The sequence below is a fragment of the Triturus cristatus genome, chromosome 9 (assembly GCF_964204655.1).
Source record: "Triturus cristatus chromosome 9, aTriCri1.1, whole genome shotgun sequence".
Lineage (NCBI taxonomy): Eukaryota > Metazoa > Chordata > Amphibia > Caudata > Salamandridae > Triturus > Triturus cristatus.
This window is the reverse complement of record NC_140592.1, coordinates 467137660-467281838: the sequence shown is the minus strand read 5'-3', so window position 1 is coordinate 467281838 and position 144179 is coordinate 467137660. Positions and strand designations below refer to the sequence as shown.

General features: G+C 45.7%; 1 protein-coding gene across 5 annotated transcripts; it reads right to left on the bottom strand.

The window, feature by feature from the left end:
* Window positions 1–32941: 32941 nt before the first annotated feature.
* Window positions 32942–112642, bottom strand: LOC146798154 (uncharacterized). 5 transcript variants are annotated; one of them, XR_014968625.1, is made up of 5 exons: window positions 112309–112642; window positions 57391–57600; window positions 38267–38311; window positions 34579–37317; window positions 32942–34058 (listed from the first exon to the last, which is right to left on the bottom strand). XR_014968625.1 is itself a non-coding variant. In XM_085625407.1 (5 exons), the coding sequence occupies exons 2-5, from the start codon at window positions 97413–97415 to the stop codon at window positions 37287–37289; spliced, it is 318 nt and encodes a 105-aa protein (XP_085481533.1). In that variant the 5' UTR covers window positions 97416–97498; window positions 112309–112510; the 3' UTR covers window positions 36688–37286. The 5 variants fall into 5 exon arrangements, 4 of the variants coding, with proteins under 4 accessions (XP_085481533.1, XP_085481536.1, XP_085481535.1 ...); XM_085625407.1 differs by lacking the exon at window positions 32942–34058 and adding an exon at window positions 97384–97498 and having other exon boundaries at window positions 36688–37317; window positions 112309–112510; XM_085625410.1 differs by lacking the exon at window positions 32942–34058 and adding an exon at window positions 97401–97494 and having other exon boundaries at window positions 36688–37317; window positions 112309–112498.
* Between the last annotated feature and the right edge of the window lie 31537 nt (window positions 112643–144179).

Below are 144179 nucleotides of genomic sequence, written 5' to 3'. Positions count from 1 at the left end.
AAATGGTAATTTTTATTGTTTAATTTATTGACTATAAATGACTATTGCATGTGAATTATCACTTTTGGAACTAAAATAAGTGTGTTTAGAGTCATTTTAATGCCTGAAATTGGTCGAAATAGAAGCTTCTGAGTAGGAGAAAAAGTCAGTAAAAATGGCAATTTTGGTCACATTGAGGCTTTAAAAAGGTTATTCAACATGAGGCACAATCCAAATGACATTTTGAATCAATTTTTCTACAGTCCAAAAAATCAATTTTCTGATGAAAAACGATGACCCCGTGACCTGTCGAACTTTCTCCAGACGGTCAGAAATGGTAATTTTTTATTGCTTAATTTATTGACTGTAAATGACTATTGCATTTGAATTAGAAATCTTGGAACTGAAATAAGTGTGTTTAGAGTCATTTTAATACCTGAAATTGGTCAAAATAGAAGCTTCTAAGTAGGAGAAAAAGTGTGTAAAAATAGTCATTTTGGTCAAATTGAGGCTTTAAAAAGGTTATTCAACATGAGGCACAATCCAAATGACATTTTGAATCAATTTTTCTACAGTCCAAAAAATCAATTTTCTGATGAAAAACGATTACCCGTGACCTGTCGAACTTCCTGCAGATCGTCAGAAATGGTAATTTTTTATTGTTTAATTTATTGACTGTAAATGACTATTGCATGTGAATTATCACTTTTGGAACTAAAATAAGCGTGTTTAGAGTCATTTTAATGCCTGAAATTGGTCGAAATAGAAGCTTCTGAGTAGGAGAAAAAGTCTGTAAAAATGGCAATTTTGGTCACATTGAGGCTTTAAAAAGTAGTTATTCAACATGAGGCACAATCCAAATGAGTTTTCGAATCAATTTTTCTACAGTCCAAAAATGAATTGTCTGATGAAAAACGATGACCCGTGACCTGTCGAACTTACTCCAGACTGTCAGAAATTGTAATTTTTTAATGTTTAATTTTTTTACTGTAAATGACTATTGCATGTGAATTATCACTTTTGGAACTAAAATAAGTGTGTTTAGAGTCATTTTAATGCCTGAAATTGGTCGAAATAGGAGCTTCTGAGTAGGAGAAAAAGTCAGTAAAAATGGCAATTTTGGTCACATTGAGGCTTTAAAACGGTTATTCAACATGAGACACAATCCAAATGACATTTTGAATCAATTTTTCTACAGTCCAAAAAATCAATTTTCTGATGAAAAACGATGACCCCGTGACCTGTCGAACTTTCTCCAGACGGTCAGAAATGGTAATTTTTTATTGTTTAATTTATTGACTGTAAATGACTATTGCATGTGAATTAGAAATCTTGGAACTGAAAGAAGTGTGTTTAGAGTCATTTTAATGCCTGAAATTGGTCAAAATAGAAGCTTCTAAGTAGGAGAAAAAGTGTGTAAAAATAGTAATTTTGGTCACATTGAAGCTTTAAAAAGTAGTTATTCAACATGAGGCACAATCCAAATGACACTTTTAATCAATTATTCTACAGTCCAAAAAATCAATTTTCTGATGAAAAACGATGACCCAGTGACCTGTCGAAATTTCTCCAGATGGTCAGAAATGGTAATTTTTTATGTTTAATTTTTTGACTGTAAATGACTATTGCATGTGAATTATCACTTTTGGAACTAAAATAAGTGTGTTTAGAGTCATTTTAATGCCTGAAATTGGTCGAAATAGAAGCTTCTGAGTAGGAGAAAAAGTCTGTAAAAATGGCAATTTTGGTCACATTGAGGCTTTAAAACGGTTATTCAACATGAGACACAATCCAAATAACATTTTGAATCAATTTTTCTACAGTCCAAAAAAATCAATTTTCTGATGAAAAACGAATTTCTCCAGATGGTCAGAAATGGGAATTTTTTAACATTAAATTTTTTGACTGTAATTGACTATTGCATGTGAATTATCACTTTTGAAACTAAAATAAGTGTGTTTAGAGTCATTTTAATGCCTCAAATTGGTCGAAATAGAAGCTTCTGAGTAGGAGAAAAAACTGTAAAAATGGAAATTTTGGTCACATTGAGGCTTTAAAAAGTAGTTATTCAACATGAGGCACAATCCAAATGACATTTTGAATCAATTTTTCTACAGTCCAAAAAAATCAATTTTCTGATGAAAAACGAATTTCTCCAGATGGTCAGAAATGGGAATTTTTTAACGTTTAATTTTTTGACTGTAAATGACTATTGCATGTGAATTAGAAATCTTGGAACTGGAAAAGGTGTGTTTAGAGTCATTTTAATGCCTGAAATTGGTCAAAATAGAAGCTTCTACGAAGGAGAAAAAGTGTTTGAAAATAGTAATTTTGGTCACTTTGAAGCTTTAAAAAGTAGTTATTCAACATGAGGCACACTCCAAATGACACTTTGAATTAATTTTTCTACAGTCCAAAAAATCAATTTTCTGAGGAAAAACGATGACCACGAGACCTGTCGAATTTCTCAAGATGGTCAGAAATGGTAAGTTTTTAATGTTTTATTTTTTGACTGTAAATGCCTATTGCATGCGAATTAGAACTCTTGTAACTAAAATAAGTGTGTTTAGAGTCATTTTAATGCCTGAAATTGGTCGAAATAGAAGCTTCTGAGTAGGAGAAAAAGTCTGTAAAAATGGCAATTTTGGTCACATTGAGGCTTTAAAAAGTAGTTATTCAACATGAGGCACAATCCAAAGGACATTTTGAATCAATTTTTTCACAGTCCCAAAAATACATTTTTTGATGAAAAACGATGACCCATGACCATGACCTGTCGAACTTTCTCCAGATGGTCAGAAATGGTAATTTTTGAATGTATAGTACAGGGAGTCAATTTTAATATTATTGCAATTTGTTGGTGAGCACGATGCGCATGACCCGTGACATATTACGTACTTGTTTTGCAAAATTGCAAGTTTGCACTGTGCTAACTAGTGTTATTTCTCACGTGCGTGGTGGAGTAAGTGCTGAGATTTAAGATCCCAGAGCTCAGTACAAACTTCGGCTTGTCCCGTTTGCATCGGTGGGGCACTGTGGGGGCCGTGCGCTGGAGCAATCGGTTTTGTTTTTTTGCATTGAGTGAAGACTTCACTGCTCAGCCAACAAGGTCCCTGTGCCACCTAGGGTTATGTAACATGTGTACGTCGCTCAAGGCGCCCCTAAGCCCGGTAATGCACACAAAAGGCAGCCTTAAACCTTGGTGGACTCAAAGTTTCTCGTTGGTCTAATGGGGTTTTTTACTGATATCGATATGTCTCCCTCATCTTCATTGTTTGATTTTGCTCGCAAGAAAGTGGCAGTCAGAGTCCTTTAAATGTCACTCATAGGTCATCCTTTGTCCCAATATGGACAAAAGTTACTGATAGGTTCTGTTTTGCAAAGAACAGTTATTTTGTCTCAGCATGGGCTTCGTTCGCAGTTTAGCAAGGTCAATTTTGTCTCCAACGCGGGGATTGTGCGCCGTATTCCGTTTCCAATGGGGCCCGCTTTCCGCTGTCGGCACCTGGGTCACGTGCAGGTGACCTGTCTGGCTGTTGCGGAAGTTGATCAGTGTAATGGTCCAAGTTGTGGTAGAGCTTGCAATTCATCGAAGGGAGAATTAATGAATGTTCAACACGTTAGGGTGACAGTCCAACCAGTTCAGAACGGAAGCATTTTCAATATGCTACACAAGGAAGCCAGAATTGTGGCTTCAGTTATCCTATACAACTAAAAAGCATTGTTAAAGCCAAGGGTACTGGCGTGTTGTAGGTACTGTGGTTTTGTAGTATATATCCGGAGGCAATGTCAGAAGCCGCAAAAATACAGCCTGCCTTTCCCACCGGTTACCAGCCCTACGGTGGGAAAGTCTAATGTTACAGGTACTCAGGAAACTTCAACGCAAAAAGAGGCACTGCTAAATACTGAGACTGCATTGTGCAATTGACTACGAGGGCCTTCATGGGGGAACACCTGAGGGCACCTTATAGAATTGGGCCTTCATCTGCAGCCAAGGTCTCAGGTCGCTTCAGTTAAGACATATTCACCCGCGCTTTAACCAGGGCAGCAGGCGGGTGGTGGTAGTTGTCAGCTAACAAGTGTGCTGTGGCGCAGTAAAGTTTGGTTAACAAAGCATTAGTGCCAAAGGGGAACAGGGTATCATAGACCTTTTGGCGTCCCAATATTCAGGAAAGGGCAGGTTTTTCACAATATGTCCCCCCTGGTTCCCACAGACTTGTCCGCTCTCTGGCTATCCTTCTAGGGGCTAGAAACTGAGTCTAGAAGGGGCATCTTCTGCGACCGGTTTCCCAAATATGTTGAAAGTTATTGCTGGGGTAGATGTACCTTGAAGGGCATGATTACTTCTTGGCCTGTCCCAAGTTTTGGGGTCAAACTGGGTTGGAGTATTAAGTCCACAGTCCTTAGGAATCATCCAGCTTTCCTTCTATCCAAATAATGGCAGTTAACGATACACCAGCGAGTGGGTAATATACCCGGTTATCAGCGACCTCATGGCCCGGGGGCACACACGCTTCACATGAACACAGAGCTGCAACCAGTAGGGTACCAAGTGGCAGAATCCAGTAAATAGGTTGAATATTGAGTCTCTCTGGCCTACAGCTGTGTGGAGCCAGTCTCATTAAGGGGTACGCCCAGGTAGTAATTGTGTGCTTCTTAAGGTTCTTATTACCAATACGGTTTGTGGCAGCACACCATGCGGATTGTTTAAGGTTCATCCTGGGCCGCATTTACTCAGCCCAGTAGGAGCGTTACAGCTGGGTGGAGCCAGTCCCATTTAGTGGTATGCCCGGGGGAAAATGGTGTGCTCCTTAAGGTTCCCATGACCTAGGCAGTGTGTGGCATCTCACACATCAAGTGTTAGGCACTGGATTACAGACAGTGCGCCCTGTATCGCATCAGACAGATTCTCTGAACGGGTATGCCTAGGAGGCTTCACCAGAGGGAGATGAGTGTCCGAAATTCCCATAATGAATAAGGGATGCAGGGCAAGTGCTGGAGGGCAGCCGTGCTCATTGTCTCATACGCCTGTTATGGACATTCCTGTGCGCATGGATATAGCAAGTAATGGGACCGTGCCAGGGTTAAGCATAATACCCCTCGCCTGTATAGCCTAAGCTGGCAAGCGGGGGTAGGAACGGTCTTCTAACATGTGAGCTAATATCCCGGAGATGGGAGACACATGTGTCCAGTCACACACGGTGCTAGATGGGCGGCTGCCAGTGTGATCAGCAAATAGGTGGGACATCGTGTGCCAGGGTGTCTGAAACTGTCCCGCCCAGAGTGAGACGGGGCTGAGTCATGTGACGCAGTGGAACTTTGCGGTGTGAGGTGAATAGTTCTTCGCACAACTTCACAGGCATAAAGGGTGTTTTTGTTTCATCAGACACTAGCTGATCCAAGCTAACGTCTAGGGCTATTGGGATATAGATGGGGCATCGATAACCAGTAGGGATGTTCTCTCTCATCTAGGTTTGCAGGAGGCTCTAGACAGAAGAGTTAGCGGGCAAGACTATAGCTGTTTTGGTGGGGGCTCTGGCGGCGACGGTGGCCGCCTCCAGAGCTGTGACGGAGTTCCAGGGCAATCTGGAAGCAAATGGGTACCTCTGCGTGGCACCATAGTGGGTGCCAGAGCCCAGGAGCCTCCTGGGAGGTTCCTGGAAAACCGTGTCGGCGCCCCGTTAGTCCTTAGGGCGGTTGTGGGCCTGAACAACCGGGGGCTTGCCTTGATACGCTCCACCCTGAAAGCGGCGTGAGTAATAAGGGACCGTGATCCAGGAAGAGGATCACCGAAGGGGCAGCACAGATGGGGTTCACCCCAGTGCTGCTTGGCTCATCAGGCGGCCCAGATGGTTGCCTGCCCTTGGATTGCCCTTAAGGTAACCCACCATATTACATAACGGTGTATGTAATAAACCTGCAGCAGTTTTTACCCAAACAAAAATTGTGTGGTGTGTTTTATTTATGCGTAGAACATGCATGCTATTGTGGTGGGGTGGGGATTGTTGCCCACTGCTGGTGCAATGCGGCTGCCCGAGGCGCCCGCAGGGTGCCCTAAGGAGGGCAGGCCTCTAGTGCCAGCAAGGCAACAGCCCAACCCCCTTTCTAGGTGTCGGAACCCCTCAGGGAGGAGTCCCCCTACTCTGGCAGCCAGGGTGTTGTGGCGCGCAGGGCGCGTCGCAGCTGTGACTCTGTTTCCAGAGGTAATTCCTCATTCTCAGTCCTCTAAGCAGTGCTTCAGCTGTGTCTCTTTTCCCACTGGTAATTCCTCACACCTAGTCCTCTAGGCAGTGCTGCAGCTTTGTCTCTGGTCCCAATGCTAATTCCTCATTCTTAGCTAGACAGTGCTGCAGCTGCTTTTCTGGTCCCAGTAGAAATTCCTCATTCCATGTCCTCTAGGCAGTGCTACTAGTTGCTTCTCTGGTCCCGTTACTAATTCCTCATTCTAAGTCATCTAGGCAGTGCTTCTAGCTACTAATCTGGCTTTGTCAGTAATTCCTCAATCTAAGTTCTCCAGGCAGTGCTGCAGCTGTGTCTCTGTGCCCAGTGTAAATTCCCCATTCTTAGTCCTCTAGTCAGTGCTGTTAGCTGCTTCTCTGTTCCCAGTGGTATTTCCCTGTTCTTAGTCCTCTAGGGATGCTTCTAGCTGCTTCTCTGGTCCCATTGGTAATTCCTCATGCTAAGTCCTTTAGACAGTGCTGCTAGCTGCTTCTCTGGTCCCAGTGGTAATTCCTCATTCTAAGTCCTCTAGACAGTACTACAGCTGCTTCTCTGGTCTCATTGGCAATTCCTCATTCAACGTCTTCTACACAGACCTGCAGCTGCTTTTCTGGTCCCATAGGTAATTCCCACAGGCATTGCAGCAGCTGTGTCTCTGTTCCCAGTGGTTATTCCTCATTCTTAGTCCTCTAGATAGTGTTTTTAGCTGCTTCTCTGGTCCCGTCGGTAATTCCTCATTCCAAGTCCTCTAGATAGTGCTGCTTCCTGCTTCTCTTGTTTAATCGGTAATTCCATTTCTTCATCATGTATAGTGCTGCAGCTGCTTTTCTGGTCCCAGAGGCAATTCCTCATTGTTAGCCACAGTGCTGCCTACAGAACTGTCTCTCTGTTCCCAGTGGTAATTCCTCATTCTAGGTCCTCTAGACAGTGCTTCTAGCTGCTTATCTGGTCCCAGCAGTAACTCCCCCATACTAAGTCCTCTAGGCAGTGCTGTAGCTGTATATCTGTGCCCAGTGGTAATTATTCATTCTAAGTACTCCAGACAGAATGCTGGAACTATAGACGAGACTGGAAAAGCAACAAGCAGCGCTAAGCCCTCCAGACAGTGCTGCTAGCTGCTTCTGTGGTCCCAGTGGTAATTCCTCATTTTTCGTCCTCTAGAACGTGCTGCAGCTGCTTCTCTAGTCTCAGCAGTAATTTCTCATTCTTAGTCCTCTAGGCAGTGCTGCTAGCTCCTTTTCGTATGTCATTGGTAATTCCTCATTTTAAGTCCTCAATACAGTCCTGCTACTCTGGTCTCATCGGTAATTCCTCATTCTAAGTCCTCTAGACAGTGCAGCAGCTGCTTCTCTGGTCCCAGTGGTAATTCCTCATTCTACGTCCTCTAGAACGTGTTGCAGCTGCTTCTCTAGTCTCAGCGGTAATTCCTCATTCTTAGTCCTCTAGGCAGTGCTGCTAGCTCCTTCTCTTACCTCATTGGTAATTCCTCATTCTAAGTCCTCAATACAGTCCTGCTACTCTGGTCTCATCGGTAATTCCTCATTCTAAGTCCTCTGGACAGTGCAGCAGCTGCTTCTCTGGTCCCAGTGGTAATTCCTCATTCTAAGTCCTCAAGGTAGTGCTGCAGATGTCATGCGTTCATACATCCACTACACTCCATACCAAAATACATAGATCCACTACACTCCAAACCAAAATACAGATAAAAGACATTGTCATTTACAAAGGCAATAGCTTTAACAAATGTGAGAGCGATTGCATTGCAAATGCTTGCTTAAAATCAGAAGTAACCACCCAGCCAATTATTACTCTTATTTGTTTGCATACAGCGTAAACGTTTATGTTGACTATTCACTGTCTGACATCAGTGGTGGCTTCAGGTGCTGCCGATAGCACAGACAAACAGAGGAAGGTGTTAACCCAAGTGGTCCGAGCAGGATGTGTTCAGTTGCAGTAATCAATGCTACCGCGATGCAGCGACTATGCATGTCATGTGTTGGGAGTGAATATTGACCTTTGCAACCCTTTCCGTCAAGAGGATGTTCGTTGTGCACAAAGGCGCATAATGCAGGTCCATTGGCCTTCTCAGATCGTGTACGAGCATCCTGCTACTACTGTAAGCGTTGCTCAAAAGGTAGTGGGGTTGAGGTATTCATAACTTCACCTTACCGTGTAATAATAAATTAATCTTATAGCCTTCAGATTCTCCCAAAATAATCTCACGAGTAAAGGTTCAAAAGACAAACCAATCGCAGCTCCATGTTTCTGAGGATTGGAGTGATCCTGTTGTAGGGGTAACATTTGCTTTCCAAGGGCTGCTGCCCAGCTTATGGTACATTTGCTATGACGTCATACTTGGGTGTTAGATCTCTAGATATCTAGTGTAGCTAAACCACAAGATGTTTTTACAGGTCGTGTCTTGCCGAATATCTGGCATTTATCGTGTTCCGATCCTGGGACATATCATTGGATGTTGGCCGCTTAGCAATGGGTTCAGCGTTCTAGTATCAACTTTCATTGCAGCCCACACACACATCCCAGTAATTCTCATATCTTTCCAACCATGGTGGTAGTACAATGGTCTGGGATTTATGTAAAGGAGACACAGACATTTGCAGCAGTTCAGACAAATTACATTCATGGGAGGATATTTACATCAAATTGACAGAGCACTATGTTGCACCAAAAGTGGTAATGATGCACTCCACCATTTTTAAAACGCAGGAATGCACGCATTTACAAAAATACAGCGCACTCTTGCGTTTCCACAGGTGCTAATAAAGCTGCCTTGCACCAGTGCAGACATCCTTGCGCTATGTTACAAGGGTGCCTGCTCTGCAGAGGATGATTATTTATGTGCAGGAAGGGACACCTTCCCGCACATAAATAATCAATAATGGCGATTTGCTCTTTCTATCTGCACCAAACAAGGAAAGAGCAAAATAAAATTCACCTTGTATCGCCAGTCTAAGACCAGGTATTTCCTGGTCTTCGTTTTTGGCACTGCCCCAGCCTTTCAAATCTGGGTCTGTGAAGAAAAAAAAATAGTATGGCAGTGGAATGCCCACTGCAACACCATTGCACAGCCCTTTCACGAGAAGTGTAGTGTGAAAAGTGGCCTTACATACAAGCCGGCGATAAGCCACGTTAAATGGCTTAACACCGCTTTGTAAATATGGAGACTGGGATATCGCCACCAGAACATCGCTAAAAGTGACGTTCTGGTGGCGATATACCCTTGTAATTATGCCCCATTGTGTCTCAAGTGTAGACGTGACGGCAGACAGCTGATGTCTAACTGTGTGCAAGGGTTCTGTGCCCCAGAACTAATCACGCCTACTAATTATGCTGATGGAGGCCTGAGAATTACATTTAATGTCCTTGTCCAAGGAAGATGAGCGAGACATTGAACTGAAAGCGGCAAATAAGTGAAACCTCAAAGCAAAATAATGTGCAATGTAAAACTGATCAATTCTCCAAAGGCATTTGGACAGCGACAGATGGTGCTAGAGTACTCTATTGTAGCCCATTGGACTGCTTAGATGCTACACAGACAGGTACGGGTTGGGCAAACTTGCCACAAAATCATTCACTTGCTACTATAAAATATTTTTTCTTTCAATTTACATGGATTAAAAGCTACAGGAGTGCATTCAGAACATTGTCCATGATTTTGTGAATCTGCATATGAGCCTTCTGTCTAAGGACAGCGTCAGAGCTGGGTTTACATTCCAGTCCCAGGACCTGAAACCTCATCCCCTGGAACAGACTTTTCTGCACACACGTGCTAGGTGGGGGATAGCAGGGGACTCAAACTAATTCAAAAGGCTGAGAGTTCCCTATCGCAGCTGCATCAACAAACAGGCAACCCTCCCATTCTCACAAATCAAGGAAGGTATTGTTGATCCCAAGTGCCTGGAGGCATTACCTATGCAACTGGCACTACCGCTAGAGATTGAACTACTCAATACCGGATATCCGCCCAAACCGTCCGCTTTTCCTGAGAAAAGGTCACTGGTCAATACTCTAAGCAAAATTGAAGTTTAAACGCTCTGTAAATAAGGAGGAATTTGAACCGGAAGACAAGAAGCTTGTTGCAATCCTTGCATTAATCTGTGGAAGCTGTGCAACCACGGGGCAAGCAGCTACTGTGGATGAGGGCTACCCCAGGAGGTAGCAAGGTGACACCCCCTGCTGAATTGGCCCAAATCATGCGCGTGCCACCCAGCAACTACCAGTCCACCCTCCTTGAGGCAGGGTAGGATTGGTAGTACGGAACCAGATGCTAGGCACAGTATGTACCCCCTAACAGAATAAATACATTGGTGGGCAGTGGGGCTTTAAGTAACTACAGGCATTCTATCTCCTAGAAGTTACACAACCCACTGCGAATGGAGAGGGTAGACAACCACAGCGTGGTAATAGATGTCTTTTTAAAAAAAAAAAACACAGCCAGATGACAAAGCTTTTGCATGGGAGGTGGGGGGGGGGGGGGAGTGCACCAGGCACAAGATCAGCAATTTGAGGGTGGTGGTGGTGTACTCTGCAAAATGAAAGTTCCCCTCAGCTAGTATTGTTATGGACAGACTCCTACTGAATAACCCATGTGCCACTGGGGGCTGGCACTCTTCACTGCCTCGCACCCTCATAATATACTCAGTTTCACAAGGAAACGTTAGGGCAGGGTTTGGTGGGGGAGAGGGGGGAAGAGACAGAGAGCTGGAAACAGGGAATGGATAGAGTATTTCAGAGGAACATTTGTTTTAAGCAAAGATCTGCCTACTAACTACTTTACACACCTAAATGAGCCACCAAATAGGGGGCGTGAGATGGAACTATTACAGTAAGGATCACAGACAAGTTGTTTCTTAGGCACTTCGGAATCACTGTTTAACTATTAGGAGCTGTAATATTGTCCTTTATAGGAAGATGAGGTGCATTGCTTCCCAATGTTGACTCCTGAATTTCAAGGCCCTTTTGGGGAAGTGTCCAGAGAACTGTACATTGCTTCCCTGAAAACACGATTCTAACAACCTATTGAACTGATGTAATAGTTTTTACATTGTGGATACATTTTCAGTTAGCCGAGCTTTGAGCATCACCTCACCATATATTTTTGTAAAGTAACACATACATCTTAGCACAATACAAAGTGCATGTGAGGGGAGGGGTGGGTGTTCGGTGGGGTTGGGTGAAGAGGAGTGGGATTGGGTGGAGAAAAGTGGAGTGTTTTATGCAAGCACCTGTGGAGCACATTTGGTTTGGCAAAGTCATCAAATTTGTAATTGAAATAAGGCAACATTCCTGACGTGTACATTATGACCCCAAGCACCTTCTTAGGGTTCATGTAAGGTATTAGGCTGACACTCACTCCAAGTCATTACTGACAGTGTTTCCAGTCCAGAACTTTACACCTGTAAATCATTAGGTCTCACCTGGACAGCCTACGGACTCACTTACCACTGGTTGACTTAGTCACTCATTTCTTTGATTTTGTTTGGTCAGTGTGTGAACTTCACTTCTTCATGTGTTTGTCCCTCCCCTGGAACATGGCTCGAGTACTTCCTTTTATCTAGTGTCCTTCCACTGACCACGCTTTTGGAGCTACTTTCTTTTTTTCAGTTGCAGCACTCCCTAAAAGTGCATGTGTTTGCAAGCCATCTGTCCCCACTACCCCATTCCGTGTAGTTGCCTCCACGCGCACCTTCTGTGTTGTTGCTGTTTCCTCATCATTTTTGCTTGCCCCATCCCACCTGCGCTGTTGCTTACACCATACATCTCCCCGGCATTGTGTTGCTTGCCCCTTCCACCCACCACTTCCTCTGTTGTGTTGGTAGCTCAACTCCGCAAAGCAGAAATAAACACTATGATGCAACCAGCACTGGCTTTAGGTCACATATTCTAGACTCTTCAAGGCAGAGAAGGCTCAGAGTAGAGGTGTATCCAGAATGGCTCCAATGAAGGAGAGCCATTGCGAAGGAGTGAGGTGTGACTTCAGCACATTGATGGAAAAACCCAACTAAGTTAACAGGACACTGTTGTCTGGAGGTGGCTTATGATTGCCTGAGTCGGGACCGCCTTTAGTAGCCAGTCGTCAAGGTATTGGAAGACTGTTATTCCCAACCACCACAGATGAGCTACAACCACCACCATTACTTTTGAGATCACCAGAGGAGCGCAGGTAAGGCCAAAGGGAACCATGGGGAATGGAGAGTGCCCTTGATTTACCGGAAACTGCAGCTAGTGTCGGAGGGATTGCAAGACGAGAATGTGGAAATTATTGTCGTGCGCATACAATACTACTATCCAGTCTCCCGCATACAATACTACTATCCAGTCTCCCGAATCCAGGGCAGACAGAACTTGGGCTAGAATTAGCATTCTGAACTTGTTTAAGAGGGTTAGGATCCAGAATGGGATGGAGGTTTCTGCACCAGAAAATGAAAAGTATCTACCAGCCTTGCTCTCTGGTTCTGTCACACTCTCTATGGCTCCCGTGATCAAGAGAGTTTACATTTCTCCTCAGAGTTTGGACAAGTAGTTTTCACAGAGGTGTTGGTGACATATCCAGGGGATGTAACAGGAACATCAGGGAGTAGCCGTGTCTCACAATCTGGAGTTGGTCAGATGTGATGCTCCTCCATCTCGGGGGGTAGAAGGTGATGTGGACTCTCACCAGTGATCGTATGCTGCAGAGGGTGACGAGGTGGTTTCACATCAGCTGCGGGAAAGGTCTAGGGTCTGGCAGGATGTTTACCCCAGGGTCAGGACATAGTTGGCTTGATACACAGCTTCTACACGGAAAGGACTGGGAGGCATGTTGCTGGTGAAGCATGTACAGACATTGGCTCTACTGGTCTCCCCTGTCAAGGCTTGGAAGAAGAGAGTGAGTTGGGTCAAATACTGAAAAGGCAGAGCTAGCCATAGTAAGACAGCAGTTGGCTTTGCTCTCCTCAAACCTTTCTAAGGCATATTCCACCTTCGCTTCAAACAACCTAGTGTCCTCGAAGAGCATGTCCATCAAGGATAGTTCGACATCGGATGAGAAGCCTGTGGAGGGAAAGATACTGTACCGTTTCCACGATCCCTGATGGGACAGGGTTGTCCTGTTCGATAGTTGCCAGGAACTATTCTCTCCTTGGTAAGAGGAGTTTACAGTGGCACTGTGAGCTAGCTGGTATATAGGCTTACATAACTGGTTGGGGTGTCTGGAATCAGTCTAGACACCAATCCTACAGTTTATGTCGTCTAGACATGCAGATCCTATATAGATTTATAGTAACTACACGACATTGCTACTTGCCTATTAACTGGAGGGCAAGATCTTGGATTCACCCAAGTGGCCACCAGTACATCCATAAGAGTCTCATTGCAGGGGTGCAGAGGTTTCTTGGTTCATTTGACTTGCGCAATTCTGTTAGTGCATTTGTCTTCACCTCTGATGTGCCCAGGGTGAGATCGAAAACATCTGCTGCCCTCCTAATCAGTATAGTGAAAGAAGGTGCACTCATCTGTTGCCACAGTCCGATTAGTAGAGGAAAGGCCACTGTCTGAAGAGGTGTCCCGTCCACTGGCATCTTGTAGATCAAGAAACAGCTTTTCATCATCATAAGGGGTTTGACCACCATCATCATTTTTGTTGTCAACATGAGGTTGATAGGTTTACGAATCAGAGTAGGCATACATGTGTGCTGCTTGCAATCTCAATGTGGTAGTAAATCAGGAGTCCAATAACACTATCGACTCCTGATTTGACTACGGAGATTTTGGAACTGGCATCGAGAGCCATCGGTCCCAGCACCAGGGAAGCCATTGGAGCCGAGTCTGGGAGAGGACGCCGGAGGTATTCAGAGCAACACAAGAATCTAAATAGTGAGAGTGGCAGGACGAAGGGGACACATGCTTCAATTTCTTGTGGTTCTTTGATTTCTTTCACTTACTTGAGATTCTGGACTTCAAAGATGAACAATCGCGAGAGCACGAACACACCTTTGACTGCGACCAGGCTTTCTTTGACTTCCTCCAAAGTTCTGCAATAGCAATTTTGGCTCTGCGGTTACAGATAGCTTTCTTAGTCATTTCACACAACTCTGAGTCGTACCAAGAGCCGAAGCTCCACAGACAGACACTGTGGGTGTCCGTTACTGACATTTGCCAGTTCCAGTCCTTGTAAGGTGTAAGCCCTGTGGTTTTTGGAGGGGGCGTGTCTTTTGCATACTGGTATAAGTTTCAGGGAAAGGAAAACTGTCAGGCTGATGGGATTGAATGGAGCTTTGGTTCGACGCCGGAAGGCACAGAAAAAAAGAAACAGACACCAGCACATGGAGGTGGCGCAAATTTAGAGGCCATACATCACATCCAGGGCGGGTCGAATCAAACAAGGAGCTGCACAAAGCCACTAATCGACGTGCAAGGTAATTGCTATCAAAATTCTCTGGATCCCATCTAGCAACCGGGGAAATTCACAAGACGAGGAATCTGCAGTTAGAAGTTTGTTACTGTGGTAGCGAATGAGACAGCTGGCTATTCCAGTGAGAAGCACTTCAAGACATCTGACATAATCCGAGGAATCGCAAGGATCAAGAATAGGAATGGACTGTAATGAAGGTCTTCTGCAACCTCTCTAGAAAACTCTTTTTCACTGAAACACCGGTACACCTTAAGTAGCAGATCTAGTAATCTGGCCTTGACATCACCTGAACATCTAGCAAAAGCAAGCAGGCATGGCTCCAAAGCAGATTTGGGTCCAGGATTCAGACTGGGGGATTAGCTGCATTAAGGCTCATTCTCAGAGCTTGTTTAGATGTATCCATTCCACCTTTGACCAGTTGTGAGACTGTCACTTCATGTGTTCTGTCAAATGGCCCAACACTAGGCAAGCAAAGTTCTACATGCAGTGGCTGCCGGGCTCTAATAGACAAGATTTTGGAAGACAAATCTCTGGGAACCTATGGAAACGCATGTGGCTTCAATTCTATTAATTTAACTTAGGTAGCCAGTCCATTTGGTCGAAAGAAGCTTCGGGTTATAAGATGTTGGGCTCTTTTTGAGATGCTCATCTGTTGACAGCAAGTGGCAATTGCAAAGTTTCCAAGGGGGCAGTATGTTGTCTCTCAAGACTGGGTAACTGTTTTGTCTGTCAGGATTTCAGAGGGTAAATTGCATCTGGACCCAACAATTGTCAAGGCCAGATCTAACACTTCGGACCGCCTCCTATATAGTTACTGAAGAAAATTAAGTGTTCTTCAAAGAGGTGTCTAGGAGAAACAGGTTGCTCATGTTTCAAGGAAGTGCCTACTCAGCTAGCATTCTGTACGTCCAAATAAAGGACAATGTAAAAATTTGACAACAAAAGGCTGTCTGCTATACTGTTTCCTTCTTATCAGACAGGATAAAGTGCTCAAAGCCCTACAGCATCGGAGTCCCAGCCAAAATTTGATTTAAAACTGCCCTAGAACTCTGTGCTAAAGCGGGGTTTAGCTGTACCATCTGTGTCCAGTGCTTATCCTTCCGCGGCTAGCACTGCTCTAGATTTGAAGGGTTTGGTAGTCTATATGCATGCTCTTTGGAAGTATCATTAACGGCCCTATTAGTACAACAGATGGAGTTGAGGGCTCAGTCACAAAAGGATCAGAATCCAGATATTTCTGTCAGCGCAGTCACACTGCAGCTGAAGATGCACTAGGGGTTCCCAATGCTGCACCAGAGATTCAACGTTTTTGCCTACTGCAAAACAATAATGGACACCATAGTCTATCTGCTGGTCAAATCTGTGTTGGGTCAGCCTCAGTTTTGAAGAACACACCTGTTTTGGAGGTTGGATATTCTGACAGATTAGGGCAGAAACTGGGAAGGAATCAGAGGGTTCTTCCAGTGCTATTTGCCTGTGATAATGCTTCACCAATGAGAAAAGAATATGGACTGTTAAGAGTTTTTTTTTTGTTGGAAGTGAAGTGTGAAAATGCACAGTGAAATGATTAACCATTCTGTTGATTGTGGCACCTGCTGTGTGCAAAACATAAGGAACTGATTAAAGAGATGACAATGCGCCACGAGAATGAACGGATTGAAAATAAATCCAGAACCAGTCAGCTGCCTGGAGAAATACAAAATGACGAATGTGTGTGAAGGTGTATGTACTGAAAAATGGCTTTACATAGTGGTTGATTAAGCATAGGGTGAAGACTAAAGTCCTGTAGCCAATTCAAGATCCCCCCACGTGCACCTAGGCATGGTTGGTATTGTGCAGTGTAATATCTTGTTTTGAACCTTTCCCAAATATTTTTTGGGGAAGCCACCTACTGTATTTTTAAATAATACTGCCTGAACTATTCTGACAACTTCAAACACTGGCTTCAAGTGCACATTCAGGAAAGCGCTTAGCGAGATCTACACGATTACAAGAGCAGCAATAGTACTTAAACCCAAAGCAGCACTAGTATTTAAACCCCAAGCAGAAATTAAGCAGTGTAATAGGAGGGGAAACTGTGCTGCCAAGAGCGTAAGGCCGACATTCAAAGTTTGTAGAAACGGCAGTCATGTTCAGCACAAATGGGGGAGAAGTGTGGCTCAATGGTTAGAGCGGCAGACCCTGATGCAGAGGTCTGGCCCGGACCAGGGTTCAATTCCCGCCTCGGCGGGTCTTGGGCTCAATTTCCCCGGACCCGATAATTCTCGCCTCGGTGCCTATTCTAATCATGGGTCCCACTCTGCAACTCTGGGCAATAGCTTGCTTAATCTCCACAACGGCCCCAAAAGCGCTAGGATGCCTGGCTTCACCTTGGGGGTGCCCAGGAGTGGGCACTTCACAGGGAAAGGCCAGAAAGGGTTCCACAGCGGTATGTGCACAGCGCCTGAGAGACCCTTTCGGGGTGTGCGGAGTGCTATATAAATGCACTATATTTACACACCACCTGGTGTCATGCTTCCTCATTGACCAGTCCTCGCCCCCTAAAAACTTGGTTTGATAGAGGGCGGGCATACGCCTGACGACAGGGATGCACTTCTAAACTGAATGGGGGCCCTTAAAGACAAACAGTGAATTTAAAAGGCTATTATAGATGTCATCAATATTTTTAATGTGACTGGCATCTATAGGGTCATTAAAACAAGTAGTCGGTGTATTGGGGATTTTATTGTCCCCCCACCGTGTTCAGTGTGGTCGACGTGTTTCTGCCTATTGGCCCCGTAGGGTCCATGGCATTCATCAGGACCTATAGAAAAGGAGGGCTCCACTCCTACCAAAGTTTTGGTGAGAGGATTCCACTGTGTGGAGTGATCTAGATCACGGTCCACTTAACGGTTATGCATTCAAACCTGCAAGAAAAAAAAACACAGAGTGTAGAAAACAAAGTAGCACAAAGTGTAAAATTAGCATGAAACAAACCCTGGTAAAATTCACGCAGCCACATGCACAGACAGGCATTTGTGAGTGGCTATAAGTACAACAGTAGTGTCAGACATCTGTGCACTTAACAGATTGTGGTGTATCACTGTGCTTACCCTAGATAGGGGGTGAAATGCTCCATAGGAGGGTGAGGAAGGGAGACCTCTGTGGTCCAATTGTAAGCGACAAGGAAAGGGAAACAAGCATATGAGGAAAAAAAATTGTTGAAATCGCCTAGAGCCTCTGTGGCTTTTAAAGTTTTTAGGAGAAAAAAAAAGTGAAATTACCGTTAGCCGCTAGCTACAACACGCACACACAATCATACTATCACACTCTTACGATTCCGTGGTTTGTCTCCCGCCTCTGCACCTAGCTGTGTTGTCCTCGCCTCCTCGATGATAAATGAGGAGCGTGAGTGTCTGTATTTTATAGTGCTAGCACTGGGTGGAGTTCGTCAATTAGTGGTATAATTGGAAGTAATTGACCGCGATGTGTGGAGTTCCGGTGTCACAATGCGTCGCTGTTAAAAGGTGTTAAATCGAGCATGCTACAGTTCTTTTTAAAGAGCCTCCTTCGGGCGCATGCGCAGCCGAAAAACACTCCCATGACTTGTGAGGCATTACGGAAGCCCACCCGCATTACCCACATAGCCAATCGCCAGACACCAGGCAAGTCTGGTATGGACACTGGATGCCCTTACAATCCAGGCGGCGCGATTCACCTTTTAACAGCGATGCATTGTGACACCGGAACTCAACACATCGCGGTCAATTACTCCCAATTATACCACTAATTGACTAACTCCACCGAGCGCTAGCACTATAAAATACAGACACTCTCGCTCCTCATTTATCATCGAGGAGGCGACGACAACAGAGCTAGGTGCAGAGTCGGAGACACACCACGGAATAGTAATAGTGTGATAGTATGATTGTGTGTGCGTGTTGTAACTAGGGGCGAACGCTAATTTCACATTTTTGTTTTTTTCCCCCCTAAAACCTTAGAAGCCACAAAGGCTCTAGGCGATTTCAACCATATTTTTTCCTCATATGCTTGTTTCTCTTTCCTTGGCACTTAGAATTGGACCACATGGGTCTTCCTTCTTCACCCTCCTATGGAGCATTTTGCCCCCCTATCTAGGGTTAGCATTGTGGAACAGTGATACACCACAATCTGTTAAGTGCACAGATGTCTGACACTACTGTTGCCCTTATAGCCACTCACATATGCCTGTCTGTGCATGTGGCTGCTTGAATTTTACCAGGGTTTGTTTCATACTAATTTAACACTTTGTGCTACTTTGTTTTCTACACTGTTCTTTTCTTGCAGGTTTGAATGCATAACCGTTAAGTGGACCGTGATCTAGATCACCTCAAACAGTGTAATCTTCTCACCAAAAATTTGGTAAGAGTGCAGCCCTCTTTTTCTATACGTCCTGATGAATGCCATGGATCAACCACACTGAACAAGGTGGGGGGACAATAAAATCCCCAAATACACCGACTACTTGTTTTAATTACCATATAGATGCCAGTCACATTCAAAATATTTATGACATCTATAATGACCTTTTAACTTTGCTGTTTTGTCTTTAAGGGTCCCCCACTTAGTTTAGAAGTGCATCCCTGTCGTCAGGTGTATGCCCGCCCTCCATCAAACCAAGTTTTTAGGGGGAGAGGACTGGTCAATGATGAAGCATGACACCAGGTGGTGTGTGAGACCAGTCTTTCACTTTTTGTGAGATGCCTGCACTCTCAAACTAACACTGTAGTACCCTGGTTTCTCAACTAGGTGCGATCCCCATTTGTGCTGAACATTATCTGTTGGAGGCTGCCTGCTCCTAGCACCCCGTGCCTCTAGTTCCCTTCCCCAGGTCTAACATGGCGCTTTTGTGACTATATACAGAAATGGTAGTCAACCACCTCTGGAAAACAAAAGATTTAAATGATTTAAAAAACTGTATGAACGAGGTAACTGCAGCTCTTACTTAGTGTGTAAATAAAACAAACACTGAAATGGTATATAGAATTGCCTCGTTTCTTTCACACTAAAACAATGTTGGCCAAAGGAAGAAATAGTCACCTCCCTATTGAATTTCTTTTTGATACCTAGGAGGGGACTGTACGGAGCTTTATGTGTTTCTAGTAGGACGTCTTTGTACATATTACCCGCTAAAGAAGTTTGAATGCAGCTTTCTGAAAAAATACACTGAGGAAGTACACCGTCCTCTATATATTTTAGCATAACCAACAATTCATCCCCAGGACTGCAGTTTGCGTATGAGCAATGGTAGAGAAAGGATTAAGTTGCACACAGAGTATACTGGTGACTGAGAAAATTTCCAGTGTAAGTGAAGTATTCTTAAGTAATGACTCTTGAAATGACTTGTACCTAGATTCATGCAGTCATGGACATCAGCGTCAAAGCAATAAAACAAATGCAGCCTGCATTTTTGCCCTTTTTAGTACTTGCTCTCATGAGTCCCTGAGTGGAAAACTGCACTTGTTTCACGTAGAGTTTCCAGACATTTTATACACTTACAGCTGGATTTTGTGTGACCACAGCAACCAGGATCTTTCTGACCAGCATACCGATTCAATCCTTCACTTTTTCCTACGTTGATGTCATTGTTTTTTTTATAAGGGATGCTTCATTCGTCCTGCTCAAGAAACTTTGAGGAAGACCCCTGACTATTCGGTTTCAGGGGTCGAAATCACATCAACATGGTTCTCTCACATAATCAGTAAATTATTTGGAAATTGCAGCACTAGAGTTCAGACTTTTATTGAGTTTTGAATAATTCTGTTTAATTTTGCACTTTAGTTTTCACTTTAATTTCCTCACTACCCCAGTTGTGTATTTTAAATACAATCAGTTGTAAATAATGAAATGAAAATACTACTTTAAACTGAAACTTGTTACTGTGCACCCTAGGACTTTCTTGCCATTTAAAAAATATTTTTGGAGTTGTTGTAGTGATTCAAGGACCATTCCTTACCAAATGGTCTAATGCTGCACACTTTTCCTAAATGCATTTAACTTCGCACCTACAATAAGCAGTCCTGATGGAACCATTTTCTTTTTTGCAGTACCCTCAGGTTTTCTCAAGGAATACAGCACGACACAATGTATGTTTATGTCGGCTTTTACAGAGGCAGCTCACATCAGACTTCATCTTGGGGCACTTGCTCATGCAAAACAGTATGCAACAGCAAAACACGTTATTACACATAACTTACAATCAAGGTCATAATGGCAACAAACCAGGTGCCAGTATTAGCCTAAGTGAACCTGTTGGTGTAACAAAACCAAAAAAGAAACATTTCTTTCAAACAAGTTACTTACCTTTGGTTATACCTTATCTGGTAGAGATTATCTAGCTGAAGATTCTTTACCTTAGAATTATCCCCAGATGGCAGATTGGATAGGGGAAACTTGTGTGACCAGAAGCCATGCGTGCCAGTAGGTGGCATTGTATGGCTCGGTGTGGCGTGGTCTGCATCAGAGTTCATGTGCACTGTGTCTACATAGGCACCACACCAGCAGCTAACATAAGTTTCTTTTGGCAACGTTTCATGTCAGAAGCGCGAAGCCATGAAGAACACTCACCACTGGTGTGGAAATCTAGGGCCCTGACAGGGGAAGATCCTGTTCCTAGAAATCCGCCCACAAAGCAGGGAGGATGGGTGGGTCGGACAGGAATCTGCAGCTAGATAGAGACTCTATCAGATAAGGCGTTATTGAATGTTAGTAACCTGTTCATCTTATAGAGACTTCTAGTCCTAGATTCCTTACCTTAGGCTAGATACCCAAGCAATACCTCCTTGGAGGTGGATATGCAAAACAATGTCACACTAAACAGTCCCGCAGGACCAAATGGGCAAAGTGACAGTCCCGACTGACCGGATTGTCCAGACAGCAATGATTTGCGACCGTGTACAGAGAGGCACACATTGCTGCCTGGTAGTGTCCAGGATCGACACTCCGCATGCTCGCAATGGTCACAGCCTTGGCTCTGGTGGAATGAGCATGGGGGCTTGTTTCTTGGCCAATGCATAGCAGATTGTAATGCAGAGCATGATCCAGTGGGTGGCGGTCAGTTTCTGTACAGCCTTTACCTTCTTCTGCTCCAACGGCCCCACAAAAAGTTGGTCATCCACCCAGAACTCTTTTGTGCGGTCAAGGTAGAACAACAATGCTCTTTTTGGTTGTAGAAAGTGAAGTCGGTCTTCTTCCTCTGAAGGATGGGGCAGAGCGTAACATGCAAGCAGGGTGATGGACTGATCTACCTGAAAGGGAGTGGCAACTTTCAGCAGAAAGGAAGTTCTTGTGCGAAACAAAACAGCTTTTCTGGGTAGTTGCTCAGGTACGGAGGCTTAGATGGCAAAACATGAAGCTCACTTATCCTCTGGGAAGATGTTACTGCCACCAGGAAAGCCGTCTTGATGATAAGGAGCTTAAGAGGCCGATTGTGCAATGATTGAATGGGTGTTCACATCAGAAAAGTTAATACCGAATTAAGATCCCACTGAGGCATGATAAAGGGTGAAGGTAAAAAAGTGTTGGAAACCTTTAAACAACCTATTTACATCAGGGGATTTGCAAAGGTGTGGCTGATCAGGCAACCGCAGAAAGGCTGAGATGGAAGAAAGATAGGCTTTTAGGGTGCCCAGAGCAGAGCCCTGCTGGGCAAGAGAAAGGATAAAGAGAAGGACTTGAGAGGGGGCCCAGAAAGAGGGTCAACCTGTTTCTCTGTACACCATGCCACACACTTACCCCTAAGGCTGGCGTATGCAGTCTTGGTGGAGGGACGCTGGACTGCCAAGATAACACTACACATTTTGGGTGGAAGGTCGAAAGCTCTCAACTGTCACTGATCAATCTCCACACCTGAAGACCGAGAGTTGAGAGGTTCGGGTGGAGAACCCTCCTCTGTTGCTGCTAAAGAAGATTCTCCTGAAGAGGCAACCTGAACAGAGAACCAATGGCCATGCTTAACAGATCGGGATACCAAAGTCACCGAGCCTAGCCAGCAGCCACAAGGATGACTTGGGCCCAGTCGTTCCTGATCTTCTTGAGAACTCTGGACAGGAGTGGTATGGGTGGAAAGGCATAAAGGAGGCCTGAGCTCCACTCAAGATGAAATGCATCTCCAAGCAGGAGCCGCCTTGGAAACTCCAGCATGCATAACTACTGGCATAGCGCATTCTTGGCAGTAGCGAACAGATCTAACCAAGGCTCTCTCCCACTGCTGAAAGAGACCTTGCACTACCCCCAGATGGAGATGTCATTCATGATCCACTATGCATCCTCGGCGGAGTTAGTCTGCCCTGCCGTTCATAGAGCCCGCCAGGTGTTACGCCACTAACGAAATGCTCGGACGTTACAGCAATGTCCCGAGATGCAGGGCCTCTTGACAGAAGGTTCACAACCCCACCCACCCTGTTTGTAGCAGTGCCACATGGCAGTATTGTTGTCCGTGAACACCTGCACTATACTTACCTTGATGGAGGGCAGAAAGGCTTTTAAATGCCAGCCGGATCTCCTGGAACTCCAGTAGGCTGATGTGGAGTCCTGCTTTCGTCTGAGGCCTCTGATCTCAATCTCTCCCAGATGACTGCCCCATCCCAGGAGTGGCACATCTGTCAGATCTGGTTGGAGAAGGTAGAGGTGTCTGCCACTGCCCCAATCGCAGATTGTTAACCACCACTATAGATCTTTTGCAGTTTCCTAAGAGATTTGGACCATGTTGGGGACATTCCCCAGAGGCTGTGCCCAGTAGAACTTCAGGTCCCACTGCAGAGCCTGCATATACCAGTGGGCATGTGTCACAAGCAGGATGTAGGAAGCCATGAGGCTCAGCAGCATCAGAGCCAGTCTCCCTAAAATACAGGACAGAGGCTGAAACAGCTGTATCATAGCCTGAATATCCTGGACTCGCCAGCCCGAAACTGCACCGTGTCTAGAACAGCTCCGATGAAAGGGAGCATCTGACAGGGAGTCAGGTGTTACTTTTGCACGCCGATAGTGAATTCCCTTGAGTGCAGGAGGTCTGCCCTAATCTGGAGGTGGGAGATGACAGCCAGGGGAGAGCCCGCCTTTAAAAGTCAGTTGTTGAGATAGGAGAAGACACGCACCCCTGACCTCCACAGATGAGCTGCAAACACTATAACCTTGAACACCCAAGGGGAGCTAGTAAGGCCAAAAGGAAGCATAGCAAACTGACAGTGCTTGTCGCCCACAGTGAACCGCAGAGAACACCTGTGGGTGAGCAGGATGGGAATGTGGAAGTCTCTCTAGTCCAGAGCAGACAAGACCTAAGCGAGCGTGAACATTTTGAACTTCTTCTTATTGAGGAAGAAATTGTGAGGGTGCAAATCTAAAATAGGACCAAGTCCTCCTTCCTTCTTGGGCACCAGAAAGCAACAGGAAAAGTAACCACAACCTACTTCTGGGATCGGCACCCTCTTTATGGCTCCCTTGGCCAAGAGAGCCATAACTTCCTGGTGGGGGGGGGGGGGGGGGGAGTAGCTCCTTCTGAAAATCTGAAGAACCCAGGGGTCTGATGTTACAGACCTCCAGTGGGGCATTTGATTGCGTATCCTGTCTCCCACTGGATGACCATCATGATAGGAGGGCAAATTAGAGGGGTTTGGAGGCTGTGGCTGTTGGGGCAGTGGTGGGGCCTGACCTCTAGCTGCCCGACCAACAGGATCAGTGGGTACCGCATCCTCAGCCATGCAGAGGCTGGGTAGCTTGCATGCCATGGTGACTGGGCTGGTAAAGATGTGGCTGGAAGCCCCTTTCGTGGCCATGAAAGGCACAAAAGACGGACTGGGTTTGGCAAGGAGCTGGCCGTAGCTGTGATATACTTGAAGCGGAGTCTGCCTTTTCTCTAAAGAGACGGGAGCAATCAAAGGGCATGTCCATAGGCAACGCTTGGACATACCCAGAAAAGCCAGTTACTCTCAGTCCGGAGTGGCGCCATAAGGCCACCAACTAAGAAGCCACTCTGCCCAGTAAGTAGGTCGTGTCAAGCACACAAATCGAATCGTGAACTATGCTGCATCCCTCCTGTCAGACATAGCTTGGAAAAGTAAGGTCCTGGCCTTCTGTGGGACCATGGGCTGCACCTGTGCAATTGAATACCCCAGGACATGGGTGTAATGGCCCAAAAAGCATGCAGTATTCACGGTTCGCAGTTCCAGGCTGGGCGACGAAACATTTTCTTCCCAAGGTGTCCAGCCTTTTGGATTCTCTATCCGGTGGAGTGGTAGGGAAGGCACCAGGGTTTACATGGGAGGTGAAAGCTTGGACCACCAAGCTCTACAGGGTAGGGCGTTGCATAAGGAAATTGGGGAACTTGGGGCGGGGTAGTAGTGGTGGACAATCGTCCTGTTCACAGACACCCCTGTGCAGCGTTTGGACCATGAAGTGGTTTCGACGGGTCACTCCTGGCTGAAGCACCTCTGTCAAGAGGTTAGTCTTGACTGCCACTGAGGGAAGGCTAAGGTCCAGGACCTCAGCTGCCTTTATCGCCGCCACAGCAAAAAAAGACTCCCTCCTCTATAGCCACGGTAGGGGAAGAGAGCATGCCACTATTTGGAGAGGTATCCAGTCCACTGGCGTCCGCCAATTCCTCACACCAGTCTATGTTGGAGTATAGGGGCTGGTATTCTTCAGGGTCCAGCGACCCCTCTCAATCCTTCCAGAGTCATAGCCCATAAGAATAGGGTTCTGGCTTGGAGGGCATTGCACCCCTGCGGCTCAGTGTCAGAGTTGGGATGGGAATGTCAGCGCCGGGAGCATCGGCACTGGGGAAGGTCAAGGTGGTACAACCAGCGCCATTCTAGATCAGTCTGTGGATCCTAGGAGGCCAACACGAGCAGGGACGGACCCATGGTAGAGAACCAGAGGGACGGGTGGTCCAAAGAGGAGGTGCATGGCATCACTGAACTCGCGGAATTGGGTGGGGTGACTCCGACTCCTCAACCGTGAACACTGCATGCCTTTTAGGTCAGGGAGGCATGGAGCCAGTCCAGGTGTAGGCTCAACCGTAGAGCCAGTCCTAAAATGACAATACTCCTCAGTCTTGTCAGGTTACTTTGATGGATGGGGCAAACTCGAAGACCTCTGCGACTTCTTACTCTTTTTGCACTTGTGAGACTTACCTGAAAACTAAAATGGAGTGCGACAAGGATCTTCGGCTTTGTGACCGATCCCGGGACCTTCTTTGGGACTGAGACCGTTGCACATCAGGTGGCAAGGAGCTTAAGGGCTCCCTCTAGGCCATGGGGTGCATAGCAGCCCCACAGGACTTGAGGTCGACCTTTTTAGTTGACATTCTGCCACACCAGGAGAAAAATCTCTTAAGACTGACAAAAAGTTGAAAAAAAGATCAGTCAAAAATTGACTGGGGATAGCTCTCTCCGGATCTGTGCCGACTGGCGCGGAAAGAAAAGAACTGTCATCAGCTCGCTGGGGTGACACCTATATAAGCACTGCACACATCACTTCCGATGCGGACGATGTCATGCATAGCCGGATGACACCACCCACTGGCATGCAGGGGTACTTCTCATGAATAATTTAAGGTTCCAGTCTGACGCCTGGGGATAATTCGAAGGTAAGGAATCTGTGACTAGAAGTCTATTCGACATATTTGATCTTCACATTTGTGCAGACAAACTAGAAAAGAAGTCTGCACGCCGCTTTCAAAATCAACTGAAATGCAAGCTATACCAGAGATCTTTATTTCATAAGGATCTCTGGAATAGCTTGTCTAATTCAATAAATTTCACAATTGATTTTATAGTTTATCATTCAAAACGGTGTCATTTACAGGGGTGCAAATGATGAATTTTGAACACGTTGGTCAAAGAACTTATCTATAAGTAACTTGCACTAAAATGAATATGCTACTTACCAGTATGCATCTGTTCTTGGCATGTAGGGCTGCTGACATTCATATCTGTGCATAGATCGCCGCCTAGTGTTGGGTCCGGATGTTTGCACGTTGTTGTCCTGGAAGAGTCTTCGAAGTATCCTGAGATAGGTGACTCCTCCCCTGGACCACAGTGCGCATAGGCATCCTCTCCATCCTAAGATTGTTTTTCGCCATTGTGGCAGTGATGGAGTAGATACAGAAAGTGATGACCATGCTTACAGTAATTCTGAGAGCTGCAGCTGCTACAGGCGCCGGGGAGGAGGGTGGGCGATATGAATGTCAGCAGCCCTACATGCCAAGAACAGATGCATACTGGTAAGTAGCATATTCAGTTCGAGGCATGTGGGCTGCTGAATTCATATCTGTGCATAGAATATATAGCAGTACCCTCTATTAGCGGCGGCTACCAGTGCCAGCTGCAGCGGTCTGAAAAAGAGTTTTGAGAACAGCCTGTCCTACAGCTGCCTGCTGTTTTGATTGCACATCTACACAATAGTGTTTGGTAAATGTATGTGTAGTGGACCAGGTGGCTGCTCTACATATATCATGCAAAGGAATGTTTCCTAGGAAAGCCATGGAGGCCCCTAACTTACGTGTTGAGTGGGCTCGTGGGGGAATCGTTAATGTGCGTTTAGCCTTTTGATAGCAAATTTGAATACATTTAACGATCCATCTGGCTATACCTGCTTTGGAGATGGCGTTACCTTTGTGGTGTGGGTCAAAGGCAACGAAAAGTTGTTTTGTTTTCCTAAAGACTTTAGTCCTGTCTATATAGTACATGAGGGCTCTCTTTACATCCAGTGTATGGAGTGCTCTTTCTGCGACAGTTTGTGGGTTTTGAAAGAAAACAGGCAGTTCAATAGTTTGATTCATGTGGAACTGCGATATCACCTTGGGCATGAATTTGGGGTTGGTACGTAGCACGACCCTGTTGGCGTGAACCTGTATGAATGGCTCTTGAACGGTTAGTGCCTGGAGTTCACTAACTCTCCTCAAAGAAGTGATTGCTACTAGGAAAGCTACTTTCCAGGTGAGGAATTGAATCTCGCATGAGTGTAGAGGTTCAAAGGGTGGACCCATCAGGCGTGTGAGGACCAAGTTGAGGTTCCACATTGGAGCTGGTGGGTGGCGTGGAGGAATTACTCGTTTGAGTCCTTCCAAGAATGCTTTGATGGCAGGCACTCTGAATAAAGAGAGGTGCTGCCTGTTCTGGAGATAGGCTGATATTGCGGTCAAATGGACACGTATTGAGGTGTATGCCAGATTGCATCGGTATAGGTGTAAGAGGTAACAAATTATGTTTTGGATGGACGCGTCTAGCGGGTTAATGTCATTGTTATTGCAATAAATGACGAACCTTTTCCATTTGGCTGCATAGCAAGCTCTGGTAGTGGGTCTTCTAGCTTCCTTAATAAGGTCCATACAGTCAGGTGGCAGGTTTAGGTAGCCAAACTCTAGGACTTCAGGAGCCAGATTGCCAGGTTCAGCTGTTGCGGATCTGGGTGCTGAATCTCTCCATGGTTCTGCGTCAAATGCGCGGGTTTGATCCGCAGCCTTTGATGCGGCACCACGGAAAGTTCGAGAAAGGTGGTGTACCATGGTTGGCGTGCCCATGTTGGAGCAACCAGGACGAGTGTTAGTGAGTGTTGTCTGAGTTTGCGTGCCACCAGCGGTATTAATGGTGCTGGGGGAAAAGCGTACGCAAATCTGCCGGACCAGTTCATCCATATCGCATTGCCCTGCGACTGCGGATGTGGGAACCTGGCGGCAAAGCTTTGGCATTTTGCGTTTTCGCTTGTGGCGAATAGGTCTATCTCTGGATGACCCCACTGCTGGAAGTACGGTTGGAGTACTGATGGGTGTAACTCCCACTCGTGCATCTGGTGGCTGTGTCTGCTGAGCAGATCCGCCATCTGGTTGTCCTTGCCGGGGAGGTGTTCCGCCATGAGGAACATGTTCCTCTGAATGGCCCACTTCCACATGTTCTGAGCCAGATGAGACAACTGTGGAGAGTGTGTTCCTCCCTGCTTTTGTATGTAGTACATGGCAGTCATGTTGTCCGTCCGGATCAACACGACTTTGTTGCACAAGTGTACTTTGAATGCCTTCATTGCCAGGAAGATTGCCATCAGTTCTAGAAGGTTGATGTGCATCTTTTTTTGTTGTATTGTCCATAGTCCCTGCACTGTGTAATTGAGTACATGAGCTCCCCATCCCTGGAGAGACGCGTCCGCTGTCAGTATTATTTGTGGAACAGGCTCTTGGAACGGTCGGCCCTTGCAAAGGTTTTGTGGATTCCACCAATGCAGAGAGTTGTATGCCCGACCGCTCACCAACACTAGATCTTTTAGTTGCCCGTGAGCCTGATTCCATTGACGTGCTAAGCACTCCTGAAGCAGGCGCATATGTAGTCTCGCGTGTGGGACTATGAAAATGCAGGAGGCCATCATGCCTATCAGCTGCATGAACACTCGCGCGGGAAGGGAGTGTTGGGGTTTGAACTTGGAAATCAGCATTTGCATGCTGTTGATCCTCACTAAATTTGGCTGAGCTGTGGCTGTCAGAGTGTCTATGGTCGCACCTAGGTACTGTTGTACGTGTGCGGGTTGGAGATGTGATTTCGGGTAATTTAGTGAGAACCCCAGACTGTGAAGAAGGTGAATGGTGCGGGACATGTGGCTGGCACATTGCTGGGCTGACTTTGCCTGAACAAGCCAGTCGTCCAGGTAAGGGTAGACGTGAATGTGTTGCCTCCGTAGATGTGCAGCCACAGTAGCTAGGCACTTTGTGAAAACTCTGGGTGCTGTTGTCACGTCAAAGGGAAGAACCTTGAATTGGTAGTGCTGCCCTTGAATAGTGAACCTGAGATATTTTCTGTGTGAGGGGTGAATGGGTATGTGGAAATACGCATCTTTGAGGTCTAGCGTGGCCAGGAAGTCTCCCTGTTTGAGCAGCGGGAGGACTTGTTGTAGGGTGAGCATGTGGAAATGCTCTGAGAGAATGTAGCGGTTGAGGGGTCTCAGGTCTAGTATAGGTCTGAGTGACCCGTCCTTTTTGGTATTAAGAAGTACAGGGAGTACACCCCCGTACCTTGCTCGTGGACGGGTACGGCCTCTATTGCGCCTTTTTTCAGCATACTTAGCACTTCCTGCTGTAATAGCGCTAAGTGCTCTGAGGACATAGGACGGTGTTTTGGCGGTATTGTGGGTGGAGTGGAGGTTAATTCTAGGCAGTAACCATGTTTGATAATATCTTTGACCCACCTGTCCGTGGTGATGGAGTTCCACGTGGACAGGGACTTTTGTAGCCTTCCCCCGACAGGTGTTATGTGGTCGGGAGGAAGGGAGAGGGCGTCACTGTTAGTTCTTGGGGGAGGACCTGGTATTGCCGTATCCGCGTCCTCTGCCCTTTGTGCTGGAGCCACGATATCCACCCCGGGTGTTTTTATCGTAGGTACTTTGTGTGTTGCCCTTGTTGTAGGTTTGCTGTGACCCCTGTCCTCTACCTGCTCCTCTATTTCCGGGGCGACGAAAGGAGCCATTCCGAAAGGTCTGCGTTTGGAGAGCCCCCATGGACTTTGCAGTGTCTGTGTCCTTTTTTATTTTTTCTAGGGTGGTGTCAACCTCTGGTCCGAACAAGTAGTCGGGGTTGACCGGCTGATTGAGGATGTTATTTTGAACCTCAGGTTTGAAGCCGGAGATTCGTAACCAGGCGTGTCGTCGTAACATGACGCTGGTGTTTATTGCTCTGGCAGCTGTATCTGCGGCATCCAGTGCACACTTAATGGATGCGTTCGTGAGGAGTTGTCCCTCCCTGATGAGGATCTCTGCTCCCTCTTTGTATTGGTCAGGGAGATGTTGGAGTAGGGTTTCTAATGTGTCATAGTGTGCGCGATCGTAGCGAGCTAGGAGCGCCTGGGTATTGGCAATACGCCATATGTTAGCTGCCTGGGCTGCAACCCGTTTGCCGGAGGTCTCTAGCACCTTGGACTCCTTGTCCGGGGGAGGAGCGTCCCCAGTTGTCTGCGAGTGCGCCCGTTTGCGAGCATTAGCGACTACGATGGAATCTAGGGGCAACTGGCCTCTAATGTACGTAGGGTCCCCAGGCGCAGACCTATATTTTTTGTCAATCCTGGGGTTTATTACTCTTGCCCTAGTGGGTTCTTTGAAAATGTCCTTTGCTGGTTTGAGGACACCTTTCAACATGAGTAGAGTTTTGATATTCCTTTCTGAGGATGCGAAAGTATCCATTAGAAAATCGTCCTCGATTGTGTCAGAGTGGAGTTGCACACCATGATTGGTCGCAGCACGTTCAATGAGGGCGTTGAATGCGGCAGTGTCCTCTGTGGGAGACGTTTTCGCGCCATATAGCTGCGTGTCCTGTGTATCCATAGGTGCACCCGGGTCCACAGGGTCATCCCAAGCCTGGTCAGGGTCCTGTTGGCCTTCAGGGTCCATCTCTCTGGGGTAGGGGACGTCGTCATCCATGTAGTCCTCCAAAGCGTCGGTTTCGGAGGGTGTCGGAGAGAAGGGTTGTGGATCTAGGTAAGAGGTATGGAGACGTTCGTAAAGAACTGGTTCCGAATCCGCTGGCAGCTTTTTCTTTAGCGGGATCCGGTAGGAGTCCAAAGCCTGCTCGGAAGATATTCTCCGCTTGTGGAGCATAATTCTGCCGGTGTCGGCATCGATGATGTGGGACGGTGACGTCTCCGTAGGAGAGCGTTCGGCAGGTGTGATCCTAGTTTGGGTGACACGTGTCCTGATTTCAAACAGTTTGGGCGCCGTGGATGGCGGCAGTCCAAAAGTGATGTTGGGTGTTGCTGGAGAAGCTTTTTGAGCTTTTTTCGGCTCGGAGCCCGACGTGTCCTGGAGGGCTGCCTTTTCTTTGATGCGTTGCAAGGACGCTGCAACTTGTCGCACCTGTAACGCCGACGGTTCTTTGGCGCCGAGTGGTTCTGTAGAGGCAGGCGTGGACTTCTTTGGGGCCACTGGGTCGTCGAGGAGAGGTAGTGGCTGTCGACGGCGTCTATGATTGGGCCTTCGGTGCTGCTTTCGCAGTGGTGTGCGACTCAGCGGCCATTTTGACCTTTGTGGCCGGAGCCGAGGGCCGAGGCGGTTTGGCGGTACCGATGGCCTTTTTCCGTGTGTCGGCGCCGACGTCGGCTGCTGCGAGTTCGGCACCGAAGTCCCGTTTGGTGCGGTCGGTGCCAACGGGTTTGGCTGGCATCGAAGGTGTAGTGGGCTTCGATCCGATAAGTGTCAGTTTTGGTTTCTGTGGAACCGATACGACTTTTGGTTTCGGTTTCGAGGAAGGGAAACCAGTCGTTTTGGGTACTAATGGCTGTCGCTGAATGTCCGAGGCCGGGCCAGAGGGCGGGGCCGAAGAACTGCGGGATAGGTCTTGGGTAAGGCCCGAAGGCGATCCCTCGACCGGAGCCATAGACTGATGCACTGGGATATCCTCCGTCTGTACGGGTAGGCCTTGCTCGTTACCGGAGCTACTTTCTTCGTCCCCTAAGGCCTCATCGTAGTCTCCTACCTCGGTGTCGGCTTCTTCCCTGTGAAAGAGTTGTTCTTCGATGTCTTCCGATCCGGAATCGTGTTCGGAAGCGGGGCTGGAGGGTAGGTTCTCCGCGCCTTCCACATCTTCTTCCTCGGCGCTGAAGATGTTGGTCGGGGCCGGTGCCGCTTGCTGTGCTTCAAGTCTCGCTGCTCATCGATTCCGGAGAGTCTTTTTGGATCGGAATCGGGCACAGGCCATACATGTGGATTCGTCGTGATCCGGTGAAAGGCATTTGTTGCACACCGGGTGGACGTCGACATGGGGATATTTCGCATTGCAAACAGGACACCGCTTGAATGGTGTCCTCGATTCCATCGTCAAGGTGGGGTCGATGGTCGGATATGATGCGAAAAAGTTGTTTTTGAAGTCAGTAAACTAACAAGTAACTGTCGATACCGATCGGGAACAGTACCGACGCAAACTAATGGCCTTTTGGCCTGAAAAAAGTTTTCCCTAACTTGAGTCAAGATAAGCACATCCGAACCCAATGGCGGAAAAAAACAATCTGAGGATGGAGAGGATGCCCATGCGCACTGTGGTCCAGGGGAGGAGTCACCTATCTCAGGATACTTCGAAGACTCTTCCAGGACAACAACGTGCAAACATCCGGACCCAACACTAGGCGGCGATCTATGCACAGATATGAATTCAGCAGCCCACATGCCTCGAACACAACGCTATACTCAAAGAAAAAAATAAAAGCAGCGAAAATAGGGGTTAATTATTAACTGCCAAACCTCTTTCTGGCTCTACCCTGCCACTAGTTTCTTCACAGCACAATAAAACATGCATTTACCTAGCTATAAACATCTACATTAATCAGTGTTCCACAATAACACGTACTTCACTCTGGATCCAGAACAGTTTATTAACTTACAAAGGAAGGAGTGTAAATAAGACTTCACAGGTATTCGGTCAAGACATCATTTTCCATGTTCTTAGGACTTGCAAGGGAATCTAGGTTTGGGTTCCCAACTATGAATCTGCTGTTGCTGGACGGAAATCCTTATAGCTTCTCCCACCCTACACACTCCCTAAACAAGCATTGGCATAGCCAATAGGTCTTGCCTTTGGGACCTTATAAGTGTTTAGCCATGCAACAGTTGATGTTGTTGCACCAAGGATATTGTGCTGCATGACTAAATACTTATAAGGTCCCAAAAGCGAGACCTATTGGCTATGCCAATGCTTGTTTATATATCGCACCCAACATATAGCATTGCCATTTCTGATTAAAGAAATATCCTGGAAGAGAAGCACCCCTCTGTTGAACCCTTTTTTAATATATATCAGTGCAAACAAGCAATTTTTAGGTGTGCCCTGTGGGCTGTTTTAGCTGTCTCGTCAGCCTTCTGTTTTCAAAAAATTCATAATGAAAACACATACACACAAGGGCTTTGGATAATCTGTCTTCAATCATTGGCCTATTCATCTGTCATTGATGTTTTGCTTCCACACACCAAAGCATGCAACATGGGGCAATGGCTCAGACAACTTACTCCATTGCCTGTCCTGAACCCTGAGTGATAGAATTGTGCCTGATCAGATGTGCACAGCCATCTCAAAGAAGGCCAGGTCTGGTGTGACGGGACTGTTGGGTCACCTCATTGATTTTTATGTGTTAGCCATTTTATGCATACTTCATGTTTGAAGTAAATATATAGCAAATAAATATTGATGCATTGCATGCTCGCCAAGCCAGACCTACGGACTTTGACAGTGTTTGTTTATTCTGCAAACCACTTGTTTCCTCAGTCTGACAGTTATGTACCAATGGCAACATGTTTTAGGAAGACAAGGCACCGGCTACTGAAGTGTATGTGTAAACGTAAGATCCGCGGGTCTACTAAAGCCAAACTGAGAACTAATGACACAAAGCCAGCATATTCAAACAGAGGGAGTCCTTAAGAAAAGGAAAAAGTCCCATCACCCACCGAAGTGGCATGCTTCATCATCTGGGACCTCCTTTTAACCGCACCTAGTGCAGTTAAGGAGCTGCAACTCCTTAGCTATTATAAAAAGGAGGAGGATATTTTTAGATATAAAACGGAGGATTAGATCTCCTAGCAATCAAAAACGCTGCCTACAATGTGGTGAAAATAAAGTGCAGTGTGTGTTTACAAAAAGTTTAAAATTGACTACCTATAGAAAAATATGTTTATTCAGTATCTAAAGGTGTCAAGACATAAAATCAAGAAAGAACGTGTCCACGGAAGTTTGCGGTTAAAAGGAGGTCCCAGATGATGAAGCATGCCACTTCGGTGGGTGATGGGACTTTGTCCTTTTCTTAAGGACTCCCTCTGTTTGAATATGCTGGCTTTGTGTCATTAGTTCTCAGTTTGGCTTTAGTAGACCCGCGGATCTTACGTTGATACATATTTAGTGAATAGGGGATTTGTCCGCGCCGGTCTGTAAACCTCCCTTAGACCCTCTAACCAATTGTTTTTTCAAGTGTATGTATAAACCGCAACTCTTGGAGTATGACTCTTGCAAGAAAACTCATCTGGTTAAAGCACTTGCTGCAGGTATCTGAGTGGAAACTCCGGTAAAATGTTTGAATCGTCTTAAAACTTCTTGGAGGGTAAATGGACTTCTGTAGAACATGTGTAAAACCTGCAGGTGACTGATTCAAACAGTAACAAGATAGGACAGTGTAGCCCTGGATTTTGTGGCAGAGATCCCTGTATAGCCTGCAGGCCACATGTTCACAGCATGGCAAATATTACAGTGGGCTCTAAGCCTTCAGCAAACATTTCCATATTCATCAGGCAGGACATTTTAAAACACTGTGAAGGGACAATGTGCAATGTAGACTATTAGTACACAGGTCCCATCACAAATTGCATCTCCCTTCGCAAACCAGCTAGTACATCAATTTTGCAAATGGGAATAGTACATCAGGCCCTACATTTCTTCTTCTTGCCCTACAATATGACAGAACAATTAAACAATATTGGTTCAAAACCATTACAAATGCTAGTGATACACCCAAAATAGCTACCATTGTGAATTTGTGGGTGTCTTTCTACTGCCAGCTTATGCACCGAGGGACACAATCAAGCTAAACGCCAAGTCTGCAATATTTCAAGACTCAAATGCTTAAACATTTCGCACATGATCTAAAACTAGCAGTTCAGGCTACGTTGATTTCTTGATTAGACTGTAGTTAAGCTCTCCTCAAAGTCCTCCTAGAAAACACACATGCCCCCTCTAAGAGCTGTTCCTCACGCTGCTGTCAGGTTACTAATACAAACAAGCAATGGTAAAGTCAACTGTTCTCCCCATTTCGACCTCTTGGCCTTAACAATGTTGTTTAACGAGGCTGTACAGCATTGGCAATATTGGGAAAAATGACATGCACGCCCCTTGACGCTATGGCTGCTCACGGTAATGAATGGTGTATGCACGCGCACTCAGGTGTCCCCATATTATGCCATCTATTGGGTGCTCTGTGCCCCACTCTGTACTGTGCTGTCTGATGTGCACTGTGCAATATTTACTTTCTAGTGAGAAGTCTGCAAACAAGTAGTACGTACCGTGCTCTCAGAACCCCGAGACCCCCCTCGTTGGACTGGTCCTAGAGAGAATATCCTTCCTCGCTACAGTCACAATATTGCTTGTCCTCAAATTAATAGAGCACAGACTTGGGACACTCTGGGCGACGGGGGTGGGGTTCTGTGGGACACATGCTGCCAGGGGAAAGAGATGGCGCTTGAGCAGCTGGCCATCTCCTGCCGTTCAGGAGGGCGGGGTTGGTTATCAAAAAAAGAAACCGCTTCAGTGGGAAATGCGACATTTGCTCGTTTGAGGCCTGGGGATATCGCCAGCAAAGCCGCGGTCTCGGGGGACTCTTTCAAGAAGCAAAGGAGGACGAGAGGCATGAGAGACCGTAGACAGCTGGGAAGGACAGCTAAGCAACCAAGGTGGATTTCCAGGCACAAATTGTAACATCGTGCGAAAAACGTGCAATTGTTTTTGAAGAAAACAAACCCATTGAAAAAGCTAGAGAATTCCAGCTTATAACTCGGCCGTGAAAGCGAAAGTGATGGCAGAGACGCGCTCTGTGGTGGGGGAGAGGCAGAGCGAGGCGCTTGGGAGAGCAAGGCTTAATGAGCCATTAAAGCCACATGGCGGCTGCGCACGTGCAAGCGCTCGTGAACGCAAGCTTGAGGCCAGGAAAAGATTGTGGTAGCACTTTGAAAAGCCAATAACTAAATGTCTCGCAGAGCTGCGCATGCGCTGGCTCAGCGAGACCTAAAAACTCTCCACTTAACCTTCGGTAGAGCAATTGGTCTCCACACCTCAATCACTCCGTGGAAAACACCTACCTGGCACATCGAATCGGAGGTAGCCTCAGTGAATTTGGCCTCTGGAATTCCCCACCATGGTACACCCCATCTTGACAACGATTGCAAAGGTAAAAAGGTAACTTCTCCCAGACCTGCAGCCCCAGATAAGTCGCTGAGCGCTCTGCCTGCTGAAGTAGTGGACTCAGAGTATGCTTTCCAACCCAACTCTGCACTGTAAGTATTACATATTTTCTATTATATCTTTGTACCTGAAGAAAAGAAAAAAAAGGTGGTACACAGGCTCGTTCGCTCTAACAAATTTACTGGACAACCATTTCCTTATGTATCCCCCTCACCAAAAACATCTTAGTGAGAGAAGCGTACATGACAACTTAATATCATTTTAAGTTACTCATTTTCTAAGGCACCCATCATTATGTTGCGCTCTCACGTAGTTTCAACTCCTTCAGCTTGTACGACAGAAGGTATTATGACCTCTTAGCTCTCCAGCAAAAATACACTTCAGAAACGAGATGATTTTAGCCTGTTGGTAACTGTATGGCAATGATGAGTAAAGTACAGTCTAACCATTCTGACGTTCATATAATTTACAAAAATATCAGTCTCTGTGGATTGCTGCTGTCCCACGTGTGAAATCATTAAGTACAGTTTAATGTGTTTACTATTGTGATGAACAAAGTATGTGGGTTATTAAAGTAAAAGGAATGATAAGAGGTTTCTGCACTCAACACTGCCACATTATTGCACAATTGTACTTTTTACAGTCAGTTTTAAAATCCAAATACTGATTGCACTTAAAAATTAGCAGTTTGCACTGCAGCCAGGCACTCCGGCAAATCCACACATCCTTTCTTGTCAGCTTCAGTCCACACAGCAAGCATCCTCAGGTCTGTGAGTGAGCCAACCCGTCGACCCTACAAAAAAAAAAAAATATGGCGTCAATCCACTCCGATCACAACCTCACCTACCAAACACATTGCCTTGTGTCCCTCCTCCCTTGTTGACCCGGACAACTTCCTCCCAGCAGATTAGGCCTGTGCCATGGTAGCGCCCTGGGTGGGAAAAAAATGGGTGACCTCCCTGTGATGCTCGGGCAGCATGGGGCCCCTTTAGTGTTCGCAAGTCAGCTTCTGGCTCATTAAACAAACATCTCCACATCTGCTCCAGTTCACCTAAACACTCACAGTTTTGCTCCAGTAGACTGATACCAAGTTGTTTGGGGTGAGGGGGGGTTGTTTGTGTGAGGCGACAGGGGTGAGTGGGAGATGGAAGGGCAAGGATGGTGGTTGATGGGGTGTTATAAAGAGTGCCTATGCATGTCAGTGATTAAAAGCACTTTAAACAATCACTAGCGCCAAGTGTAGGGGCACTGCTTTTTGCGCATGAACTTAATGCAAACAGCTGCATACGACCCTGTGAAGATTTGTGCCTTGGGCCTATGCATAGTTCGCCCACGTCAAAAGCGAGCCCTACTTCCCAGCATGCCTCTGGTTATTCGGCATGCAGGGATAGGCTGCTGGCGAGTTGGTTGACACTCAAGAAGACTCTTCTAGGTCCTATGCAGGACTTTCCTCCTAAAACACCAGGAAAAGGGTCAAACATGCTAGGAGCGACCAATGCTGTGTACAAGTTAGACCAGGTTAGAGCAGGGAAGAAATAAACTCCAGCACTACAGTCCTTGGACCATCCTTTATAAAAAAACAAATGTAAAAACACAATTCAAGTGAGCAAGACAGTCGGGTAAGTTACAGAGTCAAAAGGAACCGGGAACAGGTTTAGGAGTGGGTCTGATCAAGTAGATGGCAGAGCTCAAGAGAGAAAAGGGCACCAGGTAAACCACTATCAGAACACAATGGTACTTACCTAACAAACACGTACAGCATGTGCCCCGGATCATTCACAAAGATCCTACAGAACAAATTCAAAAGCATAAAATTAAAAATTGTGCAAGTGCTTCTATGTCCATTAAATAGCAAGGAAATGTACAGTAGGTAATAAAACAGTTATTTATTTTAAACTCAAAGCACATGGGGGCAACTCTGGACATAAGTAGCCTGAAGTCTGAACGGGGAGCAATAAATATTTGTAGCTTTAGAAAAGTTACACCTTTACCTAGGTATTAGTTAATTTTTCACTATACTAGTTTTCCACCACATTCATGCAAATCATTCAATCACATTCACAGGAAAGAGAAAGTACATAAAATGCCCAGAATATATTAGATCCACTACTGGGTGAACTACGATATCAGACTCCTACTTTCTCACCCAATTGCATGTGGTGCCATAAGATTTTTGACTGGCACCAGTTTCTTTATTCTGCTGCACTAAAACAAAGATGGTTTACCACTTTTGATGAAAATCTGTTTTGACATGCAGTACAAATATACATAGAGGTCAACTCGTGACGAACACTTGAACAACCTCGGTTTCCTCTGGCATAAATTTAGGGGATTAGTAAATATATTAGGGTGAAGCCTAATTGAAGACCTCACGTCTGTGTGTACTGATGACCTGAGAACCAAAGCCAAGCCTTACAGGGGAATTTTCAGAACCTTGTAATATTTTTGTCTAAACCCACCTATAAAAGAGTACTGGTTCAGGCCTTTGTCCTGTGTTTTGGAAACTCTCAAGAGACCATAATGCAGACGGATGTGCCCTTTGTTGCGCAAGTCTGTATGAAATTGAGTGTTCATTTACTACGAGGCTAACAGAGTTGCCAATATTTTTTTTAACAGGTTTTTTCACAGCTTCTTCAGAGGGGGTGAGTGGCCTAGTATTGGAGTATGCTTGGCACTACCATAATCCACTGTGCTCATTTTGTGAGAACCGAGGAGGTCCTTTGTCCCATCTCCTCCGTTCCCATCCAAGTGTGGCTCAGTCATAGAGTTGCTAGCCCCAGTTGGTAACAAATTAGCTAATTGCAGCTGCTTTAAAGCCAATTACTTTTTCCCTGCCTGCAATATATATATATTGTTTTTTTAAAGGTGGGGAGGGGGGAAGAAAAACTATGGCTCATGCCACTAAAGTAAGAAAGGGAAAAAATGCAGAGGATTGCAGAACACCCACTAATTCTTGAATGGATGAATGATGCACATTTGTAGCGTGCACAGCTACTCAACAAGAGTGTCCCAGCGCTAATAGTCTAACAGATCAGACAGCCACCTCTAGCCCTTGAAAAAAACTTTTACTTTTTAAAGAAGTTTCTTAAAAAACGCCAGGTCAGCTGTAGATCTGAGGGAAGCCAGGAGTTGGTTCCAAGCTTGTACTCCCAAGAGCGTGAAAGATCTTCCCCCAGACTGGGCTAGGCGTATTCTGGGGACACAGGTCAGGCCCATGGAGGATAACCTCAGAGTTCTGGATGGCAAGCTGTGGCTAACTCTTGTCCTGAGATAACTGGCGCCACTTCCATGAAGGGCTTTAAAGATCAGTACCAGGGCCTTAAATTTGATCCTTTTACTCATAAGGAGCCAGTGTAATGCCTTTAGGTGCGTGGGCATGCGAGTCCTGGGCTTGAGCCTAAGGACCATTCTGGCCGCAGCATTTTGAATCACTTGGAGGCGATGGAGGAGATATCCGGGAAGGCCCAAGTAAATACTGTTGGCGTAGTCCAGTCAGGAAGTAACCATAACCTGGACCACGGTTTTCCTGGTGTTCAGTGAGAGAAGAGGAAGAAATGTCCTCAACATACGTAGCAAGCCATGCAGATGCCCACTACAGACGGACTTAAGATCTCATTGAGAGAGCGCTATCAATGTGGATGCCGAGATTTTTTACCGTGGTTTGAGCTGAGACAGGCGGAGACATCTCCTCAGGCCACCATCGTCTCCAATCCTCCACAGACGGGGTGCCAAAAAAGATGATTTCTGATTTCTCTGAATTACATTTCAGTTGGTTTCTGCTGAGTCAATTGAACACCATAGTGAGGCATGATCTAATCCGATCACCATCAAAATCTGCTCCCTCCTCACAGGTGAAAATCAGCTGAGTGTCGTCAGCGTATATTATCTTGGCCCTAAAGTCTTCCGCCAGAGATGCGAAGGGCGATATATAGATTAAAGAGAGTAAGGCTCAGAACCAAACCCTGAGGGACCCCCACTTTCTAGCTGGGAATGGGGGGGAAGCAAATGGAGGTGCCCAAATTTCCTGGCTTGTGTCCTCCAGAAAAACATCAAAGAGAGAAGAAGGTACTCTACCTATATGTTTCAAAATGTACTGTGTATCATCTCATTGGTATAATCTCATTGGTATACTAACACTTAAACTAGACCTACAAGCAACAGTTTCAAAGAAATTTCAGCACATAGCCAAAAAAAGATTCATTAGTGTTTTATTTTTCACTTTAGTTAATTTCGGAAAATAGATTCAATACATAGGATTATTGGTAATTTGTGAAAATAACATAAGATAACAATACACGGAAATATAAATAAGGCCCAGTCACAATCAAACGCACACAAGCTCACAAACTTATACCGGTATCATATCACACCATAAAAACAAACATCATACATCTACACATAAAAATCCATATGACCAACTGTAGGTGCAAACAGCCACAGTAATCAATGTATGGGCAAATGCATATGAACATTCGATAGTTTGCTAAATAGTACATGTTCGATTTTAAGGAACTAGGGCTTGGGTGGACCTCGTGGAAGCACCGACGCGCGTTTCGGTGAACGCACCGAAATGTTGGTGCCACCTTCCTCAGGGCTAACAAGGAAACAGTTTAGGGTTTTAGCTGGGACCTAACAAAAATAAGATAACAAATCAACAAACAATCCAAGTGTAATTCGATGACATCATTTATCTTGATAAAAAACTAGACGTGCAAAGGTCATTAGTCATAAGTGTCGAAAACATGAATAGAAGGCAATATATCAAAAATAGAAGTATAGTTTAGGAAACGTAAACACTGGCGAGTCCAAAGCCACCATCATAATTAATCCAAATCAATAACAATAACATAATAAAGACTCAGAGTAAGTGAAATAGAAAGCTATATACAGAGTGAATATCAGAATTCTAAGGTGTGATATGATACCGGTATAAGTTTGTGAGCTTGTGTGCGTTTGATTGTGACTGGGCCTTATTTATATTTCCGTGTATTGTTATCTTATGTTATTTTCACAAATTACCAATAATCCTATGTATTGAATCTATTTCTCCGAAATTAACTAAAGTGAAAAATAAAACACTAATGAATCTTTTTTTGGCTATGTGCTGAAATTTCTTTGAAACTGTTGCTTGTAGGTCTAGTTTAAGTGTTAGTATACCAATGAGATGATACACAGTACATTTTGAAACATATAGGTAGAGTACCTTCTTCTCTCTTTGATTTTTTTCTGGAGGACACAAGCCAGGAAATTTGGGCACCTCCATTTGCTTCCCCCATTCCCAGCTAGAAAGTGGGGGTCCCTCAGGGTTCGGTTCTGAGCCTTACTCTCTTTAATCTATATATCGCCCTTCGCATCTCTGGCGGAAGTCTTTAGGGCCAAAATAATATACGCTGACGACACTCAGCTGATTTTCACCTGTGAGGAGGGAGCAGATTTTGATGGTGATCGGATTAGATCATGCCTCACTATGGTGTTCAATTGACTCAGCAGAAACCAACTGAAATGTAATTCAGAGAAATCGGAAATCATCTTTTTTGGCACCCCGTCTTTTTTTGGCTATGTGCAGAAATTTCTTTGAAACTGTTGCTTGTAGGTCTAGTTTAAGTGTTAGTATATCAATGAGATGATACACAGTACATTTTGAAAGATATAGGTAGAGTACCTTCTTCTCTCTTTGATTCTACTTTCCCCTGAGTCTCTACCTACATCCTTTTTACAGGGGTTCCCCTTGTTATATTGGTCCTCCAGAAAAAAAGCCAGCCATTCCAGTGCAGATCCGCCTATACCAAGGTCCCTCTGCCTCTCCAGAAGCCTGTCATTTGGGACCGTATCGAAGGCCGCCGACAGGTACTGTAAATAAGGAAAGCTCTGCCACCATGGTAAAGCTTTTCTTTGATGCGTTCAGTAACCTCCAAAAGAGCTGTTGCAGTGCTAAAATACATTAGCCCTAAAGCCAGATTGGCTGATGAGAAGAAGATTATTATTCTCTGCATAGTCAGAAATTACTCAATTAACATACTTCTCCAACGCCTTAGAGAGAGGCGGTAGAAGAGAGATAGGGTCTGTAATTAGTAAGCACATTCGGGTCAGCTTAAGGTTTATTCAGGAGCGGAGGAATTTTCACATGTTTCCAAATGGAAGCCATACAGCCTGTTGAGAGATGAATGCAGCACCGTATTGACCACAGGGTTAATGACCACGGCCACAGAGGTCAGCAGTTTTGCATGACAAGAGCCAGACTTTATACCCTTCAAAATATCTAGCGATGTCTCAGGCTGCAGAAAAGGTATCTGTAATAACGTGGGGGATTCCCCAATAGAACGCTCCCTCGCAGGAACATGCCAAAGTGCTTGGTCATCCAGTGGCCCCTCTAAAAAAGGATTTCTGAATAGTCACAATCTTTTCATGGAAAAACGAATCCAGATGGCTAGTCCGTTCTGCAGAGTGCAGGAGTGCCTTGATGACCGCCTTGGGGGCTGTGAACAGTTTCCTGATATAAAAAATCTCCTTTCCCTCATTGTTTGTGTTGGAAATCCCCACTCCCACACCGGAAGGGTGGTGGTGGTCTCCCAGACACACTGTGTTAGCTTGGCTCGAGTGGTCAGGAATCAGGGACCGTGCTAAGCATACGACATACCCATACAATAACCATGCGTGCATCCGTTCCAAAAACGACTCTACACCGTAAAAATTATGAAAATATCTTTCTTTATCTTCTTTTTTCTCTTAGTTGCTGATTAGATAAATAATAACACAATCACAATATACAAGGCTTTTTAAATAGTGCAGGTCAAATAAATACTGTTTTAAGGATTCAATAAATAGGGGTGATCATAAATAACTAAGGCATAAATATAGGTGCAATACATACAGGCAATTAAATATTCTGAGGCAATAAATACTGCAAACCAATAAATACTGTGCGACCATAAATACTGTGGACCAATAAATACAGTGAAGCAATAAATAGGTTAAATACAATAAATACAGTGCACTCAATAAATAATTAAAAGCTGACAGTGACACTTATAGAATCAGATCACATTTAGATTCTTATGGGCTGAATTGGCCCAGGCACAGCTTGTGGCGAGGTGGTTGGCTTGAGGGTGTCTACCCCCTGGCTTGGACAAGGCTGAGGCCTAAACTGAGGTAGATTAAGGGGGGGATTCTAGAGATCTGGCTCTCCCACTCTACACAACCCCACTGAATTAGTCTCAGCTCACCCCTGGCACAGTCAAGCTGGTTCCAGCACCTCCCTAGCCCCTTAGAGTAGTCTCTCAGGTCTCCACAGGGCCTTAGGCGCCCTCTACTCCACTTACTGCCCTTTTTCTGAAGCTCCGACGCCGCTGGAGTCGTGTCGACGCCGTGAGGCGGTTCCGGTTCGATGTCGGCGGCCTCGGCGCAATGTCAGTTCTTGACGACGCCGGTAGGCGGTTCCGGTTCGATGTCGGCGGCCTCGGTTCGATCTCGACCTCCGATTCGATGACGTCGGGCAGTCTTGGCTCGGTGTCGACGTCGGGCGGCTCCGGTCCGATGGCGACCTCGGATTCGATGACGTCGGCCGGCCTTGGCTCGATGTCGACTTCCGGCGGCTCCGGAGTGCGATCTCCACTCCCGACCTCCGGTGCTCCTCTCCTCAGGTTTCCGGCGACTCCGGAGTGCGACCTCCACTCCCGACCTCCGGCACGATTCTCCTCAGGTTCCAGCGACTCCGGAGTGCGATCTCCACTCCCGACCTCCGGCACGCTTCACCTCGGTCTCCGGCGACTCCGGAGGGCGGACTTCACTCCTCCGATGACGCCGCTCACTCGACCTCGGGTGACTTCCTCCTCGACCTCTGGTACTCTCCACGACCTCCGTCGGCGCCCTCTCTCGACCTCAGGCGGCTCCGGGTACGACGTCTGCTTTCCAGTCAGCGCCGCTTCTCCACCTCGGGCTCCAGGTCTCAGGCTACTCGACGCCGGACTCCAGGGAAACCAGTATCCAGGTCAGGATCTTGCTGTTCTCTGTTTCTAAGGCCTGTTCCTGCTGTCCAGGTCCTTAAGATGGTTTTTATTGCTTCTTCCCACACAGGGCTCCAGGCTGGGCTCAGTCAGGCGGGACTAGTATCAAGGGTGGGTTTATGGACCCCACTCCAGGCACAAGTTTCCACCCCTGCTGCTTCACTCCTTCCTCCTTCAGGTTTCTGCTGCTCTCTCTTCACCAGTCAGGTGCCAACTGCCAGCTCCAACTGCCAACTCTCTGTCTTAGCTTCCCAACATTCTAAACCGCCTCCAACTGTCACAGGGCTCCAGAATGTTGCAGAAGGTTCTAGTAGGTTCCAGTGGGTTCTGATGATGTCACAGGTGGCCACCATTTTGTGCTCCAGCCCCTCAGACAGAAGTTCCAGGGGTAGATAAAATGGCTCCCTGAATCTGCATCAATACTAAAAAGTCTGGTGGTTCCCAAAAAGGAAAAATACCAACAGGGCTTGAGGCAAAAGTGGGACAAAATAAATAATGATGAGGAGGGACCACCCAAAGGGCTGACAGGTCTAACACGCGTCCCCCCCAGCTGAAAGTGGGGAGAGCTACCCAACCCCTTGGGAGTTCTCATCACTAAGGCGGAAATACCTTGAGAGACCGTCTGCATTGGCGTGGTCCACTCCAGGCCGATGTTCCACCTGAAAGTCCATTCCCTGTAGGGAGATAGACCACCTCAACAACTTGGGATTCTCCCCCTTCATCTGCATCAGCCAACGAAGGGGTCTGTGGTCGGTCTGAACCAGGAAGTGCGAGCCAAACAGGTATGGCCGCAACTTCTTCAGAGCCCATACCACTGCAAAGGCTTCACGCTCTATTGCACTCCACTTCTGTTCCCTGGGAAGTAGTCTCCGGGATACGAAGACCACGGGCTGATCCAGACCCTCTTCATTGAGTTGCGATAACACTGCCCCAATGCCATGTTCTGATGCATCCGCCTGGACAATGAACTCCTTGGAAAAGTCTGGGGCCCTTGAGACCGGGGCCTCGCACATGGCTTTCTTCAATCTCACAAAGGCCTGCTGACAAGCCTCCGTCCAGACTACCCGTCGAGGTTGTTTCTTGGACGTGAGCTCCGTGAGGGGGGCTACAATGGTACCGTACCCCTTCACGAAGCGGCGGTAATATCCCGTGAGGCCCAGAAAAGCTCGGACCTCAGTCTGTGTCTTGGGGGGTTCCCAGGCCATGATGGCCTCGATCTTTGCCTGGAGGGGTTGCACCGCTCCCCTACCCACCAAGTGTCCAAGGTACACTACCGACCCCTGCCCGATCTGGCACTTGCTGGCCTTGATCGTCAATCCAGCCTGTCTCAGGGCCTGGAGAACAGCTTGCAGGTGACACAAGTGATCCTCCCAGCTGTTACTGAAGACGGCTATGTCATCCAGATAAGCAGCAGAGAAACTCTCCATTCCGGTGAGGATCTGGTTTACCAGGCGCTGAAACATGGCAGGTGCGTTCTTGAGCCCAAAGGGCATCACACAGAACTGGTAGTGGCTATTGGGCGTGGAGAAGGCTGACCTTTCCCTTGCTCCATCAGTCAGAGAGATCTGCCAGTACCCAGAAGTAAGGTCAAAGGTACTTAGATATTGGGCAGCTCCCAGCCGGTCAATCAATTTATCCGCCCTAGGGATCGGATGAGCATCAGTTTTGGTCACTGAATTCAGTCCCCGGTAGTCCACACAGAACCTCAGTTCCGGTTGGGCACCCGGTGGTGCAGCTTTTGGTACTAGTACCACCGGACTGGACCAGGGGCTGCTAGAAGGTTCGATCACTCCTAGCTCCAGCATCTTAGTGACTTCACTGTGAATGCTGGCCTTCACCTTGTCTGACATCCGGTAGATCTTGGACTTCACAGGTGGGCTGTCTCCTGTGTCCACGTCATGGACGCACAGGTGAGTCCTACCCGGGACAAGGGAGAACAACGAAGAGTACTGCCCCAGGACCTGGCGGCAGTCCTCCTGCTGTTCAGGAGTTAGAGATGGGGAGAGAATCACTCCCTCCACCGACCCATCCTTTTCTTGAGACGCAAACAAATCGGGGAGAGGCTCGCTTTCCACGTCCTCTCCTCCGTCAGTCACCATCATCAAGATGACTTCGGGCCTCTCGTGGTGGGGTTTGAGGCGGTTGGCGTGCAGCACCCGTAGGGGCTGACGAGGGGTTTTAAGGTCCACCAAGTAGGTAGCCTTACCCTTCTCCAATACCTCAAAGGGTCCTGACCAGCGATCCTGGAGGGCGCTAAGCTCTCCTGGTTCGATCACCCACACCTTCTGGCCAGGCTCCAACTCCACCGGGTGAGCGTTGTGGTCATACCACGCCTTCATCACTGCTTGGCTGGCTTCCAAGTTGTCAGAAGCTTGCTTCCACAACTTAGCCATTTGGCTCCGGAAGGCCAGCATGTAGCTCACCACATCCTGGGGAAGCTTCCTGGGAGTTCTTTCCCATCCGTCTCTCACCGGGTTGAGAGGTCCACGTACAGGGTGCCCATACAGAAGCTCGAAGGGGCTGAAGCCCACTCCCTTCTGTGGCACTTCCCTGTAAGAAAAGAGTAAACAGGGTAGGAGGACGTCCCATTTCCTCCGCAGGCTTTCAGGCAGACTTCTGATCATGCCTTTCAAGGTTTTGTTAAACCTCTCCACCAGACCATTGGTCTGGGGGTGGTAAGGAGTTGTGAACCGGTATGTCACTCCACACTCCTTCCACATCGCCCGCATGTACGCTGACATGAAGTTGGTCCCCCTGTCGGACACAACTTCCTTGGGAAAACCCACTCGGGTAAAGATTCCCATCAGGGCCCTAGCCACAACAGGTGCGGTTATGGTCCTCAGAGGTATTGCCTCTGGGTACCGTGTGGCATGATCCACCAGAACCAGGATAAACCTGTGACCAGCTGACGTTGGCGGATCTAACGGACCCACAATGTCGATGCCCACCCTTTCAAAGGGGGTGCTAACGACAGGAAGTGGTTCCAGGGGAGCTTTCAGCTTCACCCCTGTTTTCCCACTGGCTTGGCAAGACACACATGTCCGGCAGTAGGTATCGGACGACACTTTCATCTGAGGCCAATAAAAGTGTGGGACAAGACGGGCGAAGGTCTTGTCTTGCCCCAGGTGTCCTGCCAATGGGATCTCGTGAGCCAACTCCAGAAGGAAGGCTCGATAACGTTGAGAGACTACCAAGGCTCGTGACGATCCATGTAGGGGTGCCTTGGGTTCACTGTAGAGGAGGCCATCCTCCCAGTAAACACTGTAGTTCCCTTCAACGTTCCCTGCTGCCTGGGCTTGGGCCTGACGCCTTAGCCCCTCAAGGGTAGGGCACTCCCTCTGGCCCTGGCAGAATTCCTCCCTGGACGGGCCTCCCTCCACGTGCCACTCGGCCGGGATGGGTAGGTCCTCCAGTTTGGTAACATCCCCCACCGCAGACTCCTGGTCCACCACCTCCGGTGGCCTATCCGTCCTACGGGGTGGGGACGCCGAGGCAGGCTCCTCCTGTCCTCGGTTCTTCCCTTGACTGGCAGCTGGCTGGGCCGTTGTTCCAGGCTCCAGCCGAAACGAACTCCCTCTCCGGGTAGTCGCGGACCTTGTGCTCACACAGGCCCAGTCAGGTGTACCCAGCATCTCAGCATGAGTCCGGTATTCCACCTCCCTCCAAGCGTTGTGCTCCATGTCATTTCCCAGCAGACAATCAACTGGCACGGCAGGGCTTACGGCAACTCAAAGTGAACCTGCAACCCCCTCCCATTCAAAGGGAACCTCGGCCACGGGATAGTGGCCTGTTCTGCCGTCAGCCATCGCGGCTGGGTGGAGTACATCGGGAATTACCTGCTCTGGAGACACCAGTTGGCTACGTACCATAGTCATACTGGCTCCTGTGTCTCTCAGACCCTCCCCTCTTTGGCCGTTGATGGTGACCCACTGCCCATACTTTACAGTATTTGCGGGCACCTGGATCTTAGGAACCATCTCCCGTTCTCCCAGGGACACTAAAGTGACACCCGCCCACTCCCTTCCCTTAGTTAAGGGAATCTCCTCCCCGAGCACTACACTAGCTACTCCGGGGGTCTTTCCTCCAATGGGAGGGGGTGGTCGTTTCAGGCACTTCGGATCTCCTTTATAGTGTCCAACGCCACCGCACTCGTAGCAATGGACAACCCTTGGCTGCTGACTCTGGCCAGGATTAGGGTTTCTGGGTGGGTTAGCCCTAGGGGTGAATCCTGTTCCCTTTCCTTGGAAATTATTTTGGGGGCCTTTGGAGAACTCCTTTTTCTTTTCCCCTCCCTCTTTCTTCTGGGGGGAGCCCTGTCCGGCCTTTTGAGTATCCCCTCCAGTCCCCCTTGTGGACACCCGGGTACTAGCCCAAATGTCCGCCTCCTCAGCAAGCTTCCGGGGACTGGTCAGCTTGCTATCCACCAGGTGTTGACGCAGTTCAGGGAAACATTTCTCGAGCAGGTGTTCCTTCAGTACTAGATCAAACAACCCCTCGTAGTTCCTCACTTCACTGCCCTGAATCCAACCCTCCAGTGCCTTCTTTGCATAGTCCAGGAAGTCCACCCAATTCTGTGTGCCCAGTTTGTGACTACCCCTGAACTTCTGTCTGTACTTTTCGGGTGTTAGTCCAAACTTTCTTATGAGCGCCAGTTTCATGGTGGGGTAGTGGGTCTGCTCATCCTCCTCGAGGGCCAATAAAGCATCCCTGCCAGCTGGAGGCATGTACTTGTACAATCCCCCTCCCCAGTACTTCTCTGGAACCCCATGGGCCCTTAACGAGACCTCATAGGCCGCTAGCCACTTGGCGATATCGTCACCCACCCCGTAGCTAGCTACTATGTCCTTTGGCAGGTAGTGTTTGGGTTCCCTGGTGTACTCTTGTTCTTTGCTGCCACCGTGAGGTACAGGGTGTGCCCCAATTCTCAGGATCTGAAGATCTATCTCTTTCAGCCTTATCTCATGAGCCATCCTCTGTTCCTCCTTCTCTTTTTCCAGCCTTGCTAAGTCCCATGTGAGCTGCCTTTTCTCCCTCCGGTCTGTTAACTCCACTTCAGACAAGCCACCGCTAGAGGCACTGCTGCCCTTCCTGGAAAGTGTCCTGGGCCCCGCTGACAGGTTCCCCACCTCAGGTTGGTACATCTCAGCCCCCTCTGTGTCAGGCTCTCCATCCCGGTCTTCCTCCTCAGCCTTGCTTTCCCGTCGTGCCTCCCCCCAAGCCCTTAAGCTGGTTTGGAGTGCACCCTTCTTTGCTCCTGGGGGACAGTACACCCCCTCCCGCTGGCAAAACTCCCTGAGTTGGGCCACAGTGTACGTTTCTAAATTCTCCAGTACAAACTCCATCTTGCCCACTCAGGTTAGAGGACAGGTTTTCACAGAAGCAATGCAGGGGGGTACCTTATATAATACCTCCTCCCACCACCAGAGTAAATTTGGAAAAAACAAAAACCCACAATTAGGAAGGCCGCTTTGAGAAAACTCCCGGTGTAGGCCTATGGACTACCCACAGTTATTGTCGAGTATACGTAGGCACAGCTCTATCCCACCACTGAACACCAATTATGTTGGAAATCCCCACTCCCACACCGGAAGGGTGGTGGTGGTCTCCCAGACACACTGTGGTAGCTTGGCTCGAGTGGTCAGGAATCAGGCACCGTGCTAAGCATACGACATACCCATACAATAACCATGCGTGCATCCGTTCCAAAAACGACTCTACACCGTAAAAATTATGAAAATATCTTTCTTTATCTTCTTTTTTCTCTTAGTTGCTGATTAGATAAATAATAACACAATCACAATATACAAGGCTTTTTAAATAGTGCAGGTCAAATAAATACTGTTTAAAGGATTCAATAAATAGGGGTGATCATAAATAACTAAGGCATAAATATAGGTGCAATACATACAGGCAATTAAATATTCTGAGGCAATAAATACTGCAAACCAATAAATACTGTGCGACCATAAATACTGTGGACCAATAAATACAGTGAAGCAATAAATAGGTTAAATACAATAAATACAGTGCACTCAATAAATAATTAAAAGCTGACAGTGACACTTATAGAATCAGATCACATTTAGATTCTTATGGGCTGAATTGGCCCAGGCACAGCTTGTGGCGAGGTGGTTGGCTTGAGGGTGTCTACTCCCTGGCTTGGACAAGGCTGAGGCCTAAACTGAGGTAGATTAAGGGGGGGGATTCTAGAGATCTGGCTCTCCCACTCTACACAACCCCACTGAATTAGTCTCAGCTCACCCCTGGCACAGTCAAGCTGGTTCCAGCACCTCCCTAGCCCCTTAGAGTAGTCTCTCAGGTCTCCACAGGGCCTTAGGCGCCCTCTACTCCACTTACTGCCCTTTTTCTGAAGCTCCGACGCCGCTGGAGTCGTGTCGACGCCGTGAGGCGGTTCCGGTTCGATGTCAGCGGCCTCGGCGCAATGTCAGTTCTTGACGACGCCGGTAGGCGGTTCCGGTTCGATGTCGGCGGCCTCGGTTCGATCTCGACCTCAGATTCGATGACGTCGGGCAGTCTTGGCTCGGTGTCGACGTCGGGCGGCTCCGGTCCGATGGCGACCTCGGATTCGATGACGTCGGCCGGCCTTGGCTCGATGTCGACTTCCGGCGGCTCCGGAGTGCGATCTCCACTCCCGACCTCCGGTGCTCCTCTCCTCAGGTTTCCGGCGACTCCGGAGTGCGACCTCCACTCTCGACCTCCGGCACGATTCTCCTCAGGTTCCGGCGACTCCGGAGTGCGATCTCCACTCCCGACCTCCGGCACGCTTCACCTCGGTCTCCGGCGACTCCGGAGGGCGGACTTCACTCCTCCGATGACGCCGCTCACTTGACCTCGGGTGACTTCCTCCTCGACCTCTGGTACTCTCCACGACCTCCGTCGGCGCCCTCTCTCGACCTCCGGCGGCTCCGGGTACGACGTCTGCTTTCCAGTCAGCGCCGCTTCTCCACCTCGGGCTCCAGGTCTCAGGCTACTCGACGCCGGACTCCAGGGAAACCAGTATCCAGGTCAGGATCTTGCTGTTCTCTGTTTCTAAGGCCTGTTCCTGCTGTCCAGGTCCTTAAGATGGTTTTTCTTGCTTCTTCCCACACAGGGCTCCAGGCTGGGCTCAGTCAGTAGGGACTAGTATCAAGGGTGGGTTTTTGGACCCCACTCCAGGCACAAGTTTCCACCCCTGCTGCTTCACTCCTTCCTCCTTCAGGTTTCTGCTGCTCTCTCTTCACCAGTCAGGTGCCAACTGCCAGCTCCAACTGCCAACTCTCTGTCTTAGCTTCCCAACATTCTAAACCGCCTCCAACTGTCACAGGGCTCCAGAATGTTGCAGAAGGTTCTAGTAGGTTCCAGTGGGTTCTGATGATGTCACAGGTGGCCACCATTTTGTGCTCCAGGCCCTCAGACAGAAGTTCCAGGGGTAGATAAAATGGCTCCCTGAATCTGCATCAATACTAAAAAGTCTGGTGGTTCCCAAAAAGGAAAAATACCAACAGGGCTTGAGGCAAAAGTGGGACAAAATAGATAATGATGAGGAGGGACCACCCAAAGGGCTGACAGGTCTAACAGTTTGAAGTCTAAATTTTAGTCTCCAGATAGTTCTTCTTGGCACCCTTGACATTGGTATATTGAGATTTCAAAGCCACCTTATACACCAATTTAACCACAGGTCTATAGTTTTTCCGCCACTTCTTCCCCAAGCGTTTAAATACGCTTTTGATAGTTCTCAGAGACTCATTATACCAGGGGGGTGAGGGTCTGGCCTTTTTGGAAGTGCGTAAGCTCAAAGGGGATAATTCATGGACACTCTGCCTTAACTAGGATTTCAGTTTTAGTGCGTCCTCTTCAGGGTTACCTGATAGCGAGGGAACAGAAGATTCAAGGGCGCCCTCCAGAGCTGAAGGTGAAATCACGAGCAAGGCTCTATACTTATTTTCAGCCCTACTCAGCAGAGTGATCAACTTGGGACAGTCAGAGGCACCGTGACTGCACTGCAATCAGATGCGTTATAATTGCCCTATATGCATTGACACTCAGGCATAATCTTTGGAGGGTCGCTCTCACATGGTGTTGGTTACCTACATTCACCCACTCTATTTTGAAACTCTCTCACCTCCCCATGCATTAAATATGAATTTTGATCAACAAAAGTCAGTGAGATAAGCTGCCAGCACATCAGACAACTCTTCCATTGGGTACTCTAGGTCGCCTGAAGGGTATTTTCATAGGTACACAAGCAATCAGTCAAACATGGTTAGTGTGCTTACATGAGTTTATGTTAGAAAAGAGAGATTATAGGAGTTTGATCTGACTCGAACACCTGTTTCAAAGACCCGATCTATCTGCAGCCAGAGAAGACCAGAATTTAAAACATCGGTATTGCCAGAGGGTAGGAGCCTTTGGAGAACAATCCCTGAAGGTTAGTTCCACCTATTGTGTGTCTTTGTGTTAATATTTGCTAATCATCTGACTCCACTGTTGAAGAGGGACGTCATTTTACAATATTACTTTAACTAACAGCATCTACAAAAGGGAACGAAGACAGAAAGCAGGTACCCAGTAGTCTTTTGTGTTGGTAGGAAGCTAAATACACAAAAACATCAAACAATAACACATCGCAACACAGTTTAGCATATTGATATAAACTAAAGAGCGATGGCTGGAAGCTTTAGGTAATCTCAGCCATTTGGATTTGCTCTAGACTGCATTCCAGTCCATTGTGTTTTTTGCCGATTGGGCCAATGCAGATAGGGACGCAAATAAATCATGGTTTTGATCCAATGAAGAAAACCAACCTCTGGCTGGGTTCTGCCTTGTTGGGGCGTGAAATATAATATGCAATACATTGTGCGCAATGACAGATTCAGTGGAGAGCGCGAGATAGCACAGGCACTAGCGCGTGCTATGCGATATGCGCCTTGGAGTGTAATATGCACAGGGCAGTGTTGTGTAACCTAGTCTCTAAAGTTGTAATATAAAATATGTGCTGGGGAGTGTAACGTTGCATATGCACTGTGACAAAGATATGGATCCCAGATTGTAATATGTATGGCATAGCGCTGTGCGTTATAACATAGGCATCGAGGAAGGCACGTTAGATGGGGCAATATAACCCGTGCGAAGGCAAGTGTGGCATGACATATTCACGGGGGGGTGTTACAGTGCACATGGGCTAGAGAGTGACATAGCATACGCACTAGCTGGTGGAATACAACACAGAGATGTGTGGCACTCGGCGGATGTAACACAGCATTGGGCTCAGCCAGGAGCACACTGTGACTCTCAAGTTGGGGTTCGTCTCCTTTCCAGAGAGTAAAATAAAAAGTATTACACATCCGGCGGTGGATGTGTGTTTTATTAACCGTGAGGGGGGTTTCTTGCATAGTTTGGTCGAATTTTTGTCGAATCCCCTTTGAATGGCTTGGTCAATAGCTACCCATGTTTGTATAAATAAACGACAAGGGTGTCTACTTGGAGAGTACCCACCGGCAGGGGCGCTGGGATTAGGCACGGTAGGGCGTCAGACACGTCAGAGTTTTACTAGCGGTGTTAATACATTCCACGTGGATTCATTGTATGCATAGTCGCCTTTTAATGAATATCACGCAAATCGTCATGGTGATGGGTACATACGGTTTGTCCAGCATGTCCTAGGTGTTTCTATAAATATATTTAAAAAAAAAAAAAGGCCATGACCCGGGGGTTGGGGTCCCCGGGGCCAATTAAGGTCTTGGGAGGGCCACATTTATTTTTTTTTCAACAAAAAAAACTTAGGGTGCAGGCCCTGGGGGATGGGGTCCCCAGGGCCAATAAATTAGAAAAAGAAGGGGGGGCCACACAGCCCTCCTTCTTAAAAAAATAAAATAAATAAAAGACCGGCATCGCACCGGAGGCCATGCCCCCTCCTTGCAGCACTCTGCAAACGCGCCCCCTGGCCAGTTGTAAGTTGGGGAATTAATTCCCCTTCAATACTGAGGGTCCCTGAGGGCCAACTAGCCCAACAGGTATCTCCAGTATACGCCAGGGAGCTGCGTTGCAGACAGGTGTTCTGAGACCACGCCCCTTTTTACACCTCTATGCAACGCAGCTCTGTGGCACTTACTGGAGGTACCTAGTGGGCTAGTTTGACCCTAGGGACCCTTAGGATTCAAGGGGACTTAATCTCTCAACTTAGAACGGCCACAGGGCGCGTTTACACAGTGGTGAAGGGAGAGGACAGGGCCTGAGGTGACGTTTGCGAACACGCCCTGTGGCGCGTTTTAAGTTGGGGAAATAATTCACTTTCAATCCTGAGGGACCCTGGGGGCCAACTAGCCCACCAGGTGCTTCCAGTAAGCGCCACTGCTCTGCGTTGCAGAGAGGTGGTGCAGGCCGTGCCCCTTTTTACACCTCTCTGCAATGGCGCTTACTGGATGTACCTAGTGGGCTATTTTGCCCCTAGGGACCCTCAGGATTCAAGGGGACTGAACCTCCCAACTTAAAAACGGCCACAGGGCGTGTTTACACAGTGGGGAAGGGAGGGGACGGGCCTGAGGTGACGTGTGCAAACACGTCCTATGGAGCGTTTTAAGTTGGGGAAATAATTCCCCTTCAATCCTGAGGGCCCCTGGGGGCTAACTAGCCCACCAGGTGCTTCCAGTAAGCGCCACTGAGCTGCGTTGCAGAGAGGTGGTCCAGGCGGTTTCACTTTTTACACCTCTCTGCAACGCAGCTCTGTGGCGCTTACTGGAGGTAAACAAACTAATGGTTGATCAGAGTGTCGCACTCCACGGTGAAGTAAAGTTAACTAGTCCAGTAATCCAGTAGATGGTGCAATTAGGTTGATCCTCCGTAGTATGAGGCTAGTTTAAACAAAGTAGATGCACTTTCTTGACTAAGAGAGTGTCTCCCTCATGCACTTGTGAATTTAAGTTCAATAGTTAATCGTGAGGTTAAAATGGTTAGAGTCAATTTCATATAGCTTTCTTAATGTTCTTATTGTGTTCTTTGTTTTTTGTCCGATTAGGAGATAAATGATCTCGTAGTGGCAATTCAGTACATACTTCAAATTCAATCAAAGAAACAAAATTGCCCAATGCATTTCGGGCGTCAAAGCCCTTCATCAGGGGGTAGTGTCCTGTAAATATAAGGAAATAAAGTATCAGTACAAAAACACACTTATTGTATAAGCTGTAATTTAGTGTACATGAAGTACCAATATGAACAGTATACATTAGTGGAGGTGCTGTGTTATTCAATGAGTGAACATATTTCGTAAAACGTGCCAAGGTGAAAATTCAAAAACCGTGTACGATGCAAGGCGTCCGTAGAGTATAACCAAGGTGATGTGAATGAGGAGAATGTAACGGGCCTCAGTTTAAAGAACGACAGTTGGCAAGTACGTGATCCCACACGGGTTTCCACAGAAGTACGACTACTTTTTCCTCACTAGTTTAATCTCTTATGCAGCTGCATGTCACCTCTATATCCATTCTACACGCGGTCACTTCAGCAGGTTGCTATTACATCACCTCTTTGGTAATCATGCAAAAGATTATTTACGTTTATTATCCGATCTATTATGTTCATGATCACGAATAGGATCACGGTTTTTGAATTTTCACCTTGGCACGTTTTACGAAATATGTTCACTGACCATGTCATGAGTGATGTAATATGTGACGTCATCAGCAGTGCATTGCGGGCGCGCGAGTTATAGTTAGCTGAACTAACTATAAAACAGGGGAATTTCAATGGTTTTGTACGAGTGAAAAGTCCAGCTAACTAAAACGCCCCAAAACCTATGGTTTTTTCAGTGAATATATAAATGTTTGGGCCTTGGGGGTCCTTGTGGGACCCCCTGAGCAGGCCTAGGGGGTCAGGGTGTTTATACCCTGCCCCCTTTTCGCGACTTTTTTGGGGGGTTTCTTGTGCCTTTGTTCTACCGAGGCACAAGATGGCTGCCATCACTTCCTGATTCAGAGTGTTGGCAGCCAATTAAAATACAGCTCGTGCATGGCAGGGTGCGCTTAGGGTAAGCGGACCCTCCGAGGCCATAGATATATATGTACTTTTAAATGTCATTTTCTCTGGAACTACTGAACAAATTTACACCATTTAAGCAAAAGGCACGAATCTGAACTAAGGACTACCTCTTTGCCAAATTTGGTGTAATTCCGTTCAGCAGTTCGGGCTGTAGCTGCGGCTATGGGAAATTGCATGGGGAAAACGAGTTTTGGGACCCCCCTTTTTTCTCAGCCCCCGCTTGACGAATCACCGTGAAACTTTCAGGATAGGAGCCGGCCGGAGCCAGCCCAAAGTTTTGAAAATTTCGCGAAGATTCGTCAATCGGCGCCAGAGTTATTCCAAATAGAATGCTGCGGATTTCCTATGGAAAATAGGTCCTAACTATATCTACCTACTGGCAATCGCCAGTAGGTAATATACACACGCACATATATGTAAGTAATTTTAACTATCAATAGGATCCCTCATTACCATTCTCACCATCAACTCTGCCTCTACCGAACAACATTCAGAACTAATATCTGAGCTGAAGGGAAGTCGATTTTTACCTTTTTGGCAAACCTGAGGTCCTATAACTATCATATTTAGAGGGAAGATAACGATCCATAAAAGAGGAGGGGAACAAAATATTCAAATCCATAAATGGAAAGCACAGATTTTATAATTGAAGCAAACCCCTAAGCTCACTGCTCGTACTAAAAAATCTGCATGACTAAATCAAACAAACTTACTCCTCACTGGAGCATTTGGGGAACATGAAGGGTCTTCCCTTGGACATCAATTACATACGGATAAATGGAAATGCACCAGACACAAGCAAACATGGCACATTTAATTGCTTCACTGACCTCTCCCCCCAGTGGTAAAATGCTCGGTCTTGATAGAAGTTACACAGGAAAAGCCAAACACTGATTGTTTCCATCCAGAAAATAACGAACAGGAACCAAATAGAGGACAGAAGAAAAAGCTCACATGCCATGGTTGCAGCCGGAGGACTGGGCGGAAAAATAGGAAGAAACTGAAAAGGACTTCCCTTTCCCAAAGATGCTACATTTGCGCTGTAAAAGGAAAAAGCCAAACAGACCTTTAGCATTAAGTCGTTAATCACAGAACAGAATAACAATCATTTACATTAAAATTGTTTACCATATCAAAAGACGTAATGACAATTAGCAACCATATCAGGGGTGACAAACTTTAAAGTTCACCAGGAGAGACTGGCAAATTTTACATACTTGGCTTTTTCCAAAGTGAATTATTGTCAATGTTGCAAACTTTATAGAAGACATCTGTAGCAAAACAATTTTTGCAAGAGAATTCTACTACTAAAAATGTGTTTGAATAGGTTTTTTTTTTTTTCTTCAAAACCAACTTATGTAGCCGTTTTATGCATTTCTAAGAAATACGCTGGTCTCTTAGCAGACCGTGTGCATTTTCGAAACAAAGCTTCATTAAGATTGCCTAGAAAATACTTTTCAACGCAATATATTCCTACTTCTATTTCCAGGAACCCATATCCAAAAAGGTGGTATGCTATGATGGGTTCAAAAGCAAAAAGGCAATAATTTAAAAAAGTCAACTTTCAGGCTGTTAGACTAGAAAGATTACATATCCCTTAGCTGGGCCTAGTTTCTTCGCATAACATTTCGAACCTCAACCACTGCTTTGTTTCTGAACAACAATCAGAAAAATGTCATGGTATGTCTCGCTATGAAATGAACATCATAATGGCAAACAATTTATGTAATTTTGTTATCCAGTTCCTTAAAAATACAATTTATGAGCCCCTTTGAGTGCGCATGTTTAGACTCGGAAACACCAATACAGTAGGGTAAATTTTTCACCGGGTGCAGTATTACCCACTATTCTGACTCTGCAGGTCAGAATGAGGAATAATATACGGTTTTAGAGCTGCATATCTAAGTACTGCACGCTTGGGTCTTTCCAATTTGTTTTCCTCCAATAAATTTTACTAGAATCTTCTGGACAGTGGAGACCAAAAAAAATGCAGAAACGTGGCAATTACCACAAAAATAAGAATTCCGATTCCATGCAAAAGAATCCGGATTTCCACAGGACTCATAAAAAGGGAATTTGAAAAATAATTTTTTACATGGACTGCACTTCCCACATCAGGGGAGGAAAAATAAAAACTGCTTGGCAAAACTGTCATTGCTTTTGAAACAGGTTACGGATTTCTCGAGCTTCATCATTTTGTTAACGCCTACACTTTGTTGTTGCAAAACAGATAGCTATGCATTCATAAAAACTAGATCACATAAAAAAAAAAATAAATAAATAAATAAATCAGGAAGGAGTCTTGTGGATGTTACTCCTAACCGAAATAAAACAAAAAAACTATCACAATAAATGTGAAAGGATAAGTACAGAAAATAAATCGGCGGCAATCAGCTGCAACTGTGTTTTCCTTGATCTCCTTCACATATACAAACACTGTTACATTGGGAAGCTGGTCCAGAACAGGAACATCCATGCCCCTGTGAACAAAAATTAACAGAGCTGGAGTCAGCGGGCCAAACTAAGCCAAGGGCCCTACTTCAACCTGATGCCGGGTCTGCTGGCTTAGTAGACGAATGCTTTAACTGTAGTGGCCTACATTTGACTTCATGGTCACAGATTCAAATCCCCGTGGGTTACATTCAGCCTTTCATCCCTCTGAGGTCGATAAAGTGAGTACCACCGAGGTGGTTAACAATAAATATCTGTTATTCAGCGCCAATTTACCCTTCGTGGTGAAAGTACGCTTTACAAATAGACATGTGATGGAAAGGTCCACCCTCGTCAATACCTGCCTGGGAGTTTCCCTCCTCTTGGATAATAGTGCAACTGTAAATTTGTCCCTTGACATTTTGGGTATAAATTTATAATGTTTTAAAGAGGTGCTCATGATCTTGAAATTACATAAGAGTCATATTACATGAAAGATAATTGATTTATTTTTGGTGCCAAGGCACTAATAATTATTTTCAACCAGCAACATAAACATTCTATTGCATTGTAGTGAAAGACTAAAGGTCCTTTATGAAAATGGGAAAAAATTATAATGGCTTTTAGTCACATTTTTAGGTCTCGGCTAGACAGCGCATGAGCCGTCTCAAAGTGACATGTTGTGTTGCATCTGTGAGCTTACAGGCCACCCATCTTGTACCACTGGTAAACTTTACTATTGTTCTCATTTCTTTGATGCCATTTATCATGGCCTCTTTTTGGGTTTGGCTCTTCCATAGCACATGTCTCCATACACTGCTTCCGGATCAAGTATTTTTCTTTGTTTTCAAGCACTCCATAGGAGCACTTGTGTTTTCAGGCCATCTCTCGTCTCCCCCGATGCTTGTACATAATTGATGCATTGCTTAAAAAGTTGTTAAAACACAAACAGGACTTGTTTATTTTTTGCGCGATCCGATGGTATTGGAGCGCTTGCTTAGTCGTCCACCTTCCAATAGCGCAAACACAAACCAATGGTATTGTAGTGCTTTAAGTGCTTACCAGTTACATTACACAATGACGCATTCATTTTTGTCGCGGATCCTGGATCAATGATTTTTTTTTCCAGTGGTGCATTCCTATTTACCCATCCCGGTCTGCTTCCCTAATTTACCCTTCCCCTCCACCCACTAGGTCCCTCGTCGCTGCTACTGCTTTATTTTCACGGCCCTACTGTATTGGAGCACTTGTTCCATCCTCTATCTTGCCATTGCGCTAACACCAGCCAATGGTACTAGAGCGCTTTAAGTGCTCACCAATTACATTATACAAGGACACATTTGTTGTCGTAGGCAGGGGGAAGCAAAAATTATTTGCCCAGAATCACAAATAGTTCAGCCAACAGAGAGATTTGAACCTGGTCCCCCAGTTCTCCTGCCGGCAGCTCTGGCCGTTACGCCACATCCATGTGTAGTATTGTGCCATAACCAAAGCGTTCCAAAGAATGTGCAACGCTTTGGTGAATGTGGGGGTTTTGTGAAAATGGCAGTTGGAGACCGGGCAAAGCTATTTGGCCGAGTGACCACGGCGGCTCCTCTGGCAATAAATATCTTTAAACCTTATGCATGGGGAACCAAGTTCTTGGTTAAGACTGAACATAAACTGTTGGTCACAACCTTGAGTGATGATAAGATTAAAGACCAAACGACTAGCATATCTAGGTTGTCCACTAAACTTCTACAATTTAATTTTGACATTGAACACATTCAGGGTATAAAAAATGCTAAAGCAAATTTTCGGTCTATTAGTCTAGTTCTTATTGAGGAGGAGGTAAAGGGTGAAGGGTGCAAAGAGAATGGTTTCTTACAGCTGCCAGGATGGAAATAAGAATGGAGGAAGCATGTAAGCAGCTATTGAGTAGGTCATTAAAGAGCGGCCTAAGGAGAGAACAGTGGAATCTGCGTGTCAACCATTTGGGAAGGTGTCTGATGAATGTTCTGTTGAGGACGGGTTGTTACTCAGGTTAAATAGATTGGCAATCCTTTCTGGGTTGAGGTCGAGGAAGAACCGGGTTGTGGTGCAGTGTATCCAGTGGGCAGTCGCAAACAAGTAGGTGTTGGTGAATGCAGTCAGTGCTATGATTTGATTTTATAGGACTAGTCCTCACAGTACGACATTGGTGTCTCCTTTTTGAGAGGAAGGAAGTCTTTTACAAAAATATGCCCGAATTGGATGGGTAAATGGATAAAAAGGGGACATGTCTTTAAGGCGGAAGTCTTCAAACTCTAGGGCGCGACCCCCAGGGGGGTCGTGGAGTCCGAGGAAGGGGGTCACAGATTCCCCAGTTTCCCTGTAAAAACTATCTCAATTAGCCGTCCCATGACGGCTGTGTTATCAGCTACTTGCCTGAATGAAAGGCATACGCACTGGTAATCTGCAGGTGTAAAGAATGCTTGGGAGCAGTTCTGGCTCTTTGTTAAGACAAAGATGTGTGTTGTTTTTAGTTGAAGTGCAATGAGTTAACGACTGGGCTGGGAAGTTCTTGCTTTTAAATTTAACTGCATTTACACAGCCCTTAGTGCCCCTAAAGAGGTGTTGAAGGGACAGTTATGTAAAAAACAGAAAACTGCATTACACACGCTCTGGTATTATTAAAACCTACATTTTGAAAGCACCATGTTATTGTATAACTATTCACACCATTTGCACTGCAAGTCTAAAAAATGTACTTACATATTCACAGTACTTTCCGTCACAGGCTGTGACTTCGTGGCACTAAAAATACACATCACTATTCTCCACTGCACCAATCAAGATTTAATTCTGTGGTTCTCTGGTTACACACAGACCGCTGCAATGCATTAACTAATATATGTTTCATAATGTACTACAGTCTATTTCCCACTGAGCAATAACTTATTTTACTTATTTTTCATTTACACTGCCCATTATTTTATATGTAGATACCTGAAGGTGAAAGACCTAAAAAACGTATAGACTATTTTGGCCTTATTTATGAGAAGCTTGCATTGCCAGAGCATCACTTTTTTTGATGCTCGGGTGGCGCAACCATCTCAACAATACCTACGAGGTAGTGCAAAGTCACCCTGCATGGCTTTGCATTGCCTCATAGATATGGAGTAATCAGTACGACATAGCAGCGCAAGTCACTGTGTTACCTTATTCTGCGTCAAGGAGGTGTTCCATGGGCTTTGCATGGGGTTCCCACGCAAAGCCCACGGCTTTTGATGCTACCCCATATTTACTAAATCACGTAAATCTGGGGCAGCTCCAAAAACTGACGCCTCTCCAGTGGAGGCGTAACGAGGAGAAATGTTTTAATTTCTCCTCGTTTTTTCCTCTTTCCATGTGTGCTGCATTCTGCAGCTCTCATAGAAATAGGAAAACGCCCCTCGGGATTGTTTTGGTGAAGAAGGTGCCGCTTCCCGTACAAAAACAATTCTGCCTACGTTGGTGCTAGGCAGCAATTTGGGAAGGGAAAAGGACTGGAATGCACCGTATTTCATAATTACAGTGTATTCCTGCCCTTTCACATTGGCATTGTGCAGCGCCGCAAGAAGACTTGCAGGGCTGTCCTACGCCAATTCCTCATGAATAAGGCTCTTTGTTTTTAGCTACACCTTTGGCTACACCCCTACACTCAATGACCTTTGGTTTGCTAAACACTGCTTAATACAATTTCCCCACCGTAAAAATATTTGCTGTGGAAATTGGGGGCGGTTAGAAATGGAAGTCTCTAGTTGCCAATGGTTTGCACCTTTGTCCAAGTAGGGACCCTTCCTTCTAAACAGGGTAAGAGGGATACACTACTGAAATAACCCGTGCTAACCCCCTTGGTAGCTTGGCACGAGCAGTCAGGTTTATTTCAGAGGCAGTGTGTAAAGGATTTGCACATAACCAACAGCAATACACTGAAAACACTACAAAAGGACACCACACCAGTTTAGAAAAATATCCAATACTTTATATATGCAAAACAAGACTAAAACAATAATAATCCAACATACAGTACTTAAAAATATGCACTTTGCAGGGAGCTGGCGTCGGTCGGTTGGTCCGGACTGCGGTGTGGGATGGGGCAGTGTGTCGCAAGACTTACGAGCAGTGACCCCAAGCCACGGTGTGGTCACGGTTGTCGAAGTCAGTGACGGTGTCGGTGAGACCAGGGCGGCAAAGTGAAGCGAGGCGGTGCGGAGTGCAGTGCCCACAGGTCACGGTGCAAGCAACAGCTCGGCAATCGTCATCAGTGAGACCAGGGTTGCGGTGCAAGATGCAGCGGTGTCCTCTGCGGTGCCTTCAGGGCATGGAGCCAGCAGCAGAGTCCGCGACGGCGTCGGTTGCTTTCGCCCCAATGTGGCAACTGAAACCACGGTTACAGAGGCGGTACCTAGAGGTCAGTGAAGACTTTGCGGTCCCTGAGACTTCAGAACAGGAGGCAATAAGTAAAGAAAATTCAGACCAGTCTTTTCACTATCCAAGGCAGAAGCAGCAACTGGAGGCCAAACTAACAAAGCAACAACACAGCAAAGTTGCAGTACTCCTCTTGGCAGTTCTTCCAGCTCTTCTTGGCAGTCTCCTTGATTCCAGTGAGTTCTAGGGTCTGGACCCCAATATTAATACTTAGTTTCTCTTTGTGCTTTTGGGCAGAGTGCCTGTGCCCAGCCCAAACCAGTTCCATCCTCTCTGGCCCATCTTCCTGGCAGGAGGTGGAGACAGCATTGATCAAGGCAGACCAGGCCCAATCTGGTGCAAGATAATCTCCTCCCACTACTATAAATACAGCCCTGGTCTATTCAGCTCAGCCCTGACTCATCCAGGAAAGGAAGGGCAAACCTTGACCTCACCAGTAGCTGTCTGATGAAAATGCACATCCCCAGCCCCTGTCACTCCAAAGCCAGACAGTCAATCCACAAACCCAGCAGAGGCACACAGGATGGCTAAGCAAGAAAATGCCTACTTTCTAAAAGTGGTATTTTCAAACACAGAACATAAAAATCATTTTTACTAAAAGAAGCTGTTTTATATTCTGAGTTCAGGCATGCTAAACCCCATTTCTCTATCTTGTCCCAATGGGAAGATATGCTCATAAGATGTTATAAGTAAACTCCCATTATCCTATGAGACAGATAGCCTTTCCATAGTGAACAAGCATTGGCATAGCCAATAGGTCTCGCCTTTGGAACCTTATAAGTATTTAGTTATGCAGTACAATATCCTTGGTGCAAAAACATCAACTGTTGCATGTCTAAACACTTATAAGGTCCCAAAGGCGAGACCTATTGGCTATGCCAATGCTTGTGTTTGCTTATTTTGCAAACCTGCAATGTGGAAAAAGAGTGGGAAAATATACAAAATAAATGCGCAGGCCAGAGCTCCAACATGCCAGCACATGCACTGAAGTGTACTCCTTCTCATGCTCCTGTGCACATGTGATCAAACAAAATGCTCTCACTCTAGTGCGGACAGCCAGTGAAAAAAGTGGGTTGACCAACTACAGTGTAACCTGAAGTCACGGGGCAGTAGATGAGCGGTACAACGGATGGGTGATCTGCAACTCTACTTAGCAGAACCCTTGCTAAATCAGTAAATGTGACAAAATTCAAGGAGCAGCACCAAAGGAAATGGTACATAAAGCAAGTAGGACAAAAATGAGCAGCTTTTCCTTCCATGTGAAAAGTTATGCACGCATAGAACGAAGTGAGCATCTCCCGCTTTGCACACTGAAAGTGTTCAGACCTTAATCGGACTGCAATTTCTGTCTCTAAAGGTGGGGAGGACGGGCACAATGAGGTTTTGCGAGCTGCGAGGATGCCACAATTCCTAATCCACAAAATAAATTTTTAAAGGTTCATAAGCTGGCACTGAAGATTAGAGAATGATGAATGGTCACGTCGGTGAAGCGCGGGATGGAGTGGTGGGGAAGGGAGCGCATTTAAAACTGATAGCGCGACACTGTGGATAAAAAAAAAAAAAAAGCGCGACCCGGCCGGAAGTTGTGTGGCGCGCAATTAAATAAACAAGTGAGACAGATGTGAGAGAGTTACACCGGAGACTTCACGAGACAGACCTCGAAGAGAAGAGTCTGATCGGAGGCAGAACGAGATCGCGTGAGAGAATGAGACAGACCACAGCAGCAGTACATCGCGGCGCCACGAAAGTGAAAGTAATTGGCAGAGAATGAAAGCAGTCTAAGATTAGAAACACAACCGATCTTCCGTGCAGTAAGTGGGGGGAGCGGGTGAGAGAGGGGGGGAGGAAAGCCGGTTATGCGAGGAAAGGAATGCTAGAAACCAGGATAGCAGCTGTGCGCGTGCACAACATCGCAAATGCAAGCTGGAGGCCTGACAAAAGCCACTAGGTTAGCACTTCCAAAACCCGCTTACTAAAACTCTCGCCAGACAGCGCTATAAGCGCTGGCTCAGGCGAGACCTAAAAATGAAACGCACTGTAATTCACTACCAGGACATGTTACACAAACCAGTACATGCCATACCCTTAATATACATGGCACCCTGCCCACAGTGGCTACCTTGGGCCTACCTTAGGGGTGAGACTTGCATGTAAGAAAAGTGACGATTAGGGCTTGGCAAGTGGGTGCACTTGCCAGGTTGACATGGCAATTACAAACCGCGCAAACTCTGCAATGGCAGGTCTGATAACCCATTTCAGGGCTGCATGGGTGAGTGGCACAATCAGTACTGCAGGCCCACCAGCAGCATTGGATTTACAGGCCTCAGCACCCTCAGTGCACTTTACTAGGGACTTACTTACTAGTAAGTCAAACATGCCAATCATGGAAACACCAATCCATAATACAATTTACAATAGGAGCACTTGCACTTTAAGACTTAACGGAAGTGAGAAAGTGTGCAGAGACACTGAACCAGCAAAAACAGAGTCAAAACTAGGTCAAAAAGGAAAAAAAACAGGGGAATCATGCCAAAACAATGGCAGGTATAACAGGGGCATTTATAGTTATCGATAGATGATGATGAGGAGAACCAGTTTCTAGAAAAAAATTGTCCCAAGGGGTCCTTACACCTACGAAGGTTTGACAAGTGGGTCTCGACATCAAAACGTTTGAAGACCACTGCTTTAAGCGATCATGATCGGACAGTCAAAAGAAATTCAGTGTTGGCTAAAACTAGGGAGAAGGAGAACTATGACAGTCGTTCTAGGGTTAGAGAGCTTAAGATCCAAGTAGGGGATGATGTATGTATGTATCAGGAAAGGATGCCATTTTAAACAAGCATTTACAATGCAACGGTCTCGGCATTGTTAAAGTTAGAGCTATTGGCATTGTTCATGACAATGCCGTTTCTTTAAATGTTTTTAAAAAAAACAAAAAACTAAAATAATGTCATGAGCAATGTCAATAGCTCTAACTTTACGAATGCCGAGACCATTGCATTGTAAATGCTTGTTGGAAGTTGCTGTGCCCCAGAAACGGAGCCTCGGACTCCCGGCTCCTACGTATGTCCGGGTCTTATGTACACAAGAGCCGCAAAAACAGGACTCTTTTCAGCGCTGTTTTTGGTGTTCTGATGTTAATCAATTTATAAAATATAAATTCATATCATAACTGCAGCTTTTGACCTATGCCCCGTATGTTTGTCAATGTCAAAGGCTTGTTTCTAAAGGAAACAAACATGGCTTTTAATACCGCCTAGCGGAGGGCGGTGAACTTATAATGTTGAATATGTCTCATTTAACTAAATCCCACGATCCGCAGCTTTAGACCTCAGCTCCTCTGTAAGTGTCCGATGCTTGTGTATACAGAAACATACTTTTAAAGCGCCTTATGGAGGGAGGTTTGTGCGCTTGTATATTATTAAATACTTAAAATAATTTCACAGCCGGCGTCTCTCACCTCTGGGGTTCTGTGGGTGTCTGAGCTCAAAACATAGCTTTTAATAGCACCTTACGGAGCCTGGTATTGTCACATTATAAAAAGTTCTTCAATTGTAATTACCAGAACCCAGCATTCGACCTTAAGCACGTTTTTCTGTCTGATGCCGTTGTTTACTAGCGCCCAGAAAACATGTCTCTGCTCTACATAGCGCCTTGTGCAAATTGGTGAATTTATTTTACTGAATATTGAAATTATAATTTAGTGAAGTGTGACGTGCTCACTTTCATTGGGATGTGTATGTTAAAATCACCGCTCTTTTCTAAACTAGTCTATACATTGTTAAGTTTATTAACGAAAACGTGTTACAGTCTAAATATAACATCATTAAATCTGTTTTGGTTTCGTTCATAAATTGTGCCTTCTTACACTGTAGACGTATTCATTTTGATTTTGTGTAGTAACTGTGTAGTAATTTGCATTATTAGCTTCTAAAATACAAATAAACTCAGGAAACATGCTTGTAATACAAATTATTTGTAATTTTTGCGTCACTGCAGGGGGCTTGTAGGGGTGGGGGTGTTACACGTACAGTCAGCGTCTCTGAACCGTCGGAGTGAGGGGCACAGGGCGAGAGATTCGGGGACACAAAGAGCTGGAAGAAATGTCATATTTATAGCACGGGGACTCGGGGACTTGTTAAGCAATGTTCAGCCACGGAAGGGAATTGAGAGCAAGGCAGTATAGTAAAAACAAACAAGGCTGGGTGAGATTACTAGCTGTAAGGGGCCCCACCTACCCGCACTAACGGACCCTGCGCCGGCTTTATCGAAGAAATTAAAGGATCCGCCGATAAAGAGAGCGGAATGGGTAACGGAGGCGCCAGAAAAATGAAAGGCCAACCTGGAGAGGAGAAGAGGTGATATCAGCGATGAGGGGGGAGAGAGAACAAGATATGTGCCGAACACGGGAGCCAAGAGCAGGGGGAGAGGACGCCATTAAAACCACTGCCTTTCTCCGAGGCGAAGCAGAAATGCCTCGGAGAAACGTAGCGTCGTTTTCGGATTCGGGGGCGTGTTTTGCTGTTATCTCCTCCAGCCATTGGCTGGAGGAGATAATTAGACTTTCTGCAAAAAACACGCCCCCCGATCCGAAAAGGACGGGGCCTGATCGGAGTAACGGGACCTCTTCTCCAATGGCTGGCCAGCATTGAAGAGGCCAGCCAATGGAGAACAGGGGAGAAGAGGGGCGGGTTCAAGCCCCTCTTCTCCAAAACATTAAATCTCTCGACTTCCGGTTCTGCCTTCGGCAGACCGGATGGTCCCGAGACCTAAAAAGGTGGAGAGGAATTCAGTGGGCCTGTTGTCATTGAGAAGGTTTGTGGAAGCGCTGTCAGAGTGAATGGTAGGAGTTGGTGAAATATTGCTAGGGTAGTGAAGTGCAAAGAGGAGCAGAATGTGAGTTCTTTCCGGACAGTGAAAGTGGTGGGGCAAGGAAATAGTGGTTGTCCTGGCCATAGCACTTCAAATTTGACTGGTTTTATTTCTTTCCCCTCACCTGTTGCCCAGGGAGAGAGGGATAGTTCCAGTCAACGTGCCAAACCAAGTTCACTTACTTCTCATGATGGCAGTGTAGGAGTATGCAGGGGTGAACATGTGAGAAGGTTACCTAACAGGTGTAGGTGATTCTGCCAGTGGGTTCCAGCAGTTCCTTTCCCGGTGTGTTAGAGCTCCTTTTAGTGGTATAAGGTTATTAGTTTCCAACGTTTAGTTCCTTTCTATTCTTGGAATTTTGTTTGTTCTTTATCTTATTCTTTAGTGAGGTGGCCATTCTGTTTATAGTATTTTCTTATGTAAAGGATGTTTCGCCTGACTGGGTATATCCGGTTTTAGTATGTATGGACTGTATCTGATCTATTTTGTCAGTTGTTCTAGGTATTATCTTGTGTAAGCTTTTTAGCTTCTTAATTTTAATGTTGTTAACCACGGAAAAATGTTGTTTGGTTATGTAAGTGGAGGAGTAATGTAGTTTGTGTCATAACCAAAGCGTTCCATAGAATGTGATACGATTTGGTGAATGCGGGGTTTTGTGAAAACCGCAGTTGAAGACCGGGCAAAGCTGTTTGGATGAGTGACCATGGCGGCTCAGCTAGAAATAAATATATTTTCTATACTGATACATTTGAAAATGTTATTTCCGCGAGAAAGAATACCACACCACACTTCCCTTCAAAGTGTAGCAAGCCAAGATCATGTGAACACCGAACAAGCATTGGCAAAGTAAATAGATCATAGCAATGTCGGATCTATTGGCATGATCAATGGGAATGTTTTTAGCCTTGTCTAACAGCACATCTGCTGTTCTGCATGGCTGAAAATCACTGAAAAATGCGCTATGATGTGAACAGGGCAGGCCAAGTCATAAAGCTTTTTGAGTTAAGAGAGGAAAGACAAACTCAACATGGGGGGGGGGGGGCGAAGAGACTCATTGTCGGCTCAACATTCTGTGATTCTGGGCTTTCAGTAACTCTCAGCTATGCTGGTCAGTGGATGTGCTGCTAGACAACATGGCAATAAGGAATTCACATTGACAATGCCAATAGCTCAGGCATTGCCGAGACCTACTGGCTTTGCCAATGCTGGTTACAAAATGGGCTGGATCAGTGGCGGGGCGTTAATGTTAGGAGCTACAATGAATTGTACAGCTTTTTCAACATGTCAAAAATGCTAATCCACTCCAGGAACCCGATGAACAGTTTGAGAGAGACCCAATACTAGGTTACTTTTTCTTTTAAATCAATACATGAAACACTTCCTCTTTCATCGCAGAGAAAAGTGTTACATGCGGAGTAAAAAAAGATACTATGTGCAACAAGTTTGTGAGATGTTTCTAGTGTTACACTCCAACTTCACCAAAGAGTTCTAATGAAGATTTACAGTGCCAACATTCTCAATTGAAAAGGTGTGCAATTCACAGTCTTTGCTATGAAGCAGACTGTAAAAAAACAAAAAGAGTAAAATATATGGCTTGAATACAATTTATAGACAATTCAGATTTGAGCTGTGCTGATTTAAAATGTGAGAGTATGGGTTACTTTTTAGACTTCTATGGTAGTGAAATAAACTTTTGACTACCATGGTCACCAAGTAAATCACTGCTGGAAGCTAATAACGCCTGCCTAAGCAATTTTTATGATTTGAACCTTGAACAAATACATAAAAATACAGAAGCTACTTACATAGAACAACTACACAGATCATGCACTACTTTAGTCACAAACAAATAAAAAAAATACAGACACATTGAAATGTAAATTTTATGGGGAAAGTTGGAGCTTTCAAAATGTGTGTTTATATTTAGCATAGGAGTTTGCCTTTTAAAATCCTAATAAATGCTCTATTCTTGCTGGCACATGCAAGCACTTCAGACGAGGCCACCGATCATTCAATTTTGTTTGTTGTGCTTGTCTGGCTACTACAAATCAAACTAAGGATAGCTTAATTGTTAGCATGCAATTTCAACTTTGTTCACATTTACAGACCGTTTTACATTCTTCTATTTTACATGTGCTTTTTTGGGTATATATACACACTTTATTAATGTGCTAATAATGTTTACATTTTCTAAGCAGTCACTGACCCCGTGAGCAGTTGTCACCGACCAGTCTTCAAGTAAAGGTATGTTCCTTTGCATTATGTAGATAACAAGGCTAAACATAGTTATTGAAAGTGTTCCACCCTTAACCAAAACCCAAAACCCACCCTCCAAATCAGCTTCCTCAGCCTAACCTTCCACTGTCTATTTACATTACTAGATTTTAAAATCTGAAAATATAATTATTTTGGAAGAACAGATGAACCTTTGATTGCCCACTTTAATATAAATCGAACACTTTTTGTTTTTTTTTAGAGCAGCTGAAAATTATCTGCAGATGGATGTCATGTTTTAATTAACAGGTTTGTGGGACACAGTTTGCCCACCCCCCCCATAATAGACAGAGCTGAGAGATTTCATTTTGCACGATTCCAATCAAATTTAGACCTGCATATGAATGTATTTAAAATATACATATTCTCTACAAAAACATTTAAAGTTAGTTTTAAGAATATGTTTTTAAATATAAAATTTTGGTCAGGCTTGGGAGTCAGATATAAAATGTGAGTTTTATAATCAAGCGCAGACACTCATCACAAATTATACGATTTTAGCCAACAGAATGGTGGTCTTCATTATTTCTCCCACTATTGCTGCACTGCAAGGTTTTTAGGAGTTTATGTTTAATTTTACATACAATGCTTACGATAATGGCCTGATAGGCCATGTAGCTATTTTAAAGTGGTATGAAATCCCTAAAGGTTTTTACACAAATGTAACATTTTACACATAGAATTTCCAATTGAAGCAAATGTTTTAGGGTCTTCTCTTGTGCTAGAACTTGTAGAAATGTAGTGAAAATTGTTGTGACTCCATATTCAGCCTTCTGTACAGTAAAAGTGAAGAATTCGAAAGCGGTTTCCCAACATGTCTCCCACTACTGGTACACTTTGTGAGTGCGTGTAGCACTCTTGGTTTAGTGACAGGTTGGCTGCAACAGTAATGAGGTTCTGGCTCGGTGTATGTTGGTCAATTTGGTACTATACACCTGCTGATTTACAACTGTCAGTATATCCACATTCTCTCTCTCACACACGTATAATATATATATATATATATATATATATATATATATATATATATATATATATATATATATTACCTACTGGCGGTCGCCAGTAGGTAGATATAATTAGGACCTATTTTCCATAGGAAATCCGCAACATTCTATTTGAAATAACTTTCGTGCCGATTGACAAATTTTCGTGACATTTTTAAAACTTTTGTCCAGCTCTGGTCCGCTCCTATCCCGAACGTTTCACGGTGATTCGTCAAGCGGGGGCCGAGAAAAAAGGGGGGTCCCAAAACGCGTTTTCCCCATGCAATTTCCCATAGGACCTTTAGCAGCAGCTACAGCCCGAACTGCTGAACGGAATTACACCAAATTTGGCAAAGAGGTAGTCCTTAGTTCAGACTCGTGCCTTTTGCTTAAGTGGTGTAAATCCGTTCAGTAGTTCCAGAGAAAATGACAGTTAAAAGTACATATATATCTATGGCCTCGGAGAATCCGCACACCCTCCCGATCACGAGCTGAATTTTAATTGGCTGCAACACTTTGAATCAGGAAGTGTTAAAGCCATCTTGTGCCTCTGTAGAACCGAGGCACAAGAAACCCAAAAACAAACGTTGCAAAACATGAAAAGGGGGCAGGGTAGAAACACCCTGACCCCCTAGGCCTGCTCAGGGGGTCCCACAAGGACCCACAAGGCCCCCCAAAAATTCCTTTTTTTTAAAAAAAAAACTAAAAGGGGAGGATGTGCGCTGGATGCGTGCATCCTGCCGATAGAAAAAAAAAATTAAGCGCATCCTCCCATGCTAATTATGCTAATTTGCCCCCGGGGAGCCCAAATCCCGGGGGCATAATGAAAAAATAGTGTGGTTGGGGGTCCCAATCCCCCCACACTGCCCCGGGGATCACCACCCACCGGGGCTCTAACATAATATAGGCGGGGGGATCACGGCCCCCCCGCAGTGCCGGGGACCGCCACCCCCCAGGGCTTGAAAACATTTGGTGTGGGGGGGGGGCTCTCAGGCCCCTCCAGCCCTGGGGACCACCACCACCCCCCAGGGCAACTTCAAAATGTGGGAGGGGGGATCACGCGGCCCCCCCTCCTGGAGCCTTGTATAGGCCCTGGGGACCGCCACCCACCAGGCCCGGCTCCTGCAGTGTCCCGAGGTGCCCACCCCCGGGACATTGTAGTTTGCAATGACAGGGCGGGAGCCTCGCGGCTTCCGCCCTGTCATTGCAAACTGCTTTGCTTCATTGAAGCGAGAGCAGGGAAACCTGCTCTCGCTTCAATGAAGCAAAGCAGATTGCTTTTCCACATGGGGAGCAGCATGTTAGCTGCTCCCTATGTGGAAAAGCAATACCGGCTCCCGCAGGACGCGGGGAGCCAGCTGGGACCGAGGGGTGGGGATTGGGGACCCCCCCAAAGCCCCCAATGAAGAGGGCCAGCCCCGGGGGATGGGGTCCCCGGGGCTAGTAGTAGCCCGGAAGGGGAGCCACACGGTCACCCTCCTAAACAAGCATTTGCAATGCAATAGGTCTTGCATTTAGGCGAGTTTGAGCTATTGAAATTGCAAATGACAATGCCTTTTATTTTTGTTTTCGTTATTAAAACATAAATGAAAGGCATTGTCATTTACAATGCCAATAAATAGCTTAAATTCGCGGAAATGCGAGACCTATTGCATTGCACATTCTTGTTACCTGTTGTCTGCCATTTTGCATTAGAGCTTGGGTTATGATCTTTAAATAGCAATTAATGTATGGCTATTATTGTCCACTGTTCTCTTGCTTGTTATATTATTTCAATTATGAGCTTGGATGCTATTTCTCCTAATACATCAATTATTGTCCTCAAAGCGTTATGCCTTTGGACAATAATAGCCAGACAGTACGAAGAGATACACTGCCACCCAGTGACCTATAGAAGAAACTACATATATCATGTATTCACCTTTCTCTTGCTTGTTTTCCAAGTAATTCTCAACGTTTCAACTTAGATTGTAAATGCACATTACGGATTGTTCGTGTATGCACGTAGATGTCGGCCTATGATGCTTGATGTTAGGCATCCGTGTTGCTGTCATCATCCACTGACGTGGCTGATCTCAGAAGCGTGGGCTAAATAAAAGGTTTGTTTGAGCTCTGCAGTATATAGTGCAAACATGTGAATTCTAAATCATCAGGCAGGTAAGGCAAACAACCACGACACACAAAATACATTTATTCTGAAATCAGCAAGTACAGAATTGCAAAAGAGTTTGTGACAGATCGGAATGTTGAGCCGTTCAGGGGCACTGTGTCAGCACATTGATTTCCAGAGGCTAACGTGGTTCTTAAAGGCCGCTGCCAGCCAATCTGAAACTATCTGCAAGAATCTGTGACATGTTGTTATATAAAAGTCTTAACCGAGGATTGAAAGAGTAAACTATGACCATCGCACCTATTGTTGCAAGCATTTAAAGTAATGGAAAGGTTGTTTTTAATCATGGCCACAAGTAGATTGTGGAATTAAAAACAAAACGACTACTATGTAGAAACACCGGCCCCAGCTCTAATACTTTAGGAAGAGGGAGGCTTTTGGAATGAATGTGATTTAGCAAAACTTTGAAAAAATGTGCCCTCTGGCACAAGTTTCTGTTTTTACCATTTCAGGTTACTCGGTTGCTCAATTGCCCAAGTGGGAGTACCCCACACAGAGCTACTTTTTGTTCATCCCGGCATGGAATTCATCCCATGAAAGCTTATGTTTAAGAAATGATGCTTTCATTTAACTTTTTTAAATGCGCGCTGTCAGCTGACACTGCTCATACCCGCCTCTTGCAAAGTTGCTGGGCGTTGATATAGTTGATGTGAATGTCCTCACTGTCTCTGGTTAAGCGAAAAGCGTGCTCTTAGTAACAAGCTGTCGCCATTGCACGAATAAAAACAAGCAGGAAGTGGGATAAGGGAGGGGGTGGCAAATGGTGTGCACTTTCGCGGCCGCTTTGATGTTCTCAGTGGCGCGGCTCACTGAGAACATCAAAGCGGCCGCAAAATGATCACGCAGGCTGCCAAATGGTGCGCGCGCCCGGCGCACATGCACTGTAGTTGGCGGCCTGAAAGCACTGGTTTGCACTTCCAAATCCCCCTTTTACAAAAGCTCTCGCGAGAACAGCGCTAAAGCGCTGGCTCAGGCGAGACCTAAAAAGGTGCTATGACGTGGCTAGCATTGCAATGGGGCAGGACACACATTTGGGTCAGAGCCATCTTTATCGACAATATGAGGAAACCAAGTGACAAACTGCGCAATTTAAACATATCTGACAAACTGGATATGTTTTTGCAGATTTTACACTTTTCCTAGGCTACTCGCAGTGATCTTTGAAAAACAAATTAAATGCACTGTCAACTAAAAAAACGCTTCTATAAATTTGAATCCAATGCACTTAACTTGTTTTGGAAGTTTTTCAAGACAACACCTGTTTCGCCAAATCCCGGATTCCTTCTGTGCGGGACAATTTGCTTGTAAAATATTTTTCATTGCAAGCCAAGAAAAATGCTCTTGCCTCATTATTGACTGAAGGGACAATTTAGCTTAACCAACTAAATGTCGTAAAATATTCATGGGTGAGGCTGCCCTTATGTATAGGTCTCAAAATGTTAGGCTTTGTGTCAGTGCCTAATTTAAGGCCGGTGGTTGCAGGTGGAGCCCGCTTGCACTCGTTTGTAAGGTTCTGGAATCATTTTTCATCATCAGGCTTCATTCCAGAACATGAGAGAGGAAAACACAAAAGGCGGAAAGGAGAAAGATGGAAAAATGATGGCATGCGGGTTTCTTGAATTTCTCTCATCTTGAATTTCTCTCAGTGTCAACTGACGAAACCGGTGCTTCCCAGTCGCCAGCACTTGAGATGTGTCAGTACGAGTGCCAGTGGGTCCAGAGCTGGAGATCTATCTTTACCAGTACCTGTCGTGTAATTGATATCCAGTGCCACCCATCACAGTGGCTGAATCCTCATTCCAGGCCCAAGCATTCTTTCCCAGGATGGGAGTGCTGACGTCACCGGTGCTAGACCAGCGACAGCGCGTGTGTAACTGGTACCACCCGATTGCTCCGGCGTGAGTCCGGAGAGGCCACGCCCCCTTGCCTTTGGTTTGGTTTGCGGTGAGGTGTTCGCCATTCCTCTCATTGGTCTGTGGCTGGGCGAGGCACACGGGACTGTAGGAGGTAACCAGGGATAGGCACTACTGTCATAGCAGACTGGGTCTATAGCAACTAAGCCCTTGTACCTGAGGGACTCTGCTGCGCCTGGAAGACCTCAAAGAAGCTAATCCCAGCCTCCTGGTAGGTAATGTGCAGTGTTTTAACCCATTGAAGCTGTGTGCGTTTGATAACTTTGTAGAACTTCGGTTTGGTACTCACTCCCCTGTCCTCCCGAAGACTTGGGTTCGGTAGAAACACACATTGCATTACTAAATGTGTTCCAGCCAGTCAGTTTGGCTTCGGCCACCGACCCTTGCGAGTCTCTGTTGACTCCTCACCGGCCCTGTCCCTCTCCGCCTTGATGCTGTGACAGAGACCAAACTCCTTCGGCTTTGACGCCTTCGTCACTGAGGGAAAGCGCTGCCCCCCGAGGAGCCCACAGTGCCCACGACACACAGCTTCAGAGGCGAAGAGGACAGCACTGCGCAGGGTCGCAAGTTACAACAGCACCCTACCTGTGTAATGTGTTAAACCAAGAAGACATGACGCATTAGTGCAGTGGTGCAGCAAGAGCGCTGTGTGGGCCCTGAAGGCATGAAGGCCCCGGGCGCCCCTTGTTCGGTTGTAAAAGCCATAATTTGAGTGCTGCGGTCCCTCTCGGCGCGGTGCTACTGCACCTGCTGCATCTTCACTACCGATAACTACTCCAACAACGCGCAAATGCTGTTCATGTGAATCACGTTCACAGACAGCAATCACCACAACCACAACACTGCGCGTGCCCCAGTCTGTCTCCCTTGAGAGGCATCGCGCAAATGCTGTTCATGTGAAGCGCGTTCACAGACAGCAGTCAACACAACCACAACACTGTGTGCGCGTGCCCCAGTCTGTCTCCCTTGAGAGGCATCTCGGCGACAATAGGAGAGCGAGACCTAAAAAAAGAAAGAAAAAAATGCACAAAAAAAAAAAGAGAGAGAGAGAAACGGCCCAGGGGGATGGGGTCCCCGGGGTCATAAGTGGGCACAGAAGGGAGGCAAGGCAGCCCCCCTCCAAAATATATATTTTTTAAAAATAGGGCCATGCCCCGGGAGATGGGGTCCCCGGGGCAAATTATGGCCTCGGGAGGGGGGCCAAGCGGCCCCCTTCCCGATTTAAAAAAAAAAAATTGGGGGCAGGCCCTGGGGGATGGGGTCCCCAGGGCCAATAAATTTGAAAAAGAAGGGGGGCTACACAGCCCCCCTTCTAAAACAATAAAAACGGGATTGGGCCAGAGGCCACGCCCCCTCCTTGCACCACTCTGCAAATGCACCCCCTGGCACATTTGCAGAGGGGGGGAACTAATTCCCCTTGAATACTGTGGGCCAACTAGCCCACCATGAACCTCCAGTATGCGCCAGGGGGCTGCGTTGCAGAGAGGTGTAATGAGGCCACACCCCTTTTAACCCCTCTCTGCAACGCAGCTCCGTGGCGCTTACTGGAGGTACCTGGTGGGCTAGTTGGCCGCCAGGCGACCTCAGGATCCAAGGGGACTTAATCCCCCAACTTAAAACGCACCACGGGCGCGTTTGCACAGTGGTGGTGGTAGGGGGCGGGGCCTGAGGTGATGTGTGCAAAAACGCCCTGTGGCGCGTTTTAAGTTGGGGAATTCATTCCTCTTCAATCCAAAGGTCCCCTAGGGGCCAACTAGCCCGCCAGGTACCTCCACTAAGAGCCACGGAGCTGCGTTGTAAAAAGGGGCAAGGCCTCTGAACACCTCTCTGCATCACAGCTCCCTTCTAGGCGTACTTACCAGTAACTTGTATTTCCTTCCATAGGAATCCATTGTGTGGTTTTCAGCAGAAAAGTTTCGAAGTGTCTATTTTCACAAACTAAAAATATTCCTAAAAAATCATCTGTATGACAAACACGTTCGTTTACAGGAGATTCACCAGTGCTGGATCCTGGATCCAGCACTGAGTAAGAAAAAGTAACAATAACACTACTTACCTGCTAAGTGAATTTTCTGCCATAGGATAATATTAGTGATTCTATGTGAAAACATTTCTAAGTGTCAACTAAAGAATTAATATTGCTTAAAAATCACTACTGTAACCAAAACGCTTTTACTCAACTGTTTACAGGAGATATCCAAGGACTGAATCTAGGATCCAGTCCTGTGGTTAGAAAAGTAATCCATAAAGTTACTAATTGCATTTGACTAGAAATTCAAATTGAGCTCAACGTTGCATTGTGTTTGAAATTGTGTTGCCCATTGCAACAACTGTAACTACTGTACTTAAAAGTCTATTGCCTATTTGCAAAGTATTTAAACTAAAGTAATTCATTCTGAGAAAGTATATTTTGTATTGTAATGTATAATGTAACTATAATGTAATTAAAAAAATAAAATATCTAAAAATAAATATTTTAAAAAATGTAGTAAATCAGTATAAAAAAAATTCAGTATAACAATTAATACATTAAAAATTGTCATTTACAAAACCTTTGAAATTCACTCAAAAAAACCATAGGTTTCAGTTCAGGCCTGATATAGTTAGGAATTAGCATTTAAAAAACCTTTGAAATGCATTGAAAAAACAATAGGTTTTAGGGGTGTTATAGTTAGCTGGACATTTCACTCGAACAAAACCATTGAAATTCCTCCGATTTAGTTAGTTGTACTAACTACATCTCGTGCGCCCACAATCCACTGCTGATGTCACATATTACATTTATAACAAAAAACAGGATGATGCGAAGGAACCGATCTAATGATATTTCTCTTAAATTATGAAGGATACCACAAATTACTCCTTCACAGTGAGTTATTTATATATTGAAATTAATCATCTGTTAATCATATCATTGTCTGGACACAGTTTCATTTGATAGATCTTTTATCAACATATAAATAAAGTTTCAAATATTTATTTCACACATAATTAAATGAACATCGGTCCATTACTCAAAAAAAGAGAAAGGGAAAAACAAAAACACACACAACAAAGGACATTTAATCCATTCCTTATTCCCCTACAAAAAAATAATGGATGTTAACACTATTATCGTGAGCATTCCATTGTTTGAAGTCGCCCCATTGAATAGTACTAGGAGGTAGTAACAATTACACCCCTTACGCAATTTATTAGTACTATGTATATCACGATTCAACCAATGATTTAAATTCTTCCGGGGCTCTTAATATTTAACAGTAGTCTGTACTGCCACTCCGTACAATATTACTGAATAACAGAATAACAGCTACACAAGACTCATCCATGGATTCATGTTAAGGACCCGTAAGACAGTTTCCTTATACATAACGTTCATTATGACTAATAGTCTCAAAAACCCAAGTACATACAGACATGTATTAATAATGCAGAAGACAATCAAACTAGAGAGAGGCATGCTACAGAAGACCAGAATATAAGCAGATGTCAACTTGCTAAAACAACCCCAGCAGATTGTATTAGGGGTCCTGAATCAGCGACCACATTTCGTCCCTATCATTAAGGCCTAGTGTCGCTGTATGGTACTTCTCTATAAGCCTTGCCTCTGATCTATTCAGTTTCATTTGGAGAGTATCTTTATTCGAATCTTGCAGAACCAACAGTACAGACCAATGCAAATCATTTTCTGTATGGTTGTGCGAGAGAAAATGTTGGACCAGGGGAGCTCCCCGTGTCCTACATTTAATCCTGGACTTATGTTGCAAGATCCGTTTTTTAGCAGTCTGGGTCGTTTGTCCAATGTAGAACTTTTCACATGGGCAATTAACACAATATATGATGATACTTGTGTTGCAATTTGAAAAAACTCTCTGTTCATGATTGAATCCATTGATGACTATGTGTTTCGAATCACTAGTCATTTTGCACGCAACACAGTTTTGACATCTATAATGTCCTGACACAGGTGGAAGACTTAAGAGACCCCTAAGGTCTTTTCTTGGAAGATCAATAGTTCTTGCTGCTCGTACCAGGTGTTGTCTGATGTTTCAGCCTTTCTTAAATGCAAACAATGGCTTCTGAATATCTAAGGTATCAATGAGTTTCCAATTAGATAGAATTATCTTTTTAATCTTGTTCGCTTTTGGACCATATGTCAGAACACATGTGAGGGGTGATTTATCTTCGTGTTGTTTAGGGGTTAGTAAATCTTCGCGTGGTGTATACCACGCTCTTTTAAGTGCTGTCTTAGTCAATTTCTTGGGGTAACCTCGCATAATTAACTTATTTTTTAGAATTTCAGCGCAAGAAAAATGATCCTCTTTATTCGAGCAGTTCCTCCGAATACGGAGGAATTGCCCATATGGCAAATTCTCTTTCAAAGTGCGTGGATGTCCACTGGTAAAGTGTAACAAGGTGTTCCGATCAGTGGGTTTGGTATAGAGGCTGACTTTCAATTGACCATTCTGGTGTTGTACGAGGACATCTAAAAAACTGATCTTTTCTTTGTCTTTAGAGATAGTGAATGTAAGCTCAAATGTTCTAGCATTGAGCCAACTGTGAAAGTCTGACAGTTCAATCTCGTTACCACCCCAAATCATAAAAATGTCATCGATATAGCGACACCACAAACAAACCCGAGATTTAAAAGGGTTGGTGTCGCTATAAATCCATTTTTTCCTCAAACTCATCCATAACCAAATTGGCTATCTCAGGTGAGAAGCAACAGCCCATGGCCACTCCCATTATTTGGAGATACAAAACATCTTTGAAGCTAAAAAAATTGTTTTTTAAACATAATGTCACGAGCGAGATTATGAAGTCCGTTGGTACTTGATGGGGCCTTTCTCTTTTCTCCAATTTGAATTTCATGACTGCCAACACCTCGTCTTGCGGGATATTAGTATACAATGATACAATGTCAAAGGATACCAAAAGTTGACAGTCAACATTGTACGGGAGATCCTCTATTTGTGATATGAAATCCATCGTATCTCTCACATACGATTGGGTTTCTTTGACCAACGGGGTTAGGAAGGAGCCAATGTATTTCGCCAATGATGATGTCATCAGTGATGTCATTTGAGATGACATCAGTGATGTCATGAGTGATGTCACTGACCATGTCATGAGTGATGTAATATGTGACGTCATCAGCAGTGCATTGCGGGCGCGCTCGTTATAGTTAGCTGAACTAACTATAACGGGGGAATTTCAATGGTTTTGTACGAGTGAAAAGTCCAGCTAACTATAACACCCCTGAAACCTATGGTTTTTTCAGTGAATTTCTAAGGTTTTTTAAATGCTAATTCATAACTATAACGTGCCTGAAACCTATGGTTTTTTCAGTGAATTTCAAAGGTTTTTTAAATGCTAATTTCTAACTATGCCTACAGAGATAGGACAGGTGAAGAAAGAAGAAAAAACGCACAGAAAGAAAAAAAAAAATGCAGAAAGAAGCAACAGAAGTCCTTAAAAACGAAGAAAAGTGCAGGAAGAAGGATAACGTGCAGAAAGAACAAACAGAAGAGCAGAAAGAAGCCTTGTTGCAAAATCATCCTGTACCCTCAACTTTTGCAGACGGATACTGGTGGTAACGGAGTCTGACTAACCAGTCCTAGAGCCAGTGCTATGTTAAAAGACACTCAGAATACAGTGAAAACACCTACATACACTAGGGAACAGTATGCGTTGGGGTCCCCCTGTGATCAGCATGATCTCCTCTGTAAGCCCCTAGTATATAGGGCAGGGGATTAAAACTACATCTTAAAACGCGCCACAGGGCGTGTTTGCACACGTCACCTCAGGCCCCGTCGCCTCCCTTCACCACTGTGTAAACGCGCCCTGTGGCCGTTCTAAGTTGAGAGATTAAGTCCCCTTAAATCCTAAGGGTCCCTAGGGTCAAACTAGCCCACTAGGTACCTCCAGTAAGCGCCACAGAGCTGCGTTGCATAGAGGTGTAGAAAGGGGCGTGGCCTCAGAACACCTGTCTGCAACGCAGCTCCCTGGCGCACACTGGAGATACCTGTTTGGCTAGTTGGCCCTCAGGGACTCTCAGTATTGAAGGGGAATTAATTCCCCAACTTACAACTGGCCAGGGGGCGCGTTTGCAGAGTGCTGCAAGGAGGGGGCGTGGCCTCCAGCACGATGCCGGTCTTTTATTTATTTAATTTTTTTAAGAAGGAGGGCTGTGTGGCCCCCCTTCTTTTTCTAATTTACTTGGCCTTGGGGACCCCATCCCCCAGGGCCTGCACCCTAATTTTTTTTGTTGAAAAAAAAATTAATTTGGCCCTCCCAAGGCCTTAATCGGCCCCGGGGACGCCAACCCCAGGGTCATGGCCTTTTTTTTATTTAAATTCTTTAGGAGGGGGCTGCGTTGCCCCCCTCCTCAGGCCGCTTATGGCTCCGGGGACCCCATCCCCCGGGCCGGCCTTCGTTTTTTATTATTTTAAAAATATATATATTTATAGAAACACCTAGGGCATGCTGGACAAACCGTATGTACCTATCACCATGACGATTTACGTGATATTCATTAAAAGGCGACTATGCATAGAATGAATCCACATGGAATGTATTTACACCGCTAGTGAAGCTCTGACGTGTGTGACGCCCTACCGTGCCTAATCCCGGCGCCCCCACCGGTGGGTACTCTCCAAGTAGACACCCTTGTCGTTTATTTATACAAACATGGGTAGCTATGGACGGGCACATTTAATATACACGCACACCAAGCCATTCAAAGGGGATTCAACAAAAATTCGACCAAACTATGCAAGAAACCCCCCTCACGGTTAATAAAAAAAACACATCCACCGCCGGATGTGCAATACTTTTTATTTTACTCTGTGGAAGGAGACGAACCTCACTTGAGAGTCACAGCGTGCTCCTGGCTGAGCTCAATGCTGTGTTACACCCACCAGTGCCTGCCGATTGCCTCACACCTCTGTGTTGTATTCCACCAGCTAGTGCGTATGCTAGGACACTCTCTAGCCCATGTGCACTGTAACACCACCCCGTGAATATGTCATGCCACACTTGCCTTCGCACGGGTTATATTGCCCCATCTAACGTGCCTTCCTCGATGTGTATGTTATAACGCACAGCGCTATGCCATACATATTACAATCTGTGATCCATATCTTTGTCACAGTGCATATTCAACGTTACACTCCCCAGCACATATTTTATATTACATCTTTAGAGACTAGTTATGTTACACAACACTGCCCTGTGCATATTACACTCCAAGGCGCATATCGCATAGCACGCGCTAGTGCCTGTGCTATCTCGCGCTCTCTAATGAATCGGTCATTGCGCACAATGTATTGCATATTATATTTCACGCCCCCGTTCATCTTATATCAAACTTTTTGGTGCATAGTTTATACCATATACTACATCTAGTTTTCATTTTCAATCGTGCTCTCAGGACTATGTTCTATATAACACTGCGTCCACCTACCCTTTTCATGGGCATTACATTTTGCGATAGGGGTGGAGGGTCAGGGGGTGGAGGGTCAGGGGGTGTTTCTGCCAAGTGAGCCCGGAGTCACAGTCAAAAACGTCCTCTTCTTCCTGAATAAAAGTGAGATTATGCTGCATACTTGTTCATATTTTAAGTAGTTCGCACAGACACACATTTTAAAAACAATAAAGTTCCTAATACCCACTTTCTCTGAACAGTTAGCTTGCTGCCCCATCCACCTCCTCCCTATCCTCTGTTGTCTGAATCCATGGACTAGCCTCCTCCCTCCTGCCATGCAGGGTCTGATGTGCTGCCACTGCCCTCCATTTAGCATGATGTACCAGTCCACTCCTCCTGCCCTCCATTTCCCAATTCTATGGCCCATCATTGACCTCCTGCTTAGCCTCTGTGCTTAGCTTGCTGCCCCTATTCTCCTTTCCCCTGCACTCCGATGTCTTTGTGCATGCCCCTGCTCCATCCTTTTTGCCCACTATGTTCCATGGACCTGCCACTCCTATCTACTCTGAGTGTTCTGTTGAGCTGCCACTCCCCTCCCACCTGCCTAGCATTGTCAGATGACTGTAACCTGTCCCTGCCACCTCCACCCTACCTGTCCACATGCCATGCCCCTATCCCCTTCCTCCTGTCCTCCATGGTCCATTTTACTGCCACACCCTTCTGCCCTCCCTGATCTGTTGTGCTGCAACTGCTCCTCCTGCCTGCCCCGCGCGGTCTGTTGTGAGGCCCCTTCCCCTGAACTTTCTTGTCTGTGCACAGGTCCTGACCCTCCCTTCTATCCTCCATGGTCCTTTGTGCATGCCCCTGCACCCTCCTTCTTGCCCATCATAGCCATTGTGCTGCCACTAACCCTCCCGCTTGCCATGCATGGTCTTCTGTACTGCCATGGCCCCTCCCACCTTCCCTGTGTGGTCAGCTAGCTGCCCCTGACCCCATCCCACCTTCCCTTCATGGTCTGTGTGTATGCCACCATAGTCTCATTGTTGCTCTCCATGGTGTGTCTTGTTTATAGTGCCCATCCTGCCTGACGTCCATGGTCATCTTGCTGCTCCTGCCCTGCCACCTTGCCCCCAGCCCTCTGTTTCCATGTGCAGACCCCCTATTCCCTCCCTCCTGGCTTGTCTGTTCCATTGTAATGCCCCTGATCCGTCCCTCCTGCCCTTTATGGTCTGTTATGCTGCAGCTTTCTCTCCTGTCTGTCCATTATGGTCTGCTAGCTACCATTGCCTCTTTCCCAACTGTTCTCTGTTGTCCATGTGCATGGTCCTGTCCCCTCCCTATTGCTTTCTATGGATTGTTGTGCTGCACTCCTGTCCTACATGCGCTGTGTGGTGTATTGTGCTGCTGCAAACCCTGATGCCTGCCCTGTAGGGTCAGTTTGGTGCACCTCTCCAGGTCCCTCCTGTCCTCTGTTATCCGAGTCCATGTCCCTACCCCAATTCCTCCTGCCTACCATGATTCAATGTACCATACTTGCGAACATTTTGAACTTGGTAAGAGGGAGATTTTGAAAAATAACTGGGGTATTGATTTTCCCCTTTGAGTTACTTTGAAAAAGAGGAGACTAAACAGGAGATAGATCAAATAAAGCCCATTTGAGCTTAAAAACATTGGACGTTTCCTGGCTGAAACGGGTCTGTTGGCATGTATGGTTGTACTACCACTGCCTCTTCCTTCTGCCCACAATGGTCTATTATATTGCCACAGCCTCTCTTGCCAGTCCTGTATTGTTGGTTTGTTGCCCCTGCCCCCCTTTCCACTGCCCTCCATAGTCTGTTGTGCTGCCACTGCCCTTCCTGCCTGCCCAGTGTGGTCAAATTGTTGCCTCTGCACTTTCTTACCTGCCTTCAATTTTCAGAGTCCGTGACCCTGGCCTCTGCCTCTCAACAGTATCCCAATGAACAACTAGATTGCTAACATTCTATATTTATTACAAAAGTGTGGAACGCCTGACGTCATCTTGATGTAATCAAAACTGTAATACCTAGAGTATTTCCTTTAGAAATTACATATATGAGAGGGTCTTATTTGCATCAAAATTATGGTTAGTGCTCTAAAAAACTAAAATGAGGACATATTTTCTGAGTTTTCAAATAGCGACAAAGAACTTTTAAATTATTTGTAATCTTTATGTTTTTTATCCAGTTGACCACTTGATTAAATGTTGCACTTAGGGGAGAGGATGTGGTGTTACTTCCAGAGCTGCAGACTTTGCAACTGGGGAACCAGGTTGAAGTTTCTGCTTCAGCTCAACATTCTGTGATTCTGGTCAAATCACTTAGTCTCCCCATGTCTACAACCAAAATGAATTTGATCTTGTGTGATGTAACCAATGCTCATGTAAAGCATTCCAATACCTGACAAGTCTGCACTATATAAAACTGCAAATACACATATGCATTTAGGCTCTTTTGTGTCTGGTGGCCATCTTGGGAGATTTATTTGTTAGGAAGTTTCCTAATTTCCTCATTTACTACAGTCTCCTCAGTAGGAAATGCTTTCAGTTTTTTACTTTGATTCCATCAAGAAGGTATTCAGATATGTCACACATTTGCCATAAATTCTGAATGTTAGCACTCTAGTTGCTCATTAGATCACTGTAGTAAAGCTACTGCTCACCACTGAAGTCTGCTGCTGGTATGCATTTTTCAGTCTGCATTTTTCAGTCTGCATATCAGAATTTTTTAATGAAATAGAAGAGGATTTGAGAAGTCACTCAAAATGTGGCCTAATTTTTCTTTCTTCAACACTAATCATAATTTCTATGGCAAAATGAACACCCTCATTGTGTTCCTTTTTTAATTAAATGTTTTAAGTGTTACAAGTTTATTCTAATCAAGATGGCTTCAGGTGTGCCATACTTTTGTCATAAGTAAGACAGTAAGCGCTCTAGTTGTTCTTTAGAACACTCTGGGAAGCTGCAGTAGAACACAAAGGAATCAACTGACAGTCTCTGCCCTTGTTGGATGTACATGTTTTACTGAGAATGTCAGACTTCATTCTCCCATGACTGAGAAAGATAATGTGAATTTACAGAAAATATGCTCTCAGTTAGCTTATAGATCACCTTCCAAACATCTGTGGGCAAAGCATGAGAAAATAGTTCTCTCAAACATGATTCATGATATCACAGCAGAAGGCTATTTCATATGGTAAAATCACCTTAGAACACACCACAATTCCTAAAATGAGTCTGGTACCATCAACAAATGATTTATAATGTAACTAAAGCCTTAAAACCTTCTATTAACTGCAATGCTTTTTAATGAGGTGTTATCATGTATATTGGTCCCAAAATGGCTGCCAACACTTCTTGGATGAAGTGCTGGCAGCCAATCAGATCTCACGATGAGATGTGTGGTTAGGCTCCGCCCAGATATATATGTGATTTTACTTTTGATTTTCTCAGGAACTACTGAACGGATTTACATCATTTAAGCAAAAGGCACATGCCTGACCTGAGGACTACCTCTCTGCCAAATTTCAAGTAATTCTGTTCAGCCGTTCGGGCTGTACCTTCGACTAAAGGTCCTATGGGAAAATGCATGGGGAAAACGCGTTTTGGAACCCCCCTTTTTTCTCAGCCCCCGCTTGACGAATCACCCCGACACTTTCAGGGTAAGAGCTGAGCGGAGCGCCCCATTAGTTGTGAAAATTTCGCGAAGATAAGTCAACCGGCGCCAAAGTTATTCAAAATAGAATTTTCAGATTTCCCATGGGAACTCGGTCCTAACTATAACTATCTACTGGCGACCGCCAGTAGATAATAATTATCTACTGGCGGTCGCCAGTAGATAGTTATAGTTAGGACCGTGTTTCCATAGGAAATCCGCAACATTCTATTTGGAATAACTTTGGCGCCGGTTGACGAATCCTCGCAAAATTTTCAAAATAGGTGTGGCGCTCCGCTCCGCTCCTACTCTGAAAGTCTCGGGGTAATTTGTCAAGCGGGGGCCGAGAAAAAAGGGGGGTCCCAAAACACGTTTTCCCCATGCATTTTTCCATAGGGACCTTTAGTCCAAAGTACAGCCCGAACGGCTGAACAGAATTACTTGAAATTTGGCAGAGAGGTAGTCCTCAGGTCAGGGAAGTGCCTTTTGCAGGTCTGGTGTCAATCTGTTCAGTAGTTCCTGAGAAAATCAAAAGTAAAATCATATATATATATGTGGGCGGAGCCTAACCACACATCTCATCCTGAGATCTGATTGGCTGTCAGCACTTCATCCAAGAAGTGTTGGCAGCCATCTTGGGACCAATATACATGTTAGCACCTCATTAAAAATCATTGCAGCTAATAGAAGGTGTTAAGACTTTAGTTACATTAGAAATCATTTGTTGATGATACCATACTCATTTTAGGAATTGTGGTGTGTTCTAAGGTGATTTCACCATGTGAAAAAGCCTTCTGCTGGGATATCATGATTGAGAGAAAAATATTTTCTCATGCTTTTCCCACAGAGGTTTGGAAGGTGATCTACAAGCTAAACCGAGAGCATATTTTCTGTAAATTCACATTATCTTTCTCAGTCATGTGAGAATGAAGTCTGACATTCTCAGTAAAACATGTACATCCAACAAGGGCAGAGACTGTCAGTTGTTTCCTTTGTGTTCTACTGCAGCTTCCCAGAGTGTTCCAAAGAACAACTAGAGCACTAACAGTCCTACTTATGATAAACGTATGGCACACCGGAGGCCATCTTGCTTGGATTAAAGTGGTAACTCTTAAAACATTTAATTTAAAAAGGAACAAAATGAGGGGGTTCATTTTGCCATAGAAAGTATGATTAGTGCTGCAGAAAGAAAAATTAGGGCACATTTTGAGTGACTTCTCAAACCCTCTTCTATTTCATTAAACAATTCTGACATGCAGACTGAAACATGCACTTTCAATACCAGCAGCAGTTTTCCCTGGTGAGCAGTAGCTTTACTACAGTGATCTAATGAGCAAAAAGAGTGTTAACATTCTGAATTTATGGCAAATGTGTGACACATCTGAATGCCTTCTTGATGGAATCAAAGTAAAAAACTGAAAGTATTTCCTACTGAGGAGACTGCAGTAAATGAGGAAATTAGGAAACTTCATAACAAATAAGTCTCCCAAGATGTCCACCAGAGACAAAAGAGCCCAAATGTAGCCCAAATATCACCCAGATGTAGCCCAAGTATAGCCCAATGACAGAATGTCCCAGAGTGTTCTTAAAAACAACTAGAGCGCTTACTGTCTTCATTATGACAAAAGTATGGCACACCTGAAGCCATCTTGATTGGAATAAACTGGTAACACTTAAAACATTTAATTTAAAAAGGAACACAATGAGGGGGTTCATTTTGCCATGGAAATTATGATTAATGCTGAAGAAAGAAAATGAGGGCACATTTTGAGTGACTCCTCAAATCCTCTTCTATTTCATTAAAAAATTCTGACATGCAGACTGAAACATGCACTTTTAATACCAGGAGCAGACTTCCATGGTGAACAGTAGTTTTACTACAGTGATCTAATGAGCAACTAGAGTGCTAACATTCAGAATTTATGGCAAATGTGTGACATATCTGAATACCTTCATGATGGAATCAAAGTAAAAAACTGAAAGCATTTCCTACTGAGGAGACTGCAGTACATGAGGAAATTAGGAAACTTCATAACAAATAAATCTCCCAAAATGGCCACCGGAGACAAAAGAGCCCAAATGTAGCCCAAAATCACCCAGATGTAGCCCAGATATAGCCCAATGACAGAAGTGTGCAAAACACCTATTATTTTGTGTTTTTGCAGTGTAATATAGTGCAGACTTGTCAGGTATTGGAGTGCTTTACATGAGCATTGGTTACATCACACAAGAACAAATTCATTTTGGTTGTAGACATGGGGAGACTAAGTGATTTGACCAGAATCACAGAATGTCGAGCTGAAGCAGAAACTCCAACCTGGTCCCCAGTTGCAAAGTCTGCAGTTCTGGAAGTAACACCACATCCTCTCTCCTAAGTGCAACATTTAATCAAGTGGTCAACTGGATAAAAAAACATAAAGATAACAAATAATTTAAAAGTGCTTTGTCGCTATTTGAAAACTCAGAAAATATGTCATTATTTTAGTCTTTTAGAGCACCAACCATAATTTTGATGCCAATAAGACCCTCTCATATATGTAATTTCTAAAGGAAATGCTCTAGGTATTACAGTTTTGATTACATCAAGATGACGTCAGGCGTTCCACACTTTTGTAATAAATATAGAATATTAGCAATCTAGTTGTTCATTAGGATACTGTTGAGAGGCAGAGGCCAGGGGCACGGACTCTGAAAATTGAAGGCAGGTAGGAGGGTGCAAAGGCAACAATTTAACCACACTGAGCAGGCAGGAAGGGCAGTGGCAGCACAACAGACTATGGAGGGCAGTGGAAAGGGGGGCAGGAGCAACAAACCAACAATACAGGACTGGCAAGAGAGGCTGTGGCAATGTAATAGACCATTGTGGGCAGAAGGAAGAGGAATTGTAGTACAACCATACATGCCAACAGACCCGATTCAGCCAGGAAACGTCCAATGTTTTTAAGCTCAAATGGGCTTTGTTTGATCTGTCTCCTGTCTACAATCTCCTCTTTTTCAATGTAACTCAAAGGGGAAAATTAATACCCCAGCTTTTTTTCAAAATCTCCCTCTTACCAAGTTCAAAATGTTCGCAAGTATGGTACATTGGATCATAGAAGGAAATGGGGTAGGGACATGGACTTGGATAACAGAGGACAGGAGGGACATGGAGAGGTGCACCAAACTGACCCTACAGGGCAGGCATCAGGGTTTGCAGCAGCACAATACACCACACAGGACATGCAGGACGGGAGTGCAGCACAACAATCGGTAGAAAGCAAGAGGGAGGGGACAGGACCATGCACATGGACAACTGAGAACAGAGGGGCAAGAGGCAATGGTAGATAGCTGACCATAATGGACAGACAGGAGAGAAAGCTGCAGCATAACAGACCATAAAGGGCAGGAGGGACGGATCAGGGGCATTACAATGGAACAGACAAGCCAGGAGGGAGGGAGTAGGGGTCTGCACATGTAAACAGAGGGTTGGGGGCAAGGGGGCAGGGCAGGAGCAGCAAGATAGCCATGGAGGTCAGGCAGGATGGGCACTAGAAGCAAGACACACCATGAAGAGCAACAGTGAGACTGTGATGGCATACACACAGACCATGGAGGGAAGGTGGGAGGGGGTCAGGGGCAGCTAACTGACCACACAGGGAAGGTGGGAGGGGCCATGGCAGCACAGAAGACCATGCATGGCAAGTGGGAGGGTTAGTGGCAGCACAATGGCTATGATGGGCAAGAAGGAGGGTGCAGGGGCATGCACAAATGACCATGGAGGATAGAAGGGAGGGTCAGGACCTGTGCACAGACAAGAAAGTTCAGGGGAAGGGGCCTCACAACAGACCGCACGGGGCAGGCAGGAGGAGCAGTTGCAGCACAACAGACCAGGGAGGGCAGAAGGGTGTGGCAGTACAATGGACCATGTGGACAGGAGGAAGAGGATAGGGGCATGGCATGTGGACAGGTAGGGTGGGGGTGGCAGGGACAGGTTACAGTCATCTGACAATGCTAGGTAGGTTGGAGGGGAGTGGCAGCTCAACAGAACACTCAGAGTAGATAGGAGTGGCAGGTCCATGGAACATGGTGGGCAAAAAGGATGGAGCAGGGGCATGCACAAAGACATCGGAGGGCAGGGGGAAGGAGAATAGGGGCAGCAGGCTAAGCACAGAGTTTAAGCAGGAGGTCAATGATGGGGCATAGAATTGGGCAATGGAGCGCAGGAGGAGTGGACTGGTACATCATACTAAATTGAGGGCAGTGGCAACACATCGGACCATGCATGGCAGGAGGGAGGAGGGTAGTCCATGGATTCACACAACAGAGGATAGGGAGGAGGGGGATGGGGCAGCAAGCTAACTGTTCAGAGAAGGCGGGTATTAGAAACTTTATTGTTTTTAAAACGTGTGTCTGTGCGAACTACTTAAAATATGAACAAGTATGCAGCATAATCTCACTTTTATTCAGGAAGAAGAGGACGTTTGTGACTGTGAATCCGGGCTCACTTGGCAGAAACACCCCCTGACCCTCCACCCCCTATCGCAAAATGTAATGCCCGTGAAAAGGGTAGGTGAACACAGTGTTATATAGAACATAGTCCTGAGAGCACGATTGAAAATGAAAACTAGATGTAGTATATGGTATAAACTATGCACCAAAAAGTGTGATATAAGATGAACCGGGCGTGAAATATAATATGCAATACATTGTGCGCAATGACAGCTTCAATGGAGAGCGCGAGATAGCACAGGCACTAGCGCGTGCTATGCGATATGCGCCTTGGAGTGATATATGCACAGGGCAGTGTTGTGTAACCTAACTAGTCTCTAAAGTTGTAATATAAAATATGTGCTGGGGAGTGTAACGTTGCATATGCACTGTGACAAAGATATGGATCCCAGATTGGAATATGTATGGCATAGCACTGTGCGTTATAACATAGGCATCGAGGAAGGCACGTTAGATAGGGCAATATAACCCGTGCGAAGACAAGCGTGGCATGACATATTCACGGGGTGGTGTTACAGTGCACATGGGCTAGAGAGTGTCATAGCATATGCACTAGCTAATGGAATACAACACAGAGGTGTGTGGCACTCAGCAGGCAATGGTGGGTGTAACACAGCATTGGGGTCTGCCAGGAGCGTGCTGTGACTCTCAAGTGATGTTCGCCCCCTTTCCAGAGAGTAAAATAAAAAGTATTACACATCCGGCAGTGGATGTGTGTTTTATTAATCGTGAGGGGGGTTTCTTGCATAGTTTTGGTCGAATTTTTGTCGAATCCCCTTTCAATGACTTGGTGTGCATGTGTATTAAATGTGCCCGTCAATAGCTACCCATATTTATATAAATAAACGACAAGTGGGTCTACCGCGATTAGGCACGGTAGGGCATCAGACATGTCAGAGCTTCACTAGTGGTGTAAATACATTCCACGTGGATTCATTGTATGCATAGTCGCCTTTTAATGAATATCACGCAAATCGTCATGGTGATAGGTACGTACGGTTTGTCCAGCATGTCCTAGGAGGGTCTATAAATATATTTTTTTTTAAAATAATAAAAAACAGTGGCCGGCCCTGGGGACTGGGGTCAAAAAAATATAATTAGGAGACAGGCCCTGGGGGATGGGGTCATCAGGGCCAATAAATTAGAATAAGAAGGGGAACCACACAGCCCCCCTTCTTAAAAAATTAAAATAAATAAAAGACTGGCATCGTGCCGGAGGCGACGCCCCCTCCTTGCAGCACTCTGCAAACGCGCCCCCTGGCGAGTTGTAAGTTGGGGAATTAATTCCTCTTCAATACTGAGGGTCCCTGAGGGCCAACTAGCCCAACAGGCATCTCCAGTATGCGCCAGGGAGCTGTGCTGCAGACAGGTGTTCTGAGGCCAAGCCCCTTTTTACACCTCTCTGCAACGCAGCTCTGTGGCGCTTACTGGAGGTACCTAGTGGTCTAGTTTGACCCTAGGGACCCTTAGGATTCAAGGAGACTTAATCTCTCAACTTCGAACAGCCACAGGGCGCGTTTACACAGTGGTGAAGGGAGGGGATGGGCCTGAGGTGACGTGTGCAAACACGCACTATGGCACGTTTTAAATTGGGGATATAATTTCCCTTCAATACTGAGGGCCCCTGGGGCTAACTAGCTCACCAAGTGCTTCCAGTAAGCGCCACTGAGCTGCATTGCAGAGAGGTGGTCCAGGCCGTGCCACTTTTTACACCTCTCTGCAACGCAGCTCTGTGGCACTTACTGGAGGTACCTAGTGGGCTAGTTGGACCCTAGGGACCCTCAGGATTCAAATGAACTTAATCTCCCAACTAAAAACGGACACAGGGCGTGTTTACACAGTGGTGAAGGGAGGGGACGGGGCCTGAGTTAACGTGTGCAAAAACGCCCTGTGGCCTGTTTTAAGAGGTAGTTTTAATCCCCCTGCCCTATTGGCTTACAGAGGAGGTCATGTTAATCACAGGGGGACCCCAACGCATAATGTTCCCTAGTGTATGTAGGTGTTTTCACTGTATTTTAAGTGTCTTTTAACATAGCACTGGCTCTAGGACTGGTTAGTCAGACTCAGTTACCACCAGTATCCGTCTGAAAAAGTTGAGGGTACAGGATGATTTTGCAACAAGGATTCTTTCTGCTCTTCCTGCACGTTATCCTTCTTCCTGCACTTTTCTTCGTCTTTGAGGACTTCTGTTGCTTCTTTCTGCACTTCTTTTTTTTCCTTTCTGTGCATTTTTTCTGCTTTCTTCACATGTCCTATCTGTGTAGGCATAGTTAGAAATTAGCATTTAAAAAAACCTTTGAAATTCACAGAAAAAAACATAGGTTTCAGGCACGTTATAGTTCGGAATTAGCATTTAAAAAACCTCAGAAATTCACTGAAAAAACCATAGGTTTCAGGGGTGTTGGCTAAGTGATGCACTTGCAGTACCACTCAGGGAATCAGGGATAGCTGTTTGGGGAGATCTTTTTGTGGAAGGGATCTTGATCCCCTGGGAGGATTTAGTTCGTAAAGTTGGGCCCAATCTCTCAAGATTTAAGTATTTACAAATAGTAAGTTGGTCCCAAGCAGTAACATCACGATCCACACGGCTTGAAAAGTTTGTTCTAGGGGGAGGAAACCACTTGGAAACTCTTTTGGTTGATCAGACTCCTGCAAAAAAAGAGGTTTCACTATGGTATTCTTTAATATTGGACGAAATGGACGGCGATTTTGATCTCCCAAAACAGCTCTGGAGCTCTTCACTGCCAGCCTCCAATGTTGTGGATCTCTGGTTGAGGTCCTGTAAACTGTTGTGGGAATTAGTCAAACCAGCTTGGCTTCGCAGGAATCACCTGTTCACTTTACATAGAGCTTATTATTCTCCACAAAGACTTTCGAAATGTTCTGCCGGAGGCCCGGTGGCTTGCCCAAGATGTGGACTTATGGAGGCGGTTGATACACATATGTTCTTTGAGTGTCCCCATTTAACTCCTTTTTGGGATGCAATTAGCAATAAACTCTCGGCCAGCCTGGGTCGTCCAATATTAATAGATCTGAAACTTGTAATTTTTGGAACAGTAGACAATTTACGATCTATGGCTGGTAACTTACTATTCTACGCAATGTTAGCGGCTCGAAGAGAAATTTGTAAACGTTGGAAAGAACCTACGCCACCATCTTTTTTTGAGTGGCGTAGTTCTTTGCTTCAGCTCTCTAAACTAGATATAGCTAGGGCCGGTAATCGTGACAGGAGAAAATACTGGAAGATGCTGGATGGGACTGCTTGAACTTGCTGTTTTTTTTTTTTTTTTTTCCCCAGCTCCGATGATTATTCTGCCATAGTGCCACCTTGCTGTCTCATTGATGGTCTCCCTCTTTCTCTTGCCCAGGCGCACATATCCTTTCCAGCATGAATAACCACAAAGATGGTTAACTTCTGTCAGCTGGCTAGCAAGGGTTGAGCTGTTAGGGCGGCCGCGGTGGCTGTAGGGCTTCTATATTTGATCTCTCACCGTTTGCCCTCCCAGCAATTGCTGCGCCAGCACAACGGTGCGCCCGTAGCTCCTGTTACCCAAGCAGCAGGCTTTCAGTAGTCTGGAACCATGGCAGTAAATGAGGAATAAAAAAAAATAAAAAATAAAAAAATAAAGATAACATCTGGCACTAGCTACTTTTGTATACTTGAAAGCTCTGCATTTGAAATAAACAACCAAATCAAATAAGAAATTCCAGGCATGTAAACTTAAAAATATATTGTAAAAAGGATCCTGCTCATAAACCCCTTCGTTTCCCCATTTTCAACTCCTCTACCCCATTCTCCGGTAATCCCTTGCCAATTTCAAATCACGCTGTAGAGTGCTAAGACAGACATTCTCGGAGGCAACTAATGCTTTAAACAGGAATGTTGATTGGGGCAGACAAGCCAGACGCTGCTACTCCTGGCTTACTCTTGGATAACTCCAGCCATTACTATTGCTGGTATCGGAGGGCATGAAGGCAGTAGTAGTACCAAACAATGTACTGTATGGTTTATTTGCAGTACTTTTCACTCTTTGTTCAATGGGATATGGTAGGGATAATCGATCAAGCTAGTGAGGTCTCTAGGGGTCACTGGGTCACCACAATGACCCCTCCACCACCGCTGACATTTGTTGAATTAACACCCTAGCCGTTGGAAAAAAGAATGACATACGGATATAAGAATCCGTGAACACGTATAATTACCATGCACCCCCTTGCACAGCATCTGTATCTCCTGACACAGGAACAACATACATTTCTGCGGAAGGAAATTCATACTCTATATATTAATTCCGGGGTCCCCAACTCAGGAATAGATTTTTCCACTCAAAATAGAGTAAAACAAAACTTGTGTCTGAACGCCATTGCCTGTACATGAAACCAACATCTGCATCTCACACAGTGGCCCATGTCTGTATCAATGTTGTATGAAACATTTCTATAGAGAACACTCCTTCCAGCATTCCAGACACGCCGAACTGGGAACATTAGGTTAACTTCCAACAAAGTTTGTGGAAAACATTTTTTTTAGTATACATAGGTGGGGCTATTTTACAGGCGTCGCAGGCACAAAATATATCCAATAAACTGCTCGGACCTGAAGTTCCCCCTGCCAGCATTCCTGACTCGCTAAATAAGTAACATCCTTTGTCCGATGCAATCTGTCTAGAACACTCATTTTAATACTATAATTCGAAGTTTTACGTTTTACATGAATGTTACACATAAACGCAGGCAGATTATATTTCAATCTATGCACATGGACAGCAAATAGCATGTATTTTAATTTTTTCTTAATTTTTTGTTGAAAACCAAGGTTAAAGAGCTGCAGATGGGCACACACGTTCTGACTACAGTGCTACATTTTCAAGTCAGTCTATTGTTTTATTGTGTATAACGATTTAGTGCATCAAAACCTTGAAAAGACATCCATATTCTAATGGACATTTATTAGTTAATAAAACGCGTTCATGGGCTAGGGGCATATTTTTTAGCTCCACCAAAAAAATAAACATAAGAAAGCGACAATAAAAATAGGAACCAATAAATATAGATAAATATGGACTGAAACTTCAAAAAAATATATAAAATACTATGAAACCGAAACCCCTTTTTACAATCCAAAAACAGGCTGCTTTCGGTGCATGCTCGTTGTCCTGAGCATCTCGCAGAGTATTCTAAACCCGGGCCAGTTAGCTTTCTTCGCCCCTAGACAGCTAGCTCCCGGCACACTTGTCCTACAGCCCCACCCCTCTTCGGAGAGAATGACCTGAAGCGGACAAGACAGGACAACAGTGGTGCGCCATGTTGCAACTCTGGGTATGTCGTAAGCCTGGTCACAAAGATTGTGTTTGGAGGGTGCGTCCTGCACAGAAGCCAGTGGGCAGATGGACGACAGCAACAACTCTACTTTTTTAACTCCGAGTTAAATTACCTGAACGCCCCAAAAGAAGCACTCATCTTTCCAGTTCGATCTCTCTCAGCAGCTGCCTGTCCTTCCACACACTCACTCAATGCACTTCAACATAATTCAAAGCATTACAGGTATGAATGAGCAAGTAATGCAGCACAGGATACACCACTCACCACTATTACCATAGTTTAACTGAGACACGTGAATCCTACAACCAAGGCAGGCATCAACTACATTCCTCATTCTTTAACCAGCCTACTTTGCGTTGAATGGGAACAAATTAAAAATTTTGAAACCAAGAAAAACATCTAACATTAAAAAAAGTAGATGATATTGTAAAATATTGTATTTTTTACTAGCCAGCCTATCAGAATGTGGACTGTCCAAACGAGTGATTGCATACCTTGATGACCAATTTTTACTGTCCTCTACATCCCATCCTCTTTACTCTATCAATTTAGTCACAAAAACTTCCTTCCTGAGAAAGCGTAACCTGGGCAGTCCAAAATGTCAAATTTTCAAATCGATCGCATCACATAGGTATATAGATTATGTTGCTTGTTAAAGGGATTACACAGCACAAAAGCATTCAACAACATTTTAGTTCAGGTATATTACACCTCTAGCTCATTCCACAGCCTCATGTTTTATAAAGAAAACATATTAAAATACCTTCAGCTATGCTTAGCTACAGGCAGATGCTCTCACTAAGGCCACATCATCAATTGGTCTATTTGAGTATCACTCACATTTTGTTTCTGCCCACCTCTGCATACTGCATGGGAAAATGGGTCAGTCCACTTCAACTGCTTGCGGTCGTACACTTGGAGTGATGGAGTTCAGACCGATCTTGTGCACAGCTGCCTGAAACGAAGTGAACTTCAGTAAAAGTGCTGGTGGGTCACGCCTTTATTTTTCGTGTTATTGCTAATTTTTAAGTCCACCTACAGACTGCCATAGGGGGCTTAGTGCCCTTGCTCATCATTATTGGGTAGATTTCTGTTCTATCTTATTTGATAGCTTTCATTCTTATTCTTCTGTTTGTGCCATTCCTGTAGCATAGCTTATTTACCATCAATTTGATTGGTTGACTCCTTCTTTCCATTGCTAATGTGAGGGGCTCTTTTTTTTGCTTGCTGCACGCAATAGGACAGCATCACCCGTTTCTGTCTTTATTGTCCATCTCCCGTATTAGTCATGTTCCATTTCTTTTTCTATTTTTGCAAGTACCCAGCAACTGCACACTGCTATTAGGCTGCTCGGTTTTGGGCCCTTGTACCCTGCCCCACCTATCACCTTCGCTCTGCTTTTAAAAATATTTTTTTTTAACTGAATTCTTATTTATTTTAAGTGCGTGTTGCTAGTCTACCATCTACTCTGTGCTACTTTAGGTTTCCTTTTGTGGCACCGTGCCATATCTCCCTTAACGTCTGCTCCACCTACTTAAAGCTTTTTTAAAACTTTTTCTGAGGGTCCGGCATCTTTAATTTATTGTTCAGGGATGGCTGCTTGGCAACTTTGAAAGGTAAATCAAGAATTAAGAAAGAACTTTAAAAATGCAATGGTAAAGTCAAAATAAGTTCCTGCACGGCATGGACTGCTGTAGTCCATGCCGTGCAGGCACTGGGGTGCATGCACACAGGGGAGCACAACATGTTACTTTCAACAAAATCAGTTGAAATAATGTTATTTAGAAGGATGGAATGCGATCAGGACTGGTACTCAACGGGGCTGGACCTGGGGCCAATGTATGTATTGATATTTATGCAGTGCAAATCAAGCTGGACAGCAACAGAATTGCTTTTAATTGAATTAGGGATTTACTTATTTTGTAAGAAGACTGTGGAGGGCACTGCACATATTTAAAATTGCAATACATTTTACACATATTTACAACCAGTGGGACATAAAGATAACACATTAAATGATTCACAAGTGAGGTGGCATCAGAACCATCGTCTTCAGGTTCCAAAGTCACAGCTTAGCCAGCAAACCATATCATCTTTTTCCTTAGGTGACTGGCTTAGACACCTGGAATTTTGACATGCCGGGGTGTAAAGGGGTAGAGGGAGGGGCAGAAACGGAAAAGTAGGACGATTTTGAGGGTAACAATACCATACTGTGCATACACAGGTGGTCTCTGAATAGCTTATGTTATTTGTGATACAAAGTGGTTCACAGAACTACAGTGAGCTAAAGACTGCGCAGTGTTTACTTCGGGACACAGAGTATATGACTCCTTTACAGATTTCTATGTCATAGACATCTCTGCCTTGCTGGACCGAAGTATACTCATTGGAGCTTGTATTTTTTATTTTATTAGTTTCGTTATTTAGTTTGTCATTTTGACCTGCAAAAATACTGACTCCAGAACACCATTATGTTGTCAAGGTATGCAGAGATGAAGTATGCCATCGGGGTATATAATTAGTGTCATATAGTGGTAGTCAATATTCTGAATTTGATATGTCTTTAAGGTAAAAATGTTAAATTGAAAACTCTGGTAGAACACGGTACTCACCTATGCTCAGCACAGTAGAATGCAACAAGATGGCGCTGTCTATCACCGTGAAGGTACAAAAAGGGGGTGGTGATGGACAGAGCATCAGAACCAATCAAACACTCACACCCAGTCAACAGATCAGGGTTTGATCCATCACCGTTCTTTAGCCCACTCTGCCACCCCAGTTCAGACATGGCCATATGCAAATCAGTCTGACCCTGTGCCTCATGGAAACAGTCCACCCCTAACTGCCAAGCCATGCCTTCCCTGGACCGGAAACAAGAACGGTGATGGATCAAATTAAGAAGTATGCCAAACAACTGAAACGCAAACCATCATCCTCAATTTGAATATGCAGTGCTAATGAAATGCCATTGTACAAGTGAATGGAAGACAAGTATAAACTGCGGCATAATCTTAAAACACGAACCCAATCAATATTTATTTAAATTAATGAAAATTGTTAGACTAAGCAAACTAACATAAAACTTGTGATACAATGTACAAGGCCAATCATTAAATCACAGAAACTACAAAGTTGAATTAATCAAGGTATGCAAATTATATCATATAAGAATTAGTAAGCATAAGTGCCAACTACTTTTTTTTTTACACTGGCTTAAAACATCAAATTATTTAATAAATTCTCACCATAATATTAAGCTGCAGAGTTTAAAACGGTATGACATATATTGTTACTTTGTGGTTTTCTACAAACCTCATTTCAGTTGTCCAAGCTGGGCAGAGACATATTAGACAACTAAGATCCTAACTACAATAACCATACAACCTGCAGGGTAAAGTAAGGTTGAACTAACAGATACAAACGTTTTAGAGGAATATCTCAAACCCAAAATGAAGATATCCGAGTCTCAAAAGAGCTGAGCAGCATTTGTTATAAAAGCATCTTGAATGTGATAAGCCCATTTCTTACTACGAATGAGCAGCAGGTCTCCTAACCTCTTCCATGCTTCGGACGGCCCTCGGTCATCCGACGTCATGGTTGGCGTGTGCGGATGGCCAGTGGCCGTCCGTTTCGGGCACGCGTGGAATTTGCCCACACTGCGGGGGAAAGTGCGCCGCATCAAAGCGGCTAGTGAACGAGACGTCACACTCATGTTTAGATAACTCTGTCATGACTTACTGGTCTTGGCGTAACCACCGAGCTAAATGAATTAGGACTACAGACTCCAATGACAAGGAATATTGCTGCCAATGACTTTTTTGCCAGACTCTCTTAAATTTTGTTGTTAGCAAAATGTTTTTGGATTAAGACACATTCACTGTAGAAACTTTGATCATGAGAGCAAAATTCGGCAACTGTATTTTGATTTGCTGATCACTACTTGTGGAATTAAGAAGACATTGCGAAGTTCAAATGACTTTAATATATGGGGGGGGGGGGGGGGGGGGGAACGCTGTTGGGCGTGTTGCTGCTGCCGTGTTGCTCCGGAGGGGACTCCAAGCCTCACAAGCCATCTGCCTCCCAGGAGGGAGGAGTCACCATTGCACTTAAAAGCGCTTTAGTCATCTGCGGCACGGGACGCTGTTGGGCGTGTTGCTGCTGCCGTGTTGCTCCTAAGGGGGACTTCAAGTCCCACAAGCCATCTGCCTCTCAGGAGGGATGAGTCACCATCGCGCTTAAAAGCGCTGAAGTCATCCCGTGGCGCGGGCCACGGCCGGGCAAAGCCCGGGCCCGTCCTGCACCCGTCATCGACAGGAAGAGGCAGGGCAGGGCCACCCCCTTGGCTTCCGGTCCTTGCGCTCCTATTCCAGCTGGAACTGTCTGGGACTTTGAACTCTTTTATAATCCAAAAGCTGTGAATTAATAACATAATATAGGATTCGTCGTGCTCCTTCTGTTATTCTGTTTAAGTCTTAAGATTTACTAGTGAGCCTCTCCTCCTCAAGCTGTCGACTCAGAGTCTCTTTGATTCTCTTCTCTTTTCCTATTGGTGCAATCAAGGCTATATAGACTATTTGTCTGGGTTTACTAGATTGTTTTCTGATTTGTACATCAAAACACCGCCACCTATTGATCTACTATTATGGGAAAAAGGAAGTCTGTTGATAAAGAGGGGGGTGGGAAGAGTGAAGGGCCGCGCAGGAAAGTTAGCAAAATCAAGGCGACATAAAAACTCTGTGCTACTAATTGTGTTCTTAACCGTATCAATGATCTTCTGGTAGAAAGCCATGACATATTAGACCCGGTTTTGATTCCAGCTGTCTCAGATACCCAGCATTCACCTAGCGTATCCAACCCTCCCCCTCTCCCCAGTCTTACTTCTAACCTGATTAAAATAATCCCGTCCATTTTTTCTAGGCGCACTACGCGTAGCGCAACGTCTATGGCATCGGTGCTAGATAACTGCCCCAGTCTTGATTCAGTAAAAACCATTAGTGATAAAGGATTAGTTTTTTCATCCGCTGAGGTGACAGATAAAAGCTCAAGTGAAGATCTTATAGACGTAGCAGAGATGGCCAATACTGGTTCAAGCAATACCATCTTTAATGTTTCTACTACTAACCGTTATTCTCTGCTACATGGTTTATCTGAAATCCCAAAAAGAGGTCATGAAGAAGGTAGGATACCTTCACTGGTAACCCAAGTTACAGTACACTAGATCCCTGTGATAGAGGCCCAAGATAAGAGAGGGGAGGGAGTTTTAACTGAGGATCCGTCAGTAGGGCTGGAAACACATAGGATCATCCCCGATTACAGGGATAAAGTCACCCTACTTAACTCGTTAATTGTAGCACTTACCAAACAAGTTAAGACACTGATGACCAACGAACAACTTAGAGAGGCCTCTTACACCGAGCCCTCAACGAGACAGGATACTACGCAAGGTACCAGTGTTGCACCTAAACCTTCTAATAACTCAGCACCTCTTGTCCCTCTTATGTCCATACAAACGTGGCACTCAATGCAAGTAGAGGCAAAGGTTCGGAAGTTAGCAGGATCAAATGATAGTCAGCAGAGTTAAATTATCCTCACAGCCCAAGGTATGATCGAGACCTACCTCTCTCTAAAAGCATTTTCTTGATCAATGTACCAAAAGTTCCACCATCCCTAGCTAAACACGAAGACAAAAATTATTTGGTTAACAAAGCAATTCATTGGATCTGGAAAACAAGAGAGTGTAGGTCGGTAATTAGAGAAGACATCGCCCGGGCAAGACGGCTAAACCATAACACCTTGCCGACCGATTCAATTGAATTACATCTGAAAGAAGAGACCCTGGTTCATAATCTTATAGGGAGATCATGCTCACCCACTTCTACTAACATACAGATGAAGTATAACCCCCCCGCCATGTTCCAGACTCAAGCAAATAGAAGGTACGATACCCGGTTGGGGATGGATTCACCTTTGGCCCTAATTGATTGACAGGTGGAGCAGGTCTTTGGAAACCCCCCAACTTTATGCCACTCAAGCAAGGTATTGCCATCTTCCATTGAGTGCAACCGGACCGGGGCCCTACATAGTGTCTTGCCACTGAAGTTCAAGCTTACCACCAGGGAGCTGCCAGATACTTTATCAGCTAATATCGGCATTACTCCACTGCTAAGTTTAGACCAGAAAGTATGCTCTACTCCACCACAGATGTGCAATATAATGGAGGATTCCCAGGCAACCCGAAACTGCCCAGTAGAATCGACGTCAAAACTCTGTATACTTACATGGAATGTGGCAGGTTTAAGATCTAAGGTAGAACTCCCCCACTGGGTCCAGTACGTAAAGCACTTCGATATCTGCATCCTGCAAGAAATGTGGGCAACTGCACTGATCTTTATCCCCAGTTATGTTACGGTAAGCTGCCCAGCTTTGAAAAGTAGACCGGGGCAGCCGCTTGCGGGACTGCTGATCTGGATAAGATCCAATTGCAATGCGCCGTCAGGGTGATCAAGACCAATAGCCCAGATATACTTGCGATCAACCTGAGGGGCAAGAACTGCAAGGGGCTGGACATTTATAATGTCTATGCACGTGGCGCCAAAGTGGGTTCAAGATCACCAACCATACAAGCCTTGGAAGATTGCCTTGAAGAAAGAGAGTACTTATCTCCTTTACTAATAGCAGGAGATTTTAATACTACGTTTGAACCGCTGGGTATAGATGATCCTACAGACACCAACAAGGTAGATAAGATGTGGCATGTTCCTCTACTTGATCGCCAACCTATTAAACATGCATTTGCAATGCAATAGGTCTCGCATTTGCTAGAGTTTAAGCTATTGGCATTATAAATGACAATGCCTTTTATTTATATGTTTTGCTAATTAACACATAAATAAAAGTCATTGTCACTTACAATGCCAATAGCTGAAACTCTTGTAAATGCAAGACCTATTTCCTTGCAAAGAACCAGCCGCAATTATCCTGGGCTGCTTGGAAAGTGAAAGCGCACTTGGCGCCCTGAATGTTGCAGGAAAGCATGTCGTGCCTGCAGTACGAGAAACTCATTAAAAAAAAATAGTGCTTACAGACTAAATAAAACATACCGTGTAACAACAGAAGTAAAAGGAACAATCTTCTCCCTATTCTGGAGTTACCCTTGGAAATGAGCAGCTAAATTCAGTTAGTCACCTCATTCGGAGCAAAAGCTGAGTCTCCAGCTTTACATCTGACAAAGCGGACCAGGCCTGATTTAGTACAAGTAGCAAACTCGTCATTTGAACCTGCTTCAAAAAGCTACTCTAGATGTGGCACCAAAAGAAATTCAAACAGTTAAAGATTCAATTCCTGTACAAGAAGTTGCAATTTTGAAAGGTGAACTGATTCTGAAAAATACGAGTTTCTTGCATGAACTTCACCATCTGAAGTCAATGGGTGGCAATCCAGGTGAATGATCACCTGTTGCCGGGACAGTAATGGGTACATCCATCAAACATGGTCTCCAATTTTTATTTTCTCAGCATGTTGTTTCTTCCTATAGTGGATTACAGATCCGATTATCTTACTGAGAATGGTGCATGACCGCTATCTTCTGTAGAATTCTCCACGGTCTCCTGTTCTGCAAGAAATGTGCCCACATGCATGTTTGGTATTCATGACTATGAACACCAATACATTCATAAATCAGCTGGCAAAGGGGAATTGTATGATTTCAGACCATGGGAATACTGTGAGACTGCATGAGCTGACAGATCTAGGGACGTCCAGTGAATGCTTGTGTATTTCACAATCAACTGAAGGTCTGATTCATCTACCTCTTTTATTTGCAATGTCCCGAATTAATCCCAGTGGTTTTGGTTGCATGACATAAAGCCATATGCTCTCCTAAATTTTCAGAGTAGTTTTTAGAATGGGGTTTTAGATATTGGCACAAAACCATTCCAGCTTAATCCTGGCAGATTATAACATTTGCTACATGTTTTTCCTGCTTTTTTGTAGGCTAGGGATTTTCTTTTCCTAAATGAAACTGTACAGTAAACTATATGAATGGGCTTTACCTCCTTCTGCTCAAAGTTGGTTTCTTGGTCCAACCCTGCCCAAGGGCAAAGAAGACTATACTGGATTGTGTTCACAAGACTTGTGAAAACACAACACACCTATGTAGCGGGAGTGCTGATGGTGGGCAGTGCAGTGTCTGAGGGACAGATGCTCCAAAGCCCCTGGCCAAAGAGTTAGACTCTGTTGCTTGGCTCATCCCTTCCTCTGACCCTGTTCCTCCATTGCAGGAAGGGGCACTAGGGGGCATAGTCAAGGGAAGCAGTGGGACACAAGTGCATAAAAGAAATCAAACTGCATTACAAATGGTCATCATATACACTGGTGTCTGCTGGGAGGCATCTGCACCATGTATGCTCAAGATAGACCATGAAAGCATGATAACTAGGTAGCCATGTTAAAACTACAAATTGTTTTAAGTACATTGAATGTGAACATCACACTGATTTATAAAGAATCATGCATGCTGTATGATTGACAAATTAACAGCTTGCAGTATTAAATATTGTACCAATATCCTCAGCATTCTTTATCATTAAATATTAAGATATGCATGAGAAAAGGAGCATGTGCAACAGCAACAATGAAGCCAATGCTTTGTTAATCTGTACTTTAGCAATCCCATAGCACAGCTCCTTTGTGTGTAGAAGACAGGTCAGCAACATTTATACTGGCCGAGGGTCTGTTTAAGTACTTTCCCGTTTCCCGACTAATAATTTGTCTGAACCCCTCCAAAACATGCTGGGATGCTTGGCATCAGGTTATCTGTGCGCAGGTGGCATGCTATGGGTTGGTAGTGGCATGGCACACTGGGCTCCTAAGGTGAGTGTGTTTCTGAATGGAGCAAAGGTCGATCTTGGTGTGCAACACACGTGCAAGCATCAACGTGAGCACGTCCCTCTATGCAGTTCGTTGACACGAGTCTACGTCATACATGCATAGCTACTCAATAAAAATGGGAGCTGCCCAGTGAAGAAGTAATATTCGTCTGGGCTGGTCCAAAATGTGATTGAATTAGTCTAAAGAAGGCTGTAAGGAACTGACCAAGTGTCAGTGTGTCATATATGAAATGAGCACAGGGTGGTAAGAGTTCTCTCTAGCAAGGCCTAACAAGCGGAAAGTGAAAGTGATCGCGATCAAACATCAAAGCAGCCGCGAAATTAAAAGTAATTGCGTCAAGCGCGGCGCGTGCGCCCACGCACATGCACTGTAGCTCTAGGCTGGCCTGGTAGCACTTTTTGGAGCCCTCTCAATAAGACTTGCCAGACAAGCGCATGCAATGGGTCAGGCGAGACCTAAAAATGGACCCAAACTACCCTACAGCTTCAAGCCCTTACTCTTGAGTACGGTCTCAGGGCAGACAATGGCCGCACCTTTTCTGACCGGAAGTGGGCAAATACATTCAATAGAACGGACAATGTGAGCCGAATTGACTGTGTACTACTTGATCTGAGACTGTGGCCTGATGTTTTGGATAGGATTGTTGGAGAAACCACAGATAGTAATCACAACCCCCTTCACCTTACAATGAACAGTAGTTGGATGGAGAACTCATGCTCTATTGCTGCGAAGCTTGCAACTAAGGAGGTATGCTCCACGAACAACAATAGGCGTCTTAAGTGGACTATTGATGAAATGTAAGCTGGAAGATATTAATCAAGCACTTCTGAACAGTACCAACATTCTTAGGGATCTACTACTGAAACGGGATGAGCTTTCAGCAATAATGACCACCCACACGTCCTTGTTTTCTGAGCTAGCTTTTCATTTCATTCTTCCAATGTCTCGCGGCAAGAAGCCACCAGACAATTTTCACTTCTCCTGTTTCACCCCAAAGTGTAAAAGCTGTGGCTTGAGCCGGCAGCCGTGATAAGAGCAAACCAAGTAGAGGCGATATGAATGGTGAGGAAACAATACAAACTAGCGCAGGCAGAAGCAAAAAAGGAGTGGACTGAAAACCGCTGGGTTAAAAGTCATTAAGCCGGTCAAAGGAAAGATTGCCAGCTGTTCAGGCTGCTTGTTACGAGGGGCGAAGCTGAAAAATCCAAACCACCGACGAGTAATATCTCTGAAGCGGCATGGTACGAACATTTCTCAGCAGTTTATACAGGATCAGAAGTGGAATATTCGGAAGGTCCCCTCATGGATCACAGAAGTAACCAACTTAGTATCAATCTGTTCTCCTCAGCGGAGATAACACAAGGTATTTGCACTATAATTAAAAATAAAGAATCTGGCCCTGATGGCATACCTGGAGATGTTTTCATGAGCGACATACCGAACTGGAATAACCATATTCTGACTTTAGCAAATGGAATTACCGCAGGGCCTCGGATACCCCCGTAGTGGAGGGGAGCCGAAGTTATACCAGTATTCAAGAAGGGGGATCATTCACTACCCTCCAACTATAGACCAATCAGCCTAATTGATGCCGCTCAGAAAGTTTTTTCCCGTGCTCTATTAAACAAAATCACAGATTGGATGGAGGAAAACAACATACTAATCACCCTACCAAGTGGGGTTAAGGAAGAAACTGAGCACCGTTGATCAAGTTTTTTGTTTTTCCATGCTGGCCTGGAAGACAGTACTACTAGAGCCAGATTACGCCCCATTCTTTTTTGGCTACGTCTGAAAAAAAATCACCTGAGCTTATCCACTATGTGGCTGCCCTTGAAGAAGTTTGTAGCATAGACCGTTAGAAAAAAATGGGGTGGATTAGTAACATTCAAAAATCCCTCTCTGCGGTTGGTCTGGGGAATCTCTGGGCTGAGTCTGATATTAGTTTGCTACCTAGTAGGCACTGCATCAAGACCTGTTATTGGAATTGGGTAGACCAGAGAAATGTATCACTGGCATGTGGCCGCCTTACAACAGAATTTCTTGAATCCAAGCTATTTAGTATATCTGAGCAGTATATGGAGGTAATCACCATCCCAAATTATAGAAAGCTATAAATACAATTCAGATTTGGTACTCTCCCACTGAATTCATATACAGCTGGCTGGCAGCGGGGATTTGATGACTCATTACGCTGCTGTCTCCACTGCTCAGGGGCTCATAAGACGATTAATCATGTTTTCTTTGCATGCCCACTGTACAAATCCCCAAGGCTCAAGTGGTTAGCCCCCCGTCTCTAGGCTGATGGGTACCCGATGTCATCAAAAGGTGCTACGTATTCTAAAAACAGACTCTAGGCCACTATTAGCTTGTGCAGTGGACACATTTCTGGGGAAAATGTGGCTTATGAGAAGACAGACTGAAGAATACCTAAACTACCTACTGTAGCTCTCTAACTTCACCCGGCCCTTTAAGTTTACAGATATAGTTAGAGTATGTTACACCATTAGCACTAGCATCTGTAGTTTTGTCATCATGGCTGTGGTCTCGAAAGTAAATGTTCACAAGTTGTACTACGGGCTTTAGATGCTATGGAAACGAAGCGGACCTTTCCATTATGTATATATGCCCTATTTATTTGCGCAGTTGTTTCCCCTTTATTAGGGTAAAACACTGTAAGCTGCATTTGTACTAGCTAAATAACAAGTATGTACAGTGGTATCCCTGTATTACAAGCACTAGCACTTTTCTTCTCCATCTTCCACTCTGATGTTTTATGTTTGAGAACACTGTTTGGTGCTCATCTTTGCGCTTAACCTTATCAAAATTAAGCTTCCTTTTATTATGATATTTTTAAGCTTAGTCGACTCAACTAAAGGAGCTATTCAGTTGATCCAAGGAAACTGCGCCTATTAGACATTAGTTGCATGTTTTTAATAATTGTTTATTGCTAATGTATGTTTATCGACAAGTTCTAATTTCTCTTTTTAATTTGCAATGTTTTATCCATTTTTAACCTTCTTGGGACAATGCATTTATTGCCAGCTAATGTTGTGTATAGTAACATCAGTAATCATTGTATGTGTTGGTGAAACTACTATTCTGTACCCATTATACTTTGATGGTCAAATCGACCGAATAAAGTTTGACTGACTGACTTTATTTATGGCTTTTGAACAGTAGTTCGTGTTTGACTAATGGTGTGCTTTTCTGATTAGATAAACAAAGGTCTAAAGGACAAGGAGTTTTTAACTTTCCCCCTCCACCAGTAGGCGGCATTGTGGCACGGTTTTATGCACACATCAACTTATTGTCATGAAAAGTGGGGAATAGGACAATGGTGTGCATCGACTAAGACCTTACAGCACGTCTGCTGGTATGAATCCTTTAAAAATCGAGTTAAAGTGGAGTATGAATCTATGATGAAGGGACTGCTCTAGGCATGCTTGTCGCAGACGTCTACTACCCCACAGGCCAAGGCAGGAAAACATTTTACATTTGTTATTAGAATCAAGGCGACAGTAAAGGTAAATCAGCATAGATTTGCTCAAGGCAAAAACATTTCCCTATATTTGGATTTCAAACCACTCTGATGTAATGTATGCCAGTTTGAGCCACCCCCTAGATAGATATAGGTAGCTGCAAGTTAAATTGTATTATTACACTGGCGAGATCTGCACGTGATTTTTCTGTGACCGCAATGAATTAGCTTTATCTTAGATAAATGTATCTGAAGATACTTTGCAATTAGCTGTGAAAGACTCAGAATACCCACTGCCATATATGATTTAATAGCATGGTCTTGTGAGCGATGCATTTCTCTTTTGTCAATAGTTTTAGTAGGGATCTTGGTTGGCCCCCTACAACCTCATAACTCTGACCCTCCCCCACACCTTAAACTTATCAAGATTGCATGCATATTGGCTCATGCCCACACTGTTGAGAACAAATGTGCCCACGGAATATTGCTGCACACATAAAAATAATTAGAAGGAACATTGGTCACAGCATGCCATTCAGTCAAGGGGTCACTCTGGATTTAGTGGTACAAATAATGTCAGCACCATAAATGTGTGAGCATACTGGGAAGCTATTACACTCACACATAGTGACAATCAGATTAGGCTGAAGAGAAAGAAACCTTCAACACCCAAACACCGATTAAGCCAATATGTTTGACTTTGACAGGCGGTTTCCCTTTTAGTTTTTACTGTAAATATATGTCATAACAAATAAAAATAAAATGTTCTGACTAAACCTAGCAGGCACGTGCTCGCAATGAAAGGAAAAAATATAATAATAATAATAATAATAATAATAAAACTAAAAAACAAAGGCCCTATCTTTGAATATAATTTTACTAGAACAGTACAGGTGCCTCCTAGCAATCAGATGTACTCAGACCATGTATAGAAACGCATTTAGTGCTAATGCAAAGCACAGAAAATATTCTTACTGTGGGAAAGAAAAATACTAGAAGTAAGACTGACAATGATTGGGGAGCCCATTGCCTGGTGCTGTATTCACAAATGAATGACAGTTTAACCATGGAAAGAGAGGGCTGACCCAAATCCCCTCTATGTGCATGTATAATTAAAGAAAAGTCTTAAAGTTATATTAGGCTACAGAATCACCTATAGCCGACTTTGGCCAAAATCTAAATAGGTACATGTGACTCTGCCCCAATATTTACAACGACTGCATATAAAGCATAATTATGCTGTTACAGGGTACCAGGCCTGCCAACTTACATGGTACTGTTGTATTCCACTCTATTTCATGTCTCAACCCCCAGCTACTCTGTGAGCTGGAAACCCTTGCACAGAAGGAGGTTCCACCTCAGGTGTTAGTGCTTCACACAACTGGCCTCCCAAAAAAACTCCCCACGACATGGGAAGTGACGCCAATTGAGTTCCTTATTGCTGTGATAGAGATTAGCTGGGCTGTCTAGACAAGGGAGAGGCTCAAATGGCCCACTCGCCAAGGCACCGCTGCCTTCTCCCTGCACACTCACATTGTGAAACATATCTTTAGGTACCAATATAAACACAACTGGCACGCCTAGTAAGTGTGTTTTCAAGGTCATCAACTAGCTTCCAAAATGTGCTGGACTCCTTAATTTTAGTCCTTTGGAACGGCAGTCTATTTCTGGACTGTTGAATTTTTAGGTCACAGCCTACTAGACAGTGCAGCTGTGTGGTATGCAAAAGACATCTTGGGGAGTTTCAGAATTTGGCATGGGAATGCATTCTGCCAATTGCTTGCCATTAGCTTTGTGATTTGAACACCCATGTTTTCTAGCTTTTTCCATTTGCTGGCTTAGGCTCTCCAGGTTCACTTCACCCCTCCCATGCCAAAAACCTATTTACCAGTATCCTTACGAAAGCTCCCTATCTGAAAACAGGCCTGTAAATCTAGCTCTCATCTCGTCACATTTACTGTGCATTCAAAGACTGAGGTCAAACGTCAGGCTGTGTCTTTGAAAGCCTAGTGTATAATAAGTATGCTTTCGGCTGACTTCAAAGGTAGAGCGTTTACGGGTGTAATGCAGATTGCTCTCCCATGGAGTAGGGGCGTCACGGACAACCCCATGCGCAAGAGATGCAGTGACTGCTGTGCCAGGTGCATCCACTTTGACATTACCCTGTGCCCAACCAACCCGCCTGGACTGTTAGGGCGTGTTGTAGCATTGTACAGCCTGCCTGCATGAAAACCGCACAAGCTGCTGTGGTTTGATGACATTTCCTGGACTCAGCTGGAACTGCTGTGGTATTGTATGCCCCCACCTGACATCTACCTAAACACTGTATGCCCCACGGTTTCAGGAATGTCTCCAACATTCAGTGCCTGATTTATTTGGATGTTACGTGCCACGATGCTGCAAACCGTTCATTCAGCAGAAATGGAGCCTAAAGTGTTAATCTCCACCTGCCACAGCCTTTATGAACTGCCACACGAGCACGCATGAGCAGGCCGGAGAACGGGTAAAGTTTATCAGGCGGACCTTCCTTCCCTGTTCCCTTCAAGGGCAAGAAACCAGCAGAGAGCAAAACCCCACCACTCCCCTCCCCAGACCCGAACGTTCAAAAGTGGCTGGCCAAGGCGGTATTAGTTCTGAAGTATGGGCAGCACAGTCACAGACACCAAGAAGAAACAAGCATTCTTAAAGCCATTAAGTCTTGCCTATACGAGATCAATTAGCATTGTCAATGTGTTTTTTAGACTTATTAAAACAGCAGCGCAGGCTTTAGTGTAGCATGGCTAAAAGGTTTTTTTTTTTTAAAGCGCTATGACACGGTCAACTTTGCCTGTCTTGTAGAGCATTTTTCTTTACTTTCAGCCATGTTGCGACATGGCTGGCTGAGAAACACTGGCAAAGCCAATTGAACTTAGAACTCATACAGGCGAGACCTATTGGCTTTGCCAATGCTTGTTCCTTTAACTGTCACCACTCTGTTGTTTTCTTGCCTTTTTTAAATTCCGAGAATATCAAATCCGAATAGGGCAATTTGTTCAACAGAAGCAAGAAATGTCTTTTTTCTGCAGTTGAAAATAGTTCCTGCCGCGACCTGACGGGCTCTTGTGGCATCGCCTCCCATCCAGCGTAGAAGCACTACTCAGAATCTCAGCACCGAATGAGTGTGTGAGGTGGGGCAGAGCAGGGGTAAAATTAAGTAACATTGAGATGAAATCAGAAACACCGCTCACACGCAGGTGCTACGCTTGCTTTGTCTACGTGCGATGCCACCCAAACAAGTAATCCAAGTGGACAACACTGCAGCAAAAACCAGATCCCAACAGACCTAATAAACTCGAACATTTAACCCCTTCATGAAATGTATCATCAAACCCTCTGCAATAGTCCACAGAACATCTTACCGGCATAAACTGCTTCCGGGTGACCGCCAGTGCAGAATTTCCTAGGAATATCTTTTTTCTAAGACTCAGAGTGATGTGGTATGCTTAGAAATCAAATAATGTGCGTTTTTTTAAGACGAAAAAGACCAGAGTCGCAAGAGTGGCACCGAGGTACTCACGACGAATCAGTAGATTGAAAGAGTCTTGAATGGTAGAATTGTTTATGGGAAGTTTTGGCATGCGATTGGCTGGAGAGTTCTTGTTCGTTGTTGATTGGTTCTGGGCCCCGGAAGACTGTACGAAAGCTTAGGATTGGCTAAGGAAAAGCTAGCCAGTTCATCAGCTGCTAAATTCTGGAGACTACAAGTCCCCTGGCAGGTTAGTTGACTCAGATACGTCAGAGACACGTCAATGGGCGGGATCCAGCAGGTAAGCTCCCACAGCTATAGAGTCTCTTTACTGATTGACTATTCGCTGATGCTGTCCTTTGTGTAGTAAATTCTGCAGTGGGGAAATATTTGTTACTGCGTTGCGTAACGGGGCTCTACAACCCATGCGCCGCGGTCACGACAACTCAGAAAAGGTCTCTCCTGCTCTAAATTAAAGTTTCTAAACATGGACACGTTCATGCAACATTATAGTCATAACATATATAAAATATTTGTGTGTGTGTATGTCACGAACTGATTGCTTAAACGTGCTCTCATGTGTGACGATCAAAGAAAACGAGAAACGCAACTGTAAAGTAATTTGACCAACAGTATACAACTATAAGTACTGAAGCCAAGATTTAAACATAGGTTTCCCCTTTATATAAATTTGCCGCTGGATAATTTTTATAAACCAGTTTATAGGAAAGGACAGCATGCTTCTCGCTTGAGCGACACTGTTGTTAACAAAACAAGCATTGGCAAAGCCAATAGGTCTCGCCTTTGGGACCATATAATTGTTTAGCCATGCAATAGTTAATGTTGTCGCACTAAGAATAATGTGCTGCATAACTAAATACTTATAAGGTCCCAAAAGTGAGACCTATTGGATATGTCAATGCTTGTTACAACTAATCTCCTAACCCTACTCTTTGCCCTGTTTTTCTGTCATAGTTAATGGAGTCTAGTCTTTAAACTTTCCTTTATATTACGGTATGCGACAAGGTTGCCCCTTATCTCCCCTGTTATTTATTCTGCAACTGGACCCCTTTTTGTAGCGATTAAAACACTCTAATGATATCTCAAGATTCCTTTTGAATGGTGTGCATATTAAATTTACAGCATACACAGATAACATCCTTATTTAGGTTTCTAAGACAAAATCTTCTCTTCCATCTATTTTTTTAAAGAGTTACAAGCATATTCAGAGGTATCTGGTTATCAGCTTAATGTGGATAAAGCTGAAGTGATGCCATTGAAAAAGTTCTGTTTCAAAACCCCCTTTGCTGAAATGGGCTTGTCTTGGAACCCAGGTAAAATAAAATGCCTGGGGGTTTGGTTTAGTAATAATCTTTGGGACACATTAAAATTTAACATCGACAATCACCAACTTGTCAAAGGGCTGGTCATCATTATGTTTGTCATGGTTGGACTGCCTTGATACAATTAAGACAATGCTCCTTCCCATTATTCATTTGTATCATATGATGTTACCTATAAAAAAATTCTGGGAAATATTTTGTAGCCATCGACAAGCTTCTATCATTCTTCTCTGGAATAGGAAACATTCTTGTATATCTTTACAACACATGGGGCTATCTAAACCTCTGTGAGGGGTTAACTTCCCTGATTTCACCCTTTATCATATTCGGCATTAAGCAGTGTCAAGGTTGCTTTTATGCTCATCCTGACTCGCAACGTAGATTGTGGTATTTATTTGTCTCCCCTTTTCTCATCAGCACGTTCTTTATATGTCTCTTTCTCCTAAGTATTGATAACCCTCTCTTATCCGACTCTTGTTGTTATACATGCCATTTCTGACTGCTCATCCATCCTCTTACTCTTTGTTTAAAGTCCTATATGTTGTAACAAATGGCTTTTAAAGAAAGGTAAATCACTATTTTGTTGGGATTAGTACAGCAAAAATTTGCTCACAAATTGTCAACTGCTTCTTCATACAAGTGCAATTCTTTCTGATTTTTACAAAGAAATACGGACAGAAAACAATGAGTCTGCTGTCTACATTTATTTTCAAAAAATGAAAAAAATATAAAAAATGTAAGCCCTTTTGCTTGACTTTCCATGCTGTCTTTCATTAGTTGCAAGTCAATAGCTAAGCAGATAGACAGAATAGGGAGTTAAAAAACACAGAATGAGATTTCCTTACATAATGGCTGTATGTCAGCATACATTTGTAGCATAATGCCAATATTTACCTGAGGGGCTATTAAAATGTTCGGCTGCTTAATTTTCTAAAACATATCAGGCATCGAAGTATGTGTGCAGGTTTATCAGTTAAATAAATGTGGAAACATACAATTTTACAACCACATGTATTCACGAAATATGCAACAAATATGGATAAATACTGATAAAATGGACCAGAAATAAATATGGATAAATACAGATGGCAATGTTAAAAAAACAAATTCCATAAAACCGGAGCCTTAATTATACTCCCATTAAAAAAAATCTCAAGCACATTTCAGTCTCAGTACATAAATCACCAATCCTAGTACAGACATACATCTCACTGTCAGGTCCCCACAACACTTACCGTTTGTTTGTGGAGTAATCCCGCAGAGACGACGTGGACAACCACCTCCGGCTCCCTCCGGCTCCTAGACAGGGCTGAATGCTAACTAGGCTGAAGAGGGGAATTGGGGAGGCAACCAAAGTAGGATGTAAGCAGCGTAGAAGGATGCTGGGAGTGATCTGCCCTCGGATCCTCTTGGGGTCTTGTGGTGGACACCGCCTAAGGGGTGGAGCAGATGGGTAGCATACACGCCAGACACAGGTAACAAGGATAAGTGACACAAAATAGAAGAAGAAAATGTAGTCACCTGAGAAGCAGAGCTTAATAGAGTGGAGAAAACCAGTAGCAGTTTCTGATCCCAAGAGAAGCAAATGTCACGAACACCACTGCTCCATGTGTAGCTGAACGGCAATCACCTGCCCCTGTACGGGCTGCTGTGAAAAGGGACGAGTCTGCGCTCCTGCGCTGGTTGCCAAAGAATAATAGTCTGCGCTCCTGCGCTGGTTTCCAAAGAATAATAGTCTGCGCTCCTGCGCTGGTTGCCAAAGGATGATAGTCTGCGCTCCTGCACTGGTTGCCAAAGAATAATGTGTGTTTATAAGGAACACAAAAGCACCTCTGCGCTTTCTGGCGCTGTGGCGCAAGAAATGACTTCTTGTCTTGCACGAATCGAGGAAAAGCAAAGTAAACAGGACCCTGTGTTACACACAGGTCGCGTGAAACCAAGGAAAGCGCTCCTGCGCTAGTGGGGAAATCAATAACTGAGCAGGTGCGAGTGCCCCTAAAAATGCTCCTGCACTTTAAGACCACTTGGAACAATGTGAGTGCGACTCCGTGCGTTTGCACGAGTCGCGAGTGCCACTGAAAGCGCTCCTGCGCTGCAAAGCTGGAAAAAACGGGGCTCTGTGCCCTTGCACAAACCGCGAGTGTAGGGTCTGTAGGCGCCCTTGCGCGGTCCGGAGGAAGTCCGGTTGCGGATAGAGCATTCGCTCCTGCGAAGCTCAGTACGGCAATACGAAGCGCCGAATACGGCGGCTTCGCTTCGAATATAGGTCCTCCCCCGGAAGTGCCGGTCAGCTGTTGATGCGAGGCAGGCCCCGTCTAGGAAGACTAGACGGCCGACCTGCTCAGTCGAGTTCATCAAAGAGAGCTGGCGTGCGCGCACACACAACACCTCGCGCTCCAGCCATATCAGAACAGGGAACATGACACTCGCAGTCACCAGCACATACACTGGCACAATTGCACGCACACACACTCAAATCATAGCCCTCCGTAAATTACATTCACAACACTATAGTAATATTATTTAAATAATACAACCACACACCCCTTTCACAGCTCTCATGATTCGTACAACTTTACTCTATGTGATCCATCACAGACCCCCTTTTGCTGACCCACAGCCACCAGCACAACTTCTACAGCACCAGTACAAGTGCCACAGTCCTGTGTTCATGCCTCGTCCCTCCCAGTATCCCTTCACAGACCCCAGTACATGTGTCAGAGTCGGAAGTACACGCCTCTCAATGTATGTCAGTAATCCCATTACAGGCCTCTTCCATCACAACCCCCAGTACAAATGCCAGAGTCCTGTGTACCTGTCCCCACACGTATCTCAACACAGACCCCTCAGCCCATCACAGCCCCCCCCCCATAGAAGCATGAAAGTTCCAAGCAAGTACATGTTCGATCACAGACCTGATACGATCACAGACCACTTCAGCTCACCACAGCCCCAGTACGTTATCCGTCACACCTGTGTATGCCATCACAGACCCCTTCAGCCCACCATAAGCATCAGAGTACAGTGTACATATCCTGCACAGACCTCTTCAGCCACGATAGCCCCCAGAGCAAGCGTCAGAGTCTGAAACTCACGCCCCCCTCTCAATGTACATCATATATCCAACACAGACCCCTCGAGTCCATCACCAACCCCTGTAGAAGCAGCGGAGTTCCAAGTACATGTGCTAGCAGACACATGCACGCCATCGCAGACACCTTCACTTCGGTTACCAGGTGAGTCCATGCCATTATTAACACCGTTTCCTACTCCTAGGATGTTCTTAAACACCTTAATGCATTTTGGGAAAGCGTTTCCTCTCAAGCAACTTTACTAACACACCTGAAAACAGTGATTACTAAAAGGAAAGTCCTGGACTGGAGCACGGTCCCGGGTGACCTGGACTCATCTGGTAACCATTGCCACCAGAGCACGAGTGTACCCTAACCGACCCAGCCCCCCTACTGTTCTAGCCCCTGCTTGTGGGTTCAGCAGAGCTCCCTCCGTTGGCATTTTCAACTTCCAGCCCCATTGTAGGTTTACTTGGCGCTGTACCGCAGACAGGGTTCTCTTCTCGCTGACTGGGGGTCTCGTTTCGACAGACCCACCTAGACTCTTGACCCGCTCTGCGGGTCTGTGCTCCCTGCAGGTCCCGCAGTGGGCACCTAGTCTCTGCTGGAGTTGTGCGCACACGGCTGAGCTCCCACCGACTGGGGGGCTTGTTTTCGTGTGCCGCCTCCGTCCAGTAATCAGCGCTTCACGCTCTCAGGTGCGCTTTGCCTCATGCCTCCAAAGCGGCTCTTTTCCCCGCCAGTGGCTCTGCGGCGGCCGCCTGCGGGTGCCAGCCAGCACCCCCACCCTCTGGTACTCTCCCAGTGTCAGTTGCGACCCTCCCTTGCTTTCGCAGGGCACAGCAGCAAACATGAGGCGAGGCAAGCAGCCTCACGCGTAAGTTATTATCACGCCTCCATGTCATGGGCCCTTCCACACACCTTTTTCATTTGAGAATGAATGGTATTCTTTTTGAACTGTTATGCAGCGCTACCCTTCAAACAGGAGTCTTCGCAGCGCTGTACCAAGAACACAAAACAAGGGAATAGAAAGTTCTGCCATTTGTGAGACTCCAGTCGGGTTCATAGAATACCCAGAACTGACTTTATTCAGTCTGTCCCAAGGTGGTGATAGACTTGGATAAATGGAATTTTGTCAATTAAAATATCTCCATAAAAGTGACACCATAATGAGGAAAGTTGATTTATTTTTTTAGTTTTTAAACTTCCACACCAAAGATATGTATGTACATGCCTCGGCTTGTTTAATAGCTTTGCTTCAGGCCATCTAGGGTTTTTGTGGATATCGATTTTACAGACTTTTTTTTGTCTTCTTTCTACAATATCGCAAAGACAATGCAACTTCCCTTATTACTACTTTAACATTTCCCTTTTGCGCATCGCCAGATGTTGGCGTGCATTACATAAGCGATTTTGTTTTTCTTTTCCCGTGATACAAATCCCAGAAATCTGGTGCTTGCCCATGAGGCGCTTAACATATCTCCGTAATTGCAGTTCACAAACCTTAGGAACCATGATATATGTCATCCCCCAAATGCTTAGCACGTCAGATTTGCAGACAGCCAAAGCCAAGCAAACAGAGCCAGCACGAAAAAGCATGAAAAACAAGCCCGGGAGTGGTGCGCGCACACTGTAAGGAATGCAGCTGCCATCGAAATCTGATCCAGAACAAATGGCACCCTGCGCGCTCCCGAGACCCCTAAGCCATAGGAGGGCAAGTTTTGAGGAGAGGCGGGACAAGCACCCGTCTTTTGCCATTTGCGTGTTTTCAATTATTGAAAGTCACATGCAAAGGCCAATGAGATGTGTGGGAGGAGGCACACCCACACAGGGAAGGCTCTTGGAAGTCTGAAGTGATTCCAAGAGCCCTCTCCTAGAGCAGCGCATGCGTGCTGCGCTCTAAGCGAGACCTAAAAATTGGTGGCTGATTAGCATGAGCTATGTGCATTGGAGTCACCTGACACTACACAAAGTGATGTCACTGTAGGAGAGTAGGGTCTGCAATCCTATGATCACCCAGATTTTTTGCTTTTTGCTTCATTGGTTTACGACTTTCCCTGGCTGTGGGCCTGCCAGTCAGACCCACAGCCTAGCTGTTCTCTCTCGAAATTAACACACATGTACATTAGGTGCATCCACTAATTGGAACTGGGTCGCCCTGTCGGTCCCTGTCTCAGCATACCACAGGTATCCAGGGCATCGGTGTACCCAGGGCCTACCAGGGGCTGCAGCATGTATTATGCCACCCCTGGATGGCCGCCCAAATCTGACACAACTGGCTGCACGACAGCTGGGGCAAGGTGGTGTAATCACCCGTTGCTGTAGGTGTAGTATTCCTATACCTAACCCTAAAATGGACACATGGATTCCTATCAGTCACTCCTATGGCAGGCCTTATCAATCCTGAAGGCAGAGTGCGGGGAATCATGTGGGATGGTGCTCTGGCGCGAGCTGAGCCCGTCGACGGCTTGCGGAACCAAGTCCTAATAGCCGTTCCATGGTGACGCGTGTCAACTACCTTAAAATGCATTATAATCCTCGCGGTTATTTGCTACCTCTGGCATCGCACCACCCACACATGTCGAGTACGGTGTCAAACGAATTGGAATACGAACCCCTCGCCAATTCTGGCGACGGGGTTAGCATTCCCCCCTTTTAGAGGGGCACGACATGGAAGTAACCTTGAACCCCGGTTAAAGTTGACTCAAGCCTCAGCATCACAATATGGATGCTGCCACCAGACACAAGTCTGACCTCCTGCTGCTGGGAGACCTTCCAGCGAGGGGAGCTTGGACAAAGGGTTTCCTGTCGAGGGCGGTGTTAGCACCATCCCAGACAGGGTTTGTGTATCCCAGGTAGGCAGGGCTGAAAGGAAGGTGATTGCAAGTGGCACCCCGGTGCTCACTGTGCATAGCCTGGCTCAAACCAGTTTCGGGGGCAACCCTGCCCCTGAGCTGGGGCAAAGCCGGACAAAGGATAGGGGTGTAACCACCCCCCTCCTGGCCCCACCCATAGGTAGGACCTAGTCACGGGCCAGCCCCCTTTTCCTAGAATAAAGGTAGGAGCGAGTCCCCTTCCCAAATTGGATAATTCTGAATCTTGAACTACTTTCCACGAAAGGAACTCTTGACTATTTCTGAAGACTCTCCCTTGTGGCTAAGGAGTAGCCACCCTGCACCAGCAGGCACCACCTAAGCGCTTGTGGTTTGCTGTACGTCTCTCCCACGGATCAAGACTGCCCAGCTCGACGAGACCCGGGTTCCCTGCCATCTCTGACCTCTACCTACATCGTCAGCCCAGCTGAGATTCGTAGGTGTGACGAGACCTGCGGGACCGGCCATCTTCAGAACCTGCACGACGCTTATCTAGCACGCCCACCGAGGGACCCTCGAGTGAGTGCACCTAGGGTTTGAGAAGCCCTAACCCTGAGCGGCTCCAGCACCGAAGTCTGCCTCCCCAGCATCCACGAGATCTGCGTGGGGGCCCTTCTGCTCCTTGCTGCTCACCGCGTTGTCCGACCACTCGCCGACCGGCTTGTGGCCCTCTTCACGACGCACCACGACAGTCTTTCATCACTGGTCTGGTTGCTCCAGACTGGCTCTTGCTCCCCTTCAACAGAGGAGTACCTCGGACCCTCCTGGTCCACTCCAGACGCAATCTTGACTCCACCGCGTGGGTTTTCCACTGCCAAGACCTGCTGCCCCACTCCTGGGCCCAGCATCATCGACAGCAGACACCTTCGTGGGACAGCTCGCCCTCCATCCTGGTCGCCGCCGCGCCTCCTGGTCCGAGGAACAGCCGAGTCCAACGTCATCCACTCACCTGGTCGAGGTGACTTCATCCGGTACCTTCCTGGTACCCACACGATCGCTGGCTAGCGGTTGAGAACTGAGTCCCCTCTGCTTTCAGGTTTCCTTCATCACCGATCCAGGCTTGGATCTCGCTGAACATCGACACTGGTCGCCTGCCAGCAACTTCTTCTTTCAGGCTCCTGAGACTACAACGAGGACTCCCGACATCTTGCTGAACCTCACGCAGCCGCAGCCTCTGGGCTAGGTAACTCGAGCATCTCGGTGCTCCATCGTAGGTTCACTCTACAAGTGTCCAGCTCCCTTTTCGTTTAGTCCCACTGATCGGATTCCTCCGGAATCAGTAACTTTAGACTCTAACCTCTCCCATTCCACTTGCAGTGTAAATGGTTTCGTGCCCTTCGGGCATTTGTGTAAATTGTGCAACCAGAAGTATTTTCCTAAGAGTTTTGTAGTGTGCTTAGCTCCCTGACTCATAAGGAGCCAGGGTAGTCTTGTTACAAATAAATATCCTTTATTTTCATAACAACTTGTGTGGTGTCCTTTCACGTGGTGTTCAAAGGGTAAATGTGGTGGTAAAACAGCAGGCTTAACACGCCCTCTAGAGTTTAGCCTGAAGACTGCTTGTGTCCACGCTACTAGGATAGCTGGTCTATAAGGTTGACTTACAACCAATCATCAATAAGGGTCGTTTGGAATGATACACAGTGATCACTAGAATAGTGAGCACTACATATCAGGCCAACTTCTCACATTGGTGAGCAGCGGGTGGGATTTGAGCTTGCTGTTGTTTTACCACACACGTATCCTAAGAACATCAAGTTGAAAGATCACATAAGTACCCAGGTACATATAACTTAACTTAGAATACTCTGAGTTCTACTGAACCAGCTGTTGTAGTGTAACAGGGCTTAGCACACCCTGACTACAACTCTTAGCAAGGGATCAGTAGGTAAACACATAGTGTAGGTAGGTGCATCACTTACACCTCACTAGAAAGGTTGTCGGTCCACGGAGAGTCTGCAGAGACTCCCTTAGTGGTCATTGACCCTCCACAGGTCATGTCACGATATGCAGCTCTTAGCTTCACGGAGATGAGACAGCTGTGTGCCTCCAGGAAGCTAAACCAGGGTTCTAACCCTACCATCACATTTCTGATAGGTCTCTTAGAGACTTACGATGCTAGGAGGTCCTCTAACACAGGCCCCCCCAATGCTGATGGGAACATGCCTCCCTTAGAGGGAACCCTTGGTGACCCTGACCTCAACCTCCATGGTGAGGAGGAAGAGGAAGAAGAGTTAGCAGGAGACGAGGCAGACGGATGTCCCGTAGTAGTCGGTAGGCTCACAAGGACCAACTTAAGCAGGCATGAGAATGGAACTGGGGGAGCCCCGGGCCCACGCTCAAGCAGGCGTAACCTTGGGAACGGACGAGCTAGGTCTCTCTCGAGAGGCTCTAACAGATCTGTTCGAACACATGTTTCTCAGGCATCTTCTCAGAGAGGAATGACGTCCCCTCAGAGAAGGGAGCGCGAAGATGAGGGAAGTCAATCTGAGGATCGAGCGGGAAGAACTTGCCCTCGCCAAAGAAAGACTTGCCTTGGCCCGAGAGCAGAAATTGAGTGGGTTAGATCCCACTGGTGGCAGCATTCTCATTAGAGAGAAAGACAGGGGTATAGATACTAGACACCTGAGTAAAATAGTGCCCCCCTTTAAACAAGGGGACGACATCCACAAGTGGATAACTGCTTTGGAGAGGGCTTGCACTGTCCAGTGCATCCCCCCAAGTCAGTGGGCAGATATACTGTGGCTCTCCTTTGAAGGTAAGGGACGAGACAAGCTCCTCACTACGAGAGCTGAGGATGCTAACAACTACCAAGTCCTGAAGAATACACTGATTGATGGGTTGGGCTTAACCACCGAGCAGTACCGGGTGCTGTTCAGGGACACCCAGAAAATTCAGTCTCAGGATTGGACTGACTTTGTCGATTGTGCCACTAAGGCTTTAGAAGGTTGGTTGCTGGGTAGCAAGGTTACTGATTACACAGGATTGTACAATCTTATCATGAGAGAACAGATTTTAAACAACTGTCAGAACCAATTGTTGCATCAGCACCTTGTCGACTCGGAGCTGACCTCTCCCCAAGAATTGGAAAAGAAGGCAGACCGATGGGTCAGAACAAGGGTCAAGCAGAACCAGACTCAGAACCAGGGTGGTCAGAAGAAAGCAGACCAAAAGGGTAGTAACAAGAACGAACAAAATGACCAGAAGTCTTCGACAGGCCCCCAACAAACCAAAGAGGGTGGGGGTCAGGCTTCACAGCAGAAAAAGAAGACTCCAGAAGGCCAGTCAAAAAGGTGGTGCTAATACTGTAAAAGTAAGACTCACTGGTTTAGTGAGTGCACCAAGAAAGGAGGGCAAACTCCTGCCACTGCAGCCCCTAAGGCACCTGCACCCCCTAGTACAGTCAGCAGTGGTAGTGCGCCTCCCAAGGCATTAGTTGGGTTAACCTTGGGAACTGAGGGGAGTGACGACTTAGTTGGCACGCTCACTCAGGCCGTCCTTGTCTGTACAGGGGATATGGATATGTCCCCTGATGCCAGTCCCAATACTTTGGGCAAATACAGGCAGACACCTTTGATCAATGGAAAAGTGGCTCAGGCCTACAGGGACACTTGTGCCAGTGTCACCATGGTGACGCCTAACTTTGTGGACCCTGGACAGATCATGCTAGGTACCGATTACCTAGTGACCAATGCCAGCAATGTCACTACCAATCACAGTATGGCAGTTGTTGATTTCTCCTGGGGAGGGATAAGTGGCCCGAAGAAAGTTGTGGTTAGTTCAGACCTCCCCGTAGAATGTCTGTTGGGCAATGATTTGGAAACGTCACAATGGTCAGAAGTGGAGCAGATGACTCACATGGAAATGTTAGGCTTGCCAGCACATGTCCTTGCTGTGACCAGGTCACAGGCCAAAAGATGCCCCACTGAACAGGTGCTGGATCCTGGAAGAACGGACCAGACACCATCCAAGAAAAGGAGCAGTAAGGGTAAGGCCTCGCCTTCCCCCTTGCCCCAGGTCGTGGATCAAGTCTCTGAGGAGGCTGACCTTAAAGAACTAAGGGAAACTGAGCCAAAAGAGCTTGAACCTGGTCAGGTTGAGTTTCTGGGCTCAGGGGGACCCTCTAGGGAAGACCTGGGAAAGGCACAGTTAGACTGCCCCTCACTTGAACCCCTCAGACAGCAGGCTGCTGCTGAGGCTGCAGGGAACGCCACAGGTACCCACAAAGTGTACTGGGACGATGGACTCCTGTACTCCGAGGCAAGAGACCCCAAGCCTGGCGCGACCAGGAGGCTGGTCGTCCCCTTGTCTCTGAGAGGTTTCCTTCTTACCTTGGCCCACGAGATTCCCCTTGCAGGTCACTTAGGCCAGAATAAGACTTGGGACAGAATTGTTCCACACTTTCACTGGCCCCACATGTCCGAAGATACGAAGGAGTTTTGTCGCTCCTGTGTCACTTGCCAAGCCAGTGGTAAGTCAGGTGGCACGACAAAAGCCCCCTCATACCACTGCCGGTGGTGGGGGTACCCTTTGAACGGGTGGGGATCGACATTGTCGGACCAATGGAACCCCAGACAGCATCAGGGCACAAGTTTATACTGGTGGTGGTGGACCACGCCACCAGGTATCTGTTCTGCTTAGGTTTTTGGATCGGGTGGAACCTGCTCTACAGAGCCCTTCTAACCCAAATGCAGAACGTTACCCCCTCCCTAGGGCCTTTTTACACCTAAATAACCACATATATACGTACCACCTAAGGACAGGGAATTCCTATTATATATATATAGATATATATATATGGAGACCTCACAGCCTCGCAATCTCAGACCCAAAATCTCCTACCCATTCGGCAGCGACACACAAAGTCTCGCGGCCTTTGTTAGACCCAGAATCTCCTACCCATTCGGCAGCGACACACAAAGTCTCGCGGCCTTTATTAGACCCAGAATCTCCTACCCATTCGGCAGCGACACACAAAGTCTCGCGGCCTTTGTTAGACCCAGAATCTCCTACCCATTCGGCAGCGACACACAAAGTCTCGCGGCCTTTGTTAGACCCAGAATCTCCTACCCATTCGGCAGCGACACACAAAGTCTCGCGGCCTTTGTTAGACCCAGAATCTCCTACCCATTCGGCAGCGACACACAAAGTCTCGCGGCCTTTGTTAGACCCAGAATCTCCTACCCATTCGTCAGCGACACACAAAGTCTCGCGGCCTTTGTTAGACCCAGAATCTCCTACCCATTCGGCAGCCTTAGCACGAGTTTATCCTATTATTATTGTGGTACACGACAGGGGAATTAGGATTACTATATATATATCAGATCACACAGAGACCAGTAGCGGAGCACAACCTGTTCCCCAGTTTAAGGGGCTCATTTCCTTCTTATCCAGTTATCACTTACCTGACCCGGATTAACTCCGGTTCCTGTCGCATTAACTCTGACAGAGAGGCTAGGCTATACTTCTACGCAAAGACACATAACACATGCTAACTTACAACAAGCTGAATACTTTATTCAAATGGCACATGCACATTTACGGAACATATCATACATATAGAACCTGCAAGGAAAGTAAAAGATTAAGTTATACACTTCAAAGAAAAAAGGGATCGACTGCACCTTAGTAGTATATAGGCTGTACTCGATGGTCATCTAGGTTCCCTTCTCGTCTATGCCTCGGCTTAGCCTGGAAGTCACCCCTCGGCAGTTGTGGGTCTGCTTCCTTCTCCCTCTCCGAGTCACTAGAACCTTGTCCTCCTTGGCTACTCTCTTCTCTTTGGATTCGAGTTCGCCATCAGTCTTCCCTGGAATAAGCAATAGCTCTTCTGCTAACGGCCAGATGCCGCCTACGGTCTAGAAGCAAGTGTCTTATCTCACTCAGACTTTCACTAATATAGAAGTGCATTCCCTCATGGAAATTTCCAGCTCGAAACCTGCCGCCCACCAAATTCCTGTACCTCCCCGTACCAAGGACACTTTCCCAGCCGGCCGGCCTGATGTAGTGTCTTCGGCATGAAGAAAAATACAATCCTTCGATAAGGGCCGGCCTGAACCGGTTCTCTCCGAGCGAATAACACCTCATAACTAAAAACATCCCCCTCCCTCTGGAAAGGTCCCGGGCTGCCGGAGCAGAAAGAAAGATGGAGTCTCTCCCGTTTGAGGCCTACCAGGCCTGAATTCAGCACAACTCTATGAAACAACCTCACTATAGGGCAAATTATCCTCAAGGCTAACGAGTCTATCCCCTAGGATATGTGTGTAGGTCCTGAGCTAAGGGTAGGAGCACGGGATGGTGTCACAAGTGTCTAACAGACAGGCTCTACTCACTACTCCAGACTTTAGACTTAGATGGAAATAGACTGAAGTCATATGGATTGCCCTGCAGCACCGGAAAGCCGGGAAAATCAAGCAGTACATTCCACCCTTGACTTTAGTCTATTACATATACTAAACGGAGCTAACATCTGTAGAAGAATAATATGAAACAAAACTAACCGATCTATGTCTAGTACCAGATGTGCAGAATTGAAGCAGTGAAGGGATACACTGAATAAAACAACAGATAGAAATCAAGACAACAAGAGCAATCAAAATGCCACCTAATGCTTGGCGTAGCATTTTCATGTCTGGCAACCAGTTAAAGAGCCAGTCAAACCAGCCCTGATCAATATGTTTCTTAACTTCATTAGTTAGGTCATGTAATTTATCTATGTGTGCACGAATGGATTGTGTATGATCAGATAAGTTAAAACAGCAGAGACCTTCAAAATCTGAACAGCCATGTCCATGTTTAAGCAGAAGATAATCAATGGCTGCCCTATTTTGCAAGATGGCCCTACGTTCACCCTGGGCGTCTAATAGTAAGTCAGATAGGACTGTGGAAGTATGATTAATAGATTTAACCATCCAGCAAGCCATTTTCCCAATGGATTTAGCATTATAAACCGCCAAAGCAGGGACACCAATAATTGAAACAGCTAGACTAAGGTATTCAGACTTGGAATATAAATGCAAAGATGAGTCACAATCCTCTTGTAATGTAGTTGCATCTCGGAGCACACGAGAGTTGGCATTTGGATGTGATGAAAACATCAATAGACTAAGTCTCGTAATGGCACACGGGCCTCCGGAAATGTTTGCAGGTACATAGGGCCAGGAAGTATTACCACATGAGAAAAGCCATCCGGCAGGTAGCAACATTGCGCGATAGTGACTTGGAGTAACTACCAAACTATTACAAGTCATATTGTTCTGTATTGAGGCACATGTGGTCGGTGTCCTCTGGAAACACAAAGTTCGTTCATGAGGTGTAAATGAAGTGGCACCTCTTAACTTGAGACGTAGGCATTCAGAAATTGCATTTGGATTACATGTGAGGAAGAAACACAGGTCACCCTGTGTAATGTTATACGTAGTTATTTGGGATTGGATGGGAAGTTGTTCATTCGGCAGTTCAGTACATAAAGGACAATATGCATGGGTAGCAAAATCACCCAGAATAATATTCGGACGAGCTTTTGAAACGTTAAAGATGCTTGTTAAAGTTTCCAGCGAGGCGGGGACAGCAACTAGGCACGTCGCTAAGATGTCATGCACAGATCTCATCGGTGTCAAACAGAAGTGAGGGGCATCAGTTACTCTTTTCGCCAGCAGTGTCCAAAAGTTCGATGACGAGTCCCACGCATTGAAGGAACGCAACGCTCTGGTTCCCAATTCATCCCGGGTTAATGGGATCCTTTCTCTCTCTCCGAAGTAGTCCGAAGGGTGTCCAGTACCGGCACATCCTGCAGCAACAATCCAAAGAATGATCTGAAAAAGAACCAAACACAGGCATTAATCATTCTCGTAAATAACACTTATCAGCTGGGACAGCTTCCCAGCTATCTTTCCCTGGCCTCATAACCAAGATGGTATTATCCAGACCGGTGGCAATAACCTCTGCTTGTTCAGGGGGATTCTTAGGCGATTGCACCCAAATCTTGGCTCCAGGGTTATCCGTAGAGCCAAAGCCTTTCTGGCCTCGTACAGTTAGCAAAGTTGGGGCAGTGCCTTTCATTATTTCACCACTGAAAACAGGCATAATGAGTAATTGAGCCACTCGGTCGGTGCTGTGTATCAGTAAGTCATTCTCACTGCTATTTAGCAGAAGTACCTTAATCTCTCCCTGATAGTCGCTGTCAATTACACCTCCAAGTACCTGGATGCCTTTTACAGCCAACCCCGATCTAGGGGCGATCAATCCAAAATTCCCCAGTGGTATATGAATACCAACACCGGTAGCAATGATGACCCGATTTTTGCTTTTTAAAACGGTGTCATCCATAGCATGCAAGTCCAAGCCTGCCGACCCTGGGGTCGCTCTGCATGGAGCCAGAGCTCCGGAAGTAATTTCCCAATACATCACAGTTTCATTAATTACATTAGGCATAGTCTCAACCTGTGGGGGGAACAAACGCATAAGTGGAGATTCAGCATTTAAAAAAGGACGATTATTCAGGATCAATAGTGCTTGGGGTAAAAAGTCTCGCCAATTTTTATACTTGTCATCTGTTAGTTTGCGCAATTGATCCTTGAGCAGGCCATTCAATCTCTCCACCAGGCCTGAGGCCTGCGGGTAGTAGGGTATATGAAAGATCCACTCGATGTTATGTTCCACACAGAATTCCTGTACCAATCTTCCACGAAAATGGGATGCATTATCAGATTGAATTTGGAATGGCACACCATAATACATCATAATCAATTCTAATGTTTTTATGGTGTTCAATTGGGTGGCTTGCTTGCATGGAAAAGCTACCAGCAAACCACTATATGTATCGACAATTGTGCAAACATATTGACAATTTCTACTCATGGGAAGGGGTCCGATGTAATCAATCTGCCAGATTTGAGCGGGCAATTTCCCGCGATGTAAATGACCTCTAACAATTTGGGGTACTTTACGCTGCCTGATATGTTGACAGACGGGACAATGTAGAATAACATTTTTAATTAGATCTAGGGGAATATAAATTCCTCTATCAGCAGCCCACCTGCTAGTGGCCTTCTCTCCAAAGTGTCCTGCCTTCTGGTGTGCCCATTTCGCCAATCCCGCAATATCAGGATCTTGTCTGTCCACCACTGCCTCAGCAATTTTAGATTTCTCATCTGCAATGTTATGAAAAAATTTGTCAAGGGAGTCTATCGGGGTGTGAGCATCCACATGGAAGATGGTAACAGTACTCTGTGGGAGCATTTCCCAAATCTCTTGCCATAACTCCTTTCCCCATAACTCTTTGGAGTGTAACTTCCAATTACGGGAATGCCAGGTCGGTAACCAAACAGCCAGTCCATTGGCTGTGGACCAGGAGTCGGTGAAAATATGGCATACGCCAGGTAACTCCTGTTTCAAAACTTGGTAAACAGCATATAGCTCTGCGAATTGACTACTCTTCCCTTCACCAGTTGTGCTCAACAGTTTCTGTGTGATCGGATTATAAGACACCGCCTTCCAGTGCCGTGTAGTTCCAATAAATTTTGCTGACCCATCTGTGAACCACACATGGTTCCTGTCCTCGACGGACAAATCATCAAAAGGTTTACCCCACTTGACAGGAGACTCCTGTTCTAAAGGTACAGAACACTCACTCTCAGTCTCAGTCGATGGTGCTTGCGCCACTTGCTCATGTAAGGACGCAACTCCTTTCGGACCCACACGTGCCCTGTCTTGTATGTACCATTTCCATTTAATCACACTCGCCTCCTGAGCATGCCCAATTCGATGAGTTTTTGGTGAACTCAAAACCCACTGCATAATAGGAATTTCAGGACGCAAGAATATGTCATGTCCCAATGTTAATTGCTCGGTATCCACCAAAGCCCAATAACAAGCAAGTAGCTGTTTCTCAAAAGGTGTATAACGCTCACCAGCATCAGGTAACTTTTTGGTCCAAAACCCTAACGGTACTTTGCACCTGCCTTGTTTCTGCCACAGACTCCAGTTTGCATAAGGGCCTTGCACAGACACATTCAAATCCACATCACCATCACGTACAGGCCAAAGATCCATAGCATGTTGAATTGCCTCTTTCGCTAGACTAAATGCATCTTGCTGTTGTTTACCCCATTCGAATGCATTCTTCTTACGTGTAACACGATACAACGGGGCCAATATTTGACTCAGATGAGGAATATGCTGGCGCCAAAAACCAAATAAACCAATAAAGCATTGGGCTTCCTTCCTATTCCTCGGAACCGAAAAATCAAGAATCTTCTGTTTAACTTGAGGGATCACCTCGCGGTGTCCCTCATGCCAATTAATACCTAAAAATTTTACAGCTTGGGACGGACCTTGTAATTTGTCCGGATTGATCTCCCAACCTTTCCCACGCAGACACTCAATGACTCTATCTAATTGTGTCTGAACATCCTCTTGTGTTTCGCCTTGGACCAAAACATCATCAATATAATGACATATCTGAATTTTGGGATGAACTGGTACCTCAGTCAAGTGTTCTGCCACCAGCCGGTGACAGATCGTAGGGCTATGCACATAGCCCTGAGGAAGACTTCTGAACGTCATCTGACGCCCGTTCCACGTAAAACTGAACTGTTCCTGACACTCAGGGGCAATTGGAATAGAAAAGAAAGCATTAGCAATATCGAGGGACGCATACCATGTACCTGGATGTGTTTGGATTCTTTCAATCAGGGTAATAACATCCGGTACTGCAGCCGTCAAAGAGGGCGTGTGTTTGTTCAATTCTCGATAATCAACAGTCATGCGCCAAGAATTATCACTTTTACGCACCGGCCAAACAGGATTATTCCAAGCAGAAGTAACTGGAGTTATAACGCCTGCATCAACCAACTCCTGAATGGTGGTACTAATCTCTTCATGACCACCCGGAATACGATACTGCTTCTGACAAACCACCTTTGTCGCCTGGGGAACTTGTATGGGAGGCATCCTTAAACGACCAACCCGTATAGGTCTGGACGAGATATAATGCGTCGTTCCAAATTGGTAACACCCATCATCAAGATGCAACGTCATTCCCTTCAAAATATCGATTCCAATTATGAATTCTAGGAGTGGCACCACTAATACAGAATATTCCTTTCTAGGGATTCTACCTATTCTCATCTCAAGCAAAGTTTGAACTGCGGGGGTTTCTTTTCCTCCTAATCCAGTAATAGTAAAAGGCTGCCCTGTAAATTTCTTTGATTTTCCATGAATAAGAGTGGCCTCCGCTCCTGTATCAACTAATGCTCGGGCCCTTTGGATATTACGATGTCTCCAATAAATTTCAATATCTACATAGGGTCTATTATCTCTGTGAGCCCATCTGTGTACCGGAGCTTGACCTATTTCCTAGTCATTCTTACTGCATTCTGTGTACCAGGACAAATCAGGATAAAGACTCTCACGTTTTTTAGGTATCGGTGCTTCCTGTTCATATCCATCTCTATTACGAAATGGATTCCTGTCCTCTGCACTGCACTGCAAATTTCGATCGGCAAAACTGTATCTATCCTCCCTCCTTCTCAGCTCAGGGGATTGATCCCTATCATCTCTACGTCTGCTGTAAGCATGATCATTTCTCCCCCTTTCCTTTTCCCCCTCTCTCTCCCTGTCCCGCTCTCGACGGGGGGAGAGATCACGTACAGGACGCCGATCATCACGACGATCAGAGCGCCCACGGCGATCATCATCACCGCTACCATCAGAACAACCACGATCACACTCAGTCGTACGAACACGCCGGGCACCCTCCTTCCGATCCAAACCCCGTTTGCGAAACATCTCCCACAAACGAGCAGTAGTCTCACCATCAATGTCCTCCCGACGCACACCATCAGCCAAAAGACCAGTAAAGATATCACGTCTAGTAAATTTATATTCACCAGGAGTACGAGTGTCAGGCCGGGACTGACGTTCAGGTTTAAACCACTCACCCAACTCACCGAGTTGGCGTACCGACTCCAACACCGTAGATAGAACATTACCAGTCTGGTTAATCAACAAAGTCATCATGACCTGCTTGTAGGCAACAGGAGAAGAGCGAATGATACGATTCCGCACAGAAGAAGTCAACAGCCCATCAAGCAATCTGTCAGCAGTGCCCAGAAAAATAGCCGTTTTCATCACCTCCTCCTTAAGGCGTTGCGCAGCATCACGCAAGGTATACCACGGTTTGTCATTGACAGGCCAGTCAGATTCAGTAGGATACTTCAAATTACAGCCCTCAGTCGCTAATTGGAGCAAAGAAATCTGACCACCACCATGATAGTTACGAAAATGATCTTGTACAGTAGAATCCAAACTCAAAGAACAAAACTTCAAACAATCGCCAGTATCCAACATAATACCAGCAGCGCCTAGTTCATAAAGGCGCACCATCCATGTGAGCAAAGCCTCACCAGTCCGCTGCCGAAAGCGCTGCAAAATATCACTAATTTCTTGTTGGGTAAAATCCTCCAAACAGTCTAAAGAAACACCCTGCGGAGCATTGGGAGACTGCTGCAACTTCCGACGAAAAACCGGATGCGCAGAAACCACAGGACGAGCATCACAAGGAGCCCGAGCAGTACTAGTAGAGGGACAATCAATGTGAGAGGGATCGATTCCGCCCGAAGAACGAGCGCGATCATAGGGTGCACCATCAAAGGTGCGAGAAGTAGACTTACTTTCATGACGGGAACGAGAAAACTCATGCATAGCACAGTCCTCACCCGAGGAACAAGACGTAGCCGAGTCCCAGATATTACCATCCCATTCATCAGGATTCCAATCCAGTCCAGCCTTCGCCACGGCCAGACGCACCTTACGCGACGAAACCCGACCACGCCTGTGTTTGTATTTGTAACGAGCAATCCGCACAGCCGCCCTTTCAGCAACCGTTTGGTAAGTGTCAAGTTTGTCGGAAAGCAACTTGTTCTGACAGCGCAATAAAGTATTGGAATTTTGAACCTCAACAAAGTGCGAATCTGCATCTTTAAGAGAGATCTGCAATTTCAGCAACCTTTCATGCAAAATCCGATACGCAGATAGAATAACCCAACCTCTGCGCCCCAAAGCGGGAACCTCCTCACCCTTCAAGACAGGTGCCGTCTGCAAACAAGTAATCACGTCAGCCGGTTCCGCCGACTCCAAAGAAGATGTCCAATTTTCACTCAAACCAGTAGAGTCAGCCCACTCTCGGGCTAAGGCACCATAAGGCGTTGAATCCCATCCGGGAATATCAACGGACAATTTAAGAGTAGATTTAGATTTCCTAGAAAACATCGCGAAAAAGAAAGAAAAAGAAACGCAGAGAAAAGAAAGGAAGAGAGAAAGAAAGAGAAAAAACTATACACGCAAATATACAAAAAAGAAAACCACGCACACGCTGAAAGCAAACACAAGACAATCACAACGCACACAGGTTTCGTAAACGGTTCGTGACGCCAAATGTTCTGCTTAGGTTTTTGGATCGGGTGGAACCTGCTCTACAGAGCCCTTCTAACCCAAATGCAGAACGTTACCCCCTCCCTAGGGCCTTTTTACACCTAAAAAACCACATATATACGTACCACCTAAGGACAGGGAATTCCTATTATATATATATAGATATATATATATGGAGACCTCACAGCCTCGCAATCTCAGACCCAAAATCTCCTACCCATTCGGCAGCGACACACAAAGTCTCGCGGCCTTTGTTAGACCCAGAATCTCCTACCCATTCGGCAGCGACACACAAAGTCTCGCGGCCTTTATTAGACCCAGAATCTCCTACCCATTCGGCAGCGACACACAAAGTCTCGCGGCCTTTGTTAGACCCAGAATCTCCTACCCATTCGGCAGCGACACACAAAGTCTCGCGGCCTTTGTTAGACCCAGAATCTCCTACCCATTCGGCAGCGACACACAAAGTCTCGCGGCCTTTGTTAGACCCAGAATCTCCTACCCATTCGGCAGCGACACACAAAGTCTCGCGGCCTTTGTTAGACCCAGAATCTCCTACCCATTCGGCAGCGACACACAAAGTCTCGCGGCCTTTGTTAGACCCAGAATCTCCTACCCATTCGGCAGCCTTAGCACGAGCTTATCCTATTATTATTGTGGTACACGACAGGGGAATTAGGATTACTATATATATATCAGATCACACAGAGACCAGTAGCGGAGCACAACCTGTTCCCCAGTTTAAGGGGCTCATTTCCTTCTTATCCAGTTATCACTTACCTGACCCGGATTAACTCCGGTTCCTGTCGCATTAACTCTGACAGAGAGGCTAGGCTATACTTCTACGCAAAGACACATAACACATGCTAACTTACAACAAGCTGAATACTTTATTCAAATGGCACATGCACATTTACGGAACATATCATACATATAGAACCTGCAAGGAAAGTAAAAGATTAAGTTATACACTTCAAAGAAAAAAGGGATCGACTGCACCTTAGTAGTATATAGGCTGTACTCGATGGTCATCTAGGTTCCCTTCTCGTCTATGCCTCGGCTTAGCCTGGAAGTCACCCCTCGGCAGTTGTGGGTCTGCTTCCTTCTCCCTCTCCGAGTCACTAGAACCTTGTCCTCCTTGGCTACTCTCTTCTCTTTGGATTCGAGTTCGCCATCAGTCTTCCCTGGAATAAGCAATAGCTCTTCTGCTAACGGCCAGATGCCGCCTACGGTCTAGAAGCAAGTGTCTTATCTCACTCAGACTTTCACTAATATAGAAGTGCATTCCCTCATGGAAATTTCCAGCTCGAAACCTGCCGCCCACCAAATTCCTGTACCTCCCCGTACCAAGGACACTTTCCCAGCCGGCCGGCCTGATGTAGTGTCTTCGGCATGAAGAAAAATACAATCCTTCGATAAGGGCCGGCCTGAACCGGTTCTCTCCGAGCGAATAACACCTCATAACTAAAAACATCCCCCTCCCTCTGGAAAGGTCCCGGGCTGCCGGAGCAGAAAGAAAGATGGAGTCTCTCCCGTTTGAGGCCTACCAGGCCTGAATTCAGCACAACTCTATGAAACAACCTCACTATAGGGCAAATTATCCTCAAGGCTAACGAGTCTATCCCCTAGGATATGTGTGTAGGTCCTGAGCTAAGGGTAGGAGCACGGGATGGTGTCACAAGTGTCTAACAGACAGGCTCTACTCACTACTCCAGACTTTAGACTTAGATGGAAATAGACTGAAGTCATATGGATTGCCCTGCAGCACCGGAAAGCCGGGAAAATCAAGCAGTACAGTATCCTGAAGCTATTCCCCTTAGGACCACTACAGCACCTGTTGTGGCACGAGCCCTAGTTGGAGTGTTCTCCAGAGTGGGCTTCCCTAAGGAGGTTGTCTCTGACAGAGGTGCAAACTTCATGTCGGGATATCTGACTGCTATGTGGAAGGAGTGTGGTGTCAACTACAAATTCACCACACCTTATCACCCACAATGCAATGGGCTTGTTGAGATATTCAACAGGACCCTAAAAGGGATGATTCATGGACTACCTGAAAAGCTTCGGCGGAGATGGGATGTCCTGATACCCTGCCTCTTGTTCGCCTACAGAGAGGTCCCGCAGAAGGGGGTTGGCTACAGCCCTTTTGAACTTCTGTTCGGACATCCTGCAAGGGGACCCCTTTGTTTGGTAAAGGAAGGATGGGAGAGACCTCTCAAAAAGCCGGCATCAAACATTGTGGACTATGTGCTCGGTCTCCGCTCACGGATGGCTGAGTACATGGAAAAGGCATCTAAAAACCTTGAGGCGAGCCTAGAATTACAAAAAGCTTGGCACGACCAAAAGGCTGTCCTGACTGTGTATCAGCCTGGACAGAAGGTGTGGGTGCTGGAGCCAGTGGCCCCAGCAGCACTCAAAGACAAATGGTCTGGGCCCCACACAATCATCGAGCAAAAGGGAGAGGTCACCTACTTGGTAGACCTGGGAACTCCCCGGAGCCCCCACCGGGTGCTCCATGTAAACAGGCTCAAGGCATATGTCGACAGGGAGGGCATGGGCTTGCTCATGGCCACAGATGAGGGACAGGAGGAGGAGAGTGACCCTCTCCCGGACCTGCTCTCTCAGAACCCTGACGATGGGTCAGTAGATGGTGTTGTCTTTTGTGGCAGCCGCTCTGGACATCAACAACAGGATTGTAAACAGGTTCTTCAATCCTTTCGACATATGTTCTCTCTGACACCCAGTCAGACCAATTGGTGTACCCATGAGGTCGACACTGGGGACAGTCTGCCCGTAAAGAGTAAAATCTATCGACAGCCTGATCATGTCAGAGACTGCATCAAGACAGAGGTGCAGAAAATGTTGGAGCTGGGAGTCATTGAGCCCTCGGACAGCCCCTGGGCTAGTCCAGTAGTTCTCGTGCCAAAACCTCACACCCAGGGCGGTAAGAAAGAGATGAGGTTTTGCGTGGACTACAGAGGCCTCAATGCAGTCACTAAGACTGACGCCCACCCGATACCAAGAGCAGATGAACTTATAGACCGGTTGGCTTCGGCCAACTACTTAAGTACATTTGACCTGAAAGCTGGGTATTGGCAAATCAGGTTAGCTGAGGAGGCCAAGCCCAAAACAGCATTTTCTACCCCGGGTGGGCATTATCAGTTCGTGGTAATGCCCTTTGGTTTGAAAAATGCACCTGCCACCTTCCAAAGGCTGGTGAATCGAGTTCTCACTGGGTTGGACGACTTCTGTGCGGCGTATCTGGACGATATCGCTGTCTTTAGCTCCACCTGGGAGGATCACCTGGTCCACCAGAGGAAAGTGTTAGAGGCCCTGCAAAAGGCAGGCCTCACTATCAAGGCCAGATAGGGCAGACACAGGTTGTATACCTGGGCCACCTTGTAGGTGGAGGCCAGGTTCAGCCATTGGAGAGCAAAATACAGGGCATCCAGGACTGGGCGCCTCCAACCACCCAGACTCAGGTTCGAGCTTTCTTGGGCCTGACTGGTTATTACCGGAAATTTGTCAGAAATTATGGATCCATTGTGACCCCGCTAAACGATCTGACAAGTAAAAAGATGCCAAAAAAAGTTCAGTGGACAGCAAGCTGTCAAAGGCATTCGATGACCTAAAGCAGGCCATATGCACAGCGCCTATCCTAAAGAGTCCAGACTACTCCAAAACATTCATTGTCCAAACAGACGCTTCGGAGTTGGGTGTGGGAGCTGTTCTATCTCAGCTGAATTTTGATGGTCATGACCAGCCCATAGCTTTCATTAGCAGGAGGCTGACCCCCAGAGAGAAGAATTGGTCAGCTATTGAGAGGGAGGCCTTTGCTGTGGTTTGGGCCCTGAAGAAGTTGAGGCCATACTTGTTTGGCACTCACTTCAAGATTCAGACCGACCATAAGCCCCTCTTGTGGCTAAATCAAATGAAGGGTGAAAACCCCAAACTACTTAGGTGGTCCATTTCCCTACAGGGGATGGACTTCACAGTGGAGCATAGACCTGGCACTGATCATGGCAATGCAGATGGGCTCTCCAGGTATTTCCACTTAGAGCAAGAAGACTCACCAGGTCAAGGTTAGCTTATTGTCCCAAAGTTTGGGGGGGGTCATGTAGGAGAGTAGGGTCTGCAATCCTATGATCACCCAGATTTTTTGCTTTTTGCTTCATTGGTTTACGACTTTCCCTGGCTGTGGGCCTGCCAATCAGACCCACAGCCTAGCTGTTCTCCCTCGAAATTAACACACATGTACATTAGGTGCATCCACTAATTGGAACTGGGTCGCCCTGTCAGTCCCTGTCTCAGCATACCACAGGTATCCAGGGCATCGGTGTACCCAGGGCCTACCAGGGGCTGCAGCATGTATTATGCCACCCCTGGATGGCCGCCCAAATCTGACACAACTGGCTGCACGACAGCTGGGGCAAGGTGGTGTAATCACCCGTTGCTGTAGGTGTAGTATTCCTATACCTAACCCTAAAAGGGACACATGGATTCCTATCAGTCACTCCTATGGCAGGCCTTATCAATCCTGAAGGCAGAGTGCGGGGAATCATGTGGGATGGTGCTCTGGCGCGAGCTGAGCCCGTCGACGGCTTGCGGAACCAAGTCCTAATAGCCGTTCCATGGTGACGCGTGCCAACTACCTTAAAATGCATTATAATCCTCGCGGTTATTTGCTACCTCTGGCATCGCACCACCCACACATGTCGAGTACGGTGTCATACGAATTGGAATACGAACCCCTCGCCAATTCTGGCGACGGGGTTAGCATTCCCCCCTTTTAGAGGGGCACGACATGGAAGTAACCTTGAACCCCGGTTAAAGTTGACTCAAGCCTCAGCATCACAAAATGGATGCTGCCACCAGACACAAGTCTGACCTCCTGCTGCTGGGAGACCTTCCAGCGAGGGGAGCTTGGACAAAGGGTTTCCTGTCGAGGGCGGTGTTAGCACCATCCCAGACAGGGTTTGTGTATCCCAGGTAGGCAGGGCTGAAAGGAAGGTGATTGCAAGTGGCACCCCGGTGCTCACTGTGCATAGCCCGGCTCAAACCAGTTTCGGGGGCAACCCTGCCCCTGAGCTGGGGCGAAGCCGGACAAAGGATAGGGGTGTAACCACCCCCCTCCTGGCCCCACCCATAGGTAGGACCTAGTCACGGGCCAGCCCCCTTTTCCTAGAATAAAGGTAGGAGCGAGTCCCCTTCCCAAATTGGATAATTCTGAATCTTGAACTACTTTCCACGAAAGGAACTCTTGACTATTTCTGAAGACTCTCCCTTGTGGCTAAGGAGTAGCCACCCTGCACCAGCAGGCACCACCTAAGCGCTTGTGGTTTGCTGTACGTCTCTCCCACGGATCAAGACTGCCCAGCTCGACGAGACCCGGGTTCCCTGCCATCTCTGACCTCTACCTACATCGTCAGCCCAGCTGAGATTCGTAGGTGTGACGAGACCTGCGGGACCGGCCATCTTCAGAACCTGCACGACGCTTATCTAGCACGCCCACCGAGGGACCCTCGAGTGAGTGCACCTAGGGTTTGAGAAGCCCTAACCCCGAGCGGCTCCAGCACCGAAGTCTGCCTCCCCAGCATCCACGAGATCTGCGTGGGGGCCCTTCTGCTCCTTGCTGCTCACCGCGTTGTCCGACCACTCGCCGACCGGCTTGTGGCCCTCTTCACGACGCACCACGACAGTCTTTCATCACTGGTCTGGTTGCTCCAGACTGGCTCTTGCTCCCCTTCAACAGAGGAGTACCTCGGACCCTCCTGGTCCACTCCAGACGCCATCTTGACTCCACCGCGTGGGTTTTCCACTGCCAAGACCTGCTGCCCCACTCCTGGGCCCAGCATCATCGACAGCAGACACCTTCGTGGGACAGCTCGCCCTCCATCCTGGTCGCCGCCGCGCCTCCTGGTCCGAGGAACAGCCGAGTCCGACGTCATCCACTCACCTGGTCGAGGTGACTTCATCCGGTACCTTCCTGGTACCCACACGATCGCTGGCTAGCGGTTGAGAACTGAGTCCCCTCTGCTTTCAGGTTTCCTTCATCACCGATCCAGGCTTGGATCTCGCTGAACATCGACACTGGTCGCCTGCCAGCAACTTCTTCTTTCTGGCTCCTGAGACTACAACGAGGACTCCCGACATCTTGCTGAACCTCACGCAGCCGCAGCCTCTGGGCGAGGTAACTCGAGCATCTTGGTGCTCCATCGTAGGTTCACTCTACAAGTGTCCAGCTCCCTTTTCGTTTAGTACCACTGATCGGATTCCTCCGGAATCAGTAACTTTAGACTCTAACCTCTCCCATTCCACTTGCAGTGTAAATGGTTTCGTGCCCTTCGGGCATTTGTGTAAATTGTGCAACCAGAAGTATTTTCCTAAGAGTTTTGTAGTGTGCTTAGCTCCCTGACTCATAAGGAGCCAGGGTAGTCTTGTTATAAATAAATATCCTTTATTTTCATAACAACTTGTGTGGTGTCCTTTCACGTGGTGTTCAAAGGGTAAATGTGGTGGTAAAACAGCAGGCTTAACACGCCCTCTAGAGTTTAGCCTGAAGACTGCTCGTGTCCACGCTACTAGGATAGCTGGTCTATAAGGTTGACTTACAACCAATCATCAATAAGGGTCGTTTGGAATGATACACAGTGATCACTAGAATAGTGAGCACTACATATCAGGCCAACTTCTCACAGTCACCACCCTGTGAGATCCTTCTTTTTAAAGGTAATGTGTTAGGTTTTCCTTCCTGGGTTGCTATGGCCACCTTCTTTGACGGTTACCCACATTTTATCAAGACAATGCTTTAACGCTCAACAATTTGAGAAGGTGTAACAAGAAGTCTGGGACTGAGTTGCTCACATCCATTCAAAATGTTTATGAAGAGGTTGGCAGGCATTTGCCTGACTTGAGGGTCATTAATTAGGAGGTGGATGGGCTGCCCAGAGGACACTGTCCCCATATGGCTCCAACTGCATAAGTAAACCCTTTAACATATAAAAATGGAAGAATATACACAAGTTTAGCAATTTCAAAATTGCATGAATCTTTTTTGCTTCTTTTCTTCTATAAGTAAATAGCCTTTTTCACCTTGCTATCATCACCTCATGAACTTTAACCATCAGCCATTTCCTTGGTTTGGTCAACTGGCCTCTAAAGTGAGGCCACTAGGTCAGTTTTACGTAATTGTGGAGCACAGATTTTTCCGCTGTATAAGTTTGCACATTTATCATTCAACATAGGGCTTAATGATAGATAGCATAAGAAACATAGCTTTTGTTGGAAAGTGTGTATCTGATACACTGAGGGAGTGGTAAACATGAGAAACAGGAGTTGCAAAAAGAAATAGAGGATGCGTGAAAGGGAGAAGGCAGAGTTTGAGGGAGGTTATGGCCTCAGAGTCAGGAGGGTGTATGAGAAGGATTTATGAGGGATAGTTGGATGAAAGAGAATGTGGGGTGTGTGAGAAATGTGAAGTATTAGTGAGAGGCAGATGAGAGAAAGTCATTGAGTGTGTGAGACAGAGCAAATCAGAGAACATGTAGTGATAGAATCATAGAAGGGAGTGAAAAGTAGTAATAGAAGATGTGGTAAATACATTTTAAGAACTTTTGAGAAAAGTCTGAAGGTGGTAATAGTGAGGAAGAGAGTCAGGCAAGTGCAGGCAGTAAAGTGGAGGAAGGAAGATCATGGGTGTCAGAAAATGTAGAAAGATGGAAGTTGTGAGGTCAAAGTATAGATATAAGGGTAACTGGAGAATATGCGAGACAGGGAAAGGAGATGAGGAGTGCAAGAAAAGTGAGAGTGTGTTGACCCTGTGTAAGCAGAAGGGTGAATTGGTGCTGTTGGAGAGGAGGTGATGGTAACCAGCGTATAATGTGTGAGAAAGAGGAGAGCAGGGGGGCATTTTTAAGGCATCGGAGGTAATAGGCGGGTGCCTAGAGTTTGTCCTTTAGCAGAATTCCTATTACCAATACAAATAGCAAGTACAGCACCATTACTTGAGGTTATGGTACCTTCTTGAAGCACAGCAAAAATCCTTGCCCTAGAAGTTGAAGAGGATGAGAGCAGTAAGAAGTAGGAGTATGCAAGTGAGGATGTATTTGAGATAAAGAAGAGGGTGAAAAAGAAGGAAAAATTAAAGAATAAGAAAGTAGGTTTACAAAGTATGGTGAAATTGAGGAAGGTATGAGAGGGAGGTGCAAGAAAGAAGATTGTGTGGCGAGGAAAGTGAAAGAAGAGGGTGAAAATATAAATGAAAGGATGAGAAGAAGAAAAGACGAATGACTGAAATGAGAGCCATTAAGACATGAGACAAAAAGAGGATAATGGAGAAAGCATAGGAGGAAGGCGAGATAAAGATATAGATGTTGTCCTGAAATGGTCTTGTGAAGCACTGATCCCAACCTCTAGCCCATTTCACACACTGATTATGGAATGTCTCCGTAAAGGTATGGCAAAGACTCCACTCTGTCAAAGTTCATTGGAAAATGTGCATTTTATTACAAGACCGGATGCTCATATTATGCAGACTTTTCGTGATTTATTTAAACAGCAGCCAAGCAAGAACTACATTTCCCCAAAAAAACCCATAAGAACTACAAGATGACATCACAATGGGAACAGCCAATAGGACATCGAGTGATCCAATAATTATGTTGATTTCAAACAACAAGTCTTCTTTTCTTGTTGCTCGGAGTCAAGATAAGTACCTTTTCATTTGTCAAGTTAAATGAATTCATTGTGCATATTGTATTTTGACCTTACTTGTTTCATATGAGGTTTTACTGTTGGTTTCTCTGCAGGCTCGTCGTCATGCACTTGCGTCTGTTTTGTTTTTCCTTTCGCGTATTGTAACAGTCGTCAGTCTGTCGTTACAGTGCGCCTTGCACAGATTTGTTTTCTCTCGTGCCCTCTCTGATCCTTTTGACGGCCCGTGTTTTCACTTCGCTGTCCCCCGCTCCTTCAGGAGTTTCTGCCGCAACTCCAACCGGAGTCTTCCGACACATAGCCTCTCACTGGTGAGCCGGCCCTGAGGTGTGGCTTTCTTCTTCTCCTGTCCCTCGCTTCACACCAGGGGACATATTATCAAGGAGGGCGGTAAAAAATATCGCCCGTTTAGCGGCAGAAAACTTCAGCTAAAGCGGCGATAATGGGCTTGAAAATATGCCCTTGAGAATTCCAATAGAAGTCCATGTTCTGGTGTGAACATGGGCTTCTATTGGAATTCTCCAGAGCATATTATCAAGCCCATTATCGCTGCTTTAGCGGCAGTTTTCTGCCGGTAAACCGGCGATAATTTTAACGCCGTCCTTGATAATATGCCCCCAGGTTCCCTTGGGGTTTGGTTTACGGATAACGTCTCTCTTTAACTCCACACCCCTCCGGATATAACCGCACCCCCTTATTATTTTACTTTGTTTTTCTTCAGGTTTTTTTTAACCCTTTAGTTACTGAATTTGTGTTTTGTAATCAGTTAAAGCATTTCTTTTCCAAAGTGACATTTTCTGTTATTTGACAACATTAATATTGTTTAAATTATGTCTGAGGAGGAGGATACTCAACTTTTTAAAGATAATTTCATTTTTTTTATCAGGGACTCTGTTCAGCAGGCTGTCTCAATCTTTGTGCTGGATATTTCAAAGAATTTAGAAGCCTCTATACCAAAAATATTTTCTTCCTCCAATGAAGAACCTTCTACAAAGGGCAAGAAATGTGCAGCGACCTTCCCTGGGTCTTCTAATGGTGTTTTAATAAAATGCCCTCCTCCCACCCGAGAGATTTCTAAATCGAGTCCTCCTTCTTCAATCAATTAATCAGGGTTGGTAAAGCGCAACTACTCACCTGTGAGGTCCATGTAGATGTTCCCCTATACTTATATCCCATTTAAGAAACCCTGATGATGATGATAATGTTTTGTATGACACATAATTTGGACTGATCTGCAGATTTCACTGAGTCTGGGCCTCCATAGAAAAAGCAAAAAATGCTCTCCTCATGACGGTGATGTTTCTCACCCGGTGTCTCATGAATTGGTAGATCACCCTAGTGAATCCATGTTCAATTCCTCTTTTATTCACCATTTTAACTCAACAGAGTGGTTCTCTTCAGATCATGTAGTGGAGTATGTTTCTTTTTATTTACGGTATGCTGTGGATAGGTCCACTAGAAACAAAATAAAGTCTGCCCAAAATGTCATAGGTACCCCTACCATTGAACCTATTATGCTTATGTTTTTCACTAAATTTTGTAAAGACCCAAAAAAGGAGTGGACAGAGCCTGGTCCAACTGCCAGGACTAGATGCTGGATTAGGAGGGTCCTCCCACCAGAATTTTGGATTTGGTGGAGGAGGCCAAGATGGAAGGCACTTTGAACAACCCTGAGACTCTTTCTATTTGGGTCCAAGTGGCTATTTGCATTCTGGGCAACGCAAATGCTCACATCTCTCTAGAGAGAAGGAAGAGCCTATTACTGAAAATTGACCCTAAGCATGAGTAGGAAAGTAGTATCTGCTTTTATGGTTAACCCCGCTTTTTGCCTGTTGCTATGCTGTTTCTGACTAGTCTGACTGGGATTCTGCTAATCAGGACCCCAGTCTCTGTGCTTTTCCCCCTAAATTGGTTATAGTAAGTACTTGGGTATATCCCAGATCAGATACTGGTGTAACCTTATAAGTCCTAGTATATAGTACTGAGGTACCCAGGACATAGGTACACCAGGGGGTCCCCCATGAACTCAATCATGTTTTATACCACCCATGGGAAACCACTCAAACAGTAACTACTGGCCTGCCATTGCAGCCTGTGTAAACTGGTGCTAGCACCTCTTACAACAGATATAAGTTTCCCTATATCTAAGGTCGCTGCACTTAAAACCTATAAATCACCCCTAAAGCAGGCCCTTCAATCCTGAAGGCAGGGTGCTCAGTTCTAAGTGTGAGGATGCCCCCGTATGAGCAGGATGTGAGGGTGCTCCTTCGGAGTCCATTCTCCAAAGAAATAAATGGTGAAAGAAAAAAGGAATGGTGGAAGGAAGGTATGGTG

What these genes read in the sequence shown, in the direction of transcription:
- LOC146798154 (XM_085625407.1), bottom strand. Translation starts at nt 97,415, where the DNA reads ATGCAGTATGCAGAGGTGGGCAGAAACAAAAT. An exon ending in TTTTACCACTGGGGGGAGAG is followed by an intron (nt 38,312 to 57,390) that starts GTCAGTGAAGCA and finishes TTTGTTCTGTAG; the next exon opens with GATCTTTGTGAATGATCCGG. An exon ending in ATGCTGTACGTGTTTGTTAG is followed by an intron (nt 37,318 to 38,266) that starts GTAAGTACCATT and finishes TTTTTTTTGTAG; the next exon opens with GGTCGACGGGTTGGCTCACT.